The sequence below is a fragment of the Mercurialis annua genome, linkage group LG2 (genome assembly GCF_937616625.2).
Source record: "Mercurialis annua linkage group LG2, ddMerAnnu1.2, whole genome shotgun sequence".
Taxonomy (NCBI): Eukaryota; Viridiplantae; Streptophyta; class Magnoliopsida; order Malpighiales; family Euphorbiaceae; genus Mercurialis; species Mercurialis annua.
The window spans coordinates 6,485,213-6,626,067 of record NC_065571.1 but is presented as its reverse complement, the minus strand read 5'-3'; the positions used below and the strand labels follow the sequence as shown (position 1 = coordinate 6,626,067).

The 140,855-nt window shown below is 33.5% G+C and overlaps 16 protein-coding genes and 1 non-coding gene across 33 annotated transcripts; 6 read left to right on the top strand and 11 right to left on the bottom strand.

The window, feature by feature from the left end:
* Positions 1–1,213: 1,213 nt before the first annotated feature.
* Positions 1,214–2,496, top strand: LOC126669939 (F-box/kelch-repeat protein At3g06240-like). The gene has a single exon (XM_050363586.2). It carries the CDS (start codon positions 1,275–1,277, stop codon positions 2,340–2,342), a length of 1,068 nt encoding a protein of 355 aa, XP_050219543.1. The 5' UTR covers positions 1,214–1,274; the 3' UTR covers positions 2,343–2,496.
* Positions 2,497–6,206: 3,710 nt separating this feature from the next.
* LOC126669833 (uncharacterized) lies at positions 6,207–8,842 on the bottom strand. Its single transcript, XM_050363400.2, has 2 exons — positions 7,025–8,842; positions 6,207–6,228 (listed from the first exon to the last, which is right to left on the bottom strand). The coding sequence occupies exon 1, from the start codon at positions 8,454–8,456 to the stop codon at positions 7,116–7,118; it is 1,341 nt and encodes a 446-aa protein (XP_050219357.1). The 5' UTR covers positions 8,457–8,842; the 3' UTR covers positions 6,207–6,228; positions 7,025–7,115.
* Positions 8,843–10,180: 1,338 nt separating this feature from the next.
* LOC126666798 (probable magnesium transporter NIPA1) lies at positions 10,181–13,567 on the bottom strand. Of its 2 annotated transcripts, XM_050359672.2 has the most exons (10): positions 13,305–13,567; positions 13,030–13,200; positions 12,896–12,952; positions 12,401–12,491; positions 12,072–12,232; positions 11,685–11,812; positions 11,472–11,609; positions 11,031–11,113; positions 10,842–10,934; positions 10,616–10,752 (listed from the first exon to the last, which is right to left on the bottom strand). In XM_050359672.2, the coding sequence occupies exons 2-9, from the start codon at positions 13,154–13,156 to the stop codon at positions 10,862–10,864; spliced, it is 858 nt and encodes a 285-aa protein (XP_050215629.1). In that variant the 5' UTR covers positions 13,157–13,200; positions 13,305–13,567; the 3' UTR covers positions 10,616–10,752; positions 10,842–10,861. The 2 variants fall into 2 exon arrangements, with proteins under 2 accessions (XP_050215628.1, XP_050215629.1); XM_050359671.2 differs by lacking the exon at positions 11,031–11,113 and having other exon boundaries at positions 10,181–10,752.
* An 8,083-nt stretch (positions 13,568–21,650) lies between these two features.
* On the top strand, positions 21,651–33,957 carry LOC126670255 (beta-galactosidase 9). Of its 2 annotated transcripts, XM_050363945.2 has the most exons (19): positions 21,651–21,933; positions 22,625–22,720; positions 22,799–22,911; positions 23,556–23,622; positions 24,145–24,237; positions 24,677–24,820; positions 25,019–25,107; positions 25,568–25,673; positions 26,275–26,362; positions 26,487–26,608; positions 26,849–27,052; positions 27,943–28,175; positions 28,989–29,104; positions 29,806–29,903; positions 30,537–30,647; positions 31,490–31,600; positions 32,023–32,228; positions 32,656–33,004; positions 33,638–33,957. In XM_050363945.2, the coding sequence occupies exons 1-19, from the start codon at positions 21,748–21,750 to the stop codon at positions 33,773–33,775; spliced, it is 2,670 nt and encodes an 889-aa protein (XP_050219902.1). In that variant the 5' UTR covers positions 21,651–21,747; the 3' UTR covers positions 33,776–33,957. The 2 variants fall into 2 exon arrangements, with proteins under 2 accessions (XP_050219902.1, XP_055960726.1); XM_056104751.1 differs by lacking the exons at positions 21,651–21,933; positions 23,556–23,622 and having other exon boundaries at positions 22,650–22,725.
* Positions 33,958–34,068: 111 nt separating this feature from the next.
* On the bottom strand, positions 34,069–39,815 carry LOC126670254 (probable sucrose-phosphate synthase 3). 2 transcript variants are annotated; one of them, XM_050363943.2, is made up of 12 exons: positions 39,239–39,815; positions 38,657–38,889; positions 38,319–38,382; positions 37,532–38,230; positions 37,282–37,416; positions 37,068–37,199; positions 36,813–36,989; positions 36,681–36,734; positions 36,519–36,581; positions 35,325–36,278; positions 35,111–35,238; positions 34,069–34,459 (listed from the first exon to the last, which is right to left on the bottom strand). In XM_050363943.2, exons 1-12 carry the CDS (start codon positions 39,524–39,526, stop codon positions 34,189–34,191), a joined length of 3,198 nt encoding a protein of 1,065 aa, XP_050219900.1. In that variant the 5' UTR covers positions 39,527–39,815; the 3' UTR covers positions 34,069–34,188. The 2 variants fall into 2 exon arrangements, with proteins under 2 accessions (XP_050219900.1, XP_050219901.1); XM_050363944.2 differs by lacking the exon at positions 39,239–39,815 and having other exon boundaries at positions 38,649–38,713.
* Positions 39,816–48,614: 8,799 nt separating this feature from the next.
* On the top strand, positions 48,615–55,469 carry LOC126669462 (uncharacterized). 2 transcript variants are annotated; one of them, XM_050362933.2, is made up of 16 exons: positions 48,615–49,087; positions 49,389–49,490; positions 49,590–49,656; positions 49,757–49,926; positions 50,344–50,604; positions 51,282–51,365; positions 51,466–51,513; positions 51,597–51,661; positions 51,762–51,810; positions 52,191–52,446; positions 52,940–53,061; positions 53,340–53,420; positions 53,526–53,600; positions 53,891–54,081; positions 54,179–54,329; positions 55,019–55,469. In XM_050362933.2, exons 1-16 carry the CDS (start codon positions 48,689–48,691, stop codon positions 55,214–55,216), a joined length of 2,319 nt encoding a protein of 772 aa, XP_050218890.1. In that variant the 5' UTR covers positions 48,615–48,688; the 3' UTR covers positions 55,217–55,469. The 2 variants fall into 2 exon arrangements, with proteins under 2 accessions (XP_050218890.1, XP_050218891.1); XM_050362934.2 differs by having other exon boundaries at positions 48,995–49,087; positions 49,396–49,490.
* A 4,619-nt stretch (positions 55,470–60,088) lies between these two features.
* On the bottom strand, positions 60,089–66,490 carry LOC126668053 (probable methionine--tRNA ligase). Its single transcript, XM_050361269.1, has 17 exons — positions 66,295–66,490; positions 66,067–66,211; positions 65,321–65,474; positions 64,986–65,141; positions 64,596–64,826; positions 64,286–64,429; positions 63,831–63,921; positions 63,553–63,659; positions 63,340–63,454; positions 62,723–62,841; positions 62,572–62,637; positions 62,350–62,478; positions 62,126–62,260; positions 61,892–62,003; positions 60,908–61,140; positions 60,704–60,805; positions 60,089–60,489 (listed from the first exon to the last, which is right to left on the bottom strand). The coding sequence occupies exons 1-17, from the start codon at positions 66,473–66,475 to the stop codon at positions 60,262–60,264; spliced, it is 2,448 nt and encodes an 815-aa protein (XP_050217226.1). The 5' UTR covers positions 66,476–66,490; the 3' UTR covers positions 60,089–60,261.
* Positions 66,491–76,087: 9,597 nt separating this feature from the next.
* Positions 76,088–79,520, top strand: LOC126669647 (alkaline ceramidase). Its single transcript, XM_050363170.2, has 3 exons — positions 76,088–76,294; positions 77,304–77,627; positions 78,694–79,520. The coding sequence occupies exons 2-3, from the start codon at positions 77,377–77,379 to the stop codon at positions 79,205–79,207; spliced, it is 765 nt and encodes a 254-aa protein (XP_050219127.1). The 5' UTR covers positions 76,088–76,294; positions 77,304–77,376; the 3' UTR covers positions 79,208–79,520.
* A 1,413-nt stretch (positions 79,521–80,933) lies between these two features.
* Positions 80,934–96,851, bottom strand: LOC126670320 (protein NO VEIN). Its single transcript, XM_050364023.2, has 13 exons — positions 96,015–96,851; positions 94,710–95,047; positions 93,632–94,325; positions 92,620–92,727; positions 91,849–92,014; positions 89,766–91,462; positions 88,312–88,524; positions 85,579–87,795; positions 84,200–84,312; positions 83,568–83,970; positions 83,172–83,489; positions 82,653–82,913; positions 80,934–82,453 (listed from the first exon to the last, which is right to left on the bottom strand). Exons 1-13 carry the CDS (start codon positions 96,792–96,794, stop codon positions 81,371–81,373), a joined length of 8,391 nt encoding a protein of 2,796 aa, XP_050219980.1. The 5' UTR covers positions 96,795–96,851; the 3' UTR covers positions 80,934–81,370.
* A 3,112-nt stretch (positions 96,852–99,963) lies between these two features.
* LOC126666940 (actin-related protein 2/3 complex subunit 4) lies at positions 99,964–103,294 on the bottom strand. Its single transcript, XM_050359869.2, has 8 exons — positions 103,214–103,294; positions 103,009–103,074; positions 102,845–102,897; positions 102,674–102,701; positions 102,404–102,478; positions 101,910–102,014; positions 101,245–101,334; positions 99,964–100,261 (listed from the first exon to the last, which is right to left on the bottom strand). Exons 1-8 carry the CDS (start codon positions 103,214–103,216, stop codon positions 100,172–100,174), a joined length of 510 nt encoding a protein of 169 aa, XP_050215826.1. The 5' UTR covers positions 103,217–103,294; the 3' UTR covers positions 99,964–100,171.
* A 347-nt stretch (positions 103,295–103,641) lies between these two features.
* Positions 103,642–103,735, bottom strand: TRNAY-GUA (transfer RNA tyrosine (anticodon GUA)). The gene is made up of 2 exons: positions 103,699–103,735; positions 103,642–103,677 (listed from the first exon to the last, which is right to left on the bottom strand). It is a non-coding gene; the product is annotated as a tRNA-Tyr (tRNA).
* Positions 103,736–103,853: 118 nt separating this feature from the next.
* Positions 103,854–111,681, top strand: LOC126667927 (pentatricopeptide repeat-containing protein At5g62370). Of its 10 annotated transcripts, none has more exons than XM_056104573.1 (11): positions 103,854–106,927; positions 107,027–107,206; positions 107,288–107,351; positions 107,578–107,623; positions 107,720–107,906; positions 108,154–108,210; positions 109,046–109,639; positions 109,733–109,959; positions 110,248–110,307; positions 110,959–111,041; positions 111,136–111,681. In XM_056104573.1, exons 1-2 carry the CDS (start codon positions 103,963–103,965, stop codon positions 107,068–107,070), a joined length of 3,009 nt encoding a protein of 1,002 aa, XP_055960548.1. In that variant the 5' UTR covers positions 103,854–103,962; the 3' UTR covers positions 107,071–107,206; positions 107,288–107,351; positions 107,578–107,623; positions 107,720–107,906; positions 108,154–108,210; positions 109,046–109,639; positions 109,733–109,959; positions 110,248–110,307; positions 110,959–111,041; positions 111,136–111,681. The 10 variants fall into 10 exon arrangements, with proteins under 10 accessions (XP_055960548.1, XP_055960544.1, XP_055960545.1 ...); XM_056104569.1 differs by having other exon boundaries at positions 111,126–111,681; XM_056104570.1 differs by having other exon boundaries at positions 111,120–111,681.
* On the bottom strand, positions 108,230–110,298 carry LOC126667928 (uncharacterized protein At4g04980-like). 4 transcript variants are annotated; one of them, XM_050361077.2, is made up of 7 exons: positions 110,213–110,298; positions 109,977–110,103; positions 109,542–109,881; positions 109,280–109,445; positions 109,004–109,168; positions 108,773–108,925; positions 108,230–108,679 (listed from the first exon to the last, which is right to left on the bottom strand). In XM_050361077.2, the coding sequence occupies exons 1-7, from the start codon at positions 110,291–110,293 to the stop codon at positions 108,473–108,475; spliced, it is 1,239 nt and encodes a 412-aa protein (XP_050217034.1). In that variant the 5' UTR covers positions 110,294–110,298; the 3' UTR covers positions 108,230–108,472. The 4 variants fall into 4 exon arrangements, with proteins under 4 accessions (XP_050217034.1, XP_050217035.1, XP_050217037.1 ...); XM_050361078.2 differs by having other exon boundaries at positions 108,230–108,667; XM_050361080.2 differs by having other exon boundaries at positions 108,577–108,667; positions 108,773–108,827.
* Positions 111,682–113,652: 1,971 nt separating the features above from the next.
* On the top strand, positions 113,653–118,748 carry LOC126670094 (O-fucosyltransferase 1). Its single transcript, XM_050363749.2, has 9 exons — positions 113,653–113,839; positions 113,937–114,093; positions 114,478–114,556; positions 114,649–114,719; positions 115,048–115,136; positions 115,697–115,820; positions 115,949–116,232; positions 117,072–117,201; positions 117,413–118,748. Exons 1-9 carry the CDS (start codon positions 113,832–113,834, stop codon positions 118,031–118,033), a joined length of 1,563 nt encoding a protein of 520 aa, XP_050219706.1. The 5' UTR covers positions 113,653–113,831; the 3' UTR covers positions 118,034–118,748.
* A 518-nt stretch (positions 118,749–119,266) lies between these two features.
* LOC126670745 (uncharacterized) lies at positions 119,267–124,180 on the bottom strand. The gene is made up of 9 exons (XM_050364565.2): positions 123,629–124,180; positions 123,349–123,441; positions 123,160–123,264; positions 122,671–122,823; positions 121,549–121,647; positions 121,332–121,460; positions 120,760–120,939; positions 119,832–119,948; positions 119,267–119,697 (listed from the first exon to the last, which is right to left on the bottom strand). The coding sequence occupies exons 1-9, from the start codon at positions 124,007–124,009 to the stop codon at positions 119,533–119,535; spliced, it is 1,422 nt and encodes a 473-aa protein (XP_050220522.1). The 5' UTR covers positions 124,010–124,180; the 3' UTR covers positions 119,267–119,532.
* Positions 124,181–128,671: 4,491 nt separating this feature from the next.
* Positions 128,672–130,808, bottom strand: LOC126668100 (F-box protein At5g07610-like). Its single transcript, XM_050361317.1, has 3 exons — positions 129,601–130,808; positions 129,456–129,510; positions 128,672–128,755 (listed from the first exon to the last, which is right to left on the bottom strand). The coding sequence occupies exons 1-3, from the start codon at positions 130,806–130,808 to the stop codon at positions 128,672–128,674; spliced, it is 1,347 nt and encodes a 448-aa protein (XP_050217274.1).
* Positions 130,809–135,489: 4,681 nt separating this feature from the next.
* On the bottom strand, positions 135,490–137,011 carry LOC126667040 (F-box protein At5g07610-like). Its single transcript, XM_050359985.2, has one exon. The coding sequence runs from the start codon at positions 136,839–136,841 to the stop codon at positions 135,594–135,596; it is 1,248 nt and encodes a 415-aa protein (XP_050215942.1). The 5' UTR covers positions 136,842–137,011; the 3' UTR covers positions 135,490–135,593.
* Positions 137,012–140,855: the final 3,844 nt, after the last annotated feature.

Below are 140,855 nucleotides of genomic sequence, written 5' to 3'. Positions count from 1 at the left end.
GTTTCGAAAATATTCCGGAAATCGGAAACTCTTAGACACCCGTATGAAATGTTTCGGCCGTTTCTGTAAATAATAAAAATTAAAAATTTATAAACAAATTTAAAATTATTACCCATAAATAAAAAAATCTAACTAGTTACCCATAAATTTTACATTCGCATTTCCCACAATACATCAAATATATTTATTTGTGTTGAATTATATTATATTTTTTATATATTCATAAAATTTTAAATATTTAGTATATTAAAATGAATTATTTTGTTAATTATCATAAATATTTAAATAATATTTTTATAAATATATCCCTATATTTTTGTTATTTACACGTTTCCCCCACGTTTCGTGTCCTTTATTTTGAAAAAATTTCGTTTCCCCGTGTCCGTTTCGTATCGTTTCCGTTTCCCGTTTCCGTTTCCGTGCTACCTAGCCTACTAACTGCTTTCAGTTTTACATAATACTAAAATTAATTCTTTTTAACCCTAATCACTTAAAATAACGAATTTTTTATTTATGACATAACCTTTTTGTCAATTATAATTTCATTCCGCTAAATGCATTTCAATTGTAGCTAATTATTTTAATTTATTTTTAAAAAAAGAACAGACAAATTTTTCATCTATGATAGAACCTTAATTTTATCAATTATAATCTAATTTTGATATGTATGTATTTTTAGTCTTATTTTGATATGTATCTTTTTTAGACATGTCTAATAATTGGCTACAATTAAAACAAAGTTTTGATATTTTGAAGTAATTAGTCTGTTTTTATATTCATCATAAATATTTTTTATATTTTTTTTTATCATAAATATGATCATGTATGTGAAGATGATCATACGAAAATTCGAACTTAAAATCACCATATTTTTTTTTATAAAAGTACTAATCAAACCACTCAAATGTCAGTGTAGGTCAATCTATTTGGTTAAAATGCCTTTAGATGTATTAGAAGTCGTGGGTTTAAAATCCGCCTTTGTTATTAACATCTAACAAAATGAGACTCTAATAGTCCGGGTAAAAAATAAACAGACCACTCAAATCAATTTTCGTCTTTTACTGCTAATGCAACGTCTGCTTAATTAGTAAAGATAACTACAAATACAGCAGACAAGGTCAAATTTTATAGTAAGACTAGAAAAAGTCATACATAAGACAAGATCCAATCTATGACCAACATTAATCTTGCATATAAATTAACATTAATTTTCACTAACCATTACCCAAAACCAAACTCAAATCAACCAATAATCTCCCAATTACAGACCAAACATGTCTAGATTACCTGAAGATCTCATAATCGAAATACTCTCCAGATTACCTGCTAAGCCTCTAATTCGATTCAAAAAGGTTAGCAAAATCTGGAACTCTATAATCTCCGATCCTCAGTTCATCAAGCTCCACCTTCAACGAGCCAAACAGACCAACAACAATGTCAGACTACTCCTGTCAACTTTTTCTCCTCAATCCTTGGATTTCGAAGCTTTCAGCAACGGTGATTTAAGTAATGCAATAACAAAAGTTAGTTTCCCTGAAATCGTCAAGGGCCCGCCGACTTTTTACGTCAAAATTATAGGTTCTTGTGATGGTTTGGTTTGTTTACTTGATGATCACGGCACCATGTTCTTGTGGAACCCTACAACCGAAGAGTGTAAAAAGCTTCCGAACCCTAAAGGCGCGATTTATAGTATGTTTCTGCATGGAGTTGGATATAACGTTGGTACCGATGATTATGGAGTTTTAATAGCTAGCTATTTTTCTGGGGAAATCATAGTTGAACTCTATACATTGAAGACTAATATGTGGAGAGAAATCGAAAATGTCGGTCCGATTCCTGAGGAGTCGTCAGGGTTTTCAGGAATTGCATGGAATGGAACTTTATATTGGCTAAAGGTGAAAGAAGTTAGTAATGTTAACAAAAAAGTGTATGTGATTGTTTCGTTCGACATGGCCGATGAGAAATTTAAAGAGGTTGTGTCGTTACCGGAACGTTTTGATCCGAGTTCGGATAAAGTGAGTTTGGGGATGCCGGAAAATGGCAAGTTGTGTGTGTTTTGTGAATGCAAAGGAAGATGTTTTGAGGGATTAGTATTGAATTTCAATGGTGGAGAAGCATTTTGGACTAAATTGTTCGATTTTCCTCAAATTAAGTTTCCTGGATTTGATAATGAAGTATTGTGCCTAACAAAGAATGGTGAAATTGTTTTGGAAAGTGATGGATGGAAATTATATTTGTATAATCCTAAAGAAGGGATCTTTAGGAATTTTGAGATGAATAATTGTGGAGATGCTTGTGAGTTAGGGTTATATGTGGAAAGTTTAGTTTCACCTAATGTTTAATCCAGTTCGAGTTTGAGTTCGAGCATCCCCCTTATCGGGATAAAACGAATAAAGATGATATTATTAGGGTATCGGAATGAATTAAATAGTATCTCTTGTAGCGTAATGTAATAGATATTGTTCAACTAAATGATTATTAGTGTCTATTTGGTTATATTTTCTTCACTAAAGGTTAATCACAAACAAATTTCTCATTATTTAAGCATTTAGATCCAAATTCAATTCGCTCTATTAAGATTGCAATAACAGGTTCTAAGATCTGGTCAAGATGATGTCGAAAAATGTTGGCAATGCGGCATTTTTTATTCAAATTGGAATATCGTCTTTTGCAAGGTTACATTATTTTTTCAAATTAATTCTACTTTATTTTAAAAATTCACAAAATACATTATATTATTTTAACAAAAACGATAATGTTTGTGTTTCCCTTTTCCATACAATTTATAATATAATTTTAATAAATAAATCTCAAAAACATAATAGTTTTACAAAAAAAAAAACTAGTTCTCAAAACTTAAAAGAAATGACTTTTTTGGGTGAAATTTATATAATTTTATATTAGCTATGTTGGAAAAAAATATATTAAAATAATCCACTGAAGCTTAACGAAATTATGAAATGAATGATAATTTTCTGAACTCATCACTTTGAAATGTTCAATTGACTTAATATATGAACAATCAAAAACTTGACTGGTTCAATTTAGGCAGCTACCTAATTAACTCTTTTTTCTCAATAATCAACATGTTGCTATAAAAAGTCATGAATTAAGCTTGCTGATCCATGACCAAGTATAAATTATATCCATATTTACATTTCATAGGATAATCGATAAAAATAACAATAACAAAACAAAGGATATAATTATCAGTCATGTTCAAGTTGCGTCAGCATCACATTAGACAAAATACTATCTAGTCTTTCGATCAAGACTGTTTTGCAATTTAAACGCGTATGCAAAACATGGAATTTTTCAATCCCAAATACTTGGCCAGGTTTCAATTTTTTTTTTTTTTTAAAAATGAAAATAGGAAGATTCACTAGAAAATTCTTAGGTGAAAACCATCCATTTAAAGTGTAACCTGTGATTGTCATTAACTATAACTACCAATTAATAAAAGTCGCATTAATTAATGATTAATATATAGTTACTTTTTAATTACTAATGATTTAATAATGACATCATATGTCACATTTTAATTTTACATAGTGTAATTGTAGCTTGCTACCTTTAGGCAACGGTATCAATAGTAAAAGAACAAGAAATGGGCCTCGCACCATGAAATAGATTTATGAATGTTTATCTTATGTAAAAGTTGTATGATTGTATCAAATTATTTTTACAATAGTATTTATTATAGGGAATTTTTAATTTTTTTATTGTTAAAAATTCTGACATGGCAATCGGCTAATTGGTTTGTTGCACAAACAATGTCGCAAAACCATTATGTCTAATAATTATTCTGGTTTTATACTACTAAACTAGATAATGGTATGTGTAATAGAAGACTATTGTGGATTCTTTTATAAATTTTTCTACTAGCTGGTCCTTATCACTACTTGGCCCCAACAATCCTTAGCATCCTATAATGGTGATATCAGAAATGTCGTTTAAAACCCGAGTTATCCTGAAATAGTGAAATATGACCCTTACACAATTTATATGTCATAATGAGCTGGTTTTTATAGTAGCATGTTCTTGTGGAATCTGAGATGTCCTCCATCCTGTAAGGAATTGCCAAATCCTGATGGAAAAGCAATAGTGAAAAATGTCCTTGGACAAAATATACGTTGTAATGATCTGGTTTTTATGGGAGCATGTTCTTGTGGAATCTGAGATGTCCCCCCTCCCGTAAAGAATTGCGAAATGCTGATGGTACTTTTCGAGGTGTCTCTCCGTGGAGTTGGTTATAATCAGTGTTTTAAAACTGAAACATTGGCCGAACCAGTGTGGCTAGTGTTCCCCCAGTTCAACCGGTTTAATGAAATTATAAAAAAAGACCTAATTACTTAAAAACCACCCCCACCTTTTAACTTTTTTTCATTTATATCATAACCTAAAAAAAATTTAAATTATACCCTATTTTCGATTTTTATGTTTCATTTGTATCCCAAAACTAGAAAATCTGATAATTTAATTAATTTAAAGATGAAAATATTAAAAACAAGATATATAAATGATTAACATTAACGTTTTATCAGAATATAGGTTAAAAATGAGGGACTAATTTAATTTTTTTTTCAAAAAAAATTAGGTCAATTTAACTCATTAGGATAGAGATGAAACATAAAAATCGAAAATAGGGTACAGTTGAAAATTTTCCTAAGTCATGGTATAAAAGAAAAAAAGTTATAAGATGAGTGGTTTTTAAGTAATTAGACCTAAAAAAAGGATCTAACTCGTATGTTCATGGCCCAATATCAAGAAATTCTAAACAAAATTGCTCAATACCAAGAAACCAGATGGATGGTTTAGTCTGGTTCTTCGGGTCCAATCCAGTTGGACCAGATTGCCCAATATCAACTGGTTGATCGAGCCAGTCCAGTTCTTCAGTCACTGATTATAATAGGTTTAATCACCAAAAAAACCCTCACCTTTTAGCCTCTTTTCAATTGCACCCTGACGTTGCAATTTTATTAGTTGTACCCTAATTCGCACCTTTGGGTTTTAATTCCACTCTCAAAATCAAATTGGACTTTTTTCACTCGGGAAAAATTCATAAAAACCCTTATAAAATACTTGTTTGAACTCTTTTTCACATAAAAAGTTAAAAATAGATGATTTATTTGAACTTTTTTCAAATGAAAAAGAAATCAATTTAGTATTTGAGAGTGGAATTGAAAACCAAATGTGCGAATTAGGGTGCAACTGACAAAATTGCGACGTCATGGTGCATTTGGAAAGGGGCTAAAAAGTGGGTTTTTTTTTTGTGATTAAGCCATTATAATATCAATAATGATGAGGTGTTATGTGCTGGCAAATCAAATAATAATGGTTCTAAAGAAAGTATAATTGAGCTTAATACATTAAAAACTCAAACCTGGAGAACAATAATAGATATCGATGATACAGCTCTTAAATCATATGAAGGTTCAATTTCTTGACATGGAAATATATACCGGTTTAGAAATTCAAAGAAATCCTGCCATTACCAGACAGAGAGTCAGAAATTTCAGCTTCTTCCAAAAATGATTTTTAGAATTGTTAACTTTTTTAAAACAAATGACACAAATAATAAAAATCATAGTCACTTTTCCGAATCGCCTATATCGGTACTTCACTTTTGTTGCTATAATAGAAGATTACAAGTTTCTTTTTCTTCAAGATAGAAGATTGCAGGTTAGCACCAGAGCATTCTCAAACTCTTCAAGAACTGGTGTTGACACTTGACAGCTTGAATGCTTTTTCAAGCACATCTATTACTATTTGAAGTTGAATAATTCTTTCTTTGTCCCCTATTTGCTATAAATGAGTTTTAGCAGATTGCTTGTGATTTGTGCAGCAGCAACCGCGGGTACATGACCGAAAAGATTCGAAAAACGATCGCAGGAATTGTACACTGCCCAATATGAGGCAGCCACATGATTGGTCTCTTACACTCTTTAAGGAACTGTGTGGTTTACACTTTACACTTCATAGTAATCAATTTTAAAGCAACTACAATAAAACCATTCTAGTACTGGATTTTTTCTTGTTTTCCTGTCACTTCTTATCTTATCTTCTCTATGAGCTGCAAATACAGAAAGCACTACCTAGTAGAAACTCCTTATGCCCTGGAACTCCATGAACATAATTTATACAGCAGCATTTCAAGGATCCCTCAGCATAAAAACGCCCTGACATTAGGTTATACGATGTTTAGGGGTGTGCAGTATTCTGTCAAAACTGAATTGAATGACCAAATCAAACCAAATAGTTTGAGTGAAACAACCAAGATTTATTATAGATGTCAATATATATACAAAAGGTCAAATACTACCAATTCTCTTCTTTATCTCAATGGTGAAGTGCTCTTATTAGTTATTTGACTTCATGGTTTTGAATCCTAGAAATGTTGAAACTATACTTTTTCTTATTTTTATTACAAAAATCATAAGAAATACCATTTGAATCACTTGAGAATCGAACCCTAGGTACATGAAAAGCTTACATAAGCACTTACTACCAAGACACTCCTATAAAATTTTTTTGTAGAAGGATAGAATTTAATAATATGGTAATCAATCTATTTTAACCGTACCCAACCAAATTTTTCAGTTTGATTCAGTTCAACTTCAAACTCTTATAATAACTGATTGGTTTGTGGTGAACTGTCGATATGCTCACCCCTAAACGTAATCATAGTGCCGACACCATACACATGCTGGAACTCAGCCTACATCTCACAAACTCATCAGACTAACTTTTATGTTATTGTCAAAACGGTGGCATAAGCAACTAAATGCAACTACCAAATGAAATGAAAGCCGTAAAGAGGTATAATTTCTTTATAACAACTCTTAATGTCATTTCCAGAATAAGTTGATTCTATTTATAAATAGTTACAAGGAAATGGAAACAAACAATTATAATTATTATTGACTAAAAAATTCTGCTAAGAGACAGATAGATAGATAGATAGATAGATATACAAGAAAATTAAACAAGAATACATGGTAAAATTAAGTAGTAATTCACTGACCTTTACATCTTGTCACCATCAGAAACATGCTTGCATATTTTCTTGTTATTTGATAAGCTTACAAAGAAGATGATGGTGCTGAGTAAAGGAACTATCCGTCAACTATAAATTGATCATCTTGATTATCTCCATCAACTCTGGCGTCTTCATGTACCATACCATTCACATGATGCAAATTCTGCATCATTTGTGAAAGATAATGGTTGCTAGCACTTGTATGATCAGACAGCCCAGATGGATGACCAGTCCACTGCGAAACAATCCCAAGAAATTGGCTAGTAAGATTCTGTTGCTCGTGAAGAATACGTGAATGCATCTGCCCCATTTCATCTCGGTGTTGATTTAACATCCCGTCAATCCTTTTCTTCCATTCTAACCTTCTCCTCTTCATTCGGTCCTCCCATTCTTTCTCTTGAATCAATTCCTCGTCTCTTCTTCTTCTTTGTCTCTCGTCACTCTCCTTTTCCATGGCTTCCCATTCTCGGTACCTTTGCCACCTCAGCTCTTCCCTTGCTTTTTCCCGTTCTTCCCTTTCTCTCTCCCTCTCTTCCAACTTCTGCTCCCATTCCTGCTCCTTCTCAATTCGAATAATCTCCCTCCTCTGCCTCTCTCGCTCTCTCTCTACTTCTTGTTGCTCAAATCGGGACTCCATTTCCCGCAACTGCCCCATCTGATTGGAAAGGAACCCGAGCACCCTCTTCTCTAATCCCTTCAACACCTTCCTCTTCTTCAAATTAGACGCATTTACATCTACTTCTTCGTACATAAAACCATCATCTCCTTCCTCTTTTGCACGATCATTACTGTTACAATTCTCCTCCGCCTCCTCTCCCTCATAATCAAAACCCAAACCCATAATCCCATTCTCTCCACCATCAATCCCCGTAAAATCCCCATCAACCGAATTACCCAATGGTCCAAACTCACCAATCTCTATCCCTCCACCAACCCCTAACAACCCGCCATTTTCCCTATCTTCAGCCATTGCGCAAATTAAATCATTCCCATCACTACCATTAGAGCTATAAGCCATCGGTACATCCCCAAAAACCTCCTTATACAACAAAAAATTTGACCAATGTGTAAGCCCTTCCACCCAATCAAACTCTTCCACATTATTACTCCCCTCTCCCCCTGCTGAATTCTCCACCACTACAGCGACATCCGGCTTCTTAACCTTTTGCTTAACGAGCAAGTACTGATGCCTCATGTTTTGAACCTTAGTGGAGACATCTTTCCATGTCCATTGCCAAGGGTAGGTATTAGGATCGCGAACATGATGCATATAATTCACATACAAAGCAATGGGTTTATATTTCTTCTCTCTAGTTTTCATTTTGGCAAGTGTCCCATCCGACACCATCTGTCCGTATTTTTCAATTAGGGTTTTCTCTTCGGCTTCTGTCCATTTCTTTCTTCTCGGTGGCATCATCAGACACCAATCAATTAATAACAGAAACAAACAGTATTTACAACAAAACCAACACTAAACCTAACACTGAGCTCAGTAATTTCAAAGTAAGATTTTCCAAAATTATTTCACATGTTGACAGTTAATAAAAGTAATAACCTGATTCAGATTTACCCAGATGAAGAACTAATATTAGCTACAGTAGAAACGAATAGGATTTACCAGTTGACGAACTCTTTTGAAGAGCTGAAGTGGATTTTCTTGGAGCTTTCTGATGGAATATTTTCCCGGAAAATTGAGAGAGAAAGTGAAGGAATCTGTGAGAAAGTGAGTCAGGATTACAATTTGAATCCCACAAAGTTAATTTTGCTCTGTTCCGTTCAATACTGTCCAACGGCCGCTTATTTTTTTTATTTCTTTTCTTTTTTTACATAATGCATAAAGTATAAAATAATATGGAAAAATTACATTAATGTGTCTAAACTTTTTAACTTTTACTACTTCAGTTTTTGGATTGGGATTCCCTTGAGGGGTCATGTTCACTATCTACACTGTTCATTATAAAATGGACGGTGTAGATTAATTTGATTAAAATTGTACTTTTTTGATTTACATCGTTCATTTTATAATGAACGGTGTAGATCGTGAACATGACCCCCTTAAGGGAATCTCAATCCTCAGTTTTTTTTAAGCCAATTCAGTATTTAAATCAGATTTTTTTTTATATAATTTCATTAGTATAATTACTTTTACATGCATGGAAAATTCATAGACCGTGTCTAGGTAAGAATTTCTCTTGGAGCTTTTACATAAATAGCCAAATTATAGAAAGAAATCGCAATGATACAGCAAAAAATAATAAATATATCTACGCGTATATGCAAACACAATGCAACAAACAAAAATCAAAATAAAAGCAAATTTCATAAAAATACAATCTTAAATCACAATTTTTCTAAAAAAATAACTTTGATAATCAAAATTGAGACTAACATTAATATTCAGCTCAAATTATAATCACGGTTATTGTTTCAAGTGTGATATTACAAAATCAACAAAAAATTAAAAAAATATAGCATCGGAACAATAGAAAAACATAATCGAAAACAAGTAATGATATCAATTTTGTTAAAGGATTCACAAATTAACTTATACATAACCTTGACTGTACATTCGCGAACTGTTTCATTTTTAAATTAAATATAAAATAATAGTTTTTGATTTAGAATACGTATTTATATAATTATACTTATAACTTATTTATTTATACATAATCATAAAAGTGTATAATCTTAGGACATTTTTATGATTGTCAGTTGGATATTTTTTCTTATTAATGTTTTAGAGAGTGGTTGGTTTGATTTATATTTAGATATTTGATTGCTGACCTTTGATATTTGTTTCTCATTAACATTTTGGATAACTATTATTAATTATTAGTGTTATTTTTTTCAATTTGTTCATCTTATATTCGTTCATTTAAGTTTTAAATTAGCTTTCCTTGTGTTTGTTGATTTAGATGATAAATGAACTTCTTCCGTGGTCGTTTATTCCATTGCTAAATGAGCTGAGCTCGAGTTTTAATTTTCATCCATATGGTCTTATTCTAATCGATTTCGGATTAATCCGCGCTTAATATAGTGAACAGATAGTGTGATTAAAAAATGGTGGCATGCATTGAAAATAGAACAAGTAACTTAATCAATCGATCTGTTCTAGTCTTTTTGAGTAAAAAGAAAAATATATGCCTTGTAGAAGCACTAATCATCATTCCCTCAAACATATTTACATGCTGCTATTCTGTCTGTTGTTAGGAAAAGAAACAATAAAACATGAACAAAAACAAAGAAAACGCAGAGAAACTGTCACATAGTATATGATAATCACTACAATTAACATCACACATCACCATGTCTTCTTGTTACGAAATGCCTAATCCATCTCAGCGTCGTCTTTACGCCTTTCTACTGTCGGACAGAAACCTATCAGCTAACAAAAATGTCGCCTCTGAATGCTTGTTGACATGATAACCCTTCCGATTTAAGAAAACCGGAATTTCGCATATAAAACTGGAAACTACTTCCAAATTTTGTCAGAGATGCTGCTATCTAGAATTCAAGCTTATATTGGAACGTGTATCAGTAAAAGCAGCGGATTGCACCGAAGGGGAATTCGAGCTTGTAAAAACAGGAGATTCGCGTGCACTCGGACTATTCCCCATATCCTTGGTTCTATGAAGAAGAAAAGTACCGGATAGGATTGTTATGAAACCGGACAATTCAGTTGCTATCTGCGATGCTTCTTGTGAGTCCCAATCCTGTTTTTATCATCAAAATTACAGAATTAAAACATCAGCTTTCACAAAACCTGGTAAGAAACATGAACATTCAGACTTTCAAAAGTTACCTTAAACATGATCATGCTGGCTATAATGGTGAAAGTTGTAAACATAACATAGTAAACTGGAGATATAACAGCTGTATTGAAGGTGTCCAATGCCTGATAAATAGCAAAGTAATATAAGGTGAGCATTTTCCAAACAGAAATCGTATAGATTTTCAAAGTACATGTAAGATCAAAACTTTGACTGCTTACACTAAACAAGTAAGTTTCAGACTTTTATCAGTGGTCTCTCTGTGACTGAAATGTTCAATTCGATAGATTAAAAGTAGACGAGTCTGCAAAATCCGAAGTGTATTTTTCGGTTAAAAAAAGGTTTATGACTTTTAGATCTGAACCAGGTAGAACAAACTAGAATCGCAACGATGGTCTTGGTTTAGAGGAAATGTCAAGACAAGAAAATTGTTTTCTACTGACAATGTTTCATCATTTTCTAAATTAATCATGCCCAACTGATAGGCATTTTCTAGTACAAGGGTCGAAGAGCTAAGTGTTTTCTACTAACCATGTTTCATCATTTTCAGTTGCAATCTTAATCAGAAGAAGTGTGTAAGTATGATATTAATACCAATAATATTTGATGAGACAGACATCAAAATTGAATAATAAAGCATAGAAAATTTCTCAAGTTTTTACCTTGTTCAAGTAATTTATCTGCAAAAGACAAGAAAACACAACTATTATAGTAAAAAGCCATGTTTGATAGTATTTAAACTGATTCGTTCCAGAAAAAGTCAGCTTCAAAGCAATTCCCACGGCTTTCACACTCATGACCTACAAAAATACAAAAAATTAAGAATACCAAGAAACTTTTATAATTAATAAAAAAAATCTGATTTTATAACAGACCGTAAGAGATCCCATGAGAGAGCAGATTCCAACATAAACTATCATATGTGTTTGTCCATAGCGTGGCACGTATCTGAATATGAGCACAATAACTGTAATCGAAACAAGGGCAGCATAGACGAGAAAACCTGTAATAACAAATCTATCTTAGATCGACAAGACTAAAATGATTCGAAAATTTGAACAGAAAATATATCTCAACTCTCGAGTCTAAATTAATTATGATTTGCCTCTCAACCAGGGAAGAAACTAAGAAGGGTACACTGCGATCATTCTTGATATGGAAGTTATAAGAATTCCACGAGTATGAAAATTGAAAACCTTATGAAATGTGAGCATGTATAGGAAAATTCAAGGCGAGAATCTGGAATATAATTTCCCAAATACCTGGTTCAGTTGCAAGCTCCCATACTTGTGTAACAGATTCAATAATTCTTTCCTGCGGAGCATGCAATACAATAGTTACAGATCCCACCACACAAAGAACACATCCAAGCACACCAAAAATATGCAACTTCTCCTGCAGAATGAAATGGGCAAGCACTGCACTGAAGAACAATGTTTCAGTTAGCCTCTCTACAGCCATAGATATAACACAAAGACATAAGAACTGAATACTTATCAGTCTATGCAAACATACATAGACGCTACATAATGGAAAGAGTACGAATAAGAACATTAATTTACTGTTTAACTATGGAAAACAGAAACATCACCTGAAAATAATACTTAAAGCTCCCAATGGTGTGACAAGAATTGCAGGTGCAAATGCATATGCAGCAAAATTGGCTGCTTCCCCAACAATCACTACAAAATAAATGTCATCATAACTTACAGTAAATCAATAAAAAAAATTCTCACACTCCACCAAACTTAGTTCTCATGCACAAAAATGTTTCTCTTTTTTTGTCTGCATATACATGCACCAGGCACGAAAAAATTCTTACGAATTATGAACTATTCAGTATATGTATCACATTTAATATTGTTGAATTGAACATCCAAACATACACTTTCTATATAATTTAAAAAATTCGATGTTCAGTCTAACTCAACTCTAGTGCGATTATATGTTCAATTTAATATACTGGATGGTTCATTATATTACGCTACGAACTGTATGCACACATTAATGTTTTGTTAGGCACACATTTATATGTTTATTTCTCCAAATATTTACACAAATACAGTAACAAAAAGGATGAGCTTACTAGATATCATCCCAATCCACCACCATGGTTCAAGCAAGTATGAATGGCCTCCCATACCTGACCACATAAAACACAAATTAACCAATTTTCAAAATAAATAAGTGGTCATATGTAATAATAAAAAAAAATAGAACCTGCTCTGGTTCCAGTAGCCCCAGCCTTTTTGAGACCTTTCTTTTTAATAATAAAGCTAGAACCAATAAATATACTGGAAGAAATAGCCAAAATAAGTCCATGAATATTGTCCTGAGACATCCCCATGATCAAATAAATAGATAAAATTGCAAGGATCTCCAATCCAAAACCTAATAAATTCAGCTATCAATCAAAACCAAAACAAAAAAACAAAAAAATCACAATACAAAATTAAATTATATCAATGATTCATTAATCTAAAATAAAAACAAACCTCTTGGCACAATGCAAATGGGGCAATTGGGGCTAATGACCCACCACCTCCATGATGCCAAGAATTGAATTAAATTAAATTATGATGATTGAAATTAAAATTGAATTTTAAAAAAATGGGTTACAAAAGAAAAATGAGAGTTACAATGTATGATATTAATGAAGGGATGAATCAAAGGGAAACTGAAAGAGGTGAGTCTGTTAGAGAGTACAGCAAATGGAGAAACAAAACAAACCAATGAATACACTCACAACCCACAAATTTAAGATTGCCTCCGAATCCCGCGTTATTCTCTAGCATTACTTACTCTTCAATAAGGCTCATTTTGCTCCCTGAACTTGACAGGAATAATCATAAAGTCCAATTTAATAAAACAAATATATAATTAATAATTATAATGTATATTAAAATATTAAATCTATATAAATATGAATAACATTACATTCAGAAAAAATATCAAAATATTATGAATGTTTTTTTATATTTTATAATTAAATTATTTTACTTGAAATATTTAAAGAATCACAATTTAAATATTTTTTAATTTAAACAAACAAATCAGATTAAATTTAGGGAATTTGTAGCGAATATCTTAAACATAATTTAATTAAAATAAAAATCATATTAAGCAATTGAAATAATTTTTGTATCTACTGTAATAAAACAGAAGATAAAGAAACAATTTAAAATAGTTATTATAATAACTTAGTATAATTGTTATTTAATTATACACTATTAATTTTAACGTAGTGTAAATAAATAATAAATTTTATCAAATAATTACAATGGACTTTTTTTACTTAGTTTAACTAAATTTACTAAATAATCATAATAACTTTTTTATAAATAAAAGTTTATATTAAGTAACTATATATTATTATTATTATTATTATTATTAAATTAAACTGAAAATAGTTTAAACAAATAAAAATAATAAAATTAACATATTATTTATGAAAATAATCAATTTCCTAACTATTAAGCAAAACATAAAAAGGTAAAAAATAATTAAATTTTTAATTTATTAAACTCAAAAAATAACAACCATTTATTTAAAATAATTTTATAATAATTAAAATAATTTAATTTAGTCAAAAAATTATATTATTTTTAGTTTCTATAGTTATTCACTAGAACAATTATGATCTGTAAGTCGATACAGGACAAGTGTTACAGGATAAGTGTTCGAATCTATTATGACATAGTAGTTAGCCGCTCAACTAAGTTGTACTCGTTTTAAACGACAAGGGACAGAATGTTTTGATATTTGATCACATTAGATTATCCTTATTTTAAACAAACAAATTTTTTTAACAAAATAAATATGGAAGTTTTTCTTGTACCGTTTTTAATAATCATATTGGATCAAGTTAGACTATAATGACCATACAAATTTATATATTTTTAGACTCCGGCCACATTGGTTTATCAATAATTTTTGCAAAATTAAAATTCTCAATGTTAACTTTATTAAATAGAATTTTATACAATATAATATTAAATTGATTACGAATTATTTAAAATAATATTAAACTTTTTTAAAAGCTTTAGAAAATCCTAGTTGTTTCTTGAGAAAAACTCTTTCATACTCTGGTCACTTCTTTTTTTATTATGTTCATTGAAAAGGTGGGGTCTGCGAATCTCCTCATATTTACTATAGATCATGGTATAGATAAAAAAAAATAAGGTGGGTGGTTTTTAAATAATTAATCTATTTTTATTTATAATATTTTTTGTTTTATTTATAGTTTAAATAAAATTTATCTCTAATTTTGATCTAGATTTGTAATTTTTTTCCAGTCTACTGTTTTAATTGGATTAAATCTTATCTAATTTAATTTAAGTATAATTTTTATTTATCATCGGAAGTGAAGATGTTGAGTTTTCAAACAAATTTGATAATAATTAAAATTGTCATCTTGCGATAAATTCTACCAAATATAGATATATTTTGTACTTATAATGATGATTTTAATATTAAAAAGAATATATAATATAAAAATAATAAGTACAACCTAAAATTGTGAAGGTGGAGCTGCTAGCTACTAGTTATAATAGTTGTACAGTTAAAAATGATAGTTTTAATTGTTAATGGAAGATAATCTAATTTTTTTATTGAAAAGTTGCACGAATACTTTTAACTATAGTGTTTTATCTTATGATGTTATTAGTTAGATATCACAATACTGTTTTATATAAATGAAAAATTAAAGCTTATTATGATTGAGTTATGTCTCGTTTGATGCTCTAATCGAAATGAATCGATCAAGTTTCATTGATGGAACAAAAGATGTTTGTATAATCGGAACGAATCGATCAAGTCTCATTGGTGAATCAATAGACGTTTCCCTAATCGGAATGAATCGACCATGTTTCACTGGTGGAACAAAATATGTCTTGCAAATAAGTCTCACAAAATTGTCTCGTAAACAAGTCTTACAAACTTGTGTCCCGAACTTATTCCGCAAGCGAACTTATTCCGCAAGCGAACTTGTTTCGCAAGAGAATTTGTTCCGCAAGTGAATTTGTTCCGCAAACATGTTCCGCAAACTTGATATGCGAACTTGTTCCGCAAAAGCAATAAAAGCAACCAAACTATACCAAATCTAACAACATCGATCTGGAGGTTAAGAAACCTAAGCGGGATTGGTATCCATCTACTCTTAATTTAACCAATCGCAGGGATTAGGAATAGAAAAGCATAAGTCTTTGAATTGGTTTTTGTTGATTAATTTGTGTAGACACTATTAATTTGAAAAAATAACTATTTATAGGGACAAGCTCTAAGAAATAAGAAAAAAAAAATAAGACTTAACAACTAAAAATAACACTTCTAATAAACACACAAAGTCTCATTTTTGACTCATTCTATAGCTAAGCTAAACAAATCAATTATTGTGAGTTTGATCCCAAATTTAACACATTATGCTCCTTGACAATTCATCTTCTTTGGATTCATTTTCTGGCCGGTATAAACAGTTAATAAAAAAATACTCTTGCCAACCTATGATTAAACCAAAAGGGGATTATAGCCTTCCCAAGTCCTAACTTAGGGCATATTTGATAAGCCAATTTATTGTTCAAATTAATATATTAAGTATTTAATTATTTTAAATTGGTTTGATTAAAATAATAAATTAAAAATTTGATTTTTTTATTATGAACACACTAAATTATAAATTATTATTGAATAAATTTTATATTTTTATTATTTTCAATTATTACTCACGGATAAATATTTTTATATCACATATATTAATTTTTGTTTTTTTTTAATTTCACAATGAGCGTGTTATATATCAACGCTTAAAATTATAAATAATTATATTTTTTATTATAGATAATTTTTTCTCTATCTTTACCTTTCCTTTTAAAGTCTATAGATATTATTTATTTGATATTTTTATTTTTTTCGTATTAGTTGGACTTCTGTTTATAACACACAACATTTATTATCAAATTTAAACGGTTATTTAGAGTTTTTAAAATAATATTTTTTTCCGTAAATATAATATTTTATTGTAAAGACTAATTTGTAAGAAAATATTATAATATTTAAGGACTAATTATCAACATACGTAATTAAAGTTTATGATTTTTATTTATGATATTTTTTTGACAAAGGTTGTTATTTCTGATATGTGCATTATTCATAATATTTTTAAATAATATTATATTTTAGAGTTTATAGTTTATAGTTTAAAGATTTAAATACAATATCTATTTAATAATTTATTTATTAAATAGTTAATGTTCACATATTTGATATGTAAATATAATAATTTTAATAATTTTCAATAATTACAATTATTAAACAGACTTATTTAATTCAGCAGTTAACAAAATGAGCATTTTTTTTATCAAATTCAACACTTAATTTCCAGCACTTAATTGTTAGTTTTATTATTTAATTACGACCGATATTTTTAAGAGAAAATAACAAGAAAAGTCATAAATCACAATTGTTTTTCACCAATTACCATTTTAGTTATAGTTATTTCTTTGTTGCTATTATTATATCAATTAATACCACAAAAGTCATTTAGTTTTCATTGACACTTGTCCAACACTTAAAGTAATAGATTATTCCACGTGAGCTAAAGAGCACTATATCACATGATTAATGGACATTCCAATACGAGTTAGCACATTTGAAAATGCCACGTAGCGACATGCTACATCTAAAATCACGTGTTCATGACCAGCATTTCCAAAATCCAAGCCTCAGTTCTAGTAATAATTGATTAAATGAACTTTTGAATTGTTTATCATCTAATTAATCAATATTCTGTTCCGTTTTAAAAGATATAGTACTATTTCTTCCGTCTTAAAATAACATTTCATTTTTCCCTTTTCACATAGTTTAAGAAATATAATTAATGCTCTAAATTTTTATAAATTTATCTTCATTTTTCCTATCATACCCTTATTAAATGTTATGATCATAGGCTAATAGTAATAAATGATATACTTTAAATAAGGACAATATAAAAAATAAACACAATTTTGATTTATAAAGAAAGTGGACTATTGTTTTTGGACAAAAAAATTAAGGAAAGTGGACTATTGTTTTAGGACGGAGAGAGTATATTTAATTTTTATTTGTCTATTAAAAAATTCATACCACAAATATATGTGATATTTTTTTTTTAAAAAATTAATAACTATTACTTAATATAAAATTACAAGATTATCATTAATAGCAGTAAAATAAACTAAAAGTAGCGAAGAGGGTGATTACTTTTAAAATGTATTAGGATTGTTTTACGTGTTATGCACGTGACTCGTAATATAATAAATATTATTACATATATTTAATACATTTGCGATACATATTTAATACATCTTTTTACATATTTGATACAACTTCAATACATATTTAATAAATATTCTACCGCTCAAACTCATTTTTCTATTTTTTTTTATCGATTTTATCAAATCAACCGACTAATTCGATCAGTTTGTTTTTATTTTTCAAAGTTTTATATATTAAATTTATGTTTAAAAATTTAAAATATGTTACTTTATTTTTTAAATATAATTCAGATCTCGTAGTTAAAAAATGGATACATCTGCGATACATTTTTGATACATATTTGATACATCTCCGATACATATTTCATACATAAATGATACATATACGATACATCTCCGATACATCTCCGATACATCTCCGATACATATTTGATACATGTATGATACATATATGATACATATTCGATTGTCAAAAACCTTTTTTCCTTGTTTTTTTGTACGTCTTCGATTACATCTTCGATACATCGCTGATACATCTGTGATACATATATGATACATATTCGATCGTCAAAACTTTTTTTCTTGTTTTTTTGTACGTCTTGTTTTTAAGTAATATTGCATGTATTTTTATACATATTTAATACATCGCTGATATGTATCTAATATATATTAGATACATATTCGATCGTCAAAACTTTTTTTCCTTGTTCTTTTTGTACGTCTTCTTTTTAAGTAATATTGCATATATTTTTATACATGTTTGACACATATTTAATACATAGTTTGTAGTTAATAATTATATATGATAAATAAATTATTTATACATGATAGATACATCTCTAATATATAATTATACATGATAAATAAATTATTTATGCATCACATCCGTGTTTGGTATGTATCAATAATGTATACTCTAGATAATTTATAAAATTACATTTTAAAAAATTGTATCGTTATATATATATATATATATATATATATTATATTTTTAATATTTAACATATTTATATTTTTAACAATTAAAATTAAATTTTAATATTTTTATATTAGATAAATATATGAATAAATTATTAAATTTATTAAAAAAAGGAAATTAAATCCAATGAATTGGATTCTGCATACATATTGGATTGGACCTAATTATGGGTCCAATTCAGTAAGTGACCCGCGCGTCATGCGCGGGTCATGTCAGTTGGTCCACACGCTTGCTGGTACATTTGGCAAAATGGTAGTGTTGAAAAGTCTTTGGAATAGATGGCACAGTTTGTAATAAATACTACAACAATGATATATGGTGAAAAGGAAAGGTTTTTATGATAATTTTGTGAATTTCTCTATTTTTAATTCTTAGAATTATGTCAAAAAAAAAATTTCTTGCATTGTAACCAAAATTTTGAGTTTAATTTTTGAAATCCAAACTTTTGCACTTTTTTTTATCAATTATGACCAAATTTTAAAACAAATCTAACTTTTAAAAAGTGTTAATATAAACGTTTGATCGCAATTGATAAAAAATTTGAAAAGTTTGAATTTAAAAAATAAAATTTAAAATTTTGGTCATAATTACAAAAGTAGATTTGAAATTGGATATAATTATAATAATTTAAATATTTATTCGTAATTGATAACAAAAGTGTAAAAATTTAAATTTAAAAAATTATTAAGTCTAATATATATATATATATATATATATATATATATATATATATACACACACACACACATATGTGTGCGCGCACGTGCGTGTGTAATTTTTCACTTTTACATTTTTTAATTCAATTACTTATGACAAAAATTAATCTGTTTTTTATTTTAATAAAAGTATTTTAATGTTAATATTTAGTTTTAGTTCTCTTAATATTCTATGCAGTCTTTTATTATGTTTATCTTGTACTTTATTATTAAAATATATAAAAACTCTATTTTATATTACTATATGATAATATATATATATAAGTTGCAATTAATTTATAATGTATGAACAATTTTTTAGATATTTTTATTAATATTTACTATTGCTTATTTTTTTAGCAAAACATGTATTTTTAAGTCTTGATTGGTTGAGGATAAATTGACCGAAAAAGCAGGATTTTTCAGAAAGTGATGACAAAAAGAAGTTTGGTTTATTTTATGTATCTTACTTTCCGGGAAGTTGATAAATTGTCTTAATAAAATGAATAAATTACTATAAGGTCCCTCATATTTACATAATTTATAATTTAGTATCTTTTATTTAAAAATTAAACGATATGACCCCTCACTTTTGTTTTATCAACAGTTTAGTCCCTCCGTCCATTTTTGGTATTAATCAACAAAGTTAAAGGATTTAGGGGTAAATTAATTTTTAAATATGGGAGACGAAATCGCTGACAAAAACAAAGTGACGGATCAAATCGTTGATAAAAATAAAAGTGGAGGACCATATAATTCCGTTGACTTTGTTGACCAACACCAAAAATGGACGCAATGACTAAATTGTTGACATAAACAAAAATGAGAGATTATATTTTAATTTTCAAATAAGAGAGATTAAACAGTGAATTATGTTAAATGTGAGCGGTGTTACAATAATTTGCTCTACTAACATTGAGGTAGGTTATATTTTCCAAAATAAATAGATATAGAATAATAATATTTTTAAGTTTAATTTTTTTAATTATTTCTTAAAAAAAATTTGTATTTATTATTTAACACATAAAAATAAAAAAATAATTTTTTGAAAAGTTAAAAAACAAAAGTAAAATTATCACTATATTCCTAATAATTAAGATTCCAGGTAACTTTTTAAAAAGGGACTAATCACTCAAAAACCCCTCACCTTTAAACTTTTTTTCAATTCCACCCTGACGTTGAAAATTTGTCAATTTTACCCACTTTTGAATTTTCCGTTTTCAATTGTACCCCAATATTTTAATTTTTGTTAATTTTTTTACTTAAATGATGAAATCATTCAATTAATTAAGTCTAAACATGAAATTAAATTCTTTTTTATTCAAAAAAGTACAAATAAGTCCTTTATTTTTAAAAACTAACTAAAAACCATAATCAAATTAACACTAATTTAAATTCTTAATTAATTTAACTAAATTTAAATAAATTTTAAAAATATACAATCAATATATGCTAGACATGGAGAATGTTTTAAACAAATTTCCAAACGCAAAAGACATTAATTTAATTTTTCAGGGTACAATTGAAACACAAAAATACAAAATAGGGTAAAATTGACAAATTTTCAACGTCAGGGTATGATTGAAAAGGGGCTAAAAGGTCGGGGTTTTTTAAGACATTAGGCCTTTTAAAAAGTGTATGTTATATTTTGTCTAGTTGGATGAAGTATAATTCTGAATATTAAAATTTATATATTGGCTCATCATTGTATTTAATTAATAATATTTATCTTATTTAGAAAGAAATGGAAATGTTTAATCAAATAATCTGTGTTATCAGTCACCATCTTAAATTGAACATGACTCACAGTTTAATCAACTTCTCTCAAAAAAGATAAGCAACGTGTCATTATCATAATAAATATAATTAAAAAAACTTAGACATCGTTTTAATCGGCACTTGGTTCCTTCTTCTACAAATAATTCCATTTCCTCTCTTTACTCTCACTGTATATATTTATTTCCTTCTGATTCTCTCAGAAACTTGCAAAATCAAAATAAAAAAAAATAAAAAAATGATAGCAACTAAAAAACTAGGAACAGCTTTAATTTTACTCCATTGTATGTTAATCAACTGCTTAGTATCTGCTAATTTCTTTAAGCCATTCAATGTGAGTTATGATCGCCGTTCTCTTATCATCGACGGTCACCGTCGCATGCTCATTTCCGGTGGAATTCACTATCCTCGAGCTACTCCTCAGGTACTTCTCCGGCAGTTTCATTTTCTATTTTTTTTTCTTGCTTTATTTATGTCTTAGTAGCTTCTATTACTCTGCTGTTGTTTTTATACTGATGATCAACTTAATTTTTGATTCGTTAGTTTTTGTTATGCTGATAGATAGTGAGGTGGAATAGTTTTAGGATTACAAGGTTGATACACTGAATGTTAGAAATGTTAAATGTTGATTAGCATAATAATGTTCGTGACTTTGAGTTTTGTAATGTGAAGATTGTTATTGAGTTACTGGAATTTAACCAGCGTCAATGCATATAGCGATTAGGTCAAGGTAGATAGGGTTATTCAGTCTAGAAAATGTTGAACATTTCTATTTAGTCAATTTCAGGTCAAAGTTGAGTTGACTTTGATTGCTTAAAAAGAAAATATAGATGCAGTTCAGGATCAGTTTGGTAAAAAATTGAGATCGTGGCGCATTTTCAAAAGTTGAATTGAATATATTCGTACAAGTTATTCCAAACAAGGCCTGTGTGTTTTTGTTCAATGTCCTGGTTGTGTATCAGAATCGATGTGCAGGATTTTTTTGTTGTTGTTGTAGCTAACATGTATTTTTATTTTATTTTATGTTCATATTTAGTGTTTTTTCCCGTTCCTATGTTCATGTTTGGTTCTTTGGATGCAAGATTGGCCTGTTTTTAATTTTTCTGTGATGTCAGATGTGGCCTGATCTAATTGCAAAGAGCAAGGAAGGTGGGCTAGATGTGATTCAAACATATGTTTTCTGGAACGGGCATGAGCCAGTGAGAGGGCAGGTGAGGTAAATTTTATCTCAGCTAAGTGGCGATCATTTACTTGGACTCATCGATCTTTTCTTTATTTGTGTTTTTCAGTATTTCTTTGAAGGAAGATATGATCTTGTCAAGTTTGTGAAGCTAGTGGGAGAAAGTGGACTCTTTCTTCATCTTCGCATAGGTCCCTATGTTTGCGCCGAATGGAATTATGGGTCTGGCCTTCTTTTTCTTTTATCCTTTAAAGTTCTGTTTTGGCTTCATGCTTATATATGAACTTATGTTTGACATCAGTTGCTGTCAGTGGAAGGTTATACCGATTATGCATATGCGAGCTACTTTACGATATTGCTTGTGCTGATAGAGTTTTCAGCTAATCTTGAACCTAACTTTGGTTTCAAGTAAAGTAGTAAAAATGAATATATATTGCAGAACGCTAATTTAGTGAAGGTTGCACCTCTTCATAAGTTAACATGACAAACAGATATGCATAGTAGGCTGAGGCAAGGAATTGTTCTATACTAAGAACTTGAAAGCTCTTTTGACTTGGACATGAGTTGTTGATGCTGTGTAAATATGTGTGCCTTTTGTTACAGACAATGAATATCTTATGTAAACAAATTTAATAAACAGTAAGAAAAGAATAATACTGCAGGGTGATAAAAAATCATTTTTCAGTGGTACCTTGAAGAGAGCAGTGGATAAATGAATTGCTGTGTATATGTTTATATTAATAGTTATTGAGAAGTAATGCTCATTCGCAATAGTGATTTATATTTGTTTCATGCTAAATTCACCAAGTCATCTACAGACAACAATGCAATCTTTTGATTTATTTTTCTTACTGGCAATATTTTAGGGGGTTCCCTGTGTGGCTGCGTGATATCCCTGGCATAGTTTTTCGAACAGACAATGCGCCTTTTAAGGTATAACCAGCAGAGTATCCACACTTGCAGATTAATTATTCTTTTTGAAATATATATAAACAGTAATAAAGTCTATTTGGTGTTCTGACAAAAAAAAAGAGTAAGATAAAGATTCTCAAACTTGTTTTTTTTTTTATTGCAATCCCCCAATGTGTTCGTTATATTGAGGCAATACGGTTTTTAGCAATTCTGTTCAGTTAGAGTACCATATTATTGCTTGTTCACATCACCTTTTCGTCCTCCTAGACAGAAATAAGCGTAGAAGTGCGGCAAGTTTAATTTTAAAGAGATGCTACTATATCCTTTCTATTTGATCCCTGATTTTGCAGTAATTGGTTTTCACATTATGTCAATCACTATGCCTCTGTTCATTGTGATTCTATGTCATGCTAACATGGACTTTGTCAAATTTATGTGTGTATGTAGGTAAGTGAATCTGTGGAATTAGACGAGAGTTTTTGGTTGTTAGAGGCAGACTTCGTGGAGGTGTAGTGACTTCCTGAACATAGTTAATGTTTACAGGAGGAGATGCAAAGGTTTGTTAAAAAGATTGTGGATCTGATGCGAGAGGAAATGCTCTTCTCTTGGCAAGGTGGTCCAGTTATCATGTTACAGGTTATTAGACAAGTTTGATATCTAATTGGTGCTTAACATAGAAATAATTATTTTATGTGATGCTGAGGATTGGTTTTCATTACTAATGAAAGGGAAATAGAGTAATACTATATTCCATTTGAGTCTCACAATTCCTTGATTTTATGGGATGGTGAATCTCATACAAATAAAAGGAGTCGCTGACATCTCATTTCTTCTAGTGAGTGGGCGTTCTGCTGTCTGTTGGAATTGTTTGAGAGAGAGAGGGAGACTTGTATCATTGTTTCAACCAGTTGCTGATATCTAGGCTTTTCAATATATATGACCTTTGCGCAGTGTAATTATTAAATTTAGTAGTAGTACAGGCCCAAGCTCATAGTTACATCACTTATATGAACACTATAATGGAATTTTCCGTTTGTTGCTAATTATGATATAACTAAAAAGACGTTTTTGACAGATTGAGAATGAATATGGAAACATTGAACACTCATTCGGACCAGGGGGGAAAGAATACATGAAGTGGGCTGCCAGAATGGCTCTAGGGCTTGATGCTGGGGTTCCATGGGTGATGTGCCGGCAAACCGATGCTCCCGCAAGCATTGTAAGGTCTTCACCTTCTTTAAAAAGGCGTGCTTTTTTAAGTTTTGGAAGCTACTGCTATTTAGCATTTTAAACTTTGCAAGCTTTGCATGTAAACAATTATTTATAATGAGGTTTTAACTCGATGAAATTCTGATCGTACTGAGATTTGAATTTTCAATGTGTCAGTTCTTAATGTTTTGGTTACTTTTTTTGGCAGATAGATACATGCAATGCATACTACTGTGACGGTTATAAGCCAAATTCAAATGACAAACCGATATTTTGGACTGAGGATTGGGATGGTTGGTATGTAAATGTGTTGTTATGTGCATACTTACTGTACCTGATTCTGTTGTTGTTCTCTTTCCCTTTACTGATGTAAAATAAGATATTCATACATAAGTACAATATAGCAATACTTGCTAAAAACCTGGACTGAGGAAGATGATGTGAACAAACAGGAAGGCTATACAACTAACCTTTGAACAGTCTTTGTTGCAGGGTACCATTCATTTATATGTGTAAGCATGTCACATGCGTATCTATTAACTAATATGGTTTGTATGCACACATTGGTTTGGGCTTGTCAACTGGTTCTAGGAGCATGGGGGATAGGAGAAACTAATCTCTCAAATCAGCTCTCTGCTCATGTTTCTTAGGATGAAATGCTTTCATAATTGCAGAGTGCTTGGATATATCATTTTTAGATTTGTGCTTTTATCTTGAAGTTACTATATGCTCATCAATTTTCTTTGACTTTTTGAAGGTTTACAACTTGGGGTGGAAGCTTACCTCATAGGCCTGTTGAAGACCTTGCCTTCGCAGTGGCACGGTTTTTTCAACGTGGAGGGAGCTTCCAAAATTATTATATGGTAAGATTGATTGAAGGAATGCTGATGTAAAAAGCCATGGTGGAGTAATATTGTGCCCAAACTGATTTTTTTAGCTTGTGTGGTACTGTGGTTTGTGGGTGGGTGGTGTGAGTTATATGTTTGTGACCCATCAGACTCAATTAATAAGCAGTTAAAGATATATCGGGGCCCAAATGAACCCTTGTAGTTCAGTATGAGAAAAATAAAAGACTTGCAGTTTTTGGTGGTTTAAGTTGCATATTTAGTAGTTTGATTCAGTTCCTTCACAAGAAGTGGGATCGTACACTTTGAGGGGAAGTAAACTTCCTGATAAGCCAATGATTGCAAAAATTATGCATATTTTAATGATTTAGTATAAGGAACTAAATGAATCACGTGACAAGGAGTGGCTCTGTACACCATAGCATCAGAGTGAGTGCATCTATAAAGCCAATGATTGAAAATTAAACAGTAAAACAGTGCAAGTAGCAAGGGTTTTATACTTGCATCAATGTTGATTATTTTTGTGTTCTATGGTATCAATAAGGATATTTAAGATTCAGTAACTATAGCCCATTGATGTCTCTGTGCTGTATTTACCAAGCATGCTTCATGGTGGCAGTATTTTGGAGGAACAAACTTTGCCCGGACTGCTGGAGGCCCATTTTATATAACAAGTTATGATTATGATGCGCCAATTGATGAGTATGGTAAGTGGAAGAAAGAGATGTATCTTGATCTGAAATCGATTTTTTGCTGACGCATACATTATTTGGTTATATCATATATGTGTTCTATTACATGACATCTCCTTTCGCTCTCTCTCCCTTTTAGGTCTGGTGAGCGAGCCCAAATGGGGACATTTGAAAGATCTGCATGCTGCTATAAAACTCTGTGAACCGGCTCTAGTTGCTGTAGATTCAGCCCAGTATATAAAATTGGGACCCAAACAAGAGGTTTGTGCTTGTTTTCTTGGATTTGTCTTTATGATGTGTTCCCCGAACATGTTGGGTTAATCAATATGTTAATTGCGCTGCTGCCTGGGGCTATTTCCATGTGCAACTTCCAAAAATGGCATTGAGTTGAGGTCATTGTTTTCAGTTTCAACTGATTAAAAAAGTACTTGTCAGGAGACAACTGTTGATTGGTCTAGTACTCTCTTTTTCAAGGTTTTTATTTTATAGCTTGACTTTCAGGCACATGTATACCATGCAAATGCTTATGCAGAAGGCCTGAACTTAACTCACCATGGAACTCAAAGCAGATGCTCTGCATTTCTTGCTAATATTGATGAACATAGAGAAGTCAATGTGAGATTCCTTGGTCAGTCGTATACATTGCCGCCATGGTCAGTGAGTATTTTACCAGACTGCATGAATGTTGTGTTCAACACTGCTAAGGTTAGATATGTTCTCCACCTATCTTCATTTCTCTTTGCTCTCTTTCGCACACATTTGTGTATTATATTTGTCAAATAATCAATCCATCCAAAGTTCAAGCTGTTAGGTGAGCCTCCTATAGTTTTTATCTTTTACAAATCCCCTATGTGAATACTCGTTACACTTGAAGTGGGAACAAAGAAGTAGAGAGGCTCATCTTACTGTGTCCTCAAATATTTTAACTAATCAAACACAGACTGCCAAGGATCGAATTCTAGACTTTTTTGATCATATAGGCTCCAATACCATGTCAAATAACAAATTTACCTAAAAGTTCAAACCGTTGGGTAAGGCTTAAAGTGTGAACCAACAAGTACATAACTCCACCTTTATTTTACTTAAATATTTAATTAATCAAATGAGAGTTGTCAAATGTCAAGGATAGACTTCTTGATCTTTTAATAATAGAACCTCTGATATCAGTCAAATAACCAATCCACCTAAAAACTTTTAGGTGAAATTCCAACAATAGTTTTGTTATCTCTAACAATATTAATGGTTTACAAAATAGTTTTTCAACTTACTGAATTGGAGAAGATTTTGTAAAATGTCAGAGAAGATGAAGATGTAGGGGAAGTTGTAACCTTTTGATTATTAGGCAATGATAAGACTTTAGTTTTCTTTTTCCTTCGTGAATTTTAGCCTTTGTTTTCCTTCATAATTGGTATTTTCTTTTTAATATCTTTTTCAATAAAATCAGGCTTCTTCTTTGTTTTTCTTTTGCTTCAGTATATCTGATTTCTTCGATTTTGCAGCACAAACTTATATCAAATCTGTCAAAAAGTTCTACATTTTAGCTTGGATGCCTTATTTTTCTTCTTCTCCTTCATTTTCTCTTTCAATAAAATCAGGTTGCGGCACAAACTTCTATCAAGCCTATGGTACTCACTCTGCCTTATGTTCTGGATAATTCTGCACCCAAGAAACTCATGGCTCATAATGAAAGTTCTCTCATATCGTCATCCTGGGTGACGGTAAAAGAGCCAATTAGTCTTTGGAGTAAGAACAATATCACAGCTGAAGGCATTTTAGAGCATCTGAACGTGACAAAGGATGAATCTGACTATCTGTGGTATTTCACCAGGTATGTTGTTGTCACGTGATGGATATGGCTACAAATTATAAAAACATTTGGCTCTACAAGAGAAACAGAGGTATAGTAGCATATTGATAAGTCATGACATAATTATTATCCATTATCAATAAACGTGTTCAGACATCGTCTTAGATTTTAATTTCTTCTCTTCCTATTTCCTTCGGTCATTTTTCTTCTTTTGACCAAAGGTAAATTTTTGACATTGGACCAAGTCTTGAGCCATGCTGTGATTTAACATCACGATACAATTACTATCTGTTATCTAACAAAACCACATCATGTGCGATTTCTCTTATTTTTTATGTTTGATTAAACATGTCTAAAGTACTATCACAAGCTCATTTTTCTTTGTACGTTTCTTGTTATGGTCCAAGAGATATAGCCTTTATGGCGTCTGGACCAGTAGACTTCTTTGGCAATAGCACGACTCTTAAGAATGCTCAATTTTATATCCCCTCATGATGTTCTTTGTTAAAAATATAAATTTTGAATTTAAGTTCCATTCAGATTTTATTGTGGTTGGCAACCATTTTCATTATTATCAAATGATCCTCTTGTAAGAATAAACTTCTTAGTAAATCTTTATGCGAATGCGATTAACATCCCCTTCATAGTGTTTGTGACTTTAAATTGTCATAATGGTTTGAACACGCCAGTTTTGTAACTTGCAAACTTCTGTCTTGTTTAAGATTATCTTTAATGATCTTTAGGGCGCTCATTCATTTATTAATTATAAAAGATAAACAACTTTTTGTTTTTTATATACATTGCTGACCCTGTAAATGCTCTTTTCTCGTGTAGAATATATATTTCTAATGATGACATTGCATTTTGGGAAGAAAAAGAGGTTCACCCTGCACTCACAATAGACGGCATGCGTGACGTGTTGCGCGTGTTTATTAATGGCCAGCTTACAGGTGATGTCTCAAATTCTTCTTCTCTTTTTCTTTGGGCTTTGGCTTGTGGGTGATGGTAGTGAATGTCTCTACTTAAAAATGAGCTTGCTTTTCTGATATATCAATGTGATTTAATTTAATTTGTTTAATAGTAGATTTATTGGAGGCATAACCATATTGTGTTGGAATTTGGATAAAGATTTTGTTTATTTGATGTATTGTATGTGCAAACCTTGAAGGATGTGAGGGCACAGAGCAGCACATTTTTTGTACTTTAAACTGAAGAAGGGAGGTTGCATGCCCATCCTTTTGTATTAAAGAAATACCTTTATTTCAAAATGGTGTTTTTGTAAAAAATTTGGCTTCAGTCCTTTCTTGAAATGGACTTAGTTTTGTATGCACTTGTGTACATGGGTGGAAGTAGCACCTCTTCGGTACCTTGGTTGACAATAATAATTGTTTGGTATAAATGAGCACTCACCATTACATATCTTTATAATATGAATTCTTGAAACCAGAGTAAAAAAAATTGTGTCAGGCAAGTGCATTTTTATCCTGCTCCTGCGCCATTGATGAGTGTTGTTGTGTCTGTCATTTCTATCCCTGAAAATATATTTTTAAATGCTGCATACTTCATAAAATTTGCTGCTAGCTTTAAAAACTTGCTATTTCATAATATATATTATTAATGCTTTATTCTGTTACTTTTGTTGGAAGTCAAGGCAGCATGATTGGCCGTTGGGTCAAGGTAGTGCAGCCACTCCAGTTTCAGAAAGGTTATAATGAATTAGTGCTATTGTCTCAGACAGTAGGTTTACAGGTAACCAGTTCAGTATTTTGTCCAGAATGTTATGTAAGGTTCGCTTGATGGCCAAGTAATATAAAACTTGTCTTTAAGATGTTCCCTGTCTGATAGTTATGTCATTTGCGTGTACAATATGCTTGAATTGGTGAAGTTAATTATATGAAAAAACTGGAATGAAGTGATTCGAGTCTAACAGAATCTAGATAAAACTGGTTTACTTGTCTATACGTCTGTCTTCTACTCTTTCATTGCAGGTGATTTCGTGATGCAAACCTAACCTTTCTTTGTAATAGTTTATTATCAAATAGGATAGAAGCTATTCGGTTGCTTTTCTACAATCTGAAATTTTCTTCCAACCCTTAGTTTGGTTTGTTAGGAAAAATAATATCAAGAAAAGAGGAGAAGCTTGTATTTTCTATTTAAATCTAATGGTTTGTGATTCCTGAGAAAAAGACACGTTGATCCTTTATTTATATGCCTTTGATTCATTGTGAAATGTGTTCTATGCAACAATATTATATCTTATCTGCTGGCTAGTTTCGTTACATTTTGGATCCTGTTTTTATGCCTTCTTTTTAATATTATCATTATCTCGTTTTTAAGGGAGTGGTCATTATTGATTCATATGCTGCTTTGCACGTGATGTAGAATTATGGTGCCTTCCTAGAAAAAGATGGAGCGGGTCTTAGAGGTCAAATTAAGCTTACTGGATTTAAGAACGGAGATATAGATCTCTCACACAGAGTGTGGACCTACCAGGTATGTCCTCTTCACCAGTCAGAACTACATAGTTGGCCAACTCTCTTCTTCGCTTCTATTGGCCAAGTTGTTGCGTGTTGATTTTACAACTAGTTGGAGTAGTCTATAGTCAATATATGCATAATTTGCAAGTACCACTGTACCAGTATATTTGATTTTTGAATGAGATATTGCCAGACCAAACTTCTGAGTTTCTTGGAGGCATACCTGCCCACATTGTGATTTAAAGAAACCAAAATCAGAAGGCATCTAATTCATAGAATCAAATTGCTGAATCATGATTGTGGTTTGAACTGAGGAAAGAAAGAAAGCTATATCCGACTGCTAGATCTTGAATTCAAATGCTGACTTGTATAGAGGGGATGTGAACATTGCAGCTTTAATTAGTGTAAAAGGATAATTTCTAGTAAGAGGGCTGCTTACCTGAATTATCACATATTAAAACTTTATCTGCAGTGGAAAATCTAAGACTTCAATTCTTACGACTATAATTGGATATGGGGCTGCTTACCTAGAAAACAACAGCAGAGGAAGAGAGAGGGTTAATGCCTGAATTATCACATATTAAAACTTTATCTGCAGTGGAAAATCTAAGACTTCAATTCTTATGACTGTAATTGGATATGCAACAAATTTGATGAACGTCTCAATTTTAATATGTGCTATTCACTTACCTTCAATTATGCTGTAAATAAATGGTGAACTTTTCGAGTTTTTTTTTCTCTTTATATTGCTATGGCATTTAATCAGATTCTACACATTTGAATGAAGCACCTTTTGATATTTTCCTGTACAGGTATTAAAATCTAGAAAGTAAAGACATTCGTTTTCTTTTATGGCAGGTGGGCCTTCAGGGTGAATACCAGAAAATATATACTGCTGAAAATAATGAAAAGGCGGGATGGACTGTTTTGACACGTGATGATATTCCCTCGACATTTACCTGGTACAAGGTAAATGTAATTTTAAAGGGATCTGAACTGTAAAAATAAAACTCATTTAGACCTGTTTCTTTCCTGCACATATTTTTATTTCTACCCAGGTGTGCTGTGGAACATCAGGTGCGACATTCATTAGTTCAATTAATCATAATTTATAAATCTGATAAAACTTGTATCTGACCTTGTCTGAACTTATAGTTTACAGTTTTCCTTGCCATTTAAAATAAAACAAGAAAAGCAGCCTTAGGCTTAGCTAAATATTTTGGCCTTAGGTGGATTTAGAGTTCTCCTCATCTTTTTATTTTTTCTATTTTATTATGATGTCAAAATCTTTATATTCAAGCGATTCCTTTAAATGCTCTTTTTTGATAATCATATATTATCGTGCACGCTTCTTTGGATTTGAGATTATACTGATTTTTAAATTTGTGCAGACATACTTCGATACACCAGCTGGAACAGACCCACTTGCTCTTGATTTTGGAAGCATGGGAAAGGGCCAGGCATGGGTCAATGGACACCACATAGGAAGGTACTGGACTCTGGCTGCTCCAAAAGAAGGATGCCAGGTGTGTGATTATCGGGGAGCTTACGATTCAGAAAAGTGTAGAACAAACTGTGGAAAGCCTACTCAAATATGGTATTCTACCACTCAAAATATGCATACATGCTTGCTGTTTGTTAGGGGTGAGCAAAATGTCCGAACGGCTGAATTAACCGAATGAGCAGATCACTTTCGGATTGATGATAAAATTTGGATCCAGTCGGTTCGGTTTAAAATTTCAGTTTTCGGTTATCACCTCAGTTTGAGATTTGGATTATCCAAATTAAACGAACCGGCCAAATTACCAACTTATTTGGTTCGGTTTTAAAAAAATTCGGTCAATTCAGTTTCAGTTAATGTTTAATGCTTGGTCGGTTTGGTTTTGGGCATTCGGTCGATCAGTTAGTTCTGTGTAACCAAACAAACAGGATGCTCACTCCTATTGTTTGTTGGCTCAGCGTTTCTAATTTATGTAATTTGTATGACAATGAAAGGTTTAATGCTTCTATTGACTAATGTCCAGGTATCACGTCCCACGGGCATGGTTACAGACATCGAACAATCTATTGGTTATCTTTGAGGAGACAGGAGGAAACCCGTTTGAGGTTTCGGTTAAGTTGCGTTCGGCGGGTGTGGTCTGTGCTCAAGTGTCCGAAACCCACTATCCACCTCTCCAAAGGTGGAACCATACAGGTTTTAAAGATGGAAATGTTTCAGTCAAAGACATGACACCAGAAATGCAATTACATTGTCAAGATGGATATATTATCTCCTCCGTAGAATTCGCTAGCTATGGAACTCCTCAAGGTAGCTGCCAGAAGTTTTCCAAAGGCAATTGCCATTCATCGGATTCATTGTCTGTCGTGTCGAAGGTACGTTTAGCAACATTACTTTTTCCCACTTCCATCTCCTATAACAGGCCTGTTACATGAATTAGAATGTTTACGCATTATCTATGTTGCACATAAATTTATTCTTATTAAAAGATTTAGGGCTAGTTGCGATTTTTTTTGTGATTTTTAGCATGTTTTGCAATTTTAACTTGATTTTTTGATTTGGCAATTCAAAACACAAATAGTTCATTTTTTGCAATTTGGAACATCGATCAATATTTTGATTGAAAATGCTGATGTAGCCTGTTCTGTTGTTCAGATCAGAAAATGTTGGGAAGTGTAAATAATTTAGCTCATTCTCTACATGTTCAAGATTGAAAGTTTATGTTAAAATTGCAAAACACGCAAACCTATGATTATTTTTTGCTGCTTCTCATTTTTAAAATTTTGTGTTTCCTTACAACATATAGCTTATACTGTATGGTTTATGGTATGGGCAAAGCAATCCTTCAAAACTCATTACCGATGAACTGTTTGTTTAGACCGGAATGAAAGACAAATTAAGCATTATGTTGCCTCTTTGTTTTTTTTTCCTGAACTCGTGTTGCCTCTTTGTTATTATCTTTAAAGTTGACTTACATGGATGATTGATAGTTATATCTCGTCTTGCAGGCATGCCAAGGAAAAAATGCGTGCAATGTCGCGGTCTCAAATTCCGTGTTTGGCGACCCATGCCGTGGCACTGTAAAGACGCTGGCCGTGGAGGCAAAATGTGTGTTATCATCAGATATTGGATTGGCTCAAAATTAACGCCATAATCATGAGCACCTCCTTGTATTTCTGATGAGCTGATAAGAAGTGTTTACAGTTTGAATCCTTTTTCTAGGAGTGCTTTGGCTTCCTTTTTCAGGCCTGTCAAATACTCTCCTTTAACAAAATAATTTAATTTAATAATAACACTTCAATAAATAATTAAATAAGATTATTCTAAATTAGAGCACCTAAAAATTTTTTTTTTTTCAATGTGTCGTCCCTGAGACTATAGGAATTGCATTTTAAGGTACCCTGGATTAGATGTCTTCCCTATATCAGATCGAGCCATAAATTTTGGAACAGAGAATATTAATCATCTCTTTATATCCAGAACAATTACAAATTACTATAAATTATATAAAAAAAGAACAATATATTACAGATTCTCATTGAACAATATATTACGAAAATTAAGCTTTTGAGACTTGTTTTAAAGCATGGGCAATCTCATTGGCTGAAGCATCTCCACTTAAGTAGGCAACCAACGGACTTTCTTTAGGAACAAAGTCATCTTTTAAGTCCATAGCTCTCAGCAATTCTTCCGAACCTTTTTTCACCACATCTTTCATAATTATGGTTTTATGTGCCCCACATATCATTTGTTCGTAATCGGTATCTCCCGTTTCGCCAAGAATTACATACATGTTGGCAACATTCAGTCTCCATCGAACAAAAATGTATCTGCCACATTTGGAAGCAAATTGAAAGATATAAATATTCTTGATTGATTAAAATCATATTCTTGTATTGGATCATTGAAATGGTTAAGCAATTCAGTTAAACGGACAGAACAGAAATTTGAAAAAAATAGCAACTGTAAGTCCATAAGTGAATACTTATTGTCACTAGGTGTGCAGCACAGACTTGTCGAGTCTTATGTTCATCGTTTCGAAATGCTTTTGAAACTCCAAAACTTTATATTTATAGAGTATTCTTGTAAAAAAAGATTGTTTCGCCATTTTTTGTTGGAGTATTTCCCGTTTTACATGTAAGGGTGATACACTTTCACATACTTGAGGTTAATCACATGTTCATTTCACCCCTCTAACTTGACACAAAAGATCAAAAGAGTCAAAGTTCGTGGTTTTAATGTCAACTTGTCAATTTTGGGTCAGATTACACCTTTGACCATCAAGACTGGCATATTAGGATATAAATTGAACCAAAATTGCTAAGTTGTGGGGTTCTTTTGTCAAAAATCACAAACTTAAAGACTTTTTTGATTTTTTGTGTCAAGTTGGGGGGACAAAATTAACCTTTGTTGATCCGGAAACCATATTATATTTTTATGGAAAGATGCAGGCGGGCTTTTAAACTCGTTGATGAAAGTACCTGAGGGCCTGTGCTCTAGACGCGAGCAGAGGAATAACTTGCACCCTTGTTGAGCTCCTGCAGTACATTGGATGGCAACGGAGACCCCGCATCCTTAGCTTCTGCCGCAGGTCATGCACTTTGATTACCTGCCAAAGCAAATCAGTTTGAAAGTCGTGCAAAATACTCTAGTTTTCTGAAAAGTTCAATTTTTAAGTCAAATATCTTCCCATACCTTACTGGGATCCTTAATCCGGTATTCAAGGCAATGGGCATTGCTTGATTTTACATCCTCCTGGAGGTGGCTGGAGGATTCCTTAGACTGTTCCCCAGTTTCACTTGTGCTCATTAATTTCCAAACAGTTTTCTTCAAACCTTCACAGCCCCAACGATAGTCTATGTGTGCTGCATAATCTGGATCGGGTAAAAGTTTTCCATTTTCTTCGGAGTAAGTTCCGGGGTAATATAGCTCACTCCCGCTGCTACAAATCAATGCATCAAATTCGTTTACTTGAACCCTTGCTGAGGTCAAAAAATCTATTGTTTCTGACAATGGCATGGCAGTAGACAAAGCAAGTCCCGATATCTTTGCAAATAACGAATCCGATCTAATAGCCTTAATTACATCTTGCATTATCTGAATCATCTTCTTTTCAGGAGCCCCTTCAGCATCATAGCAGTCTAGAGCTATGACGATCAACCTACGTCGTCTTCTCAGCATGGGATACTTATTCATACCAGTCTCAATTTTTCTGCCTTCGGCATCTTTTGAGCCAGATTCTGGTTTCTTTATCCTACTCAGGACCTGTTTTACTTGATCTTGCAACTCGGGGTCACCTGAAGCTGCAGCAGAATGGTCAAGAGATCCATTGAAAGAAGATTTTTCTCCGTCAATGGAGAGCCTGAGGGACATATCTTGCACGTCTTTGAGCGAATCACTGAAAGATGACTCTTCGGAACCCATGTCATCGCCTGGGGTATCGGGTTGCCATTGTGGGTGCCTCATCCTACATGCTGCTACCCTAGTCAAGTAAGTGCGACAGTGTTCAGGCCATGAGAAAAGGTGTATATTCTTCCATCCATTATTTCTACATTCAAGCCATAAGTTCTTCTCCGATACCAATTTAAGCAATGCGTCAGCGATAGCTTGCTGATCATGAGGATCTACAAGCAGACCATTATTCAATGCCTGTTGATCAGGACAAGAAATAAAACGAAAAGAAAATGTAAAATCAACTTATTATTGCATTGCATATTAGTGACAGCTAAACAATCGATAGCATATTAGAAGAAACTTAGAGATCTTCAAAATTTCAAACAATAGCTTTCTTTTTTCAGAATATTATTTGTTTTCCTCTAGCTCTTATTCGAAAATGATGAACACAAATTTAGAGTTATTCAATAATTTAGAACACAAATTTATCTTTACCCTATTGATGTCAACTGGTCCGCCATTTTTGGTTGCCACCATAGGAAGCCCATGAGCTGCAGCCTGCATAATTTGAACCATCATAAATGAAAAGAACATATCATTTCTTTGAGGATAAGGAGATGATAACACTGGAAGAATAATTAACTGACAACAACCAACCTCAATCAGGGTAAGCCCAAAAGGCTCAACCAATGCTGGATTTATGAAAACTCCCTGCCACCACCGAATAACTCAGTAATCATCAATGAAAAACCATCTAATATTACTAGTAAGAAAAGTTTCCAAATTAACCTTTGTTTTTCCTGCAAGGCGATAAATATCTGGAACTTCATATTGCTTGTGATGCTTTGGGTAGGCCACTTGGCCATAAAGGTCATACTTGTCAATCAATTTTAGTACTGTTGTGAGAACACTTGCATTACCACCAGACATCTCATCTATATCGTCCCTATTCCCCATTATCAGGGTCTGCATTATAGAATATTAGCTTTCCTGGAGTATAAAATCAAAAATAAAATTAATTGAGTAGTTATACAGAGTACTGACAAGATTGGCAAGCTCTCTTAACGGACGGCACTCTCCAAAGGCTTTCAATAAAGTGGTAAGATTCTTCTTCGGGTCAGGCCTCGACAAGGCCAAAATCATCGGTTTGTGAGGATTAGTAAGGAACCGCATGACCTGCCAAAAGTCATAGAATGAGGCAGAGATATTTAATACTCATAATCATGTGGAACGATCAAAATATCAATGGAACACTCACATCAGACCATATTGCCGGAATTGATTTTGGGGAAGACCCGTCAGTGCCACCAATAAGGGATGTAAGTTCCCCATCAACTTCAGGGGCATCTTCTTGAACCACAACGCTGCTGAAGTCCATACCAGGAGGAATAACCTGTAAAGAAATTGATTTATCATCCGAGTATAAGGTCCAAAATAATAATTTCGACTGAGATCCTGCGATACCTAAGAGTTAAAATATACTTATTTAAATATAGCAATCATTTTACCACCATCCTTGGCATGAAACGGCCATGGCAATTGACACCACGTCTAGAACGAGCGCGCAAAACTTTCTCAAGCTTGACATCAAACCCGTTATAAAGACCCCATTGCTCTTCAATCTCCTGTTTGGTGCTTGTGATCACAAGTTCAGCTGCATCAAGTGAAAGCTCTTCTCCTTCTATCCTCCTCATTATCTTATATGTTGAATTGATGTCCTCCGGTGATTGTCGTCCCTGCTTAAGAAGCTGTTCAAGCTTGTTTCTTCCGAGTGAATGCCCTGTCAACACCATTGGCACATTTAAAGCACCTGATAAAAGAGCAGCACTATCACCTGCATCGGCATAATGGCCATGAATAACATACGGCCACACAGGGCCACCCCCTCCAATCTGTTCACCCAAAACTTTTGACATATTGAGAATGTGAGCAAGAGCTCCATCTACAAATTCTTGAATGTAGGGCCAAAGTAATTCCTTATGCAGGTACTTATCACGCGGACCAAAAGGAATCCTAATAATGTAAGCTCCACTGCTCTCCCCAGCTTCATTGCTATCGCCATCTTCAGCTCCTGCAGTTAGCATCTCTGTTGGCTCACCGTAGCTCCAGTCAACTTCAGGTGATGATATTTGGCGAGTGAAAAGATCCACCCTGTAGACACCAGGCATTCTAGCAAGTGCTCGAGCAAGTTCAACTACATATTTGACCTGATAAATAGTTTATAACGCTTAACACACAAATGAAACGATAGAATTTACAATGATAACTACTCAAAAATACTGTAGTCAGCATTACCTGCCCACCAGTGTCAGAATCTCGACCAAGCTCCATATTGTCTCCACGGACTAAACCATGTATACTGGCCATACAAATCAAGTTGCAAGAACATATCATCAAGTTCCTCATTAAGCAACGTAAAAATAATCGTAAAGTTATAAAACAGGAAGAAAAAGGTACTAATATCCAAAAGGCCAGAAATGGATTATAGGCTGAACTTTAAATTCCAGTCATTATTATCAAAAGATGCTGCGCATCAACATCTATCAATTCAGAGATAAAAATGTTTAATAAGCCCAAATACTCTAAATTCTAATTCAGTTCTTTAATGAGAAGGCTATTATCAACCTGAATACCTGATAAGGACAATGTAGAGTTTCTTCTCCTTCTTGTCATCAGACCAAACTTCCAAGTTCGAAAAGTTCCTCTGAAATCTTTTCCTCGGGGTCTCACTCTGCACCAGCTCTCCCACACCATCCCCTTTCTCTCCTTCCGACAAATCCTCGGACATGTCTTCTGTTGCATCCCTGCGTCCTTGTTCCCGCTCCCATCTGCGATTTGCCGACCTTTGCAGTTCCCCCAATTCCAGCTATATTCAGATCATAAGCACCAATTCAATTTCAACACTTACATCATAAATAAATTCACGTAAAATAAACAAATAACATCATCAACACCTAAATGCATAGCAGCAGAGCTAAATAAACAACAATCAAAAAAATTCTTAAGAGTTCCTGTGATTTTCTACTGTGGCTGATTATCAGAACATGGCAACCATAACAAAACACTAAAATTATAATGATTAACAAAATCAAACCTAAGCTCATCACATTATTCAGCTAAACAAACACCATCACTCATAATCATACTGATCCTAATCAAAATTTTCAAATATAATTATACGTACGGCATTAAATTAAAATTAGTAGTAATTTAACCTGCTTCTTCTTGCGAGTGAGATGCCAAATCCGCCAGCACATATTCTCAAGCCTAGAGCTACGCTCACGTGTATTACGCGTAGCAACAACTTTAATCCACGTCCGATGTAAATCAGTCTCATCGACACCAGTCACCACCTCCTCAACAAAATACTTCGTCGGATTAAAATGATCGGCAGCTCGTTCTCTCAAATCGACCGGCTGAGCCGGTTTCTGCTCGTCGATTGCACCGGCTCCGCTGTCCAAAATCGCCTCCAAATAGCCGTTAATCCACTCATTTCCCGCCATTAATAACCGAGTTCAAAATCCAATGAAATCACGTTCGTTTTTGTGTGTATAACGAAGAATTAACGTTGAATGTGATGGAGATTTGGGAGTGTTTGGGTGAATGGAGAAGAAAATACGTGTTGTGTTGTGTTGTGTTGTGTGTGTAACAGAGGTGGGGAGAGGGGGGAAGTTAGAAAAAGGAGGACACGTGGATGCTAAAAATGATGATGGGTTGTAATGGGAGAGGTGATCGGGAGGTTGATAGTAGTCATCTTTTCCAATGCTTGTCCGATTCCCAATGCGTACTCACCGTTAACTTCTTTCATAGTATTTTGTTTCTCCTCTTTTTGTTTTTGATTAATTGCTAAACAAGTTATTAAAAATATGATAGTATTTGATTTAATTGGTCAATAAAAATATGATATTTGATTTGTCTATAATAGTTTATTATTAGATATTTACATTTTCTGATCATTAATATTTAAATTCTTTTTATTTTATCAGCTTTTATTGATACTTTATAATTTAATGTTTGATAGTTTTTTTATTTTGACTTAGTATTTTACAGGATAATTATTATAAAATAAATAATGCGACTCATTAATTTAAATAGTAAAAAATGACCAAATATTAAAATTAATTTTAATGTTAAAATATAGGGATAAAATTTAATAGATCAAAACTTCATTATATTATATACATTTCAATACTACAAATACATAATAGAATTATAATAATACTTACTAATGAATTGTAACTCAAATGATGTGTACGCTTGTTCGCAACTACTAATATTTTTTTCCGAACGCTAAAAAATCACCCTCCTCAAATGATAAAAATAATAATTACAATTACTATTGAAATTCTACATTCGTTTGATGATTCAATTGTTTTTTTATCCCAATGAGATTCTTCACGTATCCATTTTATATGACTCTAATCATCCATTAAACATGACATCTTTTTATGTGAAAAGAGTTCATAAATAATTTTGAAAAATAATTTAATTATAAATAATTATACTTTCAAATCAAATAATTTAGATTTGAATTTCTTTATATATTTCATTTTAAAAATGAAAAAAATAAAAGAAATTATTGAAATTGATTAAAAAAAACCCTCTTAATATGGAATCGATCTTCACGCAAGAGTATGTGGTATCGAAAGTATCATCTACACCTTGTGATACCTAAACCACAATCAAAACTCATCTTCTGTAATTTTTGCATCAAAGAAATGAAACAATTATTTTACAAGTAGCTTTCCAAAAGCTATGATTTTGCTAAAAATTGTATGCAATTTATTTTGGTGATTGCCTAAACACATGTTATTTTAGCTTTAAAACAAAAACAAAAACACCTCCATTATTTGTGTTATTTTAGCATCCATTACTGTTTTTTTTTATATTGATCCATACGATTTGTGCGTCATCCATGCAAATCAATGTCATGGCCACTTCAATCTTTACCTGTTTGGGATAAAAGTAAAATAATGTATGAGTTATAGAAAAGAACAGTGTGCACATTACAGAAAATATGTGTTTGTAGTACCTAACTTTTGGTTCTTTATGTTCTTTTGACCTATCTATGGTTAAAAAAATAAAAAGATAAAAAGAAGAGGCATGTAATAATATACCGCTTATTGGCCATACGAAACATGTCTTTTTTTTTCTTTCTCAAAAGCTAAAATTCTCATTGTTAATTATAAAAATTATATAATTGAATAATTTTCAACAAATTAAAAGGACTAATATAGAATAATTATGAGAGTTATTTAATACAGTAATTGAATAGGACTTTTTCAATTATTAAAAAGTTAACCAAATACATAAATAGTTCAAATATTGAGATTACAATCTTAAAATCGCTTGATTCTTACAGTTTTAAACTTTTCAAATCTCATCTTCAATATGTAGATTCAAAAGTTATTTTCGAACCGCTAGATCCGTTGAATGTTATCCGATCTTCATTTTCAGAAAAAATTTAAAAAGATAGATTTTTATTCTAAAAACATCTTCGATTATCAAGAAAATTCAACAAACACTACAATAAAATTTAATAATTCTATATCTTAGAAGATTTATAGATTAAAAGCCTAAAAAGACATAAATATAAAATAAATACCGTAGAGATGAGTAATAATTTGGACAGATAGAAGATGGTTTTCCAATTAAAATTGGAAATCACCTTCTTTCATCCTCTATAAAGATGAAGAGAAGGTTTTTTTAAGAGTATGAAAAAGTAAATTTTAGAGAGAGAACATACATTCTTAATTATCATGCAAACATGAAAAATGTCTTGTTTTTTTTTGTCAAAAGATAGTAATATTGATAGAAAACAGATTACATCTTACGGTCGAAGTACATCGTAGATCAAAATAATAAAAATAAAAACAACTGAAACCCTATATCGATCTACAAAAAGAAACAAAAAAAAATAGAAATTTAAAAATACAAATTTAACAGGTGACTAAAACAGGATGAATTCCAGTGTAAGAATTTCCTGGCACCAATCATATCACATAACTTCTATTAACCACTTGTTCCGCTGCTAAGATACTTCGAACGATAAAAAAACCTTGAATCTTCAAGAACGTGAAGCTGAAACTTGAACAAACGCTTAAAAGTGTTAAACGAACCAAGCATCTATAAAAACCACGAACAAAACACACGAAAACACACCAAAACTCCAAAGAACGAAGCAATTTATTCAAACAAACAGCAAAACATTGAAAGAAACGAGCTAAGAAACGATGATATCCGCTTAAAAGCCGAAGATCACCGTCCCCTGCGCTCGAAATCGAAGAAATCGCACTTTCTCTCTCTATAAATATTTTCTCTCTCTAGATAAGTACACCGATTCACGGCTTCATTTGTTGAAAAATGTCTTGTTAATTTTTTTTTTTAACAAAAGATAGATATATATTGATTTGAGGCAAAGTACAATATTACAAAAATAAAAGCATAAAATATTAAGGATAAACCCATTTGGAGGTTCGTGTATTACATTTGTTTTCCCAAAAATTCTTGTACTGTGTTTTTGGTTTTTTCAGTCCCTACTTATTTAAATTTTGAGTGTTTATAACTCTTTTTTTCTCCAGTGATGCAAAAAGCCATAAAAAAAAATTAGATAAATAAAGAGATCAAAAAAACCAAAAACATAGTATAAAGATTTTCGGAAAAAAAGTATAGTACAAAAATTTCCAAATAGATTTTGCTAGATATTAGTATATCTCGAAGATTTAATGTGAAACAATTAGTTTTTTTTAAATAAAATACATTAATTTTACATAAAAAGTGACATATTATGTAAAATATTTAATTATATCATATACACTTGCACATGGGACGGAACTATTATGTGGTGTGGCTACTTTGTACAAAATAAATTTTGAAGGGATTAATTGTATAAAATTTAAAATTAAATAATTATATTTTTAAAAATAAAAGTAAAATTTGATAGGAAATTTTATAAGAAAATAAAATTTGTGGGGCGCTAAAGGGTTAGTTTTGCCCCTGCACTGAAATTTTTAAATTATTTGTTGACTGCATTTACTTTTCAAAAATCAAAAAGTATAATATTTAAATTTTCACGATAAATTTATTCTAATCATTATTAGTTACTTAACTAATATGGTTTTATTTGTTGAATTAATTAATATAATCAAAAGCAAGCTTTATAAGTCTGTTAAATTTCTAAAGACGTAAACAAGATGACTATTGCCAATGACCTCTAGCTCAGTTGGCTAAGAGTGAGGCATCAAGTCAAAGGGGGCGTGGGTTCGAATCCCCTCATAGACAAAGAAGATGAAGATATTGAAGATATTTGGAGGAAGGTTCGAAGCGTCAGAAGCGTCAGAAGCAAGCGGCTGCGGCATCGTCCGCCATGTTTGGCGAGCTCGGGATAGCGATGTATTCAACGTAAACGATGTGGATGGCGTGGATGATGTTTAAATTTGTAAATAGTAGTGTATATCTATAGTTTGTTTGTAATAGTGTAGTTCTATCTCTGTTAAAAAAAAAAAAAAAAACAAGATGACTATTGCTCATCCTTGGTACTTTCTATGTCAGTCTGATCTCAACCTGTCCTTAAAGGAAAGAAGAAGGCAACTGTACTCCCTAAGTTACACTAGGGATTCGCCAGATTCATTAAGCACGTATTGGAATTTCTTCAAATTCAAAATGAACTTAAGGGGGTCATATTTACAATCTACACCATTCATTATAAAATGAACGGTGTAGGTCAAAAAGCACAACTTTAATTAAGTTAATTTACACCATTCATTTTGTAATGAACAGTATAAATAATAAACATGACCCCATTTGAATTTGAGGGAATCTCAATCCCGAATACAAACTACTCCATATGTCTCCAAAACATAAGAGACATGTATATAATAGACAATTTTCAATTTTACATTTTATCATGAAAAAATTTAGAGGTGAGATTCTTCTAATTCATTAAGGGTCATATTTATAATTTATACCGTTCATTTAAAAAATATATAATTTTAATCAAATTAATATATATTGTTCATTTTATAATAAACGGTGTAAATCATGAATATGACCCCCTTAAGTTCATTAAGAAAATTCTAATCCAAAAATATATTTGATAGGACTTGATAACCAAATAACATAAAGAATAATTAAAATAGAAAAATATACATATTTTTAGGGTGTTGCTATTCGCCGCCCGCTTTTACTTAGCACCGCACAGGCAAAAGACATTTCTGCCCCTCTAGCAAAATTTCAAAAAAAAAGTTCTCTCAACTCATTCGAACACACTCGAATAACTATGTAAAAAGTCGAGTAAAATGACGGATAACGAGTATAATTCGTCGGGAAACGAATATCGACGTTCGGAAACAAGTTTTTCCGGCTTTTCCAAAATAAAAAATAATTTTTTTAAATTTTTATTTAAATTTTTTAAAGGGGGACGATTGCGTTTCACGTTCTCTCCAAAGGAGGGGACGCCGGAATTCGGCGTTCTCTCCGGAGGAGAGGACGTAAAAACCAACGTCCCCTTTAGAGGAGGGGACGCCAATTTTCGGCGTCCCCCCTTCTAGAGAGGACGTTCGGCGTCCTCTCTAGAAGAGGGGACGCCGAAAACCAACGTCCCCTCTAGAGGAGGGGACGCCGAACGCCGGCGTCCACTCTTCTGGAGAGGACGTCGGCGTCCCCCTTTTCCGGCCGCGATCGAAACGTCGCGGCCGGAAATTAATTTTTTTTTTTAAAAAAAAAACGTTACAATGATTTTTTTTTAATAATTACAGTGATTTTTTATTGCATATTATTACGACTTTGTATTACATATTATTACGATTTGTTAAACGTAAGTATTTATGTTTTGTAGGTTCATTTAAAAGATTATGGCGATTTTCATCTCGTTCGGAATCCGACATTTTTCGTAAAAATATGAATTTGAATAGAGTTGAATGAGTTGAGAGGATTTATGTTTTTTGTTTATGAGTTGGTTTTCTATTCAAAAAGTGAAAAGGGCAAAAATGTAATGTGGCTGTGCGGTGCTAAGTAACAAGGGGCGGTGTTTAGCAATCCAGTATTTTTAAAATAGACTAAAAATGATCAATATTTTTAAATAAAACATATCTTAAATATAAGAAAAATATTTTTTAATTTTATCACAATAAACTCTAATTCTTTTATTCATAAATTTTATTATACTCATAAAGTTTAAATAATATTAACTTTTTTTTCTTTTTAATGATGGAAAGAAGAGATGTTATATTATCGAGAAATTAATTAAATTATTTTAAAATTTAAATAATATGAATGGGATATAAAATAAAGGTTGAAGTTTGATATTACCAGTCACCTGAAAGATATTCGGCAGTTGACGGAGCCGGGAAAAACTGCCCGCCGCGCTTCATTGCCACCGATTTCTTCTAACGTGCGCATCTTAATTATTTCACTTTTGCTTCTAATTTTTAGTAATTTTATTTCTGGATTACTACCCACCGCCCCTTTTTATAAGGGTTTTTTATATGAAATTCTGTTTTTTCTCCAACATTTACTTTTTTACCATCCCTTCTAAATCTTTAAGTTTCATACCAGCTTTCCTTTCTTTTCTTTTATACTACTTTTTGAAAAAACTTTACCTTTTATATTAATTCACATTTTCCATCATTTTCTTTCATCATTTTTAATTATTATTTTCACCATTATATTCCTGCACTTAATATTTATCACATATTTTAATTTCAATTTTTTTTTTTTAGATTTTGACTTTTTTTTACTGCTGATGTTTTTCGTCAGTTTTAATATCAACATGAAATCAACACGAAATCAACATCTGTAATAAATTTACTAATTTAAATTTTTCAATCTTTTTTTGCACTAATTTTTATTTTTTAAACATTTTTTCAATTTGATATCAATTTTTTTTATTTTATTTCACATATAATGTGTTCTTTTTCGTTAATGTTAAATCAAGTAAATATCAACTAATATCAACACAGTATCAACATAAGATCAACATTGTAACATTACAATAATTTAACATCATTATTGTCTTCTTCACCGATGATAAAATCAACAAAATATCAACCAAAAATTAACACAATATCAACACTGTAATATTACAATAATTCAACATCATTATATGTCTTCTCCTTGATGCTACCATATCATTTCTAGTCTCAATTTAATTTAATTTAATTTTTTTAGTTGATTTCACAGACAATATTATCTTATTTTTCAATATTAAAATATAAACAAATCAGTTGGTATCAACATAATATCAACATAAAATCAACAACACTGTAACATTACAATAATTCAGCAATTAATCATCATCAAGAAATCGTTTTGCAGAATAAAAAAATGCAGAAACACAAAACAAATACAGAAATAACAGAATTTTATTCTATAAAGTCACAAAATTATTCTACATAACATGAAATGAGTATCAGATTCTTTAAATATACTCTTTATACATGTTTAATGGTGAAAAAACAGTAATAAATAAACAAATTACAGATCTGAAAAATAAAAGAAAGAACAACAAAATTCAGATCTGAAATCAAAACGATAAAAGAAAGCTAACGGCGAGACGAATGCGGAACGACGGAGGCGAAACGGCAGAGGCGGAACGACGAAAATGGAACGGCGGAGGCGGATTGATGCAAAGAACAAAAGGTGAGTTGAGAGAGAAAGGAGAGATAAATATGAGGAGAGAGAAAATAATCTTATTTATGAGAGTTTGTGCTATTAGGGTTCTAATTTATATGAATGGTATAAAAGTTATAAATTCTTTTTTGTATAGTAGTTTTAAAATGTTAAACATGAGTCAGTATAAAAGTAAATCAAACTTGAATGTTGGTTATTTGATTAAAAAGAATTTCATGTTCGGTTTTGAATTAGAGACGTTAAAATTGATGATGACTCAACGTCGCCCTTTTTATTACCCACCCACACTTTTCCCTTTTGCCATTTTTCTTGTTTCTATACAAAACTAAAACCTCTCAATCCATTCAAACTAAAACCATATTCTACGTGGTTGTCTCCCTTCAAGGGGAACGTCGCAGCCGGATTTTTTTAAAAAAATATATATATAATTAATTTTTTTTTTGTAATTTTAGTTATTTTAAAAACTTAATCGATTTAATATTTACTGAATATTAGTAGTATGACTTAATATTTTTTCGTACGGCTGAATCAAAATCTGTGACCGAACCTTTGTAACGTTCACCCCGAGCACATATCAAAAGCTTTCGTTTTCTCCCGTTCTTATGAGACGAAATGACGAACTTAAACCCAATTCCTATAGCAATATTCTTAGCCCAACTAATTGCTACAACATCAGTATCAAACCCATGTTCTGAAGAAAACCGATCGTTGTAATTAATTACGTTTAACAATTTATAAAATTACGTTTTTTTTTGATAATTTATAAAATTACGTTTAACATAACTAATTACATTTAGCAATTTATAAAATTACGTTTAACATAAATAATTACGTTTAACAATTTATAATATTACGTTTAACATAAATAATTACATTTAACAATTTGTAATTTTTTTTTAAAATATAACCGGCAGACGTCCCTCCACAAGGAGGGACTTCCCACTCCTTTTGGAGGGATGTCCCTTCTTTGTGGAGGGATGTCCCTCCGGGACGTCCCCCTAGAATTTAGAAAAAAAAATATTTTTTATTTCGAAAAAGCCGAAAAAACTTGTTTCCGAATATCGATAATCGTTACCCGACGAATTATAATCGTTGTCCGTCGTTTTAATCAACTTTTTACGTATTTGTTCGAATGAGTTGAGAGAATTTTTGTAGTTTTAGTTTTGCTAGAAGGGCAAAAATGTCTTTTGTAGGGACGGTGTTAAGTAAAAAGGGGCGGCGAATAGTCGATTAAAACTGCCTCTATTCGAAATCTATAAAATGAAAAGTTCATTAAAGCTTCAATTTATTGTTAATTCTTTAATAAGAATTTGATTATTCTCTCTAACAATGTAAAAACTTAAAATCACTTACAAGTTATGCATTAACTTGAGAAAGAGTTATAGCATATGAAAAGAAGTCGCCCGAATAGTAACAAATTAAAATAAATTTCAAATTTGTATTAAAAAAGGCAATTTGTTGAGAAAAGGTTTAATGTAATTTTTTTGAATATAAACTGCAATTCAAACTAGATCGATTTATTCCATATGAGCTTAGAATAAAAAAAATCAAATAAAATATTAATTCAGTCTTTAAATTTGTTTTCCGTATCAAATAAGTTATTTAAATTTTTTATTAGTCCATTAAATTTCTAAATTTATATTTTGAAATTAAATAAGTCATTTTTAACTTTTATTTATTAGATCTCAAACACTCTTATTTTAAGCCAGTAAATCTCAATTTGTAAAACTCAAACTCTTGATTTGATCTCGAGATACAAATTTCAAAATCTAATTGATTAAAGGAATTCATTCATTTTAAAGAGTCCTTAAAGTGATATATTTGCTCCGGTAACACAAGCCTATAGATCTAATTGACTTAAAAAAATTAAAAGTGATTTATTTAATTCTAGATATAAGTTTGAGGGCCGGATTGAACCTTTAACCATAAAAATATCACTTCTTTTTCTTCATTTCTTAGCTAAACCCTAACGAGCAAAACTAACTTAAACCCTAATTTTGTTGAACCAGATAGAAACCTGAAAATAAAAAAAAAACATGGATAAAAAAGTAGACAAACAGCGACAATCCAACGATCTTCTTCTCGAAACCCTAGGAGACTTCACCAGTAAAGAAAACTGGGACTCATTTTTTAAGATTCGTGGCTGCGATGACTCATTTGAGTGGTATGCTGAGTGGCCGGAGCTTCGTAAACCACTTGTCTCTCTTCTCACCGCCACCGACGGGAATGGTAACGATGCTAATTCTTCTCATAATCTGCAAATTCTGGTGCCAGGTTGTGGAAGTTCGAAATTATCTGAGGAATTGTACGATTTAGGGTTTAAGGATATAACGAATATTGATTTCTCGAAAATTGTGATTTCTGATATGCTGAGAAGGAATGTTCGACAACGGCCGGGCATGCGGTGGCGCTTCATGGACATGACTGATATGCAGGTGTGTTCCTGTTCTTTTGCATAATTGATTAGCAAGTTGATTGCAAAATTTTAGTTCTGACAATGTTAAACTTGAAACTTAATAGCAATTTGAGAACCAAGTCTTTCAATTGCTCTATTTAGTCCCTTAAAATTATACTTAACATTTCCTTGACGAGTTATAATAGAAGAACTAGAAATGCTATTACTGAAACATTGGGGACCTAAGTATTATTGTAGTAAACATGAGGCTGCATTTATTTGCAATTATGTATTTACTATTGTTATTACTTCAATTTTGTGAATAATGTAATTTTAACCAGTTTGCAGATGAGGCATTTGATGTTGTTCTTGATAAAGGTGGCTTGGATGCTTTAATGGAGCCGCATGTTGGGTCTAAATTAGGGAACAAATATTTATCAGAGGTTGGTTGAAATTTATGTTAGATTTATTGAATGTGCAGATTGAGTAGATTGGTTGGTCTTAAAAGACTTTTAAATTTGGCGGTGATTCTATATTCACAGGTGCAAAGAGTTCTGAGATTTGGCGGGAAATTTGTTTGTCTTACTCTTGCCGAATCTCATATTTTAGGTGCTTTGTTCTCAAATTCAAGCTAAATGCATATGTTGACTTCAACTTATTTGTTCATGCTAAATTCAAATGTGATTTTTTATTAATTACTGTTTTACAGGTTTGCTTTTCCCCAAGTTCCGTTATGGGTGGAGAATGAATGTTCATTCCATTCCACAAAAGCCATCTAGCAAGCGTGCGTTTTGTACCTTTATGGTGGTTGCTGAGAAAGAAATCTCTACTGAATTGCAGTTGATAGAATCATGTTTTCTTGATTGTACTGGAAATCAGGTAGTGATTTCCTTGTTTACTTCTTTAAATAAATTGTTATGCAAATGCAACCATAATGTAGGGGAATTTGCAGTACCTGCAACTTGAATAAGTTATTACATTTTTTCTATTATTTTTTTTGGAATCCAGATTGTTATGTAGCAGCTTGATATTATTATTTTTGTATGGACATTTGGCCTACTGATCAATATACTAGAGGTATAATTAGATGTGCAATTTGCGTGACATTCTAAGCCTATGTCAATCAAGGAAGGAATCACAATCACTCAGATAGAGATTACCATGATATATTGATATTTAAGTATCTAGCTTCAACACCCACATTTCAGTTATCAAGATCTAATTATTAACTTTGATGGAAGTTTTAGAATTGGAATCTAATGAATGTGTAATGGAATTTGATGGATATATATTTAGGCTGCTGCTCTGCAAAAAGCTATTGAAAATGAGAATCAGATCCGTAGAGAATATTCCAGTGGTTCTGATATAATGCACTCTCTTGAAGATTTGCAACTGGGCGCTAAAGGGGACTTGACAAAGCTTAGCCAAGGTCGTCGATTTCAGCTTACTTTGGGTGGACGAGGAGGCTCTCTTTTCACATACAGAGCTGTTGTTCTTGATGCTAAGGACAATTCTACCCCTTTCTCATTTCATTGTGGCGTTTTCATTGTGCCTAAGGTACTACTGGTATTTAATTGATTTATATGCATTGTAAGAAAATTATTGTTGGTTTATTTGGAATTTCCCGTATGCTACCCTCTCCAAGAAAATTATTGACAAATTTTTGAATTATTTTAGAAATTGTGGTCTGTGCATTCTGATAAGGTTGATGATCTGTCATAGCTACCATAATATGTCACAGCTTTTCCATAATAATCAAAGCTTACGACAACTATTATTGTGTTCAAGCATTTATAATATATTGTGAATGATTATTTGACATATTTTAGTTCAACACTTCTTTTGTTCCAATAGTGAACTCACCAAACAATTGATCAATTAAGAAACATTTTTTTTTTCAAACTTTCTCATCATTCTGGGAAGGTTTACCGCCCCTAGCTATCCAACGTCTTCCCCCCCCCCCCCCCCAAAAAAAAAAAAAAGGTTATATTTCTCTTATTATATCTAGAGCCATAAAACGTCTCTCATTAACAGACAGACAATGATGTGTATGAGGCAAAAAAGCGTTAAAAGAGGAATTTAAGATATTTGTTTAAGATACGGAAGTCATAACATTTGTTTTCATTATTATTATTACTTTTGGTTCCATTAAATCTTCGATTTGTATCCATATGCACACATTCAAATATAATTTCAATATAGGATGCATTGGGATTAAACCAATGTTGTTTCAGACCCGAGCTCATGAGTGGCTCTTCTCCTCAGAAGAAGGACAATGGATGGTCATTGAAAGCTCACAGGCAGCTCGTCTGATTATGGTAATTTCTCTTGATGAAATTTCTATTTTCTCTTGAGATCTTTGTTGCATGAATTTATGTAACATTATCATTTAAGCAACTATATGTAATGTAAATGTAGGTTATATTAGACAGCAGCCACATGAATACTACCATGGATGATATTCAGGTAATACATTATTATAGATCTTATTTCTCTTAAATGACAAGTATTTGCAGCTCCTTAGAACTGATTTCTAACTCCTTTTTCAGAAGGATTTATCTCCTCTGGTTAAACAGTTAGCACCCATTGAAGGTGACAATGGAGCACAAATACCGTACGTTATTGAAATCATATCTAAATCCATGCTGTTCTTTTAGATGTTTCTTTAATGTGTGGACTTACTATGTTTGGTTTAATGGGATGTTATACTACAGTTTCATGATGGCTGGTGATGGAATTAAACATCGAGATATTGTACACAAGGTTTTGCACTCTATCATAATGCTTTTTGAGTACTACATAATATTTTTGTTGCTTTTAGATGCGAAACAGACAGAATGCTATTGCTTGTTTTTTCACATGTACTTAACTCCAATGTATTTGTTCTCTTAACTCATTTGTTTGGGTGATTATAATAATTACTTATTGTGTTTCTCATTGGCTATATATGAAGTGTTTCAGTTGCTGGTATCTCTCTTTAACTATAACATAAAAGTATCTCACGTGGAACAACTTAACATAACTAAATTTATACTCTATTTTCTTTTATAAGCAAATGACGGGTAACTGCTTCTGGATTTTTGAAATGCCAAAATACGTGCAATCTTTTCTTATCTGTTTCAGCTGTTGTTTGCATTTGATAGGTGACATCTGCATTAACTGGTCCGATAATTGTTGAAGATGTGGTTTATGAAGATGTTGATGATGATGTCAGTCGCCTGTTGCCCAATAAAGATTTGATATTCCGGCGCCTTGTCTTTCAACGTGCTGAGAGCTTGGTGCAGTCAGAGGCTCTTCTCGCAAGGGATGAATCTTCCACCAAAAATGTTGGAACCGAGAGGAAGAAAAATACATCATCTTCCAAATCAAAGAAGCGAGGAAATAAGAAACAAAATGACGGTATCTTTTTCTTTTTTGAGCTGAAGTATTATTTATATTTTGATGTCCTCCATGATATTTAAATTTCTTATGGACGTTAGTTTAACTAGTTTTTATCACACTTTTTCATTGATCTTTGGACTTGTGTATGTTACCATGGGGTTTTGTTCAAATTAATTTTCTGTTAATTGGTTCCTTGCAAATTATCAATTCTTTTATTACTTCAATTTGCTTTCATTATGTTGCACCATTGAAATCCTAATTGCTATTAGTTCATTGCTGCTGTCAGGGTCTGACTGATAGAAATTAACATCCTGCTAACTTCATTTTTTCTTTTCTATATGTCATCGTCTAGATTATAAGTTTCTGTTAATGGCTCATTGATTTCGTAATTTTGTTTTGTATAGTATTTCTGTTCAGAGAAGCTACATCATTTTTTTTTTTTTGAGAAAAGAGAAGCTACATCATGTTTTGCTAATTACATTTGCACTTCTTGTTTTTGATTTTACTGTAGAATCAATCAACCCGCTGAAGGTTTATCATGACTATTTGGCTAGTTCCTATCATACAGGGATCATTTCTGGCTTTATGTTGATCTCTTCTTATTTGGAAAGTGTGGCATCAGCTGGAAATACTGTAAGGGCCTTTTTTCATAATACTGGATTTACTAGATATAAGCGATATATGTATATCCTGATAGTGGTTTTAAACTTTATGCTGTTGATGGTTGACACAGTGTTCTGAGTTGGAATTTTTGTGTGAAAAGAATTGTTCAGCTAAAAGAAATTCAAACTGATGCTTTAATATATGTTTCTATACCTATTTGACTGTGTCTGCTTTCTGGTTTATCTATACCATCTATGTGTGAATGTTATGTTGCTCTTGTAGGTGCTGAGTTTAATACTTGTTTTCAGGTTAAAACAGTTGTAGTAGGTCTTGGTGCTGGTTTGCTTCCTATGTTTCTCCATGGATGTATGCCCTTTTTGCACATTGAGGTAACTATAGGCTTTGAAAGCTTTCCCACCCTCCCAAGAGGGTACGACATAAGTAATCATTTGACAGACTTGTCTGCTTTATCTGATAACTTATCCAATCCATAGGTGGTGGAGTTGGATCCTGTGATACTTGATCTTGCAAGGGACTGCTTTGGCTTTACTGAAGATAAACATTTAAAGGTAATTTTACTTAATTTTGCAGTTTCACTTTTAGTCCTTATTAATTCTATTTTTTTAGGGTTCTTTCTTTGCGCAATTTTGGCACTTCCATCAAGTATGAACCGCATTTTGTTAATTTCTTAGCACTCGAAATGGTAGATGACTATATCATTATTCGACTGATAATCTTTTGTTATAGCATTTTTTATTTAATCTCTTGGAAGACAAAAATAAAGGTTTTATTGTAATATAAATGATATTTTTTAAAAATTTCTTGGAAATGTATTTTACGTTCTTATGTAACATTGCAGGTGCATATTACTGACGGAATTCAGTTTGTTAGAGATTTAAAAACACCTATGCCTGTCCTTGGTAGAAATGAGGATGGTCCAGGCGGTTTAAAGCTTTCTTCAAATGGAATGTGCATCACATCTCATGCAGAGGGCAGAGATGGTCCCGGGATTGATGTTCTTATAATTGATGTGGACTCTTCAGACTCGAGGTACAAGCATATGTTCGTTTTCATTTGTAACCGAATGCAGGTCGTAAATGGATAGAAGGCAGATTATGAGAAATATCTATTTTTTTTGTCTGCACAGCTCTGGAATGACTTGCCCAGCTGCAGATTTTGTGGAGGAATCTTTTCTTCAGACTGTAAAAGATTCTCTTGCTGAGCAGGGTCTCTTTGTTGTTAATTTGGTCTCTAGATCCTCAGCCATTAAAGATATGGTTATATCAAGGATGAAAATGGTGAGTATAAAAATCTGTTATTCGTTTAAATCAACGTAACATCTTCACGTCTTTTATCAGTGGCTTCTCATATTTTGCTTAGGCTGCTATATGAACATTTTTTTTATTTTTTATTTAAATTCATTATGCCAGGAGTGTGCAAAAGCGAACCAAAATTGATCAACTGAACTGAACCGATAATTTGGGGGGTTTGAAATGATTACAAAAATTTGGGTTTTCAATTGTGTTCAGTTTCTATGATAAAACAATTTACAAATCAAACTGAACAAAACAAATTATGGATCAGTTTGAAAAATTTAAGATATCTATAACTAGCTCGGCTCAGTTTAAAAAAAAAATTAAATTTGTTTGTTTGGTTCAGTTTGGTTTGAACCAAATGCTCGCCCATAGCATTGCACCATTTTTAGACGGAAAACATATTAAAGCTATATTAGTGAAGTCAGAAGTGTTGGTTCCTTTATTAAATGCAAATAGGACCATATGGAGAATGACAAATAGGGCAACTATATCATTTTTATGCAAAATAATGGTTCTTACATTTTCACTTTATAATTTTGTTCATCTTGCACCTTAAGCAAACAATCTTTGTAGCAGATTTTGCTTTATATGAATACGAACTACAACCCGATTCACCATTTTCAGAAATTTTTACTACTTTCTAACTCGTGTCTTGTAATATTCATCTTTAGGTCTTCAATCATCTATTCAGCATCCAGCTTGAGGAAGATGTCAATATGGTTCTTTTTGGTCTATGTTCAGAATCTTGCATCGACAAGGATGTCTTCCCTGAAGCGGCCGTTCGGCTTGAGAAATTATTGAAATTCAAGCACGCGGAAATAGGCAAAAGTATTATAGATACTACGAAGAAGATCAAATATTTGAAATGAAAATCATTTCAAAATGCTCCAAATGAAAATTTTGTTTTTATAGCTTGTGAAGCCATGTAAAGGCCGAAGGAGGCTATTGGATGGGAAAGGAGAAAAAAATGTTTGGAGGAAAATGTGTACTTGTTTTGAGTCACAATTTAATCTCTTTTTTGTTATTATTATCATAATACAACTGAAAGAGAATGTTGGAATTTGAGATTTTCTTGTAGTTTCTACCCACTAGATTAGGCATGTCAAAATTTAAAGTTTTCAAGTCTCTTGTTATTTTAAATTTTTAACTAATAATCAATCATGAAGCTTCAATTTTGTCCTTTCTATCAGTAAATACCCCCAACTTAAAAAAATCAGTAAACCCCCTGGATTTTGGCGCTCATTCACGGTCTTTATGGACAAAAATACCCCTAGCGTTGTTTTTTTGCGGTTGTCGTTCTTAAAAATAAATTGGCGTTGCCAACTGACACGTCATCAAAGTACCCTAAAAAGTTAAAACACACAAAATACATCTAGAACTATTAAAATTTAATTAAAAATAAAAAATAAAAAAATCAACCCAACTCATCCGGTAATCCATTCACCACGGATCTCTGCTCGCCGCCATCAATTACCGTCGAAAATTTTCCAGTCCGGTCATCTTCTCTGACCTGTTCTTTCATGACTGGACATCATGAAGAACAGGTCGAAAGAGATGACCGGACCGAAAAAATTTCAGCGGTGGTGGGGTGGCGGCGATCGGTAATAAATGGGTTCACCGGGTGGATTGGGTTTTATTAGGCTAGGTTGGTTTTTTTATTAAATTTTAATAGTTCTTGGGGTGTTTTAAAGTTTTTTGAATTTTTGGTGACGTGCCAACTAACGTGGCGCGGTCAATTATTTTTTTTGGGATTAATAAATTTTTGGTGCCTGATTTTTTTTAAAAATAACAATATGGTGTCTCAATAATTCTTTTATATCAAGGTGTGTGAACTTGTTAAATAAATTACAAATTAGTTGTTCCTGCCGGTTTCGTTTTGCTGACAGGTAAAAATGCCGGTTAGTCACCTGTATATTTCAGCCACGTCATACGCCATGTCACCTTTTTCCGACATAAATCGGCTGGAACAACTAACTTGTAATTATTTAACAAGTTCAATTACTGTTTTGATATAAATGTTTGTTGAAACACCATATTGACATTTTTTTTAAAAAGTTCAAATACCAAAAATTTACTAATTCCTTTTTTTAGGAATGATAGCCGCCAAAAAAAGTTGAGGCTAGGGATATTCTCGTCCATAAGGGTCGTGAATGAGTGCCGCCACAAAAGTCATAAGGCTTACAGATTGTTTTTAAAATTTGGGGGGTTTACTGATAGGTTTGCCAAAATTAAGGGTCCATGAATAATTATTAGACTATTATTTTTAAGTTCTGAAGTTTTTTTCTTACGAATATTTTTTTATTATTTTTATGAATACGAGAAGTTTTGAAGTTAGATATAATCTTTCTACCACAACGTGCATGCCGGCACTTTTATCTGGCCGTTCTTGGTATTATCCAATGTTTTTAAAATCGGATCGGAATGTGAATCGGCTTTGTTGGGGGTTCATGGTTCAACCGGTTCAACCGGGTTGGATCGGATTTTTTAATTTTAATAAATATAAATTATTTAAATAAAACATATATAATTTAATCTTTTTATAAAACAAAAAATATGATGATATATCAAAAGATTTATTATATTTTATAATGTAAAATTAAATTATAGATGAATAACTTTCAAAAGCATGTAGAATTTATGTAAGATAGAAAACAAAAATCTTTAATTTTGATAGTAAATGTTTACTAAATTGACGATTAAAGTAAAATTTATTTATTTAAATTTAGTTGTGAAAAATAAAATTATAGGTGAATAATTTTTAGAATTAGGACAATAAATGTTATATAGGATAGAAAAAAAATTAAATTTTTTATATGAAGTGTTTACTAAATATAAATTTTATAAAGAAGTATGATATAATATTTAAATAAATTTTTAATGTAAAATATAGTTATAAATAATTAATATATATTTAAGTTTTTAAAAGTATATGTGTATATATATATAGTAACCAATTAATACTAAAGAAAGAAAGATATTAAAAAATACTAAGAAAAAAGAGACTAAAACAAAACTACTATTAAAAGGAAGAAAGAGACAAATTAATGTTAGTGTGTTAGAAAAAGAAGAATATGTGTAAATATGTCAGTGAAATAGAGGAGAGAAAAATAATCACGTGGGTCTGACTGGAAATTTAGACACTGAGTCCAAAAATCGGGTTTGGACGATTTTTCTTAATAACCGGATTTTCTGGTTTGATCCGGTTACAAGCGTTTTTTACACTACTTGGATTTTAACATATAACCGGACCGGACCGCTGGCCGATTTGCGGTTAACCCGTTCCAACCGGCCGGTTTGCGGTTAACCCGATTTGATCAGCCGATCCCGTCCGTTTTTCATAACATTGGTATTATCACAAAGGCCAAAGAAAAATGTAAAAATTATAATATATTATTTTTGGTATTCTATTTAAATATTACAATCAATGATAGATTTTAGAGCAAATTACTCTAAGATACCTCACATTTGTCATAATTTACAGTTTGGTACCTCTTGTTTGAAAGTCAAACGATTTGGTACCTCAGTTTTGATTTTGTAAACTATAAGGCCCTTCTGTTAGTTCCGTTAATAATTTAAAATTTATTTTCAAACGATTTGGTACCTCAGTTTTTATTATATAAACGATTTGGTACCTCAGTTTTAATTATGTAAACGATTACGTACTTCATTTGTAAACTATTTGGTACCTCACATTTCATTCCGTTAACAATTGAGTACCTATATTTAACAGAAGAGTCTTATAGTTTACAAAATCAAAACTGAGGTACCAAATCGTTTGATTTTCAAACAAGGGGTATCAAACTGTGAATTATGACAAATGTGAGGTACCTTAGAGTAATTTGCTCTAGATTTTATTTCGAATCTATTTCTATATTCGAAGATGTTTCCAAAATAAAATGGATACTATCGAGTCGGGTGAACTTAATAATAGATGTATGCTGGCATTCTGACCTTCCTTCTCCTTTCCAAAGAGTATACAATAATGATGTATTTGGTGAATCAAATAGCGTGATCTAATAAAAAATTCTGATTAGTTGATAATATTACTCAAGTCATAATATATATGAGATTCTAAAAATTGTGAGATTTATTATTATTATTTGCATATCCCCGGAACAATTTAAATTATTAAATTAAAGTAAAAAAATTATCCAAATTTGAAAGAAAAAAAATTCCAAGTCATCACCGGAACCGCAAAGAGAGAGATTCGATACCACTGAGCTAATAGCCCGTCGTGCATGCCTCCTGCCGGGAGCCCGCTATGCCAAAAGCGAGAGAAACCCCATTCTCCCGAATTTTGATTGATTTATTTATTCATTTTCTCCATGAAGAAGAAGAAAACTTTTATTTAGAAAAAAATGCAAAATAATAAATCAACGTTGTCTAAACTTTTTATTTTTGTGATTTAAATTTAATTTTTTCTTCATTAAATTAGTGTTTTTAGCCCTTTTTTAGTTACCAGTTATGTTAAAAGGACAAAAATAAATCTTAACTGACCATGATTCAAAATATACTTTTGGTTTTGTAGTAGTTGAGTGATTAATTAATCACTCATTTTAAATCTATAACTATTATAAAAATGAACCCAAAAACACTGTAAATTCAACAGGGTTTTTGGATTCAACTATTGTTTTGTCCCTTATTGTTAAAATTAGGTGAAACTCATATTGACTCTTACATTATGCCATTTTTTATTTAGGACTCTTATCTCAAAAAATTATCTTTTCGACCCTTCTATTAGTATTTTCACGATTGGCTAGAACAAAGAGACTCGATCTGTTAATTAACGGAAAAATGCATGTGACTTTCCTTTCTACATATGAAGGTCTACGTGGTAATCATTTTTGAGGATTATTTCATGTAAAATCATAATTTAATAATAATATTGTAACACAAAATAAATTTGATGACAATTGATAATTTTGCCATCATCTACTTACTCCTTTTGCCATCAAAGACCAATTCAATCAGCAGCAACTCCAGAATCAAAATCAAAACTCTCAAATCCAATCGTCGCTTGAACGCTAGACAATCAGCTGTCACAGCTTCTTCTCGCCGTCTCTGAAATCACGGTGTAGTGCTTGGCCCGAGGAGTCTGCTAACAGCAGAAGTGTCACCGAAAACCAGTTCAATGCCATTTATACCGGCAAAATGTGATGGACTTGTTAAGCAGCAAATGCTTTCACTTAATACCAAATCATTCACTCTCTTCACTTCCCATAATCACATAAACACCTTTAAATATGACCTTCACCACCATTACCAACACTTGCACATCTATCTTCAGTCTTCATCTTCCGGTTTGTCCGATAATGCCACAAATTCAAAGTTACTACACCAAAATTTGGTGTTACTAATCGTCTTTTCAATCTGTATGTTAAGAATTCTCAAAATATGTATGATGATGCCCAACTAGATGTTCGATAAATTCTCCACAGATGGTCGCACTTGAACTGCTCTAATTTTTGTTTTGCTTTATGGGTCAGATGGAAGCAAGAGGAGCGTCTGGTTAAGGCAGGAAACGATGGCTGGCCATGCTCCATTCAAATCTCTACATCAAAGATAATCCTTTCCATCAACATTAACCGGTTAATAACCGGTGCGTGGATTCCCCAAGTGTGAAGATAATTGAGATGAGCTTGACATGTTAGGAAATCCATCTAACATGTATCAAACACATAAATATCCACATTCACAGAATCAACATAATTTTACAGAATTGAAAACTTGAGAAGGATGAGTGTATAGAACTGCAAACAATTGATCATCGTAGAGGAGCATTATGGAGAAAACCTCCCTGCTTCCAATTATCATTTTTACACAGATCACAAGTTGGTTTACATATAATAGAAAATGCATTGAGAAACAATTAGAAAAAAAAAGGGTCAAAATCTAGGAAACTGACTTCGCTTATCTACCTTATCGGACCACTCTGAATAGATGCGACCTTGCAAACACCGGCTGATGTGGTGAATGGAATATCTTTGTAGCATGCCACGAGATCTGCGTTGGTCCCTAAATCCACTTGTAGCGTCTCCCAGACTTTCTTAGGACATTGCCCATCATCAAGCTCACCTTCAAAACCAGGGAATGTAACCCTCTCTCCAACTACAGCAGATGCAGGTGGATCAACCAACTCAACCTGAAATAATATTATATTAGTAGATATTGACCTGCAACTTAGGAATCTTAATAATGAAAGTAACAACTATGTTTTCCAAACCTTGCATTTAGTTCAAATGAATTATAAGATTTTATATATCATTTGTAAATAAATATAATTATATCTGATTTACCAAATTTTATAATCATGGAAATTGTAGTTCTTGTTGTCAAAAAATAGAAAGCTTGCTAACCTTAGTGTTGTCACTGTTGGAAGCAGCAAGAACCATAGCTTGTGACTTGACACCCCTCATGGTCATCGGCTTTAAGTTACATAGAACACAGACCTTCCTATTCTGCAAGCATAAGCATAATCGTCAACAGTGTCGCAGAAAAGGATTGCCTAAAACTGAAATCTATGTCATACTGTTACAATATGTAAGAAGAGAGAAGAATACCTGCATCTCTTGAAGAGGTATATATTTGACAAGTCCGCTAACGACTGTTCTAATTTCTCCACCCAAATCAATTTCTTCCACATAAAGAGAATCGGCATCAGGATGCTTCTCGGCTTTCTTTATTAAGCCAACCCGAATATCTAGTTTTCTGATGGAGATTTCTTGCTTCACATTACTCTTTAATTTGGCTGGAGCAGCAGGCTTTTTGGTCTGTGCCTTCTTTCCACCACCATCTGTTACCCGGAAAAGATCCTAATTAGAAACAAATTACTAGCACTTTTATGCAAGTATAACAAGATGTAGAGGTTAAGAGCTGCTACTGCCTACTGCTATAGAAAATTAAGATAAGGTACTGGTTATAATCTGAAGACAGCAGCAGAGACATCAATTCAGATACGAAATTCCTCTTCCAGGATTCAAAACAAATGCCTAGACATCTTAAAGGCGTTATAAATTATCCCTAGATAATTCATAGTATTAACATGAATACTTTGTCTAACTAAAGTCATACTTTCAAACTGTTCCTACAATCCCTTCATTTATCAAGCCACAGCTAGGCAGCAAAAAGGAATTCAACATGATTTACTCCCTAAACCAGCAAACTCAAAAGAATGTAGTATATATCCTCAGGTGCAGCAGAAATGGTTGTTTAGGTGTGAATTCTTTTAAGAAAAAAAGAATAAGAAGTTACAAATTTCATTCTTATGTTTCTCTAATACCATTAAAGCATACAAAGTTAAAGGGCCGACAAAATTGCAGAAGTAAACTGAAAATAATTTCAAGAGAACAAAAAAATTCACAAATCATGAAATAAATTTAACATTTCTCAAGTATTGAAACTTTTTTAGAATGCCATTTTTAATTGGTACTTCCAGAAAATGGCAACTGAAGATTTTAATACAATGTAGAAAATTTCAATTGGGAGAAAAATATTAGAAACTAAAATAGAAAAAAGTTTCCACAATTAAACTAGGCCTTAATAACCTGAAATTTTGGCTTTGCTCAATTTCTCAGCAGCCTGTGCTGCTTCAGCTTCTGCTCTCTCAGCTTGACTACCGGCAAATTTCTTCCGGAAGAAATCAACTTCTTCATCTTTCTACAAATCATAAATAGATGTTACAAGAAAAGATGGCAAACAAAGGTAAGGGCGACTTTATGCTGCAAATCTGACACTCAAACTCAGACATCACAACCAAAGGCATGCAAAAGAGGACATACCAATTCCTTGAACAATGGCTCTGGTGTCCCAATTTTATGATTGGGAGGTAGGAATTCCCAAGGCATCTTAATAATATCTCCTTTTTCATCAGAGAGAGAAGCTTCTTCAGGAGGTAAATTAAGTTGCTTGAAAACCTAGAGTACCAGTTTAGGAAAAAATTGGCTCAAATTATTGAATAAGTTTCCAAGGCAACTGATTATGTATCTGCAGACAAGTAGATTACCGAGAGAGAAAAAGAAGGCATGAAAGGTTCCAGTAAACATGCGAGAAGATATACAAGTCCTGTAGAAGCCCTCATAACTATGTTGCATGAGGGTTGATCTTCCTTGTATAGCTTCCAGAATTGGCTTTCCTGCATGGCAATTTCATCTTAAAAATGCAAAACCACAACAAGACAGGTAGATGAGCTTTTAACTAATAAGGATTGTCCTTAATTCAAGCGTACCTGAAGATATGCATTCCCTTCACTAGAGATGCTCATTGCAATTTTTAGTCCTTGTTTCAATTTGACCTGGAAAGGTGCAATGGTAAACATCAGAAAAATTCAAGAAGTAGTCGCTGTGTGGCTAGGAACACTATTGAGAAAAACATGACACCTTCTCCATGGCTTCAACATACTGCCCCAATAATTTACCAACGTCTTCAGCCAATTTCTTTGTTCGAGGATGCGAGCTTGCATTAGGAGCATCTGGAATAATGGAGTCATATCCTAAACCTATAGAATAAAATTGTCAGTTAAAAATATGGATATGCCAGAATAACTTTCTTTGAACAAAAATAACAGCAAGCCAATTTCAGAACTTATGAGCATTGAAAGATAAAAGGATAGCAGGTTGATGATTAAGTGTGTACCATTCAGATAATTTTAGAATAATGTGAAAATGCAGACTGTTCAATCATGCACCAAGTGTATAATAGTGAGAGATGGTGATTCAATAGGCAAAACTGAGAACATAGCTTTAGTAAGGTGACTGACCAAAGCTTGAAATGAGGAAACATACCACAATTGAAAAGTAATTGAGGTTTGGGAAATGGAAGAATATAACAAGACTTAAAATTAGAAGCAACGAGAGAATATCAATAATGCCTTGTGAACTCGAAATACTAAACCATGTTTGAATCTGCAACTTCTCTTAGACCTTAAATAAGGATGGCATATATCTTGACAGTTAGTTTTACAAACATAACGCTCAAACTCAAGCAACTAACTTACCTGCAGGTTTAGCAATAAAACTTAAAACTCGATTAATGAAGTTGCCCAAATTATTGAGCAACTCAGTATTAAGTTTTGCTTGCAAATCAGACCATGTAAATAGCGTGTCAGATACCTAAATAAGAAAAACGCAGCCACATTAGTATTCTATATTTTGAAAAAACTATATGAACTATTTACTAGTCAAATAGATACAGAGAGAAAAAGGGTTACCTCTGGCCTGTTAGTTAATAAATAGTATCTCCAAACTTCAACCGGAATATTTGTATCTTTGGCATCATTACCGAAAACTCCTATGCCTTTACTCTTTGAAAACTTTCCTGCAGTAACAAATCACAATCACGTAAAAGGCAAAACCAAACTTTTCTCCTATTAGATCAAGGTTACATCCTAATTTTTTGCAAAGTTCACGAATACCACACACTAACTGTTAGAATTACTAAGCTTGATGTTACTTAAGTAAGCTAAAGAAAGAAACACCTCATTTCAACCTGCTTCATAGTTCAAGTATTCAGTAACACTTATAGTCTTCATCATGGTCCAATTTTCACCAGTGCCAATAAGTGTAGATGGAAACATCACCTGAAATTATATGTTAAAAATATAAGAAATTAAGAAGTAAGCAGATAAAAATAGACAGACGAGACAGACCCTTGATAAGTGAAACCAAAACTTCGGCAATATCCCTATAGTGGCTACTTGCTTTAACGGGATAATTTCTTACATCATTCAAAATTGCAATCAAACGTAATTGTCTACTATGCATCTTCAAGCTAACTGGATTAAAACTAAGAGGTTGTCAACTAGGTCTAACATTAAAAAAAATCCAGCTATTAAGACCTTAAACTTATCTGGCAAGACAAAGCAAAGAAACTGTTTCAGAGCTTATGATATGTTGCAATGATAAGCATGTTGTTAATTAAAAAAAGGGAGTTTGTTTACTTACAGTGTGAAATGGTACATTATCTTTCCCCATAAATTGATAAAGCTCCACGTTTTCGGGATTTTTCCACCACTTCTCCCATTCAGGAGTGTAGCATGAAGTGATGGAGACATATCCAATTGGCGCATCAAACCAGACATAGAAAACCTATACACCATGTTTATAGATGAAATTCAATATCAAATAGTGAAAATTGTAATGTACTATAAACACACATAATTATGCAAAGAGAAAAAATGTACAGACACGATATGGTTAGGAGACCAATCAACTCCACACCATCACATTGAGTTCGTAAATATCATGTTCTAACCTTGTCCTTAAAATTCTCATGTGGAACTGGAACCCCCCACTTTAAATCTCTTGTAATACACCGTTGCTTAAGTCCTTCTTTCAACCATGCATTGGTGGATTGAATAGCATTCTGACTCCAGGATCCAGCTATTGACATGCTCTCAATATACTTTACCAATTCATCCTTAAGCAGAGGAAGCTCAAGAAACAAGTGATTTGTATCACGGATATGTGGAGCGTTTCGACAAACCTGTTTTGGTAATAGGTCCCATTACAACTCATGGCCAAAGTATTACAATAGAAGATGTAAATGCTACATTACACAACTGAAACTACTGGAGGATAAACAAGCTCATAGGTAGGTAAAGAACACATACAATAATTAGAAAAAAGACAGTAAATAACAAACCTTGCACCTAGGATCTTTTAACTCTGTTGGATTCAATAATTTGCCACATTTCTCACATTGATCTCCTCGCGCTGAATCATAATTACACCCTTCAGTTGGACAAGTACCTTCTACAAGCCTGTCCGCTAAAAACTTTTTGCATGTGTCGCAGTAAAGCTGTATCATAATAAAGTTCGTAACACATCTCAAGATCATCTCAATAGCAAGATAAGGAAAGTGACTAAGCAGGCTACAGAACAAGCAAATAACAAACACAGTAACCTAGAAAACAATTCAGCACAACTAAAAGGATTGCTATGATATCATAAACAGAACAAAAATCTATGACCCCAAACCTGCTGCATGGTGTTCTCGGATAGCCAATTGTTCTCTAATAACTTCTTAAAAATTGCTTGGCAAACTTCAGTCTGCTGTGGTGTGGATGTCCGTCCAAATTCATCAAACTTTATATTAAACCAATTGTAGACTTCCCTGTGAATTGCATGATACCTAGAAAAACACAGTTGAAATAACTAAGCTAAACTGTTGAAAAGAATCTAGAATAGCCATAAAATAAGAATCTTAGTGCAATTAAAAGTATATACATATGAACAAAACATGGCCACATTAATAAAAATCAATATGATCAACTCCAGGTGATCATAAAACACAGAAATGATTTTGAAAGCAATTGAATTCAGTTTGAAAGAACTACATTAAATCGTCAAGTTCAAGATGATTTTATTCAAACCTAGCATGAACCACAAATTAAATAGCTGGAACATATAAAAAACGGGTTAAACTTGGGAGGGTACTGAACTATACGAAAACTGTGAAATGGGTACTAAACTACTTTTTGTTACAAAATGGATACTAGACTTAGTGAAATGTCACAAAAAGAGGACTTTCAGCCACGAGTCTCCCACTGATTGGACGAAAAATGCCTGGGAATCCTCTTTTATAAAGTTTTGCTAAGTTTAGTACCCATTTTGTAACGAAAATTAGTTCGGTACCCATTTTAAAACTTTGGCATAGTTCATTTCATGCCCTCCCAATTTAATACCCTAAAGAAAACATATAATATCTAAGGAAACAAAATTACTTGTCGCAGATTTGTTTAGGAGAGCAATTCTCTTCCAAAGCTTTGGTTTCTGTAGCTGTTCCATACTCATCAGTGCCGCAAATATAAATAGCATTATAGCCTCTAAGCCGGCAATATCGAGCAAAAACATCAGCGCTCAATACACCTGCAAACAACATAATATTCAATTTAAATACTAGTAAAATCACTAATTAATTGCGAATAATTCATCTACAGAGCGATGCTTACAGCCTATGATGTTGCCGAGGTGAGGTACATTATTAACATACGGCAACGCGCTGGTAATCAGAATGTTCCTCTTTCCGGCGATCGGCAGCTTTTTTCCGGCGGATTGCTCGCTGGTATCTTCCATCAGTGGAGTAGCGTGGAGAAGCAGCAGATTTGTGTTGCAGGCGTCAGTTTCGGACATGGCGGCTTTCTCAGACCTTTTTATATTAGGTTTAAAGGGACCAATCCGGGCCCCTTTTTCAAAAATATTTAAAAGGCCTAATTAGGCCCTTGTTTAACCATTTTTAAGATGGGCCAGATCTGTTTATATAAGGCTTTTATAAGATTTGCTATTACAGCTTTCTATTTACATTTGTATTATCTCTCAAGAAATTGATTACTGATGGATACCGAATCCTACTGTAAGTATAATGGAGCCGAGTTGCAGGAGATCCACTCTCAGGCGACACCGGACTCCCCCTGAAGACGGAAAGATATGAAGGAGATACCGAATCTCTAAGATTCGGTAATATACTAATAAAGACCGAATCCCACATGATCCGCCAAGAGCGCGTCAGGTCCGGGATTCGGGTAAACGACTGAATATGGAAATCTTGTCCTATTTGAACACTAACACTACATATGGAAGGATAAGCTCTACTTTAGGAAGATAAGACTATTTAGGAAGACGTTCCTAAATAGGACTCTTATCAGATTAAGGTAGATCTCGACAAATCAGGAGAATCCTTAAGATACGGCCGAATCCCTACAAAGTAGGATTCACCTGCCTAATACAACTCTACTAGGTATATTCGACTACTATAAAAGGAGCACGAGGTATGCCTAGAATCACAATTACATTCATATACTCAAAACGCTGCTCAAAGCTCTAAACTGACTTTAGCATCGGAGAGTTAATCGGACAACCACCGTCCGGTTAGCTTCTACCCTGTTTTGCAGGTTCACTCACCGGTTCAGAAGGCAGACTCCATCAATTGGCGCCGTCTGTGGGAAAAGCTTAACTAAACTTCAAAAGAAGGAGCTTTTCTGAACTCAAAAACAAATCTCATTGAAGAAGATGACTTCTGAAAGAGTAAACCTGAAGGATCAAACGACACGGAGAAAACGAAAAGCAACAGAACTCTCAACTCCTCCTCCAGTGGCTTTTGACGGAGAGGACTTCGGGAGAATAGCCGAAGAGCACAACGAAGCTCTGGTAGTGGCCATGATCATCGAACACTGGAACGTTGAGAGAATCCTAATCGATGAAGGAAGCGCAATAAACCTGATAACAAAAAAGGCCTACGAAAGCCTAGGAGGAGACCTAGCGGAACTAAAGAGAAATGCCACGCCTGTGGTAGGATTTGGGGGCTTGCCAATTAAGCCCAATGGAACAACTACTCTCGACGTCAAGCTAGGAAGGACAAGGAAAAGCGAGGAATTACCTACACGGTTTAGCGTCGTAGAAATCGACCTGCCGTACAACGCGATACTGGGGAGACCTTTCCTCCACGACTCAGCCGCCGTGACGAGCATAAAGGCGCTAACCATGAAGATACCGACGAAACAAGGAATTATCACGATACAAGGGAACCGAGCCGAGGCGAAAAAGTGCTACGAACAAGCAATAAGAGAATCAGGCGAAGCAATGGCAATAGAAGAAATCCTTAATCACGACATCGAAGAAAAAGAAACAGCACCCGAAGGCGAAACAAAGAAACTCCAACTCGACAAGGAGAAAAGAGTAAATCTCGGCGCAAACATGAACCCAAAGATCGAAAGCGAAATCACAGCCATGCTGAAAAACAACGTCAAAACCTTCGCTGCTAACGCATCAGAAATAGTCGGAATAGACCCCCAGGTCATTACTCATGATCTAAATGTAGCAGAAGCGGCGAACCCAGTGAAGCAAAAGAAAAGGAAGTTCTTGGAAGAAAAACAGAAAATAATCGCTGAAGAAGTAGAAAAACTGGAGAAAGCAGGATTCATACGAGAAGTCCACTACCCCGAATGGGTAGCTAACGTAGTTATCGTAAAGAAAGCCAACGGAAAAAATAGAATGTGTGTGGATTACACCGATCTAAACAAAGCGTGTCCTAAAGATAGCTACCCTCTCCCAGATATCGACCAACGTGGACTCTACTGCTGGACACGCGATGTATAGCCTAGCCGACGCAGCTCAAGGCTACCACCAAATCCAGATGAAGGAACAAGACCAGGAAAAAACTTCATTCATCACGGAGGGAGGAACTTACTGCTACACGGCAATGCCTTTCGGCTTGAAAAATGCTGGAGCAACATACCAAAGACTTATGAATTTCATGTTCAAAGACGAGATAGGAAAGCGAGTCCAGTTGTATGTAGACGACCTAATCATCAAGAGCGAGAAAGAAGAAACCCATGCAAAAGATCTTGAAGAAACATTCAACATACTGAATAAGTTTGGAATGAAGCTGAACCCCGACAAATGCACGTTTGGCGTACAAGGCGGGAAATTCCTGGGATTCATGATATCTCAAAGAGGAATAGAGGCGAACCCCGAGAAGATCAAAGCAATTATGGACATGAAGGCACCAAGAAGCATAAATGAAGTTCAAAAACTCAACGGGCGAATTACAGCACTCGGTAGATTCATGTCTTGCTCAGCAAAAAGATGCTTCCCTTTCTTCAAAGCCCTCAAAGGAACACAAAAATTTGAATGGAATGAAGACTGCGAGAACGCCTTTGAAGAAATAAAGAAATTCCTCGTCACCCCTCCATTGCTAAGCAGACCGCTGAAAGGGGAGACACTATACCTATACATCAGCACCACGAACGAGACCATCGGGACAGTGCTGGTAAGGGAAGAGGATAACGAGATGAAGCCAATCTACTACATTAGTCGAGTCCTGAAGGGCGCGGAGACACGATACCCCGAGATCGAAAAAATGGCACTTGCCGTACTGACCACAGCTAAAAAGCTGAGATACTACTTCCAAAGTCACAATGTTGTGGTAAGGACAAATCAACCATTGCGAAAGGCGATCCAACGACCAGAAACCTCCGGAAGATTAGTCCACTGGTCCATCCAACTCAGCGAACACGACATAAGATACGAACCTCGCCCAACTCTGAAAGCACAAGCTTTGGCGGACTTCGTAGCAGAAATAACTCCAACCGAGACTGGCCAACCCAAACCAGCCTTGGTATGGGAACTCCATGTAGACGGAGCATCAAATGAAAAAGGAGCTGGAGCAGGAGCCATCCTCAAAGGACCCGACAAAATCAAGATTGAATATGGAGTAAACATCCAATTCGCCGCCAGCAACAATGTAGCTGAGTATGAAGCCCTAATCGCAGGCCTCGGCCTCGCATTAGAAATAAGAACGGAAATCCTAAAGATTTATAGCGACTCCCAGCTGGTGGTAAATCAAGTCAAGGGAGAATATCAAGCCAAAGAAACAGGGATGATCGAATACCTGAGTCAAGTCAAAACACAGCTTCAACAGCTAGAAGCACAAGGAGGACAATGGGAAATCATTCAAATCCCGAGAGAGGAAAACACCGAAGCCGACGCCATCGCCAAATCAGCGTCAGAACTCGGAGATCTATTCACTAAAATGCAGCTAAAGGAAATTCTCGAATCACCAAGCACCAGAAAAACAGAGGTCATGGCAATCGAGGAGGCCGACTCCTGGATGACTCCACTGATCAAATATCTAGACCGCGGCGAGTTACCAACAGACAAAGTCGAAGCCATTCGCACCATCAGAAAATCTGCCAACTACTCTTTTCACAATGGAGTTCTTTACCGAACCTCATTAACTCATCCATGGTCTAGGTGTGTCTCGCCTCAGACAGGAGAATCCATCCTAAAGGAAATCCACGAAGGAATATGCGGCGCGCACGAGGGAGCAGTCACCATAGCAAGAAAAACAATACTCCAGGGATACTACTGGCCAACCATCAAAGAAGACGCAAAAGCATTAGTCAAGAAATGTGATAAATGCCAAAGACACGACAACATCAGTCGTGTACCGGCAGTGCCTCAAGGATCAATGGAAAGCCCATGGCCGTTCGCCACTTGGGGGATTGACATAGTTGGACCGTTCGAAACGGGAAAACATCAAGCGAAATTCCTAATCGTCGCAATAGAGCACTTCACAAAATGGGTAGAGGTAGCACCTGTCGCAACCATCACCGCAGCCAAAGTAGAGGAATTCTTCAAAAACGAAGTAATATGCCGATTCGGCATACCCCACACTGTAATAGCAGACAACGGCAAACAATTCAATTGCAAGCGGTTCAAGGCATTTTGCAAAGGACTAATGATCAATTTGAAATTTACTTCGGTGGCGCACCCCCAGACAAACGGAATGACAGAAGTCACCAACCGAACCATAGCACAAGGAATAAAAAAGAGACTTTCTCAGTACAAGGAGAACTGGGTAGAAGAATTATACAGCGTTCTATGGGCATACAGAACAACTCCTAGAAAAGGAACGGGCGAAACACCTTTCAGGCTCGCCTACGGCACTGAAGCAGTAATTCCAGTAGAAATTGGCATACCCAGTATCAGAGTAAACTATCTAGAAGAAGAAACCAATGAGGCTAGAACAAGACTATGTCTAGACCTACTAGAAGAGAGAAGGGATGAAGCAGTAGCCCGAGCCGCTACATACAAGAAGCAAGCCGCAAAATACCATAACAAAAGAATGAAGTTTAGAGAATTTCAAAGAGGCGATCTGGTCTTACGAAACGCGGAAGTTGGCAGAGGAAACGCAGGAGTAAAGAAAATGCAAGCTAATTGGGAAGGCCCCTTCATCATAGAAGAAGCTACTGGCAAAGGCGCATACAGACTAAAGACAATAACTGGGTCCATGGTACCCAGATATTGGAATGTAGAACACCTGAGAAAGTATTATCAATAAATTCATGGCTTGTACTTATTTCCATTTTTGAAATAAAAGGCGATTTGGCGAAACAAATCTTATAGGCTCGCTCGAGACCTAATACATACAACTTAACAAGAGTCGTTTGAATCTTAGTTAAAAAATAATTTAGACTCGTCCGAGTCAAATAAATAAAAGGATCCATTCGGACCTACAAATAAATTACACCAGCAGAAGTTTAGATTAACTTCTCAAAATAACAAACGAGTTTAGATTAACTCTACAAATAAAGAAGGCAATGGTCAAAAGATCATTATATTAACAGAAGAAAAATTACAAAGGATCCGCCCACGATCCAATACAAAAAAAGGCGAAAGCAAAAAATACTAAAACGCAAAAAAAAATACAAGGAGAAAATAAAAACTAAGCCTTCTTCAGAGCATCTTGTTTCTGCTTATCAAGCTTCGCCTTCACCTCCTTCGCCAAAGAAGCAGGATCCAACTGATTGACTCCAGAAAGATCGACGCCTGGATTCTGCTCCCGCAGCTTGGCCCCGATCGCCAACCGGTACTGAGTCATGACTTGGGAATAAAAGCTCCCAGAGTCACCCAATCGCCGGCGGAGACGCTCCTCTTCTTTCTTCAGATCATCCCTCTCCTTAGTGAGAGCACCTGAAGAAGAATGTAGAGACTCGACTTCCTCGGACAAAGTTCGAACCCGAGCCTCTAAAGCGGAAATCTCCCGAGTCTTGGCAGATACGGAAGACTTCAGCTGCTGGATCAGACCAGTCGCCTCACCAGCCTCATCCTCCATCTTCTGTTTCTCGGAGAGCCAGGATTCGGAATCTCTCTGGAGTTTCTTCAATTGATCCACCGCATCCCTTCGGCGGCGCTCCAAAACAGCGATGGACTGGACCACCTGCGAAAGAAAACAACAAATAAGAAAAACAAAAGAAAAAAAGAGAAACAAATCATAATATAAAAAAGAAAGAAGCATACCGAAAAACCGCCGAGACAGGCGAACTCAGCCAAATTATCGCCATGTTCGCGATCAATGGACTCAATGTCCTCTTTTATCATAATATTCTCCATGCAAGCATGAAGAATGGCGACGTTTGAGAGACGAGGCGGATTTTGCGCGTCCGCCCAAGCAGCAAACCGAGGTGCCTCCTCGAAAGACACCCCAGAAGATTTCTTCTTCTTGGGACGCTTGGTAGAAGCCCCAGCCTGGTCCTCAGCAGGACGCTTCTGGCCGGCGGTAGGCAACCCCTTCAGAGAAGGACCTGACTCCTTCGAAGGAAGCAGAGGCGACTCGTAAGTCGCAGCAGGAACTTGATCTCCAGAAGCAGGATCAAGATCCGGATTCACCGAATCAGGCGTCGGATTCGGCACAGCAGTTGTAGAGGGATTAGGAACGCCGCTAGTCACCTCGTCCATATCTACAGTCATATCGACATGAAAATTATCAAGCAAATGTTCAAGAGAAGTCGACATCCTACAAAACAAAACATAACAACAAAAGATTAGAAAAATACCTTCTAAAGGAAGATCCGCCAAAAGTATTTCACGGCGACTTAAATATTGTTCTAAAAGAACGCTGTACTTGGGTTTGTCAAAACGACAATCCGACAGCAAAGACAGGGCAAAGTCCTTCTCCCCATCATCCAAATCAGGTACGTTAGTAAGCGAAACCTTACTAGAAGTAAAACTCCGCGAAAAAGAGGAAAAAGAAGAGTGTTGAACCAAGAAAAACTTAGGGGTCCAGCCCTTCAAAGAAGAAGGAAGACTAAAAAGAGACCGATTCGGTCGACCACCAGCAAAAATAAATTCCTCACCCTTTCGGCGGGAGAAAACATAAAAATAATTAAAAAGAGCAAGCGAAGGCTCCTGCATCCGAACCCTGCACGATTCCATAAAAGAACAAAGAAGGCGAATCGCGTTCGGATGCAGTTGGCCCAAAGGAACACCTAAATTATGACAGACCTCTACGATTAAAGACTCTAAGGGAAACCTAAGACCCGCTAAAAGTTGCTCGTGAAAAATTACTATCTTAGAAGGCGAATCCGTGCTATGATTCGCCCGATACGATTTCGCCGGCCTCAGAATAACATACGACCCGGGGAAGCTAAAATCCTCGGCATAACCGAGTATCTGCTCTCTTGACAAGGAGCTCCGGGTATATTCTAGCTCGTCACGAGCACCCTTCGCCCCCTCAGTTACTTCTGACATTTTAAAATTTTTAAAATGGGGGGGAAACACGGAATGATGAAAAAATTAAAACTCTAAAAGATCAAAAGAAGGGAAAAGAAGGAGAACAAGACGAAGAACAATGCGAAGAACAAGAACAGAAGGAATAAAATCAAAAATGAAGAACTACCAGGAAATTAAATTAAAGAAAAGGTAAAATACCTCGCAAGCAAATACGCAGGATCAAAAGAAAGGTAAGGAGCAACTTGAAAACGAGGAATCTTGACAGCAGAAGAAGGAAACCCACAAAAAGCTTGAAGAAATTGAAGGTTAGCAGTTGCAGAGAAAGCAAAGGTTGGAAAAGAAAGAAAATGAAAGAAAATGAACTATTATATAGCCTGAACCAAAGAAACTGAAAAGACGAGATCCCATAATACTAATGGCGCACGAAGACACTTGTCATTCATCCAGTCATAACCCTCTACTGATGGACAACACGTGGCAGTACAGAATCTTACTAAAGAAGAAACGTCACCCACAAACATATGAAACGACTCGCCCGGAATACAAAACGACTCGCCCGTACAAAAGAACTCAGCTCCAAAAGAGCTAAAATCCACTAAGGCATAAATGCCAAACTACTTCAGCTCACTTGCGGGGGGGCTAATGATGGATACCGAATCCTACTGTAAGTATAATGGAGCCGAGTTGCAGGAGATCCACTCTCAGGCGACACCGGACTCCCCCTGAAGACGGAAAGATATGAAGGAGATACCGAATCTCTAAGATTCGGTAATATACTAATAAAGACCGAATCCCACATGATCCGCCAAGAGCGCGTCAGGTCCGGGATTCGGGTAAACGACTGAATATGGAAATCTTGTCCTATTTGGACACTAACACTACATATGGAAGGATAAGCTCTACTTTAGGAAGATAAGACTATTTAGGAAGACGTTCCTAAATAGGACTCTTATCAGATTAAGGTAGATCTCGACAAATCAGGAGAATCCTTAAGATACGGCCGAATCCCTACAAAGTAGGATTCACCTGCCTAATACAACTCTACTAGGTATATTCGACTACTATAAAAGGAGCACGAGGTATGCCTAGAATCACAATTACATTCATATACTCAAAACGCTGCTCAAAGCTCTAAACTGACTTTAGCATCGGAGAGTTAATCGGACAACCACCGTCCGGTTAGCTTCTACCCTGTTTTGCAGGTTCATTCACCGGTTCAGAAGGCAGACTCCATCAGGAATTATTTAGAATATGTGTTAAATTATAAAGTATTGATTTGAACTTTTTGAAATGAAAAGAGATCAATTTAATATTTTAAAGGTGCAACTGAAAAATAAAAGGTTAAAATTTTGGCCAAATTGGAGATTTTACAAGGTGAAAGTGCAATCAAATTGGAGGTTAATTATATTTTTTAAGATGATTAGCCTTAATAATTTTTGTGAAGTATGTATAATTTATTTATCTATCAAATTCATTGTCAAGAATAAATATTGTTTACGAATAAAAAAATTATTATTTTAGGAGCACTAATTAAATTTGGTTATAATTCACATATCGGTGATTAAAAGAAAAAATTAAGTTAAAATTTAGATTTATTTGATAATTAGATTTAGTTAGAAAATAAATGAATAAAGGGTCAACATGTCATTTAAACTTATGTCGCGGGCTTTTAAAACTTTTTTGAAATCAATTAGATCCAAAAAGTGTGTTTTTAAAGTCAAATAAATTTTAAAATTAAATAAGTTCATGATGAGTCTGTCTTCTCGATATACACTAATCTGCAAAACATAGGTTAAATTGCTGATTGGACAGTAGTTGTCTGATGAGTACTCAAATGTTTAAATTAGTATTTAGTTTAAGAAAGTTTACAGTAATTATAATAATGCGTGGTATTGGTAATACCTCAAACTTTTTATATGGTGGTTGATAGAATACCTAGTAGAACATAAATAGGAAAATAATTCCTATTATAGATATGAGTCCAAATAGGAATAACCTCTAAATAGAATTGTGTTTATGAATAGGAATATAATTATGAATAGAAACGTGTTTCTCGTTATTTTAGAAGATTAGTCTCTTTTAGAATCTCCGTGATCATCGGTAGTATAGTTAAATTGGGATTCTAAATTTTCAAATAAGATTTGTATTGAATATTAGGACTTTTCGGAGTATCTACGTTTGTCGAATCTTGTGAGATTTTATTATTACTTCTCTGGGTGAATACATATGGATTCTGTTTTAAATGGGCGAGTCTCATAGAATTTGGTCTTGCTGATATTTGTTAGATTGATATTGACTTAAAAATTTTTAACGAGTCCCGAAGTTCGCTTAAGTGAGCGAATCCTACGACACTCAGCTCATCATGGTTAGATGTTAATTCATATTTGAAGTATATAATTTTGGGGTTCTTTTAATCTAAATTAAGAGAGTTTAAGGATCTAATTGACCGATAATAAAATACAAATTTGCGATCTAATGGACCTATAAAAAATTATATTGAACTTATTTGATTAAGATATATATAAATTTACTAACCGCGTTGCTTTTTTATACAAAAATAAATAATTTTCTGTCTCACGCGGTTGCCAAAGCGGCTGTACTAAAAGCAAATTCCTTGAATGTCGTTAATCAATGCCACATTAAACAAAATCACAGCCGTTGAATAAATTAATCCAACGCTACAATAGAGTTCGCACGTGTGAGAGGTACTAAAAAGCTTTTTCTCCACGCGCTCTGTACGCAGAAAGAAAAATACCCTAAAATCATCCCCACGACTCACGCACGAGTCACGATCCTCCATTTTCCTTTGGGTATTTTGTTTTCTTTGCAGGAAACAGAATTCGTAAATCAGAGAGTTATTTTCAATTTCAATTTCAATTTGAATTTCAGTGGAAGAGTAGATTTTTTTTTTGAAACTTCTGTGAACGAATAGATCTGACGGTGAGTTACTATTTATGATCTTAATTTGTTTATGCGAATTTTGGATTAACAAAAAAGTTTTTGATTTTTCAGTTGCTGTTATTTTTGGGATTTTGTTTGTTAATGATGATAAAGTTAGGATGTTGACATAAAACGACGTCGTTATTATGCAGATTTGGTAGTTTCACTCGTTATTTTATTTTAATTGTTTGCTTATTATAGTTTTTCTGGTCGTATGGTCAAATGCTTAATTTGGAGCAAGCTTTGAATATTTTGTTTGATGGAAATTTTGGGAACCTAGAGATCGGGAGTATATTATATGGGAAGCACATTTAATTGGAAGTTTACATTGCAAAAATTGTTATATTTGTCTGTTGAGAAGCTAATTTTGGTGTGTTAGTTAGAGTTCTCATGAGCAGTTTTGTGTTGCATTATTAAAAAAAAAAGGAGTAGGTATTTAGTGTATCCATTTTAATGGGAATTTCGGTGCTGTGATCGCTGTTTAGAAGGAAAAATTGAGGATTAGAAATGAGCCTTTGATCTCCTTTTGATTTGAGTATAATGGAAATCAGACTAATAATGTAGCGGAAAAAAGGCTTCAATTGTGACCTTTTGGTTTTTCAATTTATTTTAAAATTGAATTTTTGCACCAGGTGGTGCCTGCTTGATAGCAAGACAGATTATTTAGCATTTCCCATACTTCTCTGTATATATTTTGGGAGAAAGAGAACTTGAAGTCTGTGGATAATGTTTTAAAGAGTGGTGATAGATTTTAAGTAGTAACAGCAGTAAATAAAATATGAGGTCTATGAATTGTGTTTAAAAGATGGGTGGTAGACTTTTAAGCAGTAATAGCAGTGATCTAGTGTATGTGAAGTTTGTGCCATTTGTTTCTGCATTAGTTAAAAATACATCTACTCTCACATTTTCTTGTGTCCATAGCATTTTTTATGATGAAAACAGCTCATTCAATTTGTTTTCAAGTGCTCAAGGCTTATCATTTTAATGTGTTACTGTTATTGTATTGAAGGTTATGAACTCAAGCAATTCATAGCAGAAGTGCGGCAATTAATTCTAATACGCATAGGCACTTCTTGTAAAGAATGGCAGAAGGATTATCGAGCTTTTGGGGTCCTGTAACAACTGCTGAATGGTGTGAGAAAAATTATGTCTACTCTTCTTACATTGCAGAGTTTTTCAATACCGTTTCTAATGTTCCAACCATTCTATTGGCACTCATTGGTCTTATAAATGCCCTGAGACAACGGTTTGAGAAGAGGTTTAGTGTACTTCACTTATCAAATATGATACTCGCCATTGGGAGTATGTCATACCATGCCACGTTACAGCGCATGTGAGTGCCCTTCTGTATCATTTCAGATGGTTCTTGATTTTTTTTATTTTAACTGCTTAATAGTCAGAACTAGCAATTCTTTAGAATTATATAGATAGCTACTTGGAATGAGATGTTTATCTTATAACAGTTCTTTTATCAGTGGCAAAGAATTTTTAATTTTTGGGAGTTTTGGAATTTTACCATTGAGCTAGGGGTCAGTAACTCATTAGTACTAAACTACCTGGGGCTGATAAATGGTTATAGACAACATAATATTATTGCAGAATGATGATGTCATAGTGCTTCCAGGCTATGAAAAAATAGAATGCTCAAGTTAGCCCCCTTTATAAATTACCCTTGATAAGACAATCTCTAATTTTTGTTTTTAACTCTGCACTAGCAAAAAAAAAAAAACATGAGTATGGTTTATAAAAATTGACATATATATGCTTTAGGTTTTATATTAGTTAATTCAGTTGAGTAGAGAGTATCAGAAAGAATTCCCAATCAGATGTACGAACCAGTGCAGGTTTAACTGTTTTGTTATTCTCTCTTTGTTTTTGTGGAAATTATTGTTTAATTGAGCTTAAGTGATGTAGTCATAAGTTTCAACTACTGATTGATGTTTTTTTTTTATACCATAGTTGCTTGTTTTCAAGCTGTGTATTAAGTTAGGTCGATTTGTAGTCCAAAGCAAATATAGTATCAACTCAATTGATTTTATGATGTGTTTTCTGGATTTAGCATTAGTTTTTTTTTATGGGGGTTAATTGTGCCTTCATATTTTTATTTTATGTAGAATTTAGAGATGATAATAAAGGATCTAAGAATCTAGACAAATTTTTTTAGGAATTAATCGTCTTCTTGTGGCACTTCCCTTTCTTGTTTAGGATCTTTGAAACTAAAGTGTTAAATATGTTTTTGCATCTTTGTCCCTACGGAAAATAGATTACCTTGGAAATGTATTATAGCTGATTGGAAGCCATACTGATTATTGTGAATTGTCATGGCTCTATTTGTTTGTTATCGGTGGTGATTACATTATGTTGTTTTAAGGCATATGCTTTTTTCGACCACACTTCAGGCAACAACAAGGTGATGAAACTCCAATGGTGTGGGAAATGCTTTTGTATTTTTACATCTTATATTCGCCAGATTGGCACTATCGGAGTACTATGCCCACCTTCTTGTTCTTGTATGGAGCTGGATTTGCTGTACTACATTCGTTGTTCCGTTTCGGGATTGGATTTAAGGTGCACTATACAATACTCTGTCTTCTCTGCATACCCAGGATGTACAAATATTACATTTACACAAATGATGTATCTGCAAAGCGGCTTGCGAAATTCTACGTGGCTACCTTGATTTTCGGGAGTATTTGTTGGCTCTGTGACCGCCTTCTCTGTGGTGAAATTTCTCTTTGGTTCTTCAACCCCCAAGGGCACGCCTTGTGGCATGTCCTAATGGGTTTCAACTCATATTTTGCAAACACATTTCTGATGTTTTGCCGTGCTCAGCAGCTCGGGTGGAATCCAAGAGTTGTTAACTTCATGGGATTTTTCCCGTATGTTATGGTTCAAAAACCGAAGACCCAGTGATCGATACTTCAATATGGTTTTGTCAGATGATCAAAGAAACAATAGCAGACGATTTTTTATTTTTATTTTTAAATTTTTTGTCATCTCATCTATTAAGTGGATGTAAATGATAGTTAAATATTGAGATCATCCAGTGGATTTTGATTAACTTGAGCTGTATTGTTTAGAGGTTTTGCTTAGAAAGGAAATGTATGGTCAGTGTACCATATTGAATTATTGGATAGGTATTTGATTCTACAAATCTGAACTTGTAAATTCATTTAGTTGTTACCACTCAACTTCTTCTAAAGATTATTTTAGAAACATTGTTAAACGTTTTTGCTTGTGATCGGATGAAGTTTATGTGCTTTTCGATAATATCTCTCTGTTTGTTATTTGGATACTGTTAGTGCAAGTTTTTGGTATTGCATTCAGGTTTGTTGATATAAGACAATTGATTTACAGTTTCTATTTGATTTGTAAATTTGTAATATATAATGCCTAAATAATAATCTAAGATATTATACTATTGAGAGGTTATTGAAAACTTCATTATAATAATCCCAAAAAGTTGATCTAGAAATAAATTTAAGGGACACAAGTATGAATGATCTGTGTACCATTCATTAAAAAAGTGGCAATCTTGTAACATTTTTTTTTGACAATCGAATTATCTTTCATTACTAATAAAGAGCAGTTACATGTGCAAGAATTCAGAAAGGGTATAACCGTTTCTAATGACCTGACATGGAACAAGATATAAATCTTAATTCGCAGATCGCCTTAGAAAATAAAATCAAAATTATATAACTGCTCTAATATAATAAGATCAAATCCTTTTCTGTCTAACAGGATACTCACAAACTATTCATAAAAGAACAACAAATCTTTCATATAGAAAGAACAGCAAAACTTTCAAAAAAAAAGACAATCGCTGTAAAATAGTTATAAAAAAAAACTAATATAATTTATAACGATTTCATCTTCAATCTTGAAATCCATCTCTGATTTTTTATTATAATTTATAACGATTTCATCTTCAATCTTGAAATCCATCTCTGATTTTTTATTTGTATATATATTGAAATTGACGCGCATCGTCGATAGATTTACCAACCAAAATGAAAAAGATGAAAAGGAGTCGGTCATTTATTTTATTTTAAAGTAATAAAAAAGAAATGGCTACCGCCAACGGCAAAAATAAATTATTGACGGCAGTTGAAGCGAAAAACAAAAGGAGAAACGCTTGATGGCTAGGGTTTTCTATTTGAGAGAGAGGGGAGAGGAATTTTTTTTTCTTTTAGTTAAAAGTTGGACAAAATATGGCTTGAAACTGGTTTTGGTTTAAAAATTTAGAATTTTAAGAGATATAAAAATAATATATCTCCCACCAAACCATCCTTGCCGGATTTTTCTAAGAAAAAATATTGCGATTTTGAGCAAATCTTGTGAGACCTTATGAAGAAATTAGGAAGAAACAGAGATGGCAATCTTGTAACATAATCATAGCTATCAACGCTTTGTTATTTTAGCACACTATCCTGCGCCAATGGCATTATGATGCCATCAAGCTTTGTAAATCAACTAGTCCCTCTGTTTCAATTTAATCAAACAAACTCACATTATTTAAAAGTATGTAATAAATATGCTATACTTTAATATTTTCATGTTACAATAACATCATATCTCCCGAAAAACTCCTATAACTAAATATTGAAGAGAGTACGAAAGAAAAATTTAATAAAAATTATCAACTAAAAAACTTAAATCGATTAGATTGTAAAAGAGGGTGTAGTATTAAATGTCAGAGATTTCTCGGCAATATAAACTTTATTTACAGTGTTGAGATTTTGAGATACACTTCTCTATTTCTCTATTTAGAGATTTAAAAACAATTAATCTTCCTGTGTATTATGCAAAAATTCTTGAATCAGCTCTTTAAGAAGGCTGTGCTCTCACAGATTATTGCTTCCTCTGAACATAGAATTACCGTCTTCACCGATAGTCAGTAGCAAAACTGTGTACACTTCAGGAATCAGAAGCAGAAGAATCGAAATTCTCCGTTAGAAAGTGTTCTGAATCCGGAGAAATACTATACAACAAGCCGACTCAGTTACCTTCCCAAGGTATGAAATCGGTTTGGGTAAGCAAGAACACCTTGAACATGTTTGCAGTTACTTTGACTTATACAGAGACAAGAGTACTTTCCTTCTTTTGGTTCGGCATCATGACGACTAATTGCAATTCGCCTTTCTTACACCGTTTGACTGGATTCGGAAATATTGTGACCGTTGCTGCATTATTTCTTGAAAGAACAACATACACAATGCTAAAAGCTTCACTATTGTCAACTGCAAATTGCCACTCTCTTGTTGATATAATGAACCAATCCTTCCTTGAAGAAGTTGTGGCCTTAACTTCATAGTACTGCCTACTATTTTCATCCTCCCCAATAACTATATCGTAAGGTAACCCGGTTTCGTTGTCTTCATTAACCCATTTGACAAGTTTCTTGCCAAATTTTTCCGACAAATATCTAAAAGCAACTTGCTCTCCGAGTCTTCCAGTACGTGAAAGTTGTGCCGCATTAGGTGTCCCAGTGATCAACTTCTCTCTGTTGAGAAATTTAGAAGAGCCCCGATCACGTCCCCTGGATGCATTATCGACATTTACAGACTGATCGCAATCCTGAGAAAGATCTCCATCCGGATAATCCGAGTCTAACATTGGTCCTACAGAATTCTCTTCAATGGTCCAAGTGGCATCAATTTCAATTGGCAGTGTTTCTATTTGTGCACTAATGTCCTCTGAATCATCCTCCATACTGTGACCTGAACCTTTAGGATGTGATACAGCAGGCTGGGTGTTAAATCCATGGGCACGAGCGTAGTCAAAACCCGGTGCAGTTTTCCAATCAGCAGGTGGCCAATTAGAGGTTCTTCCCAATTTCACATTGGACTTTGAGCTCTTGTGCTCGTTAGCTGTCACTGATGCAACGTCTTTTTCGAGTGAATCATCAATCTCTGTCAACGAAGAAAAGGAAGGGAGTGACCAAGTAGATTCATCATCAGGAAGCTTTGGCACCTTCTGGGAGTTGGCAATAAAGAACTCGGTTTGGTCCTCAGTAGAGCCAGATTCTGCCATGGTTTTGATCATATGAAGAAAATTTGCCAATTGTAAATTTGAAGAGCCATCGAAAAATAAACGAGAAAGCTCCAAAAACAATGCATGTGAATCTGATTCTGAATTTACATACAGAGTATTACCCTGAAAAACAAGAACAACTTAATGAATTCTCAAGAATGATATAATACAATGCCATCAAGAATTATACTATTGCAGTTTAAACGTAGATTATAATTGAAATCAAGCGACAGAAACTGAAGGCAGAAAAATGACGGAAATATAACATAAACAATTTAAAGTAAGAAAAATGAAAGAAGAGATGAGAAGCTCTATTTCTCACCTGCAGATGACAGCTACATTCATACCGCTTTTTAGATGTAATATTGCAACTTTTTATCACATTCCTGTAAAATAACTTCTCAACAACAGTAACCTTCAGCTGCTTTATATCACTAAATCCAGAGTCTTGCTTAAGTTGAAAATACGTTTCAGGGTATACACTATAAATATAGCGTTGAGCATAAGGAAGAGCCCAATCAACTAGTAAGGCTTTGAAGCTGGAGTCTACTGGACCATAGAAAATTGCTTCGCGAGTTACTATCTGCGTGATAAAATAAGAATCAAATAAGGAAGAGAGCGTGTGAAGGGTGAGGAAAATAAATGATATGGAATATCCTAAATGAAATTCGTCACCGGTACTTTTTTGACAGACTAAGCATGCTTTTAGATTTGAAAGCAAAAGACTCATTTTTACTGGTCAGAAATTTTCAAAAAAAGAAAGATGTGAACTGTACAGTGGAAACATCACCATAATGATAAACTAGTAACAATATTGTCCAAGGGCAGGACAGTGGCCCACCTTTGAAAGAGCAGGAATCCCTAAGCCTTGCAAAAGCTCAGACATTTTATCTCGAAGCATATCTTCCTCCTTATCACTAAGATCGCCCAGGTATAGGAAATCAATATTGTCCTTATCTTTAAATCTCTTCTTCAATTTTTTATCATCACACCAGCACAGCAGACCAAATGAAGAGTGTAATGAAACCCATTTGTCACCTACAGTGGGAAGCACTGTGCATTCCAATTTCAGAAGACATTCTTTCATATATATGATATCTGTAGAACTTAGTAATCCAGATTTCAGGTCATCACTCCACTTCAAAAAGACTTGGAAAACCTAAGGAAAAAAAGATGCTCAGACTGCAGTCCAGCTTTATAACTTTGAAGTCATGCAACTTAAAAGCCAGTGACTTACCGTGCCAGCAGCCTGTGAAGGTAATGCGAAAGTTGACAATTGTTTTAGTATATCAAGATAGCTGCGACAGGAAGGGATCTCGTGTACTCCACACTCTTTCACGAAAAAGTCGTGAAGTCCTGTATAAATATTGCATAACGTCTTGCTTAAGGGACGCTGAAGCAGTTCTGTCAAGCTGTTCCCAGGATGAATCTCCTTCATGTGGTCGGTGGAGCCGGTTGGATCATGCCAATAAACTTCTTTAGAAGTTAAGAATACACCAGAAACCAGAACATCATGCCTTGAACCAGATTCATATGGAATAAAAATAAATGGTGCCAAATGGAGTGCCTCTGAGATTTGATTCTTTGACGCAGCAATTTCATCCCATATAAATGTGTAAAATTTGGACATTTGTCCTATGCTGCACAAGTAGATTATCATAAGAAATATATATACAACAGAGCGCTAAATAATGTAACATGAAAAAAAAAACAAGTGATCATCAAAATATAGCAGAATAGCATAACAATTATTTAACTATCCCTGTTTAACTCAAGTAGAAGCAATTCAAGTTACCGAAGTATTAAAAGGAAAGCACAGAGCATAATTTCCTCAAAGCCATAATACACATACAAAAATTAAAGTAATACCTGGCTTTAAAAGGAGTTTCTGATTCCGTCCATACTCTTAAAATTTCCAGAGCATCATCTAGTGTAACTTTAGTCTTAAAGCCAATATCACTCAACAATTTTGAGCTTCTCACCTGTTTTGAGAGAACAAAGCACAAGAAGTTATGTCGAGAAGCCAGTGCACATGTATCATACGCTATTTCCATCAGTAATTCATATCATTTACGCTAAATTCATATTACTGAAGCAGATATAAAAGAAGGCAAGAGAAAAGAAAATTGAAAGAATTAGAACATTTGGAATTTTGGGCTAGTTTTTATAATTCGAACACCCAAAGATTATGGTTTAAATTTTTCTAGTATTAGCTAAATTTTTCCTATTTTAGGATTCCTAATTCTACTAGTAGTGTTTTTTCAAGTTAATAACTACTCAGTCTTATATTCATTTATTTTGGGAAATATTAATAATATTTCGGCATTCTGCTACTCATATATTGACTAAATTCACTCAAACCCTAATAGGTGCGATTGCCATACACCCCTTAAGGTGTGATTGTTTAAATCCTTCTAGGCGTAATTCTTAGAAGACCTATTACCTTTTCTTTGTTTTCTGTCTATTCAAATCTGAAATTCTATCACTAATCATAGATATCATCAATCTAAGTGATTGCTTAAAACCTTCTAGATGTGATTCTGAGAACTCTTATTTATTTTCTATCTATTAAAATCTGAATTCTATCACTAATCATAGACATTAATCTATCACAGACCACTAGCTTCGTAGGATTGTTTACTCCAAGCTTCCCTACATCAATAACAGACCGACTATAATGTCTATCTCTATCTATCATGCACACTCACATACACAGGACTTCATATATGAGAACAATTCTAACACCCCATCCAATAAGGCTCAACCCATACACTAAGTGCTCCCTAACTTTGTAGGGGGTACAGGAGGGTGGGTGCATAGTGTGGACTGTGCAGTCTTCCCTTTGCATTTTTGCAAAGTAAATTTCTTCAAGCCTATAACCTATGACCTTAAGGTGACATGAGGAGCAACCCCCATCTTAGAATGAAAAGGGGGTAGGTTTAGGGACAAGAAATAAATAAATGTTATTTTCCAATCCTAGCAAAATACAAAATGAACACAGACGAAATTTCATTGGCAATTTATTTTCATCTCCAATCTATGACAGCTTATAAATTGATTAGAGAACATAAAGCTTTTTGATATATCATTACCTGGCTCCACCTGTCAGCATTTTTACTTTTTCTACAGAAAATAGATTAGGTTCTAATCGGCACACAGAATGTACTAGGCAGCATTGTACTTTGAGTGGGATTCAATAAATGAAACCATGAAATAATTTACTTGATTGAGAAGGATTAAATACTAACCTTTGGAAGAGCATATGGAGCACAACTACCCAGGACAGAGCGTACTGCATCGCAATCATAGAATAAATCTTTAGGGTAGTGGAGTTTATTATCCATAGTTGATACTACCCATGGAACATCATGGATGCTGCCTAAAAAGGAGGACTTGAAGGTTATGCTGTCAGCACTAAATTCTGAATTGCAGTAGCCAGAGGTTTTATCGCTAAAGCTATCATCCCATACTGTATCGAGAATCTCCAAGAGATATTTACAGCACTCCTTATTACCAGTCCCTGACAAGATTGACAATAATTGTGCTAACTCACAGGATTCCCAATCTTTGGATACTGATCCAGGCAAAAGCAGCTTAGCATCCCATTTTACATCCTTCAAAACAGTATGAAGTATATCAGAAATATTTTTCTCCATTTGAATAACTTGAACAAAGTCTGTAACACCAATTTCCTGGAAAAAGACTCTCCACTTCATCAGCTCATTGGAAAGTGAATCATTTATCGGATGCTTCAAATAAGCGATATCAACTTCATGCCATTGCATATCCGCAACATTAATCAGTTTATTAACATCGATAGGATTTCCAAATTTTTTACTGAAATGAAGAGGCGTTTCAGAAGGCCTTTTATATCCAAAATTTGTCAGTATATAAGCTTTGTGTTGTAACTCAGATATAATGTCCTTCCGTTCAACACAGCAGTGAGGGCAGCTAGATTGTAAGTGGATCATTACAAAACAGAGATAATCTATCATTAAAGTCTCATTCCTATCATTGATTTCAGCATTACATAAAGCTGGTAAAACATGAACCTTCACAATTTCATGCGCAGAAAGCTGCTGAACACCAATTTTTAGAAGCATTTTAGCCATATTGTCCGCCAAAGTCCTATCCACAGCTGACACAGAAAAGAGGGCAGAATCTACAGTCCTAAGCCTAGCATATAATTGAGGAAAAGCCTCAAGCTCCCGTGCACCATCAAATACAAGACTTAAAGTATCAGAATATAACCAAATTGTACCCCCATCCAGCGCGCTGAATGTACCATCTGAGAGGGGTACAAATGGAATCTTCCGAAGGTTATCTATAATATCAGATGGTCCAGAAGAATTACAAAGCATACCATAAAGAGTGTTGAGTAAAGAAGATAACCAACCAAGACCCATTGACTTTAGGCCATTTTTTGTGCGAGATAAACAGGTGATAAACTTCACTAGAATTTCAGGCCCATATTCCGCAATACCAAGTGCCCTTGCCAGTGAATCAGACAGGACTATATTCTTATCTAAAAATCCAAGAGCAAGGTGCTCTTGAAGCAAGTCATCAGGTAGAAGAAAACGGGCTTGTTCATTCCAACCTCTCAGAACATTGCATGGTGGAACCATATTACAATTGTCCCCTTCCAGAAGCAGGCAGCTTGTCCTTCTTAATGCTAGAGCAATTGCTTTAGGGAGCCCTGAGAAAAAACCATGCACCTCCCCAACAAGTGGAACAAAGCTCATATAAGCTGCCACAGCTTTTCCTGGATTATCCCTAAAACAAGATAGAGCACAAAATGATCTCTCTGCACTGATAAATAAACCAGGAAACTGTGTCAACAACCACTCGTTCCAAGGATCATTCTTATCTACTTCCTCTCTAGATGAAGGAAGAACAAAGTCACCTTGGAGAATAAACTTTAAACCGTATGTTCTTAGAGGAAGAAAAGCAAAAACAGGCTGTTGATCCAAACGTGGATAGTAAACCCCACTATCCGACTCCTCCAGTGTAAACGCCAAGGCTATTTCGGTTGACTGAACTTTAGGGCGACTAACATGAGCCTGCAACTTCTGAGATGAAACAAGCCAAGTCATTTTATCTTTTCCACAATAAACTCTCACAATACCATTTTCCAAAATTTCTTTTCTCATCACAAAGAGTGTATCTTTGAGCATGTTTCGAAACATAATACATTGAAGGCGATGGAGAAAGAGCAGTAAAGAAGCATGAAGATCTGAAAACATTTTCATAGCAGTTTCTTCTGATAATTTTGACCGGAAAGGAAGGAGCATACAGGTGTTCCAATGCCTAGTGGACTTTTGACCAGCCTCTCCAGATACTAGCCTGCTAAATAAGTCAACATTGCAAGCAGGAACAGCTGTGGGCAAAACAAAACCAATCTGACCCTCACTGATATCAAACTTGATATGAAAACCATTGGAATGTATCTGCGGAGCATCCGTTACCTGCATACAGGACCAAAACATCATTTATGAAGAATTTTTAAATAATTTTACCATACTCATAAAATACACCATGTTCATAAATATCAACTTTCTCGACATATGACTCAAAACAAAAATTCAAGTTTATAAAAAAGATGATTCTGTTCTGTAGTTGTATATGATGAATTTTTTTAAGATACCATATATCCAACACAAACACAATAGGAAATCCTTAAATTTATAGTTTAATCACATAATGGCGAATAACATAACCAAATGGGCTATCGAATTTGAGACAGAACAGGTAAATTTCGAGTTATTGACCATTAATAACATACTGGTGCATAAATATATTGGTGGAAACATAGCCTTGAACCAACAACACTCCGCTCCGCAGAACTTAAATGCATACGTGGAGACAAATCAAAGTAGGCTAAATCACACATTCCATTATAAATGAATAACCAAATTTGACCGACATGTTGATTCTAATACAAGACTAGGTAGGCAGTTTCGGTGAGAGAAAAGAGAACATACCCGAAAAACTGATTTGAACCCAATCCCTTTCTGCCCTATGTAACCTGCCCCAGATCCTTTCTTCGTTGAATTTCCAACATCACAAAGAGCTCTGATGTTTTGAGCTGAGAAGCCTTCCTCATTATTTAAAACGACAATACCTGATTCTTGAAGAATAAATGTGAGGGTTGGTTCCACGCTTTCTGGATAAATATTATCATCAGCATTCTGAACCTGAAACCACATTTTGCAAGGTCAGAACACAGCATATACAATGACAATAACTCAATTCAACTCTTCCAATCTAAACATGTGGGGTTAAATCTTCAGGAAGCTAGGACCTCTAAATCATCATCAAGGATACAATACCAATGCATCACAAAAACAAGTAATGCCCTAGAGAAAAAACAAAAACACAAATCAACTGTTTTGTTTCCCAATAACAGCTATGAGTAGATTTCCAGGTTCATAATACTACATACTTGTTCTTCTTTTTAGTTCATATGACACCTAAAAATTTAATACGGGAAGACAATTTTTCTTATTGGACCACATATTTTGTGCTAGAACTTTATGTGCAATTCAAATATCATTATGATGTGTCTTCAATGTAATTAATGTGTTGATTTTTATTCAAGTAACAAAATGCTTTGAGCAAATCTATTTTAGCACACAACAATGCAGAGTTCGAATTTCCTCAACATTTCAAGTCTTGATTCTTACAACTAGCCCGAGTACGAAATTCCAATGCACATCTTTCTGGTTGCTCCTTATGTAGTCTTTTTCCCTTCTTAGTCAAGTCATCTTCCTGGTCTATGAATCACAACTGCTGCATACCAATGAGCTATAGCTCAAATGGTACCAGGGGATCAAATCCTCCCACAAGCGCCAAAATGCCCCCCTCCCCAAAAATGATTAAAAAAAAGGTGTTCTGCTGCCCTGGTTTATAATCTAATTCAAATTACTTCAGTGTGTATTATCCAAAATCATCATAGGCTTTGCGTTCTGTTCCTTTTACTTTATTACTCTTCATTTGACTGTTTGTTCTTTTAATTAATATTATATATTTAACTGTTTGTTCCTGAAACTCATAAAACAGCTTGCATTCAGAAGTACTTGCAAAGCCTTGTAGTCCACCTCCATCATCATTTGATATCAGAAAATCGTTTAGAGAACCTAATGAATCTCAAAAATGTTTCACATTTAAGTGGACAAGTTTATAGACTGGAATCCGTAAGCAAAATTTTGAGCATCTGAAAGCAGCATTTTTCAGCACGATGAAGAAATTCTACAGCTAAAAGAGTAGGGTATTTAAGGAATAACGAGAACAATTTCCAAGAAACATGTAAAAAAATGATGAAGGAGAATAACTGGTATGCAAATAGCAAATTTATCCATAACCATCAATTAAATAATGAACCCCTGTGCAGAATTCTGTATGGAAGCAAAATGGAAAAAGAATATAGCTTACTTACCAGCTCAAGAAGAAAATGAGAATCCTCAGAGTATAATTCCTGAGAAAGACAATGAAGTGCTCTCCCCAATCGAGCATGCTGCTTTCTCAAAATGGTACTCTCTGTGCTTGAAATGTTTGGATCTAAACCAAATTCATCTCTCCTGATAGACTCAATTACCAGAGCTGCATCCTTCTGTTTGTTACACATAGAAGATTTTTCTGCACAACCAATGGTTGTTGCATCGCTAAAAACTGTAACATCTTGAATTCTGGGGCTAGTTTCAGTACTTTCTTCGTTATGCTCATCTTCTTCAATAAGTAAAGTTGTTTCCACATAGCCACAAGAATACATATCTGGTGCATTCTGCCCAGAGGCTGTGCTTAGCACAGTTCTAGAATCTTCCAATTCTGGCTCAGATGTGGAGCAAAATTTGTGGTAATCATCAATCCACTCCACTATACCGATAGATAATCCTATTTCATGAAGCATGATTCGTTCTTTTATGTTGCATTCGCACAAAATTGCTGAACGGGCATCTTTATTGACAGAGAGCATCCCAGAAAGCAGCACATCAGCTGCAAAGCCACAAAATTCAGAAGGAAAAGAACCTAGAGTATTAAGTATAAATCTTGAAGCAGCAGACACTGCTTGATTCAATTGGATCAAACTCTTGTCCAATTGATCGCTTAAATTATTAGCAACCTTGTCAACTACTTCCCCACGCGACAAATAATTCTTATTCTCCTGAAAATCAACATTTTCAAAATGATTCTTGAAACTGACATCAAAAGCACGGCCAGCATAACATTTTAGAAGCGATAAGGGAACATGCTTTTCTCCCCCAGCCAATGATAGCACAGATAACAGTTCTACTGCTGTTTGGTAAGATGATCTCTGCAGAGCTGCTTCCAAGAATGAATCTGGATTAGCAGACTGATTAATTCGAATCACCTTGCCATCCTTTGTGACCAAACACGATAATTCTTTGGTATTCACTTCACTCGACAACCATCCTACAAGAGGACCAAGAGAAGGAGCATATATAAGGTCCCAATGTGACCATGACTTCAAATCGGACAACATTGGTGCCCTAAGCAAAACTTCAACTGCTTTCTGAGAGGTAATGGATTCATAGACTGTCATTTTATTGTCACGGTCTACTCTTACTGCAGCAGTTTCAACTGTATGGTCTTCTCTTAATGTGTCTCCAGTGTAATGTTCTCCTAACAATGTAGCAGAGAACTGGACACTTTTTGAAACTACATCATTCTTGTATTCGTCGATAGCTTTTAGAAACTCATCCATTGAGGTATTTTCGACAACTTTAAAACCAATTAAAGGAAATTGATTGATAAGCAATGCAGAAATCATCTGCTTGGAGATAGTTTCACCATCCCATAAATTGTTTGAAGCTTGTGATAATAAAAACATCAACTGATGCTGGAGCATAGAAACCTCCAGAGGCGGCTTTTTATACACATTACCTGCAAATAGCTCCTGTAACTCAGTAGGTAATAGGGAAGCATGTTTCCATATAAAATTAAGAAATTCCCCATGGCCAAGGAACTTGAATTCCTTAATCCCAAATTGCTCAACCAGCCAAAGCTCACAGCTGCAAAGCTTCTTCAAAGAGATAAAGTTGCCTTCCGTTAGCAGTTTGTGATCAAGCTCATAATACCTGGTAATTTTCTCAAGAATTTCTTGAACTGTAACACCTGTGAGGCCCAATGATCAGTAAGTGGGTGGGTTGTTTCAAGAAAATTTATGCAAACAATACTTACAATAAAAACTTTCTTCATTTGATATGCAAAAAATTCATTAAGAGTTATCTTAAGACCCAAGAACAGCTGCCCAAAAGAGTGTCCATGAGCCACACCACACCACGCTCAACTGAACTTTTTCAGAAGTCCATCTACCAGCAATGTTATGATTATTTTTTATTCCCGAGTTTGACCTGAGTGTTTATTAATTGTTTTGCACAAAAGCCATTGCTTTATTAATTATATTTGTGGAAGAAATTAATGTGACAATGTGGCACCAAAGAAAAAGATGAAAACAAATGATGAAACTATAGCAGTACAACCAAGCAATAAAGCCTCACTCTGTGTTTGCATTAGTTTGTGGTGATTGACAGCCGGTCCATGCTTTTCAGCTGGTTCAACATCAATGCTTTCATATGAAGAAAAGGTATCAAGTGATTCAAGTTGGGTTACAGATTGCAAAGCGTCATACATGCTATCTAACATTCCAGATTTCATAGCTTCCACCTGCAAAATTGATAAAGAAAATCTGGCTGATAACTGATACCAATATCTCTAATAGACGAATACAGGAAATAAGAATTGGACAGGTCAACCCCAGAAAACATAATAGAGTGTCCCATCTCTTTCCCGCATATATCACCATTGCCTCAAATTTAAGACCTCTAAATAAAATAAAAGTACTTTTCTGTGCCATTGACCTTGCATAAAATGTGTTTCGACAATAAATGACCCAAAGAACATAGAAACTGATCAACAATTCTAATAGTATTAACAATTTACTCAAAGAACTTGGATCAAAAAGTCTATCTAATGTCAGCACAAGCCAATCCTTAATATCCAGTCGTAAAGTCAAATACTATATCGAACTTAACTAAACCTCAATCTTAAACTAGTTAGAGCATGCCATATGGATCAATTGCCTCCATTCTATCCAGTTAATCTAGAACCACTGCATCTTTTTTCAACTAATTCTTCCGTCCACAATGTTTCCCTTCATTTTCTTATCCCCTACAAAAGAAGTGCATAGTGGAAGTACATATTGTGCAACAATCTTCTCAAGTACAAAAAAATAATCTCTTCCATGACAATGATAAATAAAATTTACTTACAGCAACATTGAGTAATCCAATACTTGGGAATGAATACAAATGCGATTTAATTCTTCGGCCACCTCGAACATCCAGTGGTTTATAAAAATCAACCATTTTTTGAAGAACCTGTAATCACAGAAAATGGACATAGAATAACATTTCATTCATTTCCCAAAAATAAAAAATAAAAGACAGATTCCTGCATGTTATCCACAAATTCACCAACTATGAATGGCACAACATTAATGGTGACACGTCTATTACAGACCAAGAGGGAAAAAAGAAATTGTAACACCACCGACCAACACTATTAGTGTGTCCCGCACATTTTATTGCATAAAAAACAGCCATTGATATTAATGAAGAGAACTATGAATGGCACAACATTAATGGTGACACGTCTATTACAGACCAAGAGGGAAAAAAGAAATTGTAACACCACCGACCAACAGCCATTGATATTAATGAAGAGAAAAGACTCTTGTTCAAACAGGGACAATATGTATAAATTGAAAACCTTATGTTGAATTTTATTAAAACTAAAAACGAAATGGAAAATGAGTTCTAGGTTCAGATATGCTTAATCCAGTCTTAATCATCATATGTCAAGAATTTTTAGAGTAAATTCTCACGGATTATCTAGGAAAAGAGAGAGCAATTAAGATAAGGATTTTTAAAATAAAAAAAAGTAAGATAATGGTTATTATGAATCCTTCCTTGTTTGGGAAAAAATAAAGTAAAGAATGGTCATCATGGAAAATGGTCATATATTAAACTATTTTATATCTAAGAAAACTTATAAGCTAACCAAAACCCCAACCAGACAACATGAAGAAAACCACTTGCTTAAATCTAGATATACAAAGAAATACTTTAATCAAATATTGCAACTAGAATGGTCAGCTAATTTCTTTTCACTTTTTCCTAATCTTTAAGCAAGCAAGCAAACAAATGCTAAATAAACATCCTGGTATCGATACAAGCAATATAGGCAATGCTTTTATAGTTCTATTGACAAATATCAACTTACCTCATTCACAGAATGCTCCTTGCATGCGTCCTTCCAAGTTGTGATAAATGTTACCAAGGACTCCATAGATAATGAAAAGCTCCTTTCACTTATGGTGCTGACCACCTCATTCTTATCGCCATTTTCAAGTGGATGAATATTGTGCTTAGCATTATCTCCTTTAAGCAATGTGGAAGGTGCAAAGACCTTGCTACTTAGCTCTTCAAATCTTCTTTTCTTTCTTTCCAACGAGCTTTGTGTATTCTCATCATTTATGCGCTTTAAGTGACTCTTATGCTTCCTGAGAGTAGATTGGCTGCTTGTTTCACCTTTCAAACCCAGCCGTGACATTTCTTCAGTTGCAGATGGGTAAGGACAGGTACTCACCTTATCAGTATTATTGACATTTTGTAAGGAAAAATGGTTCCTGTCACCATTCTTGATCATTTTATCTTCTTCCATACTATCATTACTTTCTTCATCTTCTGAGCTTGATGAGTCAAATCTAATGTGCTTTCCTTGGAAACCCATGTGCGCATAGCCAAAAGACTCAATACGTCTAGAGATGTCACTAAAACGTACATCTATGTCCTTTTTTTGTAAATTAGGAGTTTTACGATGACTTATGCTTGACGGTGCGCTAATTGCTGATAAACATTTCTTCAAATTTGTATTTTTTGATCTTTTCGCTTCCAGGATGAACTTGATATGCATCCTGTGGCCACAGAGAGTAATAAAGTACAAAAAAATCAATTTAGTTCTATCTAAGCTTCTCGGGAATAAAAGATACATTACACACATGCATAAACAAAATGCTCAACTGTCCATAGGCTGGAAAAAGATGCTATAAAAAAGAACAGTGATCATTCGGTAATAAGAAAATTAAAAATAATAAAACAATGAAACATAAATCTGGGCTTCAAAACACTTTGACCATATCCAATCATGTCCTCTATGAGATGCAAAAAAAAATATTGGTTTCTAATGTTGTTCAATTAAGACATCGTTGAAATATAACACCAATGATAAATAAAGCAAGCAATAAATGCATGTTTAGGAGCAGGAAAGGGGGAAGTAAACATAATCTAAAGATACATACCCTAAACTTTGAATACGCACACCAAGATTTCCTTTCCCATTCACAGATCGCTTCTTCGCAATGAAATCCAGAAATTCATCAACAATTACTTCTTTTTCCTTGGAAGTATCCATATACTCATGAAGGCTCAGAATCACGTCTTCAGTAGTTATCTTCGGCACCTCAGTTGTATCACAATTTACTGAAAAATAATGCAAGACCAGTGGATGCCTCAACAGAGGGCCCAATTCTAGTTCTTCAAACCGCTCAATACCTTCATTCTCACAAATTGCAGCCTCCAAATCATACAATGATGCAATTCTCCGAACAGCAGCAAAGCAATGAATAAATGAATTGATCTAAATAATCAAAAGAAAAAAAATGAAACATTGGAAAGTGTCTTAAAAATTGAGAAAGTCTAAAAAAAATCGGTTAATTGGTACAACTACTGAAGAGCAGAAAATAACATACTACACAGTGCCACCAAAACAAAAATCCTAATTTAATACGTCATACAAGACATACAAATAAACCAGTAAACCGGTTAAAGAAAGACACATCAGCCCTTTGAAGTGAGTAAAAATAACCAAAATGACTAAATTGCAAAATTTTGAGCAGCTAAGCCAGTTCACCATCTGTGTCAACTGAGAGTTACATGATGTATTACGCAGCCATTTCACAACAAACATATTGGCCGAGTGATATTCTTCTTCTATTGGTCTACCATTCAATGTCCCTCATTTTTTTTATTTTCTTCTCATTTCCAATGGAATTGTCAGCAATGCAACTGGAATTCTATGAACATCAATCATTTGAATTTAGAGCAACATGAAGAATGATCCTTTTGCAGAATGTTACAACTGTTTGTGACATTATAGAATTATCTTACATCTCTCTTTTTGTAAATATTTTGACAGCTCTTTCATAGTATTATCAATTTAAACGAATCCTTTTTTTTCCTGTACGCATTCTCAACAACTATATTAAGAATGGCATCCATAGTCAGAGAAAAAAAATATCCGTACTAAGTTACAATATTATGAAAATGATTCATTCTTCTGTTATCTCATTGAGGACAGACTTTTCATCTTTACCATTTGAGAGGCTCTCGGTTTGGTTATTTCATCACATCTTTCATATATTAATTAAAATAATAAGCAATCACCAAATCAAACTAAAAGCCATAACGAAACATAAAAAGAAGCATTAACTAAAACAAATTACTAAATCATGTAACTTCTATGTTTAAAGAGGTGAAGTATTTTCACATACCAATTGCATTTATGTTTATAATTTATGAATATTGGCAATTCAGCTTGCACATACCTTCCCTTCGGTGAGAATAAGCCCGTGCAACGAAGGCACGCTCTGCATTGGGAACCCCAAAGCATCCCATGACTCAACTTGAAGTTCAACAAGTGCAGCCTGCGACACTTTCCATGCAGAAACACTCTCTTTAGCTGCAAGAAGATCCTTCCACACCTTCGCCACTACTACGTTAACTCTATCAACTTCTTGTTGCTTATGTTTCGGGATTTTCTTTTTCGGATTGTGAAATAGCATTTGTTGAAGCTCTTGTCGCTGAACTGATTTCTGGTCCTGCTTCTGCTGCTGCTGCTGCTGCTGAGCTGAATCGTTCTGCACATTGCCGGATAATTCTTGTTGCTGTTCGATTTTATCTTCAGCTGTTTTTGATGTTTCAGGACACGAATTTTGTGCGGTTTGTTGCGGGATTAAATTCTGCTGAGGTAAATTAGGGTTCTGAAATTGGAAATTATTATAATTTTGTTGCTGTTGTAATTGCTGAGGTAAAAATAGCTGTTGCTGCGGTATAGGATAATTAGGGTTTTGAATTGGAAAATTAGAGTTTTGGTTAAGGAAAGGGAAGTAACCGTTGAAGTTTTGTTGGTGAAGAAAGTTTTGGTGGAGAGTGTTGGCTAAGTTCTGCAAGTAAAAATTTTGGTTCTGGAGGAAAAAATTGGTATCTGAGTTTAAAGGAGGTTGTGATGGTGGCGGTGGACGGTAATAGCCTCCGCTACCACTACCGGAACCTCCACCACCGGAGCCGCCACCTCCTGGACGGGAGGGCGGACGGTGGCCTTGCATATTTTGTTTTGAGTGACGTAAAAGGAGAAGAAAACTGTAGAGGAAAAGAATTTGAAAACAGAGAAATTTGGAGTATTTATATGGTGATATGGAGGGTTAAGGGTTTTGACGTGGAACTGGTGGTTTCTTTTTGTTAACCAGACGGCTTATAATTATCCATGTCAGCTTGTGATTTTCTCCAATTATGATCTTTTACTTGGCAATAATTCTTTTTTTTTTATCAAATACTTGGCAATAATTCACCGATTATGATTTAGATCCAAAATAAGACTCCTCTAAAAAAAGTCCAAAATAAGACAAATATGCATTGCCACATCATCATTATACTAAATTTTTTCTTATTAAACTATTTTTCATAATAGTTAAATTTTTAAAAATATAATTAATATAGGATCTATATTCTCCTTTATTAAAATTTTCTTTTTGATTCAATAAATTAAATGTATGATTTATTTATTTTATTAACTGAGATATAATTAGTGGGATTAGCAGGAGTTAATTATATTATTAATACTATTTTAATTTTTTTAATACAGCCTATTGGCTACCGAAGGATAGACATATTCATTCGTTTAGTATCCGCCCAAGCTCGCATTCTAGAACCGGGTTTGGAGTCCAAAGTCCTCGAGCCCGAAAAAACCCGCAAATATAATTGCTATCATTTTTTGTATATTTCTTTCTCCAAATGAATATTAACACTAAGATGAAGGAGTTTGTCTCTCATTTAACGTGCAACCTCAACCCTTTTTTATATACTAAGAAATATTAGTGTGAGTAAAGATCAGGGCGGCCTTAAAAAATATGTGGCCCTAGGCGATTTTTCTAAGAGTCCTTAGAAGAATATCAATTTTCGTCAAATTATTTTTAAAAAATAAGCTCGTTTTTTTTTTCCACAAAATTATGCTCAATTTTCATATAATTTTTTAATAAAGATATATTTTTAGATTTTTAAAAATGTATTTTTACAAAAATAAAACAAAAAAAGGATATTTAGCGTAATTATTTTATTTGAAAGATAAATACATAAAGATTGATTTTAAATGATTTAAAACATGTAAATTATCTTATTCTTTTGGTATTTGTATTAAAGAATTTAAATCAATTATAAAAAAATTACAAAAGAATCGATATAAATATATTTATAGATATTTTAAAGACCTCATATAAATATGATCCCCTTAAAATTAATTTTTTAATTATTAAAGGGTTTAACTAGTTTTCAAAATAAATATTAGAACATCTATCATTAAAATAATTAATAAATATATATTCTAAATATTTAATAAAATTATAATTATCTTTCAACGGACCTTATAAAAATATAGGGCCTCTTAAAATATGTGGCTCTAGATATAGGCCTTAGTGGCCTATGCCTAAGACCGGGCATGGTAAAGATCATCCAATACTTTTCTTAAAAATAAATTTATAGCCATATTTGATTTATGAAATGAAATAACAATGAAGAGAAATCTTAGATAGAATCAGTAGACTAAACCAATCATATCATAACATCTCATTAAAATGAATGTATTCTTGTAATATTTTTATTTAAAGTATATGCAAATAACAAATAAAATTATAAGAATACCTTCATTTTAATGACTTGTTATAATATGATTGACTTAGGCTTCACTTGGTTCAAAAATATACAATTTCCGGAAAGTATACTTATCGGGAAGTTAATTACCGAGGAAGTTAATATTTGCATTATTTGGTTCACTTAATAGCTTTCCGGAAAGTTACATTTTATTTTTAATTAATTAAAATTTAAAGACAATATTACTCTCAATAACTAAATTGGCTAATTAAATGTAGAGATATAATAGTATTTTAATAATTTAATTAGGGAAGATAAACTTACCTAGATTTTGCTAGGGAAGTCATTTTTCTAGCCAGAAGGGAAGTCAACCCCTTAACTTTTCGAAAAATAGATTGATAAAAGTGAATCAAGTGAGAAAAAAATACTATTTCTCGGGAAGTTAAACTCCCTTAATGAATCTACCCCCAACCAAGTGAGACTTTAGTCCACGAATGACGTGGTAAACTGAGTCTACATAAAAATTTATCTAATAATAAAATAATTGTTTTTTATTTTTAAAAAAAAATGTGTATTACATAAAATTATTTTATACATAATAAATATCTCATTCCGCTCATATTTCATGAACCAAACACAATCAATATTTTAAGCGTCACACACCTAAATCATATATGGACGCATAACTGGTTGAAATGTCTTAAAAAAAGATGTTATGCATATGAACGACTCTTTATCTCAAGTCATTAATCACTTTAGATTAGTAATAATTCATGTAATTTTTTTTCATTTATATCTAATTAATCTTTAACTGAGCGATTCTACTAACCTCTTAATTAAGCCACTAATCAATAACTTGGCTAAATTATATTTATGTTCCTTTAGTGAAATAAATATTTATGACGAATTTTATTTTCAACTTAAACCGAATTTCAAAATATGTTAGAATTCAATTTTTATAAAACAACTAGTCGCAAATTTTATTATTAGTATATCTTTGAAAAAATTATTGCACGCAACCGTTGCACTATGTTATCCATGCAATAAATAAATGGGGCGTTAGTCATGTGGAAAAGTTAATGATAAAAAAATTAAGTATTAATTAAAAGAGTTTCTATTGCAAATGCTCATTGACTTGTTGTAAATATGACATGGCACAACCAATGTATGGACTCGCATCTTTGACACACTATATAAAATTAGAGTGTTTGGTTTTTTTCATTTCATCTTAATAAAGACACATATAACCATAAAAGTAGAATAAAAAGAGAGTAGTAATATCAATAATAACAATAAGAAATAAATGACGAGAATTAAAAAATAAAGCAATAAATTAGGAATATCTGATGCAAGTTTTCCCAGAAAAAAGTATATTTTATATAACTTATTCTGTTCAATATTGTACATAAAAATAATAATAATGTTTATAAAATTATTTAATAATTTGCAAATAATAAAGCAAGAAATAAAGTTAAAAATCCAATAACAATTTTATTAAAATGTACCTATTCATATTAATCTAATATTTTATAAGTAAAAAAAGGGAACATAGCAAAAATACATAATAAAAATTTTCATGTGTAAATAAAAATCCTCATCCCATTTTCTCCGGTTCCCCCAAAACACAAAATATTTTGCAGAGAGCTAAAAGCTGCAACCACCTTTTAAATTGGAAAAAGAGTCTCCAATCTCAAATTCAATTCAACTCATAGCATCTTTCATCTTTTACACATACGACCCATAATCTGTAGAATTAATACATTTCATTTTTTCAATGTATGAGCTAATATACACTGGCCAAAACAGGAATAACAAAATAAATTGGTATCATAAACTCTAGCTAAATAAATTGCTTTAGGAACTCTGTAGCAACAAGCCTCCCTCTTGTGTTCATCGACATTTTCAATTCGCTTATCTCTTTATCGATATCCTGCAATTCGAGAATCAATCAACATAGCTCTCCACTGAAAAATACTGGAGAATGTCTTCTATGAAACCATATGACAGTATAAAAAGGAAATTAAGTATAAAAAGATCATGGCAAACTTATTTAAATACAAATTTTCTTAAATTTGAGATATCAAAATGTAGAATAATCCATTTTGAACTTAAATAAACAATGCACCAAAGAAGAAAGATAAGAAGTCTCAACTCTGGGATCAAACTGTCTTAATTTTCTCAAATACTTAACAGAGTCACAGACTACTAAGTTTATCAAGTGATGCAAAATCTAAATTGAGCTGAAGAGACAAAAGCTAATCATACGACAATATGCAAGTGATGATCATTAAGCATAACATATACAACTCAATCAGAAGTGTGCTTTTGGTATTGAACGATTTTTTCTTTTTTGTTTTGCAAAATCAAATCGAACCAAATTTACGAGTTATAATATTTCAAACCTGAAATGAATTGGTTCGGCTTGTACCAAAAGTGAATGGAAATTTTTCTACTTCTACAACCGAATCAAACAGAAAACCAATTTTTTTGTAATGTCAAATCGAACCGAACTGAATTTATCGGCTTGGTTTGCTTTTTGCTCCCAGAGTTGTGCATACATTCAAAATTTCTCCACGTCCAAAGTATCTGAGCAGTGGAATGAGTCTCAAATACAGTATCACAAAAAAATTCAGGAACCCAATTCAGCTAAATGTGAATAGTGGCAAGCAAAAGTATGGTCATTTACCTAAGTGGAAGAACTAGAAATAATCATACATGCAATGGCAAAAATCATACTTTTGACGACAGACTAGAGTACTGAAGAATCCCAATTGCAACGATGAAAGAGTATCAGGATAAAAGTTGTTTCACAAACATGGCACAATGAACTTACATAGCATCTAGCAGTTATATTTCAATCAAGAATCAAGTACAAAACAAAAAGGTAAGTAACAAGGCTTGTAAGATCCTTACTTCCACGAACTGCACTATAAAATCTATGAGTTTCTGTTTCTGCATGTCCTCACAGTGGTAGTTCGTGATAAGAAAGCTGATATCATAACCCTGCAATGTGAGGCCCCAAGACAAAATAATCATTAATATGCTAGTAAAACCACCTCTGCACGCAATAGACATGATCAAACTTCTATGCTGCATACAAGGCTTTTGCAAGAGTGCCGACAACAAAAGCATCTTCCCCCAAATACATGTATAACATATAAATTTACTTATCAGCAGAACCACCAACTCACATGATATTGGAATGATAATTACATTATATTATCAAAATAAAAGAAAAATGATTTCCTCATCGCCATAATTATATTATATTATCAAACTATGATTTCCGCTTGTCGGTTGGAGCAAGCATAATGAAGAAAGTGTTTTCAGTATTGAAAGACACATGAATAGCTACGAACTTTCAGCTCTAAATAAGAGTAGTATTAATTGAAATGAGAAGCATTTCTTTTCCAACAACCCGAGAGCATACCAATAGTACTGCATTGTTACTATAAGTCTATAATTTTTACTAGTCAGAAAAAAATTATTCCTGAAATGACAATCACTTGTCTTTAGCCAAGCAAAACAACTCAGAGAGAACATTACATTTCAGCTCATTGAGGTAAGGCCATCCATACCTGTATTGGTTTTCGCCTTAACACTTGAAAAGCTTCTGCCCTCATGGACAAAAATCGCAAGAATTTTTTAATTAGGATGTTTTCCAGCTCATCAGCTTGCTTTACCTACACAATAGGAGCATTTAATGCATCAAGGATTAAATGAGAAGTCACGCCTCTATAAATTCTACGACACATATATGCAATTCCGGTTGATAAATCTAGGTAACTATCCAAAAATGGTATAATCCATGGTCAAAAACTAATGTCCTATACTCGAGGTTGCATATACGAGCTCACTTGAACAAACATGGCATGACTCAATTTAGTACATTTTTTTTTTCTTCTAAGCAACAAAAATCACCAACAAGATGAAACAAGTACAAGTGGGAAACCAAGTAAAGGTGTAGAACAATAAGGATACCATTTAAAAAGAGAATCTCAACTATCGCAATTTTGTACCATCCTACTAACTCGAGTAGATGAAAGAAACATCACAATCATCTCCAGCTTACCTTAAGGCTTATACGCAGTGAATTGATAGAAGTTTCTATCAAGCATTTTTCCGCCTCATTTCGACATATCAAAATCTGCAACACACAATCCCCATTCAACATGCTTTAAATACTTATAACCACCGAAACTCATCGACCAAAGACACGATTAAGTTCTTAAAGGAAAAGTGAAAACTGAACAATGGTAAATTCAGAAAACCAGAGGAATCTCGTGACCATAAAAGGCATGTAATAATCATGTGATTAACATTCAATATGAGAAAATCTTACAGGATTCAAGAGAAGCTCAGGGCTTGTCCTGCGATAGTAAAAAGAATAAAATTAAATCTTTTTGGAATCGAGATATCCTTAAAACCTAAAACAAAACCAATATGCATTATTTCTACTCTATAAAAAACAACAACAGGGTAATAGAAGAAATAATAATAAAGAAGAGCATACTTGAGTTCAACCTCAGGCTTGTTATGTCTTTCAACTTCTTGACATGGAAAATTCTACTAGTAACAGTACAATAAATATAATCAGTTAAATCCGTTGCTATGTCAGTTGCAGATTATAAATCAATCAGCCAAAACAATTAACAATCGAGAGAGATACAGTAATACCTGCAAACACATTGCTGCCTCCAGTGTGTTCCTTATGCATGTTAAATATAATCTCAGTGTATTTGCCTTCCAACAAACAACAAAAATTAATCAATATATAATTTCAAGAATTTCTGATTTGGATTTGGATTTGATCAAAAAATGAGAAACGTCAATTGCTAATGGAAAGTATGAGAAATTGAAAGAAGCAATAGTTTGGTCTTACCATGCGATTAGAAATAGCTAGGGATTTGAAATTGCTAACCGGAACCGCACCTGTGAAATTCTTGATGTGTACTGTTATAGATTTTTGGGAAAAGGGTCAGTTATGCCCCTAAGTTTTGAAGTTAGGATCAAGTAAGCCCTCAATGTCCAGAAAGGTTCAAATATGCCCCCAACGTCTTGCAAAATAAACAAATAGGCCCTCCATTTTCGACAACCAGACCCCCAACGTCTCATTTATAAGTCAAAATGAGGGCATGGTTGTCCACTTTTTAAGACGTTGGGGGCATATTTGAATCTTTACGAATATTGAGGGCTTTCTTGATTTTAGAGTCAAACCTTAAGGGCATAAATGACCCTTTTCCCTAGATTTTTTTTTTGATAAAATGCTTTGTTTTAGAAGGACGCAAAATCAAAAAAATAAAATAAAAATCCGACCTGCCGGATTCGAACCAGCGACCTAAGGATCAACTGAGGGCTTTTACCCAACTACAGTCCTCCGCTCTACCAACTGAGCTAAGGTCGGATTATGATTAAAACGTTTCTAATTAAATAAATAAATATTATTTAAAACCGGTTCGGTTCAATTGTCTTAAACCCTAAACCCGTTGCCGTTGGTTTTTCTGGTTCATTCAAATTTTCCAACTCTCTTCGCTTAAACCAAGCTTCCGCTCGCCGGAAAAAAATATGTCTCTGTTCTTGAAGCTGAAACCATAGTGAAAATGCCAACTCTTCTCGCTTCTATGTCTAGACATGTTAAAATGTAAACCTCCAGATTCTTCATATTACTCCCTCTTCTTCTTCTACTTCAAAAACACAAAAAAATCAATAGTCACAAGCACCGCTCCTCTACCACCACCGCCGCCTCCGCCTCCGCAGCCACCTTCAACTTCTAAACTCCCAATTAACCATAAAGCCCTTTGTGTTTCTTTGGCTGATAATCTCTTCCGCCGCGGCCAATTATATTCTGCTCAGCAGCTTATTCAAAGAATTATTGCTCAATCCTCCACAGTCCCTGATGCAATCTCCACCGTCGATTTTGCTTCCACCTCTGGTATAAATCTAACCGTTGGTATCTTTTCTGCTTTCATTAGGAAATTGGTTGACTTGGGTCAGCCCAATTTTGCTCATACTGTTTATTGCGAGAGTGTAATTGGTAGAGGTATTGAGCCTGATTGTAACATTATTAATTCAATGATTATTTGTTTTGTTAAGCTAGGGAAATTAGAGGACGCTAAGTTTCTTTTTGATAAGCTCATTGCAAATGGTTGTGTTCCTTGTCATGCTGCTTGTAATGTGATTCTTAAAGAGTTTTGTGTGAAAGATTTGTTTTTGGAGGCTTTTGATTGTCTTGTTAAGATTAGTAATGTTAAAGTGCAGTTGGGTATGTGGTGTTATAATGTTTTGATTGATGGTTTGAGCTGTAAAGGTCTAGTAGGTGAAGCATTACAAGTGGTTGATATAATGCGTAAGAGAAGTGGGTTTTTGCCGACTCTTCATAATTTTAAATCGTTGTTTTACGGGCTTTGTAAGAGAGGTTGGGTTGTTGAGGCAGAGTCGGTGTGTGGAGAGATGGAAGCGCAGGGTTTTTTTGTGGATAGGGTTATGTACACCACGCTAATGAATGCTTATGCTAAGGATAAGAATATAAAAATGGCAGTGATGATTTTTTTGAGGATGTTAAGGATGGGTTGTGGTCCGGATTGTTTTAGTTATACTGTTTTGATTCAGGGGATGTTCAAGATGGGTTTTTTTGATGAAGGGTGGAAGTTGTATGAACAAATGAATGAGTCAATGATGCTTCCTGATGCAGTCATTCACCATGTTATGATTAGTAACTTTTGCAATATAGGGAAATTAGATTGTGCTATAATTATTTTGAAGAACATGACTCGTCAAAATTTGGTTCCCAGTGTACATAGCTATACAGCTTTAATTGCTGCACTATATAAGGATAACAGGATAACTGAAATTGATGAATTGTATAAAAGCATGCTGGACCATGGGATTTTTCCAGATCATGTATTGTTTCTTATTTTCATGAAGAATAGTTTAAGAGGAAACGAACTTCAACTCTGTCTGTTGATATTGCAAGAAATTCTTAAGCATGGCTGTGGATTGGAGCCTTCTTTGCTCTGTGGTTCTCCTAATAGAGATCTTGTTATGACTTTGGAGCAAGAAATTGAGCTCCTTCTCGATACGATTGTTAGAAGCAACTTTAAACTGGCCAGTTTGGCATTTTGTATATATATTACTGCCCTGTGTGAGAGAGGAAAGTCAAATGCTGCTTTGGCTTGTTTGAAGAAAATGGAAGATGTTAGATGCACTCCTTTACCTTTCACTTTCAACTCTTTGATCAAATGCATTTTTGGGGATGGGCATTTTGAGCATGTTGAATCCCTGATTACTATTATGCAAGATCGGCGTATAGTTCCAGATTTGGGCATGTATACTGTAATGGTAAACAAATACTGTCAACGAAATGATTTAAAATCAGCATTCTTTGCTTTGAATCAGATGGAGGAGAGGGGATTCAAACCTAGTGTTGCTATATACGACTGTATCATTCGTTGTCTAAGCAGGGAAAAGAGAATGTTTGAAGCAGAAACATTGTTTCAGAGGATGCTTAAGGCTGGTGTGGACCCTGATGCAGTTGTCTATGTGACAATGATCAATGGTTACTTCAGGAATGGAAGATCTCCAGAAGCTCTTCAGTTTTTTGAGAAGATGATACAGAATGCCATTCTTCCTAGCTTACATTCCTATACAGCAGTTATATGTGGGTTGGTGAAGAATAACGAGATTGATAAGGGATGTGTTTATCTTGACAGGATGCTTAGAGCTGGTTTTGTGCCAAATGCAGTGTTTTATACTTCTCTCGTCTATCATTTTTTGAGGAAAGGAGAGTTCAACTTTTCCTTTAGGCTAATTGATTTGATGAAGAGGAGTCAAATTAAATTTGACCTTGTTCTGTGCACTGCCCTTGTCAGTGGTATTTGTAGAGATGTTACTTGGTTCAAAAACAGATTTTGTAAGGTAAACAGAGCATCTGTAAGAATGAGAGAAAGGCTGCTCCAGTTGCTACATCAAAAAACTGTCTTGCCTATGGAAAATATTTTAAGATTTTCTGCTCATTCTCCGGAAGAAATGAAGAGCTTTGCACTAAAGCTCTTGCGGGAAACAAAAGAAAGTTTATTTTTACCAAATTTGTACCTCTATAACTGTATAATTGCTGGATTCTGCTGGGCAGATAGGATTGATGAGGCATACATTCAGTTTGAATTGATGCAGAGAGAGGGCATATGCCCAAATGAAGTGACTTTTACTATTCTTATTGGAGCACATAGCAGAGCTGGTGAAATTAATAGTGCCATCGAGTTATTTAATTTGATGAATGCAAATGTGTATAGGCCTGATAGAGTTACGTACAACACTTTAGTAAGAGGGCTTTGCAATGCTGGTAGAGAGCTAGAGTCATTGTCTCTCTTCTATGCAATGCAAAAGAGAGGGTTCTTCCCGGACAAGGTTTCTTATGAAAATTTACTCCGTTTGTTTTGTGCTCGTTGCCTGGCCGTTCCTGCCTTCATGATATTTGAAGAAATGATTGCACTTAATTATGTACCTCGCCGGTATAGTACCCAGTGGTTGCTTGACATTTTACATGAAGAAAAGAAACTGCATGAAGCTCATATTGTCTCGGATATGGCCAGTAACAGAGGTAATTTTGTGTAATTCATCCTTCAGTTCTTTTTCTGTGTTGGTATTTGTTTGGTTGTTATAATCTTTTTTCATTTGTTTCCATTTTCTTTCCTTTCAGCCACAACAAAATCTACAGCAAAACCCAGCCATGTGCTACCATAAGGATGCCTATTCAGTTCTCTATCTCTATGCCAAAATTTGATGCATCACTGTTGCTTGACTTAATGATCTAAACTCTGTTGTTGCTCAGAAAGATAATCCCTCAGGAGTACTTTTTGGTATGTCGGATCAAGAAAAGGTATATTCTTTCTAGAAGCACCACTTTCAGTGCTCGAGAAATCACAGGAGCTGACAATTGACATAGTTTTTATGATTGTAGGTCTATATGAGCTCAACAAGAAAATGAACGATTGCAACTTCTATGTTATGTCTCCTAATTGCATGTATGTACGATTTTATCGCATTGATCGTAGACTTGGTTGTCTAACTCCTTGCCAAAATTTGATGCATCACTGTTGCTTGATCTAAACTCTGTTGTTACTCAGAAAGATAATCCCTTAGGAGTATGTTTTTGGCATGTCGAATCAAGAAAATGTATATTCTCTGTAGAAGCACCTCTCTAAGTGCTCATGAAACTGACAGAAGCTGACGGAATTTTTGTGATTGTAGGTCTATCTCATTCTCAGGCCAGCAAGAAAATGAATGATTGCGACTTGTATGTTATGTCTTCTAATTATATTGTATGAATGGTTTTGCCGCAATGATTATAGACTTGGTGTTGACTTTTATGGCTGATTTTCTTCGCCTATAGGTCGTTTGGAAGCTCAGGACGAGATAATATGTAAGAGGATTCTGTGTCTTGATTCCAAAACACCTAAAGTTTGATGCTGAATGTTGCAAATGATATGCAAACATAGTGGCACCTTTCTTTACATTTATCAAGGAGGGCATGCTACCACAAGTCAAATTTTAGCACCCAGGAAAGGGAAGTAAATCAGGTGAATATTAATCCTCTGGATTTTTTCTATCCAAAATTAAAATATCAATATTATTACCCAAAAACAGTATTATGGCTAAATCACATTTAATGCTTAATTTATCAGTTAATTTTTTTGTGGTAATAAAAATTCAAGTCAAAATTTGTTCATTGAAAATGTTTTAGATAATTTAATTCAATTGACATACTGAATTATGTAATAAGTTGAAGGATCATCAGTGGAATAAATATGCATTCTGTCTGTACAGGTCCAAAAATAGTAGACAAAGGATCCAAGTCTCTTTGGAAGAATCTGTTTGACTTTGGTAAGTGTTACGAAACAACTTGAGACTAGTTTGTTCTGTATTATGTTCAACAAATACATCGGTATTTTATACAAGTATATAATAGCTGTTCTAGAATGTAAATCTTATTCTAGGAAATAATCGAACTCAACAAACATAATCAATTAGGCTATAATGTAACTTCTATTTAGTAGACTGATTGATGCTAATATATTCACATTTCTAATATACTTAAACAGTAAGTTTCTTGATATTCTGTATTGTTTTTTCTTATGATTTATAGTTACTGGTTTCTTAATATTTCATCAGCCAATTCTTTGGATAACTTGTCAGCACAGTCATCATGTCCACCAGCAAAGCTATAGACCCTGAATGCCAACTGAAACACTCTCCAGAGCATTTTAGCACTTCCTCTGATTTGTTGATTGACTTTATAAAATTCTCCGGCCCCTTTTGCTCTGTTTTCTTGTTTCCTCTCCTGAAAGAAAAGCTAAAATTAATCCTATAGGATTCAATTAATCTAGTCATCATCTCATTGATATTTGCTTTAACTCTTCTGATAAAAAAATTTAACTGAACTTACCTTTAGTGCGAGCTCTATGCAACCAGAGGAAACATCCACCATTGCTTCTTTTACCCTTGTAATAATAAGGAAGTCAAAATCAATACCACAGCTCTTAAACTTTTTTGTTTCCTCATCCTTATTTCTTTCAACTGTATCTAGTTGCAGTTTGACCTTGATGAGGTCAACAAGTAAGCAGCTTTAGTGCTGTGAAGAGATGTTATTCTCATACAAATTTGGATCAAAATTTACCTTACTGAAGTAGCAGTCAACCTTGTCTATGTGCTTTGACAGCGGTGTTATCATTTCCCAAGTTCTCAAGGTGGTGGCTATACTGTCTAATTTTGAATACAGTGAAGCTGCTGTCCTTAATGTTTCCAGTTTCTTTGTGGGAAAACCTTCAAATTTTGCTAGCACCTGCACCTCAGAGACTTCATGATTGACCATCATATTTAAGGAATGCAATTATCGAACTTAATATCCATCATTAGTGGTGAACTGAATCGAGTGAGCTATTATTTTGCTGACCTGTGATTCATCAGTTAGGACTTCAAGGACGGATTCAAAGTAGTTTCGAAAATCGAGCAGCTTTCTCATGTTGTTTGTTTGAAAGGAATCAATGGCTATTTTTAGATCTAGGATTGGTTTTTCATACTTCTGAGCGTCTTCTTCAAGTTGTTGAAAGTAAGGCGATCTAAGATACCATAAAGAGAGAGAAAGAAAGGAAATATCGTTACTTCAAAGTGCACGCTTATGCAGAATATTTCCTACTGCAATAATGGAAGCAAACCTCTTTGTCAATTCTGCTAGTGAAGCAGCCAATCCTTCCTTTCCACCACTAGAGCCCCCTAGCTGCACGTTTCTAGTAATAGACGATTGAACAGGCAGGTTAGCTCCTTCCATCTTGTCTTTTAGCTTTCGAAACAGGTTCAGCATCTGGACGGATTTCTTTAATTTACCATTGCTTTTTCTTTGAGTTAGGATTTTAGCACCAGGGGGAGGTGGCATAGGGGGGCCGGGCACCTTTTTTTCTTGGTGCAAATCTTTGTTCAAGGCTTTCCCTTGCGGTATATTAAACATTTCCACGACTGCCTTAATCACACAATCGAGTGTTGCAAAGACTGCATCAACTACAACAAAGTAGACAATTACAGTGAGCTAAGCCTTAACAAAGTATGAGGAACTCCATTAGATTAATAAGAGCTCAGGTAAATAATTTGCTCACCAAGTTGCTCCTTGGCAGTGCTGTCCATTTTACCGATCTTATCATATCCGTATATTGCCATCCACTTCTGACTCATGCTCGTCGAGTCTCTGATACATTTCAATGCCTCAAAGAAAAGTGCCACTTTCTGAGAATAACACAAAAACATAAAACTAAATAGTCATAACTTATGAATCAGCTGCATGTAACAAATGATAAACAAGTTACGAACAGCTTTTTTCAACTGAGATTTGAACCTTATCTATAGTAGTTGCTTTCATTTTTGAAACAGACATGTTCGACAAGGCTTCTGGGTATAACATGCGGAGCTCCTCCATTGTAATCGCCGACTGTAAGTAAATCTAGAGTACTCATTACATCTATTTATTCTTAGCATAATTTATAGACAAGTATAAGAACAAATATAACGCTCACCTGTCACAAGCTTAGAAGAATAGCTTTTTTTGCTGTCCCTTGACAGCACAACAGGGCTAAATTGCTATGTTACCTTCTGCAAACTATAATTGCAGTATGAAGAAGTAGATGTAAAAATGTTTTTATTCTGTTATGTTGGAAAGAGGGCAAAGCTTAGGAGTTAAGGAAATTGTCAATATTTATACAGTAAGTCAAGAGGAATTTATTGAAAGTTTTTCAGCTTTCAATACTTAATATTATAATTCATATTGTAAGAAGTTTGCTTTTTTTAATAAAAATATTGTCTCCAAACTTCTGTTTATATTTTTTATTAAGTTTGACAAGTTCACTAGTTTGTGGCATTTGAATTTACGATTTTATTTCATTATCTATTTTGTTTTGAGATACATTTCCATTAAAATATGTAGTAATTATTAGTTTTATGAGTTGACCAATATTTCATCAGCAAATTCTTTGGCCAACTTATCAGCATGGTCATCTTATCTCACTGCAAAGCTATAGATCCTAATTGCAAACTGAAAAACTCGCTCAAGCAATTTTACACTTCCTTTTGTTTTCTTATCAGCAGTAGCATTTTCTCCATTCCCTTTTGCTGTCTTTGTTTCGTTCTTCTCCTAGAAGATGGCCGACACTAAATGCCATAAGAATCAGGTAATCTCGTCATTGTATGATCTATAGTTTCTCCATTTCATTTTGGTGGAATGTATATGTAACTAAACTTACCTTTAGCTCTAGCTTTATGCAGCTGGAGGGAAGATCTACCATTGATTCTTTTACCCTTGTAACCATGAGGAAGTTGAAATCAGTACCATAGCTCTTAAACTTTTTGTTCTCTTCATCCTTGTTCCGATCGAAAGCATCGAGTTGTTGTATTATTGCTGTGAAACAGATTCATCATCTGGGTGGATCTCTTCAACTTAGCAACAGCTTTCCTTTAAGGTAGGAGTTTCCGGGAGCAGAAGGTGGTGGCGTAGGTGGTCCGGAACACTTTTGAGTACCATTTGCTATTGTAGCCTTTTGCAGGCAAAACATGTGGCCGCAGTGGGGGTGGTTCTGATTCCTTTGCGGGCAATATAGGTGGTGGCGGTCGGTGGAGGTCTTGACTAACCAAGCTCTTGTGGAAGTTTGGTTGGTAGTAGAGAACTTTTTGGAATAGCAGTTTCCCCAATTTTACTCTCCTGTAGTTTGGGTGTGCATTCGGTTCAAACCAAATTAACCAAAATTTTACTATTGTCAAAATCAAATCGAACCAAAAATGTAAAGAAGATAAAAGATTCGTTTCAGTTATTTCGATTTGGTTTGCAATAAAATTAGCTAAAATTATTTTATGGTGGAATCTGAACTAAAAACCCGATTTTTTTTTATAATATCAAACTGTAGCATCATTCTCATTTGAACTAGAGAATGCAACCTTCAGGTTTTCGCTTTTACCTACTGTTGTCGGAGTTTTATGCTTTCGAGTTGAGTAGCCTTTTTCGAGTAACTTACAATGAATCTTCGGTAATAGTTAGGGGTGTGCATCGGTCGGTTCGGTCACCGAACCAACCGAAACCGAATTAACCGAACTCAAAATATTTGAAATTTTTAAAACCGAACCGAACCGACCGAAACCGAATTAACCGAATCCAAAATATTTGAAATTTCTAAAACCGAAATCGAACCAAATTATATTGAAACCGAACCAAAACCGAACCGAAATAATATTTTGGTTCGGTCGGTTATTTCGGTTATCCGAAATAACCAAATTCTATTAAAATTAATTATTAAAAAATAAAAAATAAAATAAAAAACAATAATTTTAATACTAATTTATAATTTAAGTACATTTTGAGGGGTTTTAGTAACTAAATTCTAAAAAACGAATTTGAATTCCAGCTCCGCAAAAAGGACTCAATCTAAATTTTGTATATAAATATGAAAAAAATTACAAAATTACCTCAAATTTTTTAAAAAAATTATAAAAATAACACAATTAATATATATATTTCGGTTATTTCCAAATTTTATAATTCAGAAATTCCATCGCCAAAACCGAACCGAACCAAATTAACCAAATTTTTTAAAAATGAAAATCGAAACCGAACCAAATTAACCAAAAACTGAACCAAATTAAAATTCCGGTTTGGTTCGGTCGGTTAATTCGGTTTTAACCGAATACTGCACACCCCTAGTAATAGTTCAGGAGTCCTAAAACTGATCTTAGCTTGCTCTAGTGGGTGCTTTAAATTTAATAAAATATACATAAAAATAAATATACGTAAAAATAGTTCAAATATTTATGCATATGTTTTCTCTTATATATTTTCTGTTATGTGAAGACACACAACTTGTTTCATATATGACCAATGACACGTGTCATTTAAATATTGGATATATACTTTTATAAATTATTCCAATTTTTAGCAAGTTTTCTTAATTGTGCTCTGTCACTCATGAGAGAAAATAAAAGAAATTGAACTTCTGACTTAAGTAGAATGCTGCTGAACATATATATTATTTGAACTATGACTTATAGGTAAGAAATGATATATATTAGGAATGGTGTTATGCTCTCAATTCTAAAATATTTTTATATCTTTATTATAATAAACATTAAAAATTAGTACCCCTGAGTCCCTGACCTCACACTATCCCATTTTCTTTCACTGGTTTGCATGCTTTCAAAGTGTAATACTACTGTTTTTAAATAGTATGTATCTATTTAATTCATTTCAAACTAAAATTAAACCAACAGCTATTAAAATTCACTACAATAATTATTTTGGGAAGTGATATTTTGGAAAAATAATCAAAATTTAAAAATATGCGTATTCACTAAAATGACATTTTTTCCAACACATCTAAAACAACATTAGCGAATATCCATTTTAGTGAATACATTCAGATAATTTTAGTTGTTACTCCCTCCGTCTCATTTAAAAAGGGACATATTCCTTTTACACATAGATTAAAAAAATATTAATTAATTTTTATTTTTATTATTTTATCCCTATTAATTATTGTCTTATAGTTTGTGTGTAGTGTATCAGTTTTAATTATAGAAAGAGAAAATAGGAGGTATAATATAAGAGAAAATTCCGTATAAAATGACACAAAAACTATAATTTGACATTCTTACGGGACAAAAAAATTGAAATATGTCATTTCTTAAACGAGACGGAAGGAGTATTTCTTTTCCACTAAAATCGCTAAAATAATTATTATTTTTTACAATTCATCGCTAAAATGATTAATTTGATAAGAGTAACATTTAGCTCATATAATATGTCGGATACGAACTGTATCCATAACCAACCGGAATAACCCGACAGTGGAAAAACAGCAAAAAATCAGTCCTGATTTATTTCCTGATTCGATCCAAATAATTGTCCCTTCCTCACGAAAAATTTATCACTGTCAGTGTTAACAGATCTCTACATTTCTTCTTCACTCCGTTGAACAATGAGAAGGTACTATTTCTTATTCCAACACAACAGATCAGTAAGCTTTTTAATTTTATTGCCGAATTTGTTTCTGATTATGATTTTTGTGCGTTTGATTCAAAAGATTAGGGCACCACAGGCAGAAGCAAGGAGGAGTGATTGGATTGAAAGGATTGTTAGCTAAGTTATCAATTGCTGTTATAGTTCTCTTGATCTGTACTCTCTCGTTGTTGTTTACTACTACCATTAATGGAACTGCTGGATCCAGTGGTTCATCGGAGGTTGGTTACTCATGCCAGATTTTGCAAATTATTTGTTTTGAATCGATTCTTGTAGCTTTACTTCACTTTTTGCAAAAGCACTGTGAGTTTTATGAATCAGCGTAGTTAGTTAACTTAGTGAAATGTTTAGGTAAAAAATGTAGTGTTTTAGATCTTTTCGTTTATAGATAGATAATGCAGTGATTTTGGTGAATGAATAGGTTTCAAATGTTAAATTTCGGTATCCTCTGTGCGTGCATATAGTTATTCTTATGTGTGTTTAGTTGAAGGCGGATTTGGTTGATTGTCTCTCATTTATGTTTTTTTTTTTTTAGGTGTGGTTGTTTAGTAGTACTCATGTTTTCTAGAATCTTTTCCTTAATTTTGATGTCATAATTTGAACAGATAAATGTTGACGAACTTTGGGAAAGTGCTAATTCAGGCAAGTGGAGGCCGTCTTCTGCTCCAAGATCTGATTGGCCACGTAAGCGATCTTCAAATATATTTATCCTTTTGAAAATTTAAGGCTCAAGAGCTCGCATAATTTACATTTGTTCCTCTTTTTGTTTTTGACAGCTCCTTCCAAAGAGAGTAATGGGTATCTGCGTGTCCGTTGTAACGGTGGTTTGAATCAGCAACGTAGTGCGGTTCGTAATCCTAAACTGCAAGACAACTTGCATTCTAGCTTCTTTGTAGGTTTCTCTTGTAAAATTTGACTGAATATAAGCACGGAAAAGACTTTCATCTTCCCCTCAATAAGTTAGAGAAATTGAAGGCCAATTTTAAAACATAATTTGCATTTTTATGAGCATACTAGATTTATCGTAGCAAATAGCAACGCTGCAGCTAAGTCTGGACTGAGAGGACAAAGATGCTTTGGATGAGCTAAATTTTGCTAGATAAGTACTAGGATTGTGATGCCTGTTTATTCGATTTGCTTGACATCCATTAATACATTACTTTTTGTTGGTGCAGATCTGTAATGCAGTTCTTGCTGCTAGAATCATGAATGCTACTCTTGTGCTGCCTGAGTTGGATGCCAACTCCTTCTGGCATGATGACAGGTATATATGTTCCTACATCCTAATGTATTAATGCACTCATCTATAATTGAGTAAATTTAACACCTCTCCTGTCAGTCATGTATGTCGCGTGAGATCATCAAATAAAGAATCCATGATCCACTGGGTAATAAAAGTGTCTTCGACCATGTTTTCATGCAAATTCTAAGCTCCTACTCTGAATAATTAGGTCTTTTCACTTTCCATGGGCATGGCATTATTATACTCCTAGCTTAAGAGGACATTAATTATGCTTGGGATCTTCTTTCAGCATTTTTGTGAAGTACAAACAGAATATGACTTGACTCTCTTCCCATCAAAGTTGTTTGCCGCTGCTCTTTCATGTTGAATCTAACACGGCACTCAGTTTTTAGTATATTGCCTTCTTTTTTTCACTTGCATGCCTTTGACAAGAATTTGGTAGATCTATCATCCATCTTCGTTAAGTCCCCTATGTTAAATGGCTCATTTATTAATTGTTGTTCAGATGGTTTTTAGGCATAATATACTTCACAGTGTGCAATAACGTTAAATGCTTATTTTTTTTCATTTTCTGTGTACAGTGGCTTCCACGGCATCTATGATGTTGAGCATTTTATCCAATCACTTAGGTATGATGTACGTATTGTGGAAAGCATACCTGATATTCATAAAAATGGGAAAACTAAGAAGATAAAGGCTTTTCAGGTAGAGAAGTTAAAATTTGTTGTATCTTATCTATGAATTGAGCATACGATACATTTTTAATTTATGAATAAGTCTCTAAAAATTAACTTCTTCTTTGTTCTTTTTTTCAATCACTCCAACTGCCTCAGATACGGCCTCCTAGAGATGCTCCTATTAGTTGGTATTTAACTGAAGCTATGGAGAAGATGAAGAAACATGGGGCCATTTATCTAACTCCCTTTTCACATCGTTTAGCAGAAGAAATTGACATCCCCGAGTACCAGCGGCTGAGATGCAGGGTTAATTACCATGCCCTTCAGTTTAAGCCACATATTATGAAGCTTAGTGAGTCAATAGTTGAGAAGTTACGTGCACAAGGTCACTTTATGGCAATACACCTTCGATTCGAAATGGACATGCTGGCATTTGCTGGGTATGATTTCAATTAGTCCTTAGCGTTAGTTGAGATTTAATGCAAAATTCTTGTGACATAATTTAACTGGGTATTCTAAAATTACTACAAGGTTTCTCCAAAGTGCCTTGAAGTAGTAGAAGGGACAGGGCTTTAAATTTTTCTTAACTTTGAGGGGCAAGGTCGGGACTTTCTGTTTAGCATCTCTTAGCCCCTACACTTCCTCATCTGTTATAGGTTCATCTCAGGATAGTTACAGAAGAGTTTAGCAAAATTTCATGTCATTGGTTTCTCATTCATAAGCATATATTTGAACCTAAATATGTAACATCAGATTTACATTCATGAATTTCGTGGAATTTCAAATTTAGAAGATATAGTAAAATACCGTATGTGGTTCTTCTCACAAGTTTGTGATTGTTTCACATATCTCAACCTTTAAAGTGAGTTATCAGTTGCGAAAAACACATCCATGAAGCATTGTGTACGGAAGTTCTGTCATCTGTCATCTGTTTCTGTTATTAATTTAATATTCCCTTATTTGTGAACCATCTTAGGATACTTTACGTGCACTGAAGGAATCATTATGCACATCTCTTTGATCCATGCAGATGCGAGATTAGAGACTTTATTCTTTTTCAGGGCTTATACTTTTTTCCCCATCATGTCCTTGGTGAACTATTTTTAGCTTATGTGTATGCTCAACATTCTCATTGAAAGGTTTACCAACTATTGAGATTTTATTTTTTACATCTTTAATGGCTTATTGTTGGAAACTTCATTCATATTATTAATAGCAAGCATTCGAGTACTGTTGAATATATCACTGTTTTTGATAGATTGAGTGCCGACATTTACAGGTGCTTTGACATATTTAACCCTGCTGAGCAAGCAATATTGAAGAAGTATAGGAAGGAAAATTTTGCCGATAAAAGACTTGTTTATAATGAAAGGAGAGCCATTGGAAAATGCCCTTTAACTCCAGAAGAGGTATTATATTTTTTTATTAATAGCCATATATTTTCACTATTTGCTTTTGACTCTAGAAATGGATAGATCATTAAGTGTAGGATATTCAGGTAGTTAACATCTAACTTCTACCACATTACAATGTCTGTTATATTTTACTGAATATTGGTAAATATGAATCGATAGATGCAATGGAAAATTAGATCTAATCTTATATTATGTCTTTCTACAGGTCGGTCTCATCTTACGTGCAATGGGGTTCGACAATTCCAGTCGAATATATCTAGCAGCTGGTGAACTGTTTGGTGGAGAGCGATTCATGAAACCGTTTAGAGCCCTTTTTCCTCGCCTTGAAAATCATAGTTCTGTGTACCCTATTGAGGAGCTAGCCCCAAACGCGCATGGATTGTTGGGATCTGCTGTGGATTACATGGTTTGTCTCCTTGCTGACATTTTTATGCCTACATATGATGGGCCAAGCAACTTTGCCAACAACCTCTTGGGTCACCGTCTCTATTATGGTTTCCGGACAACAATTAGACCTGACAGAAAAGGTCTTGCTCCAATTTTCATTGACCGAGAAAATGGAAAGACAGCCGGTTTTCAAGAAGCTGTCCGGCGTGTAATGCTTAAAACAAACTTTGGTGGCCCTCACAAACGAATTTCACCTGAATCATTCTACACCAATTCTTGGCCGGAGTGTTTCTGCCAAACTAAAACGCAGAATCCTGCTCATAAATGCCCACCTAATAATGTCGTGCAAATCTTAGAGAGCCAGTTACAGAGTGAAGTGTTCGATGATTCGGAATCCTTGAATGAAACAAATTCAACCATATCTGTGGCGGGAAGATAAAAACACACGTGCCTATATTTTTCGTTGTTTGTTACTGCTTTTGCCAGTAATTAACACTATGCGCTAAATTGAAGAAATAAGGGATCTTTGCAACCTTATTCAGCATCTCAGGTAGTCACTGATCTCAGAATTTATGCTGTCATGTTAAAGATACTCCATTATTGCTGCTTCGGAAGTAAAATGCTTCACACTTGAATTAGCATCAAAGGTGATAATGATGCTGATGGTGAAAGGGCGTCAGACGGAAAATTTGACTATTTAGAATTTGACTGCAACATACTACAAAAGATTTAGATTATGAAGAGAAAGATAAGACACAGAATTAGGAGTAGATATTAGCATATGTTGAGTTTGAGGATCATTTTCTTGTGTAATTGAGCAAACTTCTCTCTCTAGAGTGAACTTTGGAATATGATAAGCTGGGATTGGAAAGTTTTGCTTTTAGGCGGCACAATGGTCTTGAGCTGAACATGGGATGCTTCATGATCACCCTCAGACAGAGAACTCTCCTAGGCATACATTTACAGGAAGAAAATGTTTTGTTCACGCTGCATCTCCGATCTCTATTATCGGAAGTTGATGAAACGATATCATACATATATTCCTTCTCATTCTCATTCATTGTACTATTTCCTTACAGAAGTGCGCCTAACAATCTGATTAATCCATTTACTTTGTTTAAACTGAATTCAATATGAATTATACCAGCATACCACTTTTAACTCATTTGTGTATCGAATATGTATCAATCATATGGATTATACGAACACAAATGATTGGGTTGACATGACATATTTTAGACTATTATAAATAGGTTGAACTAGTTCATGTCTCGAATCAGGACATGTTTTAAACTGTCATAAGATTGACCCATTTATTACACAAATACATTTAATCTCAACATAATTCTTTTTTTTTTTCATATTAGGTGAATCATGTTCAATGGCCATATAGATACCCCTATAAGCACATAACAAATAGCAGACAGCATGCCCCAGCTAATGATAGGGAGCAATAATATAGGCTCAAGTATCAACTTGCCCAATTAGCTCTGAAATTAATTTTATTATAAATCAGCAAATTTTGGTCTAATTGATCAAAATTGATAAATTTAAGAGATTGATTTATAATTAATTCCAGAGCTAGTTAACTATGAGCTAGAAATGGGCAATTTGGTACTTACATTCAATATTATGGAACCAAAATGATTTTCTGTACTTTAGCACCAAAAAATACAAAACCTATAAATTTCCAAAATACAAGATAGAATAACAGTTCACTATCCCGACCTAGAATACAGAACTAAAGAAGAAAAAAAACTATATCAAAAGATGCATGGAACGAATAAAAAAGAAGAAAATAGGAGAAACTCCCCTCATGTTAGCTGTTAACATCAACCAACATATATACCAAGTAATTTACAATCAACGAATTTTCAAACACAAAATAAGAGGGAGAGAGACTGATAAAAAGAGACTAAGAAAGAGTGGTAAGATCAATTAGCCTGATGGTTGTGTGCGCAACTTATTTGCTACATATAGCAAATGGCTGATGTTTGATGGCGGATAGTTCTGGAGTAGCTTCAGATTCGAAGTGAAATCCCCTGCTAGCAGACGCCTCCGGACAAGGACTAACATCGCACAGCATATTCGAAGTACAGTCTCCTGAAAATGTGAGTGATCAATGCAATTATTAGCTTAATCTAATCTCATGGGAAATTTCCTTTTTTTCCTGTATCTTTTTCAGAACTAAAACACTCGATCTTCAAGTAAGAGAATGTAGAAGAAATGGAATTCACCTGAGGACCCTCAGGGTCGCTAAGAAGTGTGTCCCAAATGTGGAGGCTATCTGCGAAATTGAATTCCTGAGTCAAGAGAAGAGTAATCCACCTAAACGCATAAAACTGGGGGTTGACCTGTAATTTTCAACACAAAGTAGGGAAGTATCAGCGAAGCATTCCAAAATTACAAGTAGAGGAAACAAAATCAAGACAAACAAATGTAACAAACTACAGGAGATGTATTCATAATTTCCTGATGGCAAGTGCACTAGACAAAGTAGAATATTATCTCATTTCATAATGATTGTGAAAACAAGTGCGCGCTTAAACATTTCTAATAAACATACCAAATCAACAAGAGAACCAGACCCAACATCATGTGGTATCTATCATAAATCCAAAGGTATAGAAAGACTTCCATGTAAGGTGAGTTACATTTTGAACAAATAGAAAACTGATAAGACATGAATTCCCAATGTGCCAAGTCATATAGTTACACTTGACTAAATGTATATTTACAGGGCCATATTTACAAAATTACGTTGATTAGTTATGTTTCTAAAATTTAAAGTGACAAAATCCTATTATGATCCCAAACTACCCAATCAAGTGATTTACTTTTAGCAACTCATACGGTTCGGAATGGAAATATGGATGGTACTGCTTCTGATAAGAGTATCATAACCTAGATTAGCATTATATCCTAGTGGGAGGCAGAAAGTTCTTGGAAAGAATCATTAGATATTGATTACAGACTCATTGAGGATGTGTTTCTGGATGTGAATAAGATCAGGCACTCTTTCAGAAAGAAAATATATATATATATATATATATATATATAAAATTGCATGCACAAACTCAACTAAATTCATTCTTATAAGTGCATCTTACGTTGGGCTATGACAAGATGACATGAACTCAATTAACACTCAACATTGTGTCTTACCTTGGTCGTAACCTCAAGATGGCGCCAAAGTTCCTCATCATGTTCCTTCAAAAGTTGTGACAACCTTGTAATTGTGGAACGAATTCCAACAACACTGTTATCTAGTTGCTGACAGAAATGATCCCGGAATCCACTCAATAACTCGACAAAACAAAAAAATGTATCTGCTTCGGCACAAGCCTGTATAACATAGAGTTAAAAAAAATGATAAATACAATGAACAAAAAGAAAAGGAAACAAACACGAGAATCATCATTATGTCAAAAAAAAAAAGGATGACAATAACAATATGTAGGCAATGGAAAGGTTTTTGTCTGGTTGTAATGGAAGAGTTATTTGTTTCCATCACTTATCCGATAGGTTCAAGCGACTAGCTGCAAGTCTCTTGCGACTTCTATCAAATGAATTGTCTAAATACCAGCATCCAATTCTGTTAGCTTTAAATAATTATACTTCAAACCAGAAAAGAAGGTAAATGCAAGAAGATCCAAAATAATTAATGACAAGCAGTTGGAATAGATGAGTTCCAAAATTAAAATTGGGGAAGAAATTAAAAAAAAACAATTACTCACAGCCATTTCCTCATCTGGGTCATTTCTGAATACATAGAAAAGTGGCGCGAGAATTTCATTCATCCCTTGAACATATCTTATACCCGGATTTAACTTGGCAAATATAATTAGTATATTTCTCAAGGCATCCTGTCAGAAGAAAGGCACATGCAAATCAGCTGAAATATTCAAGTTTGCACAAAATTCAAGACTAAAAATGACAGTAAAAGTGTAAAACCTGATTAGATTTTGCAAAAGACGAGTCCCCAGAAAAGAAGTGCATATCTGGATGAGTACGTTTGACATCTCGATCAATTTGCTCTATGATCTCTGTATCCTGAAAAGTGACAAAGTTACTATAAAATGATGCTTACAAGATGTAAATCCTTAAGTAATAATAAAACAACTGCTGGATTTTCATATCAAACATAAATTGAACAACAACTCTAATCGCAACCAAAACGGTATCGCCTAAAACATAAACATTGGCATCATATTTACAGGGAATGACTATATACACTCCAATAATAGTTTCTTATACTCTCTTCTAGTGTATTTCTATCTTTTGATTAACACATGGAGGGAGTGTAAGAAACTTTTTTTGGAGTGCATTTAGTCTTTGCCATGTCCACATGCAAAGCGCATTTATTGAAAATAATATGATATCTTGATGTGAGAGCTGCATCAGAGGGCATTCACATACTGTCATAACTAGCAGCAAAAATCGATCATATCATATGCCCCGGATACCTCCAAAGCTCCAACAAAAATCAGGAAGATTTTTTTGGATCACAAGTCAGTTCTGCATTTTTCTTCTAATATTTTGCTACAAAAAGGTGTATTTTTACTCCTAAACCACTAGTACCACCTATGAGAAACTCCAAGGTGTCACATGGATATTGCCTATTCATATGCACTTCCCACAGTCCATGAGAAGCAGAAGGCCCAAGGCCACAGTGATTAGGTTTGTTTGAATGATTCAGACCATCCGACATGATGGTGTTTGTGAACTAAATCCCGCTAAAATTAGCTGAATGTGAAGAATCACCCTTTTTTCCTCAAGGAAAAACGAAAGGAAGAGGAAGTATGAATTAGTGGTAGAGTAAGTGAATCCCCATCCCAGCCAGTCAAATCTTCTTTTAATCATAAAGGAGAAGACAGAAAAGAAACATAAATTATGACACTCCTTTCACATTGAGCCAAACATCAAAAACCACAAGTTTTAACATCACCCTGGAGATTAATTCATAGAAAATTAAACACAATGTAATGTATCATAAACATTAAAGTTTTGCATCATTCATGTTTCCATAAAATAGAGTTCAGAAAGTATGAAATCCTTGATGCTATTTATTGATACCTGGAAGAATTGATTCCAGACGCTAGTCTTGCCAAGGCTCAAAGGATGCTCTCCATGGGTTATTTCTAACCTTGAAAGCGCACAACGATTTTCACCTTTTGACTCGTCGTTCTCGGACCCTGTAGATTTCTCCAACCTCCTTGCAATCTCTGACTAGCTACCCACAAAAACAATCAGATATCCAAAGATATTTACAAATGGAACAAAAATATAAAAAGAACCATAAGAAATGCAACAAATAACCTTTTGCCAACAAATTAGAGATTCATTGCTTATACTTGTATCCTAATTATTTTAGTGGATAGGAGAACTCATACACTCACGCAAGTACATCAGTATGGCAACTTAATGTTTGTCATGTGGGAAAACCGACACTGTTGTGTTGAGTTATGATCTTACGATGATGCATGTTCCATAGAGTACAATCCACATTAAAAAAAGAAAATATCCTCAAAACAAAACAAATTGAATCGGCAATAGTTTGCTTACAGGATTCATTAACAGTTCATCTTTAAAATGCTTGTACTGAGACCTCTTCTTAGCTAATTCACTCGACCAAAGAGATCTATCGGCCGGCAAATACCCTAGCAAAAGCTGTCAAAATCAATTCATAATAAAATCAACAATCAGAAATGAAATCAACCAAACATTCTATACATTAAATAATCATAATAATACCTTCCAGACGGTCGAACGAATACCGGCACCATCCGGTATCCCTTGAGAGGCAATTCTCCTCAATTCCTTCATATTTACAACCTTCCTCGACAACTAAAAATCCACACATTTCATTTCATATCATATCATCACCAAAAAAATAAACACAATGTACACTATTGCATCAAAATAATTAATTCAAATACTCTAAAAACAAATTCCGCTTAGAAATTCAATTCTTTCAGCAACTAATTTAAATTTAGAAAGCACATAAAAAAATTAAGGAATAATTGACACTGACCTCGGTCAAGAGCTGAGCCTGTCTAGAAATATCGTCAGCAGACGGAGTAGTAACGGAGGCTTCAGTATCATTATCATTATCATAATTATTATATATAGTACTAATATTATTATCATTTTTAGCACTACTAACACCAGAATTACGCGAATCTTTCTCTCTACTTCTGATTTGCTCACTCTTTACAGCAGGAGGAGGAGGCGGCGGCGGAACGGGAAGCGGCGGCTGGATAATAGATTCGGTTACCTCGGTAGTAGAAGAGAGCTTAGCGGAGGAGTAGCGGTGGAGGCGATCGTCGTCGGCGGTGGTAGCGGTGGTGGAGGAAGAAGGATTTGTAGACCAGAGCGAACTGTTGAGCCATTCCGGTACTTTTTTCTTCACCATTTCATCAAAGAAAAAAAAATTAAAATCTCACGGATTTATTGATTAATGTGTTTAACAGAGAAATTAAAGTGATGAGTTTTTTTTTTTTTTTTTTTGGTAACTGACGCTGAGTTGTTGTTTACTTTTACTTCGTGGAAGAAGGAGAGAGACGAGAGAGAAAGTGGAAATGGAGTGACGGTGCTGTTATGGATGGAGTGTGAAGGTGCAATTAGAAGACGCCAGCTTGAGTTGATTGATTATCTCTCTATTAGTATAAATGAAACCCATAATTAATACTAACATGAATTTTATTTATATTTTTAAAAAACAAAGGTAGATAAAATTTATTAAGAACAAATAGAATATAAATATCAAAATCATATTAACAATTTTAACATATGAATTCTCAAATTTAAATCCAACAATTAAATATAAAGTAACATGATTACAGGCTATCCTAATCAATACAATTTATTTGAAGTGAAAAACTTAAATATTAATTGGAACTTGATTTGATTTGTTGTAACTTTATAACCATCCAAATAAATTCTCATAAAATTTCTAAAGGCAGAAACACAATTAAATACTACATTTAAATATTAAAATATTTTTTATCTTTCAATTACTTTTAAAATCTTGGCCAAACTAAAAGAAAAAAACATGAAACCCCAAGAAACAATAAAAAAAATTGACCGGATCAAACACTTCCCATATGCAATTAGAGCTTGATCAAGTCAAGAGTTTTCAACATTTGTATATCAAAAATTGAACAAATAAAAAAATTATATCATTTGAAAATTTAATTGATTAAAAATTAAATAGAATACTATATTCAGTCAGAAAAAAATAAAAAGTTAAAAATTACCTATTTTTAATTATGTAATCATTGAAGAATATTTTATTTTTTTATTTTTTCAGTTTTTATAGCTGAATGTATTTGGATAATAAAACAATAACTTCTGGTGCTTAACTAACGGAACAAACACATATTTTAGAGGGCCAACACTATCTAGAAAGAAAGAAAATCACTATCTAAAAAAAATTATCCTTTTCCAATAACTTCTTTTTTTTTTTTTTGAATTCATCGGATCTCATTAAATTGAATATGAAATAGTTACATTTGTAAGAAATTCGGGATAATTTGAAAACTAAATCCGATAACCTGACATGGAACAGACAACATGCTGTCTGATTCGCAGACCTTACTTACGAAAATAAAAATAAATTACTAATTGTTTCGCAAATTAAGTGCAGTCTTCAATCACTCTTCGTTCAAATACCCGCAAACTCACAGCATCCGATTCAATCAACACTTTATATAACTCCTTCTAAAAAAGAGACAACAACTCCTCTAAAAAGGAGATAACAAACCTTTCACAGAGAAAGGACAACAAACCTTTCATAAAAAAAGGACAAAATAAAACATTCATAAAAAAGACAAACAATAAAAAATAAATAAAAATAGTATAGCTCATAGACGAATCCATTTTGCTACTGAAAGATCTTCAATCTATCGTCGCTTTTTGATAATTGAATTGCGTTTCGTGATAAATTTTAATCCGTCAGAAAAATGAAAAAGAATTGGCTATTTATTATGTTCTTTAACATTAAAATAACATAAACAAAAGGAGTGGCTACCGTCAATAGAAAATTAAGCCATTGACGGCTGCCGAAGAAAAAAAATAAAAAAAAGGTTCTAGGCGGCTAGGGTTTGTTTTTCTCTTCCTTTCTTGCCCAATAACTTCTTAAAACATATACTAATTACATAGTAGTTTAATTATTTAAAAATATTTCATCTATCTAATTTTTTTTTATAATTCAAATATTTAAAATTGTCAATTTTAACATATTTCCAATTTTTAAATTTAAAGGTAGTCATTCGTTCAAACTTAAATGTAAATTTTTTTATGTATATCTTCAATATTTGTTATATTTTTTTAATTTATCTTTTTGTATTTACCATTTTCCTATCAAAAATTTCAAATACAAAGGACATTTTTTTTAAATTGATGATTGTAATTAAAATTGAAAATTAAAAAATGGACTAAAATTGACGATTTTAAAACTTTAAATTGTGCTAAATATATTTTTTATAAACAGATCGACTAATGAGGTTATAATTTAAAATGTTGAATTAATATACATAATTTAAATTTGCAGGCTATATGAGAGCTCCATAGTCCTTACTGAATCATCAAAAATAGACAGAGGAATTAAATTGTTGACATAATAAAAAATAAAGAATCAAATTGTTTGATTTTTAAATAAAAAAGACCAAAAAAATAAATTATAGCAAATGTTTTAAAGTAATTTGCTCTAATTTTAATGATAATAATCCACAAATTGAAAACTTGATACATAAAAAATGTAGTTACTAGTAATAGTATTGTCAAATGTCAAGGGATCAATAAAGTAGAAGTCAATAGAATTTTCTCCCCTACCATTACGATGTTGTTTCGATTAAACAACAATAAGGCATTGGATCATGTGGATTAAAATTACGGTACAAGTAAATCGATTTTATAAACTATTTAAAATGGATTTGAAAAACACTTAAAATTATTTTATTATTGATTAAGTTGAGTTCAAATTATTTAGATCAACTGTCTATTACATTTTAATATTAAGATATCTAATTTGACATAGTTGTCAATTTAATTGAATAGAATTTGATTTTTAATTACGCTATCAAAATCAGTAAAAATAAATAAAATCTAATCTGAATTTGAATTAAATTATTAAATACTAGTCAAATTAAATTGATGATGAATTTAAATTATTAATGCTAATATTTTGATTTGATTTGCAAAACAACATACAAGTCGAAGCCATGGGTGGGGTTTGGGAATACCAATAGGCAATAGTTGTCCCCATGATTCCTAATACCTTCTGATTGTAGCTTTTGTTTGTCTTCAACCTTTTTTTTATTTTTGAGGCCCATGGGTTCAAATAATTGTGACTTCCAGAGCACAACCAGGCAATTGTTCACGATTTGCTCCTCCATTCAATCTATTATGGATTTGACATATATATGACATCGCATTAAATGATGAAAAAAATCACAAAACTACCCACACACTCTTTAATTTTCAAATATATATCTTGATTTTGAAAATTTCATTTCTATTTAGAAATATAATTTCGGGTTTTATCTGAAGAGATATTTGTAAATATGTAATACGTACATTAATATATACATTCCCGATCATATAATTTTTAATAAATATGTGAAACAAGAAAAATAATTTTTTTATTGGTTTATTCAAGTTCTGTATGCTGATTCAAATTTGTTCATTGTAGATTTTTGTTGTTTTTTTACAATTTTTGTGATGATTCAACTTTTCTAGTTTCATATTTTTGGGCTTTATTCAAAAATATTTCATTATTTTAATTTTTTTGTAAAACATCCTTTTTTGGTAGTTTATTAGTAGATTGTTGATAACTCATTGGTATATTAGAGATAAAGCGGTATTTTTGCAAAAGTTTTAAAAAAATGGGATATAGATGATAATTTTTCTATTTTTTTGAATAATCAAAATTTGTATTAGTTTCAACGCAATTATTTATTTCACCTTTAAAGGTTATCGGGTAGATTTGCAATTAAAACTTTTATGATTTGGCTTGAATGTGTAGGAAATGACTAGGGGTGTAAACGGGCCGAGTCGAGCCCTAGTTAGGCCAAGCTCGAGCTCGAGCTCGAGTGTGTTTTACAGGCTCGAGCTCGAGCTCGACTGGGCTTTAATTTTGAAGCTCGAGCTCGAACTCGAACAACATTCGAGCTACTCGAGCTCGAACAACATTCGAGCTACTCGAGCTCGAGCTCGAGTTGAATTTAATAAAAATAAAAATAATAATTAAAAAATCAGATTTGATGTATTTTAATTATTTTTCACTATATATTATACAATTTAACCAATTTTTATGATGCATATCTAAATTTAGAGGTGTAAAAATTTAATATAATGACAATAAAATTATTATTGTTAATTTATAACAAGCTCGTTTAGGCCCGTTTAGGCTCGCGAGCCTCACGAGCCTTAGTAAATGGTACTCAAGCTCGGCTCGAGATGGAGCTACTCGAGCTCGAACTCGAGCTCGACTCGAATTTTTCGAGCCGATCTCGAGCCTTTTTCGAGTCGATCTCGAGTAACTCACGAGTAGCCCAACTCGTTTACACTCCTAGAAATGACTAGCCGTCCGACTGCCAAATAAGATAAAAATGGCCGGCAATCATTTGGAAGCCTAACAGAGTTGCCTTTTATAAAATAAAGTAGAGGTGGCAAATAGTTCCCCAACCCAAACATCCAAAAAATATAGCCCACTTCAACCCAAAAAATAATTGGATAATTTTTGACCCAACCCATTTTATCCCAAAAAATTTTTATCCAAAAAATAATTTTTTCACGGAAAATTATTTTCTGGAAAATATCTTTTTCCAGAAAATATCTTTTTCCAGAAAATTATTTTTTCCAAAAAAAATATTTTCCAGAAATTTTTTTCCCCCGAAAAATATTTATTTCTGAAAAATAATATTTTAAAAAATAATTTTCGTTGAAAAAAAATCAATTTGATTTTTTGATTTCGAGTTTTTCATCTAACTTATGGATTTCAATTATGTCACTTTCTATTTTGGGTATTTGTAGGCTTTCATAACCCAACCCAACCCAAAACTGCCCAAAAAAATTATGACCCAAAATTACCCAACCCAAAATTGCCCAAACCCAAATAAGCCCACCCAAACCCACCCAAAATCACCATTTGCCACCTCTAAAATAAAGTAACCATTTTGTAAGAAAATGAAGTTTGGTAACTAAAATGAAACTTAGGCAAAATACAACAACCTCTAGAATAAACTACCTAAAATAAAAGGACTCAAAGTTTAGTAAGTTTGGATAACTCTAGAATCAATTACCCTATATATAGGGCCTGTTTGGTTCAGCTGTTTCTTATAGCTGGTAGCTGTTAGCTGTTGGCTGTTAGCTGTTGGCTGATAGCTGATAGCTGATAGACCATACGTGTTTGGTGAGAGTTGATTAGCTATTGCTGTTTATATATAAAATGACCGTAAAGGACATATTTTTTGTTTTTATTTATTAAACTATAAATATATTATATTATATAATATTTAATAAAAATATTAATAATCATTTTTTTATAAGAGGCAATATTAGTACAAATTTATTTAGAGATTGTTTTTTGATAAATTATATTTATTTTAAAAAATTATTATATTATAATTGTTTTAATATAAATAAAATAATTTTATGTAATTTATAACAATTATAATATTTAAAAATAATTTAAATATTTTTATTTATTAAAAAAAGGATATATTCTAATAGGGGTAATTTTGTCTAAAATATTAAAAAAAACTGAAACAGCTATCAGCTGTTGGCAAAAAGCTCCAAAATGGAGCTTTTCAAACAGCAGATGTTGAAAGTTTAAAAAACTCCTAAAATAATCTCACCAAACGCTTTGGTGGAGCTTTTTGAAAAGCAAAAGCTAAAAACTCCATCGAAAAGCTGAACCAAACACCCCCATAAGAGAGGTGCAAGTACATTCAATTCAACATATCAATGATTATTCAAAAACACAATAAGGTATCAAAGTACCGAAATGTACTATACCACTCCAAGTTCTCCGTACCATCATCCAATCTACCACCATCACAATCACAAAGCTTCTTTGATGTGCCATTGCACATATTATAGGCCAAAACCACATCATCTACACAAATCACAACAATGGCATTTTCTTCTTCTTTCTTATTACAATCACCACAAAGTACAATACTCAAAATTGAAAAGCTTACAACTCCTCGAACATACCAAGCCAACTCCGGAAATTCCATTTTTACAGAACCAAGATTGACACGGTACCTCACTGACCATTGAGAATAATCCATTTCCATCTCCAATACATCGAATTCTAACGATAAAGATTCCGACAGGTTACTTATTACGAGATGTAAATGCCCTCGAGACTCTCCGAAATAGTAAACCTTTCCCCCGATTGCTCCGGTTAGATACGACGGAGGTCTCTGCATTTCCTTCAACGACTCTGTTTCGACATCAAAATACAGACAAGTTCCGAATTTCCTCGTGGGAGGCCAATGAACCGCGTTTCTGCAGTAAACGCCTCTCAAACGGGGGAAGCAGTCACGGACCAGAGGTACGTTAATGCCTAATAAACTCCATGAATCTGTCTCTGATGAATACATATCAAGCTGAAAATTTACTCGTCTCATTTGAGTAAATGAGTAAAACAAAATAAGCTTATAGTGAGGAGATTTGGAAGGATCAAAAGCCAAAAAAACTGCTCTAACAAAAAATTCATTTTCCTTAGAAAATTGAACTCTCTTAAATTGCTTAGTAGTGGGATTACATATAAAATAAACTTTACCATAAAGGCCATATAAGATACAGCTTTCAAAGTCGCGCTCCTCGCTATAAGAGTAAAGGAGCAAGCCGTTACACGACTGTTCTATCTGGATTTCACCACCGTTATTCATATAATCGAGGGCGTGGATTTTGGTTGAAAGATCGTCGTATTTGTGAGGGTCGAGAGGGAGAAAACTAAACTGTTTGTCCAGAAACAATCCGGCGGGGGAGGTGGAGTTAGGGTTCAGGTGGCGGCGAGTGTGGGAGGTACAAAATTTGGGATCGGAAATAAATTGAAGCCATTGTTTCGAAACGCATTTGAATTTTAGTAATGATATTGCAGGGAGACGAAGTAGAAGTTCATTAAGAAGGTCTAGATTGTTGGCGATGGTTTCAGCAGAAGAAAATGGTGGAATTTCTTCTGGTTCAGAGTTTTTCATTGTTGAGTATTTAGAGTGTGAAAATAAGCAAAGAAAAAGTTACCTTGACGATGAAGGCAGTAAAAGCTTCAGGTCATCGGAAAAGATGAATTTATGCGCTGAACAGAGCAGTTCATGTCGGCGATGATGTGGAAGTATGTCGTTGACTACGATCGGAAGGAAATGGCCGATATAGATGTACAGAGAGATAACAACGAATAAATAAGTATTAAAGTAAATATCAAAACAACCAATGGGGGTTGGTTCAAGTGGTAAGCGGCTTGGTATCGCTTAAGCAAGGTCTCGGGTTCGAGTCCTTGTGAATGCAGAAAATTCCCACTGGCAGACTCACCCACCATGCCAGGTGCGCGGCGCGGGTCGGATCCGGATTAGTCAAGGCGAAGCCTTGGAAACCGGATGGGCTTACCAAAAAAAAAAAAAAGTAAATATCAAAACAAAAACTAGAAGAAATTTTTTTTTTTTCTTTTGAGAAAAGACAATGCCAAGTCATTCTGAGGTCGGGAGTTACAATCACCGATTCTCCTCAAGCTGTGTTTTTGCTTGGTTTACATACAAATTTTTCTGTTTATATTTTTTTTATTTTATTTTTAGGCGTTTTTATTTTGTCACTGTTCATATGCTTTCAAAAATATTTTTATAATTTAACCAATGGGAGTTGGTCCAAGTGGTAAGCGGCTTGATATCGCTTAAGCAAGGTGTCGGGTTCGAGTCCTTGTGAATGCAGAAAATTCCCACTGGAAGACTCACCCACCATGTCAGGTGCGCGACACGGGTCGGATCCGGATTAGTCAGGGCGAAACCTTGGAAATCGGATGGGCTTACCAAAAAAAAATATATATATTTTTATAATTTTTTTTATTTTTTTACTCAGTTCTTATGGCATTTCCAACCTAAAATCTAAAAATAGTGTGAAATTAACACAATTTTATGCGTTCTTCACTGTTTTCCTTCCAATCCATTCACTTATATTTCACACTAAAAAAATATTCTCTATGTATAATTTTTTACACTCAATATTATTATATTTATTCATTTATCATTTTACACCTATATTTATATTTTAAACACATGCATATTCATCTACTAATATATTTGATAATTCTCAAATAAAATAAAATTAATATATTAATTAATATATTAATTGACACTTTTAATTAATTAATATCATTTAATATCTAATTATAAATTAAAAAGAAAAATTAAACCGATTAAACTATATTATATTTATTTATTATGTCTTTACTACTAAAAATATTTTGGGCTAATAATTTAATTAAAATCTAATTATTATTCAATAAAAAATTGATTAAAATGAATATGTAGGAAGTTGACCATTTATATTGTAAGTAGAAAGAAAAAAATTAATTGACAAAATGTAGATTTGTGTAAATAATGGGCTAATAATCACCCACGGCCCCTGATTTTAGGGGTACCTTACGCTAAACCCCCTGATCTAAAAAAAGCTGCCGTAAACCCCCTAAACTTTACCTAATGATCAGCTAAACCCCTTTTACCCTAAAACCGCCCCAAAAAACCGCCCCAATCCCTTTATTTTTTCTAAAATACCTAAAATACCCCTAAGGTCAATAACAAAAACCAAACCAACCTAATCTAACCAAATCTAAAATCATTCACCTAACCAAATCAGATATAAACCATCCAAATGATACTTAAATCACCAATCAACTCAATTAAATCAAACCATCCAACCGAAACTTTCACCCGCCGCCGCCGGTTTTTTCCGGCCACCATCGTCCATTGCCGGAAAAAAATTAACCAAATAATAACTCCTTTAATTTTAAAAAATAATAGTTATTATTTTTAATTTAATTTTTTTTTTTAAAATTAATTTAAACCCACCACGGGTCTGCTCTTTGCAGCAGACCCACCGTGGGTCTGCTGCAAAGAGCAGACCCGCGGTGGGTGTGCTCTTTGCAGCAGACCCACCGGCGCGGTGAATCTGCTGCAAAGAGCAGACCCACCGTGGGTCTGCTGCAAAGAGCAGACCCGTGGTGGGTCTGCTCTTTGCAGCAGACCCACGCCGGTGGGTCTGCTCACCGGCATGAATTAAAAAAAGTATTTTTTTATTTTTTTATTTAAATTAAAAATAATTATTTATTTAATTTTTAAATAAATTTAGGTTTGATTAGATTTGTTTGGTTTGATTTGATTGGGTCGGTTTTAAGTGTGGTTAGATTGAAGTTGTCTGGTTTGTTTGTATTTATTTACAGTTTTGAAGGATATTTTGGTCAATTTATGCGAAAAGGGGTTTAGCTGATCATTAGGTAAAGTTTAGGGGGTTTACGGCAACTTTTTTTAGATCAGGGGGTTTAGCGTAAGGTACCCCTAAAGTCAGGGGCCGTGGGTGATTATTAGCCGTAAATAATGTAATCTTATATTAAGGGATTTATCACCGATAGTTGTGGGTTTGTTTGATTCAATTTTGCAAATTTAGATCATTTTAATATTTCGTGTCAAGTTGAGGGGGTGAATTAATCTTCTATTTATTTTTAAACCTTACCCATAGATTATTTAATAATTCAATAACATTTTTAGATCCTTTCAAATCGAATAAAAGATGGACCACCCTAATTGACAGGCATGAATGAACAAAATCAGTGAGGAGTCACTGAGGATCGTAATTTGCGGGTAGTGAGGAGTGACAACTGACAACACCAACATATATCTTGGCTTAAGAAAATAATTTTGATAATACCAACTGCATCGAGAAAGATCCACTACAGTAGTATTTTTTCTGGTTGCTGTATCCGAAAAAAATAATTTTTTTTTCTGTAGAACAGTAGATGTATAGTTAGGTGGAGAACATGACTGTCCTTTTTATTTAGTTAAAAAGAATATAAAAAAATATTTATTATTGATACAGTCGACTCTCTGATAATTAATATATATATTGGATTTAAAATTTATTAATTATTATGATTATTAATTTATTGAATAATTTATAAGACGTAATATTCAAATTGGTTCCCTAAATTTTTATTAAAAATTATTAATTTATTTAGTATTAATTATTAGAAAGTATACTGTGTATATGAACTTTTCTAAATTTACTATACCAAATTATGAACTTTCATTTGATGTTTATTTTTTCTTTAAATATATAGTAATAATATATTTTTAGTTTTTTTTTGTCAAAATCTAAATTTTTAATTTTTTTTGCTCACCAATAAACTGTAAATATTGAAATACTATTTATATTTATATTTATTTTAATTTTATTATTATATTAAAAAATTCATGTGTGTAAATAATAAATATTTAATTGAAATGCAAATTATACCAATGAATTTAATTTTTTTATGTTTCACTAGTAATTGGATGATAAGAAAAGGGTGCAAATTATTTTAAGGAAAAAAGATCATTTATGCCCTTAAGGTTTGATTCGAGGATCAAGTAAACCCTCAACGTTCATAAAGGTTTAAATATGCTCCTAACTTCTTAAAAATTGAACAAACAGGCCCTCCGATTTTGACAACGAGGCCCCCAACGTCTCATTTATAAGTCAAAATAGGGGCCTGCTTGTTCACTTTTTAAAATATTAGAGGCATATTTGAACCTTTCCAGAAGTTAGGGGCTCAATTTATCTTATAAACATATTTTAGCATAAATGATCTTTTTTCCTTATTTTAAACTTCATTCTATTTATAGTTACATGGTCTATGGTACGTTTCCGAACCTACCGTCCATATAGGATGTAATTTAGTTAGCAAAACAGTATTAGAGATACAAAAAATTTATGGAGTTGCAATATTTCATTAAAAATAAAGCAAATTACTATAAAACCCCTCACATTTGTCATAATTCACATTTTACCCTTCTTGTTTGAAAATTGAACTATATAACCCCTCATTTTTATTTTCGTCAACAGTTTAGTCCCTCCATCCATTTTTTGTGTTAGTCAACGAAGTTAAAGAATTTAGGAGTAAATTAATTTTCAAATATGAGAGATGAAATCGTTGATAAAAATAAAAGTGATGGACTAAATCGTTGATAAAAATAAAAGTGTGGGGCTATATAGTTTTGTTGACCTTGTTGACTAACACCAAAAATGGATGGAAGGACTAAATCGTTGACAGAAATAAAAGTGATAAGTCATGACGTTTGATTTTCAAATAAAAAGGGTACTTAAAGTGTAAATTATATCAAATGTGAGAGACATCTTAATAATTTGTTCTTAAAAATATTGAACCATTTTCATGCAAATTTATATAGTTAATTGCATTGATTAATTTGTCATGGGGACCCAAATACCAACAAAATGTTATACTCCTTTCGTCCCGTTTAAGAAGGGACAAATGACTTTTTCACATATATTAAAAAAACATTAACTACTATAGTCTTTTCTTATTTTATCCATATTTATGATAGTGTTGTATATTGTGTATAGATAATAGTCATTAATTATGGAAAGAGAAAAGGGGGTAAAAAGGAAAATTTATATAAATTGGCACAAAAAACACGATATGGCCTTCTTAACTGGGACAAATAAAAATGGGATATGTCCCTTTTTAAATGGGACGGAAGGAGTACTATATTTAAAAATTAGTTACCAGAGAAGCAAAAAAAAAGTAGAGATGACACTTATATATGTTTTAGAAAACGAAATATAATAATTCATTTGAAAATAAATGAAAAATGAAAAATGAATTGCACTCTAAAATTGAACCACACACTACATAAATATTATTGATGAGGCTTGAAACACTAACAAAATACAAGAGATGCAAGAATTTCACAAGATACATTGATCATATCAGAAATTATTCAGAAACGCAAGAAGGTATCAAAGTACTGAAATGCATCATACCACTTCAAGTTCTCAGCATCATCATCCCATCTACCACCACATTTTCTAACATCACAATCACAAAGCTTCTTTGATGTGCCATCACAGATATTGTAGGCCACAACTACACCACCTACACAAATCACAACAATGGCATTTTCTTCTTCTTCATTCTTATAATCATCACCACAAAGTACAATACTTAGAATAGAAAATTTTACAACTCCTCGAACATACCAAGCCAACTCCGGAAATGCCATTTTTACAGAACCAAGATCAACATGGTACCTCACTGACCATTGAGAATAATCCGTATCCATCTCCAAAACATCGAATTCTAACGATATAGATTCCATTGGATTACCTATTACGAGATGCAAATGCCCTCGAGACTCTCCGAAATAGTAAAGCTCTCCCCCGATTGCTCCGGCCAGGTACAACGGAGGTTTCGGCATTTCCTTTAACGACTCTGATTCAAAATCAAAATACAGACAGTTTCCGAATTTCCTCGTGGGAGGCCAATGAACGGCGTTTCTGTAGTAAACGCCTCTCAAACGGGGGAAGAAGTCATGAACCAGAGGCACATTAATACCTAATAAACTCCAAGAATCCGTCTCTGATGAATACATATCAATCCGAAGCTGTAGTCGTCTCGTGTGAGGAATTGAGTTCAAAGAAATAAGCTTATAGTGAGGAGATTTAGAAGGTTCAAAGGCTAAAAAAACTGCCCTAACAGAAAATTCAAACTCCTTAGGAAGTTTAACTCTCTTGAACTGCTTAGTAGTGGGATTACATATAAAATAAACTTTACTATAAAGACAGGAGTTTAATATACAGCTTTCAAAGTCGAGCTCCTCGTTAGAAGAGCAAAGGAGCAAGCCGTTGCACGACTGTTCTATCTGGATTTCACCACTCATATAATCGAGAGCGTGGATTTTTTTTGATAGATCATCGTATTTTTGAGGGTTGAGAGGGATAAAACTAAACTGTTTGTCCAGAAACAATCCGGCGGGAGAGGCGGAGCTAGGGTTTAGGCGGAGGCGAGTGTGTGAGGTACAGAATTTGGGATCGGAAATGAAGTGAAGCCATTGTTTCGAAACGCATTTGAACTTGAGTAATGACATTGCAGGAAGACGGAGTAGAAGTTCATTAAGAAGATCTAGATTGTCGGCGACTGTTTCGGCAGAAGAAAGTGGTGGATTTTCTTCTGGTTCGGAGTTTTTCATGGTCGAGTATTTAGAGTTTGAAAATGAACAAGAAAAAAAGTTACCTTGACGATGAAGGCAGCAAAGCTTTATCTCATCGGAAAAGTTGAATCCATGCCGGCGAGAAGTGGAAAATATGTGGTTGACTATAATCGGAAGGAAATGGCTGATATAATTATACAGAAAAGAATGAATAAAAAGATATGAAAGAAAACTAGAAGAAAAACGTTTTTTAATAATTCATATAAAAAAAACGTTTTTTTACTGTTGAGTAAAGCAGAACAGTGTTTGTTTAAAATAGGCTTAACCCATCTGTAGGTCTTTGTACTTTATACTTTTTTTTCCGTAAATTTTTCTATTTTATTTTTATATTTTCTGGTTCTTCTAATTACCTATTATCGACTTTTATGTCTTTTCTAATTTTTTTTTAATCTTTGTACTTATAATTTTTTTTCCTCCAGTTTCTTTACTTACAATCTTTTTTTTCTCCATTTATATAAAAAGACTAGATAATATAAAAATTAGATATAAAAACCTACGAAAAAAATATAAAATACAGATAAGTTTGGCCTTTAAAATAATACATTGATGACGGAAGAGATGAGCAAAGATCACAACTATCCGTTAATCTGAATCATATCAAATAAAACATGTTTCAATTTTGATTGGTTAAAATTTATTTTTCAATTTACTTCACTTTAGTTTTTAGCATTGGTTAACCAAATCAATTAAAAAATACTTCAGAGTAGCTGGAAATTCATGTGCACACTAAGTTGAAATGTTATTTTCAAATGAACCAAATCATTTTTATTTTAAACTTGATGAAACGAAATCATTTCTATCCATTTAATGAAAAAGAAAGTGAGTTGCCTGATTAATGGGTTAAATATTTTTGGGATCGACAAATTATAACCATAATAAAAGTAATAAAATAGTTGCCGAATTCAGTGTTGAAATCGAACTGGTGAAGCTATCAATTTTTGGTCCGACCAATTTGACCGGTTCATTTGCCGGTAGTAATGGAGCCAGAATTTCAACATAGGAAGGTCAAATTACAATATGTAATATATGAAGTAGGCAATTTTAAAAATTAGGGGAGGTTAAATTGTAAAAAATACAAAAATTGGTGTTAATTTTAATAGTTTTGAAATTTTAAAGGGGGTCATGATATTTTTATACTCCCTCTATCTCCGTCATTGTCTACCGGTCCAATCAGTTATATAATATATATATTTATTAAAAATATAAAAATATATTTATAAGAAAAAAAAGTTTTAAATAAAAGTAAGTTAAGTAAGGAGAAATTATTAGGTAGATTTATTCTATCACGTCATCCATGAACTAAACCAATCACATTATAACACGTTATTAAATTGATGACATTATTGTACTATCACTATTAAAAAGTGTAAAAATAATAAATAAAATTACAATAATGTCATCATTTTAGTGACATGTTATAATGTGATTGATTCAATTCACCGATGACGTGGTCAGTGGCGGATTCAGAATGTTTGTATGGTGGGATCCATATATATAATAAAAATTTAAATGACAAAATATATAATTTAACTAAATATTATATTTGATAAAGAAAAGCTAAATATTATTAACATATTAATAATAACATTAAAATTGCCATATGTCAAGTTAGATAATTGGAAAATTTATATTACTCTCTCCGTCCCAATAGAATTGTCCACTTTGCCTTTATCACACAGTTTAAGAAAACATAATTATTGTTATGGAACTCATAAATTTTTTCTACTTTTCTTGTTATACCCTTATTTAATATAGTAGGGTCCACTTTCAATTTACTTTATTAGTGAAATTTAAATAGGGATAGAATAAGAAGATTTATTTATAACATTGTTACTTTTTGAAAGTGGATAAGAGTTTTGGGACAATTTTTTTTATCAAAGTGAACAACTTTATTGGAACGGAGAGAGTATTAGATTTAACTGTCAACGAATCTAATTTTTTTAATGATATTTAACATAAGGTAAGTGGAATTCTATCTGATAGCAATTCTTGGTACCAATATTAGCATCAGTAGCCAGATCATTAGATTTTTTGAGCCTAAATGGACTATTTTTTATATACCTAATGCAATTCCTAATCTTTTGCACAGAAACATTCATTTCTTTCAACCCATTATAAACAACCAGATTAATAACATGTGCAATACACCTCATATACAAGTACTGACATTTAAAATTATCAGTGCCCCATAAAATCTTTTTTTTTAAGACAGCAATTGCACTCATTGTTTGCAACATTATCCATTGTCACAGTAAAAATATTTTTTAAATCCCTAGCAAGCAAATAATTTTCAAGAGTTTTACTAATATAATCGCCTTTATAACCACAAATAGGGACAAGGGACATAATTCTCTTATGTAGCTTTCATTCATTATCAATCCAGTGGCATAATGTCACACACATGTAATTGACTCTTTGAATACTGGTCCAAGTATCAGTGGTTATGCTTACTCTTTGACTTTCATTTTAAAAAAAAGTTTTCAGCTTCAACCTTTCATCTAGATACATCTGATAACAATCCCTATTAACAGTCCATCTAGATGGGATATTGAACCTAGGACATGCAACATGCATCAATTTTTTAAAGCCCATACCCTCTATAATTCGAAATGGCAGTTCATCAATGATAATCATGTAAGCAAGTGCATTCCTAACAAGTTCTTGTGAAAATTTCCAGGTTCCCAACTGCCCCTTCCCCTCATCCCCCTCTTCACATTTGATAACAGGTTGTAGGGTTAGTAATGCCTGCTTAGTGTCTTCACAATGTGGATTCTTAAGCATCCAATGTTATGTGCTCTAATGGTTGAAGTGTCATTTAGTTTAGTGTCTGAATGGTAGACTCTAGCACAATATATACACTTAGCCATAAATAATACGCTCAAAGTGATCCCAGACTTTTGATCTTACCACTAACTGCTTTCGTTTTTTATCCACTGGCTTCATGCTAGTCACAGTTGCATCCTTATCCTGCTGCTAAGTGGGCTGAGAAGAGCCCTCATCAGCACCAACAGGCTGCTGCCGCTGCTCACTTGGAAAGGGCAATGGATCAAGAAGGCCAATGAGGGGATCATCAGCACCAGTATAAGCATCACCAACTTGCCCAGACTCAGACATCTGCAAATACAGAAATAAAACAAGATCAAATACTAGTCTACTAGTTTAATTATCATAATAACTCAATCAATTAAACACAAAAAACAAAAGTAAAGGTCAGAGTAAAAGCTTACTAAGGAATATGGATGCAACAAACTTCAAAACTAAAAGTGGATTAAGTGATTCTCATAGCATATCAAATGAACAAATCAGCCAAATGATTCATGACAAAAGAATACATTTTAAAAAGCCATTTAGAATCACAGAGTCACACACAAACACAAAGACTAATAGTTTAGGATCATTTGATGATTACCTTGATTCAATGATTTTACAGATCTAGTTTAGGGCTTCCACCAAGCCCCATTTTGAAATATCAAACATGAAAAGAACAAACAAAAAATCCATCAAACGAAGAAGGTAAAAATATAATCAAAGTGTCAGAATAACACCTCTCTGTTCATAACTCAAAACACAGAAACAAACAAGGGTTTAATGTGTACTACCTCGTGAACGATAGAGATCTAGTTTAGGGCTTCCAATCCAACCAAGTCTCCATTTTCAAATATGAAACATGAAAAACAGAAATAAAAAACCATCAAACAGATAAGAGAAGGCAAAATAAGAATCGAAGTGTCAAAACCACCCTCGAACTCTATATTCTTACCTTTTTTGAGACCAGGCTTCCACCTCGAGCATAAAGCCTCCATTTTTAAAACACAGAGGACACATACAAGGTAGAAAATCTAAGATCAAACATGAAAATAAGGTATAATACACAGGACTCAAAATGATGAAAAAACAGAGAAACAAAACCCTTTTCACCAATTATAGATAAAGTTCTGCAATAAATCGCATGATTCACTTCGAAACGAAAGGTTTATTGAGAATCTCTATCGA

Coding starts and splice junctions, on each gene's coding strand:
- LOC126669939 (XM_050363586.2), top strand. CDS start 1,275: ATGTCTAGATTACCTGAAGATCTCATAATCGAAATACTCTCCAGATTA.
- LOC126669833 (XM_050363400.2), bottom strand. CDS start 8,456: ATGATGCCACCGAGAAGAAAGAAATGGACAGAAGCCGAAGAGAAAACC.
- LOC126666798 (XM_050359671.2), bottom strand. CDS start 13,156: ATGGGGATGTCTCAGGACAATATTCATGGACTTATTTTGGCTATTTCT. Junction 12,492..12,895: donor GTGGATTGGGATGATATCTA/GTAAGCTCATCC, acceptor TTTATTTTGTAG/TGATTGTTGGGGAAGCAGCC. Junction 10,935..11,471: donor AGATAAATTACTTGAACAAG/GTAAAAACTTGA, acceptor GCTATTTATCAG/GCATTGGACACCTTCAATAC.
- LOC126670255 (XM_050363945.2), top strand. CDS start 21,748: ATGATAGCAACTAAAAAACTAGGAACAGCTTTAATTTTACTCCATTGT. Junction 25,108..25,567: donor ACTGAGGATTGGGATGGTTG/GTATGTAAATGT, acceptor GACTTTTTGAAG/GTTTACAACTTGGGGTGGAA. Junction 33,005..33,637: donor CATTGTCTGTCGTGTCGAAG/GTACGTTTAGCA, acceptor CTCGTCTTGCAG/GCATGCCAAGGAAAAAATGC.
- LOC126670254 (XM_050363943.2), bottom strand. CDS start 39,526: ATGGCGGGAAATGAGTGGATTAACGGCTATTTGGAGGCGATTTTGGAC. Junction 36,735..36,812: donor GCCTTGCAGGAAAAACAAAG/GTTAATTTGGAA, acceptor CGGTGGTGGCAG/GGAGTTTTCATAAATCCAGC. Junction 34,460..35,110: donor TCTAGAGCACAGGCCCTCAG/GTACTTTCATCA, acceptor CAAATGTGGCAG/ATACATTTTTGTTCGATGGA.
- LOC126669462 (XM_050362933.2), top strand. CDS start 48,689: ATGGATAAAAAAGTAGACAAACAGCGACAATCCAACGATCTTCTTCTC. Junction 49,657..49,756: donor TGCCGAATCTCATATTTTAG/GTGCTTTGTTCT, acceptor ACTGTTTTACAG/GTTTGCTTTTCCCCAAGTTC. Junction 53,601..53,890: donor CTGAAGATAAACATTTAAAG/GTAATTTTACTT, acceptor GTAACATTGCAG/GTGCATATTACTGACGGAAT.
- LOC126668053 (XM_050361269.1), bottom strand. CDS start 66,475: ATGTCCGAAACTGACGCCTGCAACACAAATCTGCTGCTTCTCCACGCT. Junction 66,212..66,294: donor CCTCGGCAACATCATAGGCT/GTAAGCATCGCT, acceptor TGTTGTTTGCAG/GTGTATTGAGCGCTGATGTT. Junction 65,475..66,066: donor CCTAAACAAATCTGCGACAA/GTAATTTTGTTT, acceptor GTGTTTTTCTAG/GTATCATGCAATTCACAGGG.
- LOC126669647 (XM_050363170.2), top strand. CDS start 77,377: ATGGCAGAAGGATTATCGAGCTTTTGGGGTCCTGTAACAACTGCTGAA. Junction 77,628..78,693: donor CATGCCACGTTACAGCGCAT/GTGAGTGCCCTT, acceptor ACCACACTTCAG/GCAACAACAAGGTGATGAAA.
- LOC126670320 (XM_050364023.2), bottom strand. CDS start 96,794: ATGCAAGGCCACCGTCCGCCCTCCCGTCCAGGAGGTGGCGGCTCCGGT. Junction 94,326..94,709: donor GTGCGTATTCAAAGTTTAGG/GTATGTATCTTT, acceptor CTGTGGCCACAG/GATGCATATCAAGTTCATCC. Junction 92,015..92,619: donor TTGGATTACTCAATGTTGCT/GTAAGTAAATTT, acceptor TCAATTTTGCAG/GTGGAAGCTATGAAATCTGG.
- LOC126666940 (XM_050359869.2), bottom strand. Junction 102,702..102,844: donor AAGCCTGAGGTTGAACTCAA/GTATGCTCTTCT, acceptor TTACTATCGCAG/GACAAGCCCTGAGCTTCTCT. Junction 100,262..101,244: donor TTATAGTGCAGTTCGTGGAA/GTAAGGATCTTA, acceptor CTCGAATTGCAG/GATATCGATAAAGAGATAAG.
- LOC126667927 (XM_050361075.2), top strand. CDS start 103,963: ATGTTAAAATGTAAACCTCCAGATTCTTCATATTACTCCCTCTTCTTC. Junction 106,928..107,026: donor GGATATGGCCAGTAACAGAG/GTAATTTTGTGT, acceptor CTTTCCTTTCAG/CCACAACAAAATCTACAGCA.
- LOC126667928 (XM_050361077.2), bottom strand. CDS start 110,293: ATGGAGGAGCTCCGCATGTTATACCCAGAAGCCTTGTCGAACATGTCT. Junction 110,104..110,212: donor AAGCAACTACTATAGATAAG/GTTCAAATCTCA, acceptor TGTTATTCTCAG/AAAGTGGCACTTTTCTTTGA. Junction 108,680..108,772: donor GCATAGAGCTCGCACTAAAG/GTAAGTTCAGTT, acceptor GATTAATTTTAG/CTTTTCTTTCAGGAGAGGAA.
- LOC126670094 (XM_050363749.2), top strand. Junction 114,557..114,648: donor TCCAAGATCTGATTGGCCAC/GTAAGCGATCTT, acceptor TGTTTTTGACAG/CTCCTTCCAAAGAGAGTAAT. Junction 116,233..117,071: donor GACATGCTGGCATTTGCTGG/GTATGATTTCAA, acceptor CGACATTTACAG/GTGCTTTGACATATTTAACC.
- LOC126670745 (XM_050364565.2), bottom strand. CDS start 124,009: ATGGTGAAGAAAAAAGTACCGGAATGGCTCAACAGTTCGCTCTGGTCT. Junction 121,648..122,670: donor TCTGGAATCAATTCTTCCAG/GTATCAATAAAT, acceptor GTCACTTTTCAG/GATACAGAGATCATAGAGCA. Junction 120,940..121,331: donor ACCCAGATGAGGAAATGGCT/GTGAGTAATTGT, acceptor TATGTTATACAG/GCTTGTGCCGAAGCAGATAC.
- LOC126668100 (XM_050361317.1), bottom strand. CDS start 130,808: ATGAAAAACTCTGAACCAGAAGAAATTCCACCATTTTCTTCTGCTGAA. Junction 129,511..129,600: donor GAGTGGTATAGTACATTTCG/GTACTTTGATAC, acceptor TGTTTGGTTCAG/CTTTTCGATGGAGTTTTTAG. Junction 128,756..129,455: donor AAGCTCCACCAAAGCGTTTG/GTGAGATTATTT, acceptor ACTTTATTTTAG/AGGTGGCAAATGGTGATTTT.
- LOC126667040 (XM_050359985.2), bottom strand. CDS start 136,841: ATGAAAAACTCCGAACCAGAAGAAAATCCACCACTTTCTTCTGCCGAA.